At 34.1% G+C, this 109385-nt stretch overlaps 13 protein-coding genes and 1 long non-coding RNA gene across 15 annotated transcripts; 6 read left to right on the top strand and 8 right to left on the bottom strand.

The window, feature by feature from the left end:
• Nucleotides 1–2970: 2970 nt before the first annotated feature.
• Nucleotides 2971–5540, bottom strand: LOC111212901 (uncharacterized protein At4g06598-like). Of its 2 annotated transcripts, none has more exons than XM_048739912.1 (5): nt 5297–5540; nt 4074–4797; nt 3904–3979; nt 3699–3825; nt 2971–3621 (listed from the first exon to the last, which is right to left on the bottom strand). In XM_048739912.1, exons 2-5 carry the CDS (start codon nt 4787–4789, stop codon nt 3413–3415), a joined length of 1128 nt encoding a protein of 375 aa, XP_048595869.1. In that variant the 5' UTR covers nt 4790–4797; nt 5297–5540; the 3' UTR covers nt 2971–3412. The 2 variants fall into 2 exon arrangements, with proteins under 2 accessions (XP_048595869.1, XP_048595870.1); XM_048739913.1 differs by having other exon boundaries at nt 2971–3613.
• A 1834-nt stretch (nt 5541–7374) lies between these two features.
• LOC111212897 lies at nt 7375–9409 on the top strand. The gene has a single exon (XM_022714527.2). It carries the CDS (start codon nt 7939–7941, stop codon nt 9190–9192), a length of 1254 nt encoding a protein of 417 aa, XP_022570248.2. The 5' UTR covers nt 7375–7938; the 3' UTR covers nt 9193–9409.
• Nucleotides 9410–26266: 16857 nt separating this feature from the next.
• Nucleotides 26267–29667, top strand: LOC106447357 (protein NETWORKED 2A-like). The gene is made up of 2 exons (XM_013889261.3): nt 26267–26553; nt 26672–29667. The coding sequence occupies exons 1-2, from the start codon at nt 26460–26462 to the stop codon at nt 29416–29418; spliced, it is 2841 nt and encodes a 946-aa protein (XP_013744715.3). The 5' UTR covers nt 26267–26459; the 3' UTR covers nt 29419–29667.
• Nucleotides 29530–33410, bottom strand: LOC106447359 (mucin-2). Its single transcript, XM_013889263.3, has 6 exons — nt 32918–33410; nt 32639–32828; nt 32378–32464; nt 31771–32133; nt 31098–31233; nt 29530–30982 (listed from the first exon to the last, which is right to left on the bottom strand). Exons 1-6 carry the CDS (start codon nt 32983–32985, stop codon nt 29679–29681), a joined length of 2148 nt encoding a protein of 715 aa, XP_013744717.2. The 5' UTR covers nt 32986–33410; the 3' UTR covers nt 29530–29678.
• Nucleotides 33411–35614: 2204 nt separating this feature from the next.
• Nucleotides 35615–47633, bottom strand: LOC106447360 (protein SABRE). The gene is made up of 23 exons (XM_013889265.3): nt 47288–47633; nt 47058–47169; nt 46280–46546; nt 45909–46171; nt 45551–45770; nt 45247–45417; nt 45085–45162; nt 44575–44826; nt 42286–44391; nt 40291–42109; nt 40053–40150; nt 39452–39808; nt 39227–39345; nt 38740–38986; nt 38272–38496; nt 37977–38116; nt 37587–37659; nt 37349–37450; nt 37086–37253; nt 36717–37013; nt 36458–36625; nt 36018–36381; nt 35615–35927 (listed from the first exon to the last, which is right to left on the bottom strand). The coding sequence occupies exons 1-23, from the start codon at nt 47356–47358 to the stop codon at nt 35818–35820; spliced, it is 7827 nt and encodes a 2608-aa protein (XP_013744719.2). The 5' UTR covers nt 47359–47633; the 3' UTR covers nt 35615–35817.
• A 5389-nt stretch (nt 47634–53022) lies between these two features.
• Nucleotides 53023–54468, bottom strand: LOC106450229 (cytosolic sulfotransferase 18). Its single transcript, XM_013891879.3, has one exon. The coding sequence runs from the start codon at nt 54365–54367 to the stop codon at nt 53348–53350; it is 1020 nt and encodes a 339-aa protein (XP_013747333.1). The 5' UTR covers nt 54368–54468; the 3' UTR covers nt 53023–53347.
• An 8539-nt stretch (nt 54469–63007) lies between these two features.
• LOC106448902 (cytosolic sulfotransferase 18-like) lies at nt 63008–63767 on the top strand. Its single transcript, XM_013890727.2, has 2 exons — nt 63008–63629; nt 63712–63767. The coding sequence occupies exons 1-2, from the start codon at nt 63008–63010 to the stop codon at nt 63765–63767; spliced, it is 678 nt and encodes a 225-aa protein (XP_013746181.2).
• Nucleotides 63768–78037: 14270 nt separating this feature from the next.
• LOC106450231 (cytosolic sulfotransferase 18) lies at nt 78038–79653 on the top strand. Its single transcript, XM_013891880.3, has one exon. The coding sequence runs from the start codon at nt 78465–78467 to the stop codon at nt 79491–79493; it is 1029 nt and encodes a 342-aa protein (XP_013747334.2). The 5' UTR covers nt 78038–78464; the 3' UTR covers nt 79494–79653.
• Nucleotides 79654–80016: 363 nt separating this feature from the next.
• On the top strand, nt 80017–81085 carry LOC125578043. The gene is made up of 6 exons (XM_048740321.1): nt 80017–80079; nt 80176–80180; nt 80258–80449; nt 80527–80647; nt 80779–80952; nt 81038–81085. Exons 1-6 carry the CDS (start codon nt 80017–80019, stop codon nt 81083–81085), a joined length of 603 nt encoding a protein of 200 aa, XP_048596278.1.
• On the top strand, nt 80327–88767 carry LOC106450232 (heme oxygenase 4, chloroplastic). Its single transcript, XM_048739910.1, has 7 exons — nt 80327–80449; nt 80527–80647; nt 80729–80952; nt 81038–82559; nt 86799–87025; nt 87124–87231; nt 87317–88767. The coding sequence occupies exons 4-7, from the start codon at nt 82127–82129 to the stop codon at nt 87416–87418; spliced, it is 870 nt and encodes a 289-aa protein (XP_048595867.1). The 5' UTR covers nt 80327–80449; nt 80527–80647; nt 80729–80952; nt 81038–82126; the 3' UTR covers nt 87419–88767.
• Nucleotides 88456–91164, bottom strand: LOC106447361 (glutamyl-tRNA reductase 1, chloroplastic-like). The gene is made up of 3 exons (XM_013889266.3): nt 90559–91164; nt 90226–90467; nt 88456–89857 (listed from the first exon to the last, which is right to left on the bottom strand). The coding sequence occupies exons 1-3, from the start codon at nt 90788–90790 to the stop codon at nt 88733–88735; spliced, it is 1599 nt and encodes a 532-aa protein (XP_013744720.2). The 5' UTR covers nt 90791–91164; the 3' UTR covers nt 88456–88732.
• Nucleotides 91165–91320: 156 nt separating this feature from the next.
• LOC106450233 (protein PLANT CADMIUM RESISTANCE 9-like) lies at nt 91321–98451 on the bottom strand. The gene is made up of 4 exons (XM_048739911.1): nt 97296–98451; nt 97098–97169; nt 96309–96518; nt 91321–94826 (listed from the first exon to the last, which is right to left on the bottom strand). Exons 1-4 carry the CDS (start codon nt 97387–97389, stop codon nt 94750–94752), a joined length of 453 nt encoding a protein of 150 aa, XP_048595868.1. The 5' UTR covers nt 97390–98451; the 3' UTR covers nt 91321–94749.
• A 1731-nt stretch (nt 98452–100182) lies between these two features.
• On the bottom strand, nt 100183–101029 carry LOC111201371. Its single transcript, XR_002654577.2, has 2 exons — nt 100510–101029; nt 100183–100361 (listed from the first exon to the last, which is right to left on the bottom strand). It is a non-coding gene; the product is annotated as an uncharacterized LOC111201371 (long non-coding RNA).
• Nucleotides 101030–101546: 517 nt separating this feature from the next.
• LOC106450236 (beta-glucosidase 15-like) lies at nt 101547–103664 on the bottom strand. The gene is made up of 2 exons (XM_013891883.3): nt 102555–103664; nt 101547–102400 (listed from the first exon to the last, which is right to left on the bottom strand). The coding sequence occupies exons 1-2, from the start codon at nt 103329–103331 to the stop codon at nt 101654–101656; spliced, it is 1524 nt and encodes a 507-aa protein (XP_013747337.2). The 5' UTR covers nt 103332–103664; the 3' UTR covers nt 101547–101653.
• Between the last annotated feature and the right edge of the window lie 5721 nt (nt 103665–109385).

The following is a 109385-nucleotide window of genomic DNA, read 5'->3' as shown; positions in this document are numbered from 1 at the left end:
ATTTTCAATATATAAACTATTTGGATACAGTAAAAAAAAATAGACCTTTTATCAGAATTATTTACACATTTTGGTGAATTAGCGATGTTAACTATTTTTGAATTTAAATTCAAAAGTAGATAATATCTATACTATTATTTGCGAAGTAAATTTTCACAACGGAGCTCTCACATTAAAAGTTAGAGCGGTTAATATCGTTTATATCCTTAATGAATTTTTATATATAATTTATTATATAATTAAAAACGAATTTATAGTTAATAATATTAGATTTATATGTTATATTAGATTATGAATTAATAGTGTCAAAATCAAAAGATAAATCTTATATATATTGTGTTATTATCTGAAAATAATATTTTTAATTATAAAATTTAATAATTAAGATATAATTTTTTTTTACAATTACATATTAATCAATCAAAAAAATTTGTATACATATATTTTCTAAAATATTTCAAATAGGCGAGTGCTTTTAAAATTTCAACACAATAATAAGCATATATATTTTGTATGAAATTTTTTACCATATATAAAAATTTGATGTTTTTAAAAATTTTAAGAACATACTAATAATTTATTATGATTATTTTCAAATTAATAAAATATAACCAATACATGTTCAAAAGAAAATTATGCCCGCATATGCGGACAAACCACCTAGTAGTACATATTGGAAAAAATATGATATATATTCGTTATGTACTTATGGTTTGAGTTTTCGAACCATTTTCAATTGATTATATTTGTTGAAAACGAAATATAATAATTCATATTCAATCGTATGGTGTCTTTCCAAAAACTTTACAACAAAAATACGAATTTAAATTATTCAATTCCTATAATTATATAGTCCGTACAACAACTACATGCATTCTAAGTTTCTAACATGAAAAAAAGAAAAAGAAAATTGGGTTGAAGTCGAATACATGTATGTAATATGTGACATATTATATGTCTATGGAAGTAGAGGGACCCAGAGAGAGAAAGAGATACAAACACAAATGTTTAATGGATTTGTCAAAGTGAGAGAACAGATGAGCATCTTTTAGACAGTGAAGCGTGCGTTTCTTTGCAGGTGGGGACAGCTCATTCCAATCTACCTCCGTATCATTCACCTTTTCCTTTGATATTTTTCGTGTTAATTTATTAAATGGGTATCCGATACCTTTTGTTTTATTTAAATTAGGTAAACATCATCAATTTGTTTTATTAGGTAAATATCGTTGGAAATAAATTACAAATGCACTTAAAATTGTTGCTTCGTGTATTACATCATATGTATATAAAATTAATGTTTTATTATTATTTTTTTTTTGGTCAAAATGTTTTATTATTTTTTTCTGTTTAATAAAGTTTCAAATTTTAAAGTTCAAAAAAGTTCCAGATTTCTATATACACATACTTATGTTTTTTTAAAATCATAAGTATGTGTATAGTTTGCTTGAGTTTACTATTTAACAATAACTTAAAATACATAAATATTAAACGAATATTTAAACAAAATCTAACTTGATCAAACAATTATTTTATCCCATAACTTCTTTTAGTTTATTTGCATCATAACTTACAAAGAAATGTATTTAAGTGTATTTAAGATCTAAGAAAAATTTGGATTTAGTTATTTAGGATTGTATTTTATCGATTTATAACTGATTCTTAAACAGTAACAAAAATTTAAGAGTTTCATAAAAATATATATATATTTTTTTTGAAAATAAACACAATCTATAATTTAATAGATAAATAAAGTGAGTCAAAATATTTAATTTCGTGTTATATAATTATTTCAGTGAATGAATAACTCTTTGGACCCAAATATCTTTTATAAATTTTTGTTTATAAATTTATTTTTAAATAATAATATTTTTAAAAAATTTATTGATATTTTTAAAATAAAATTTATTGGACTCGCTATTTAAGGTATATATTCTTACAATATTTATATCTAAAATATATGTTTTAATTTTATAATTAAAAATTATATCAATAGAAATATCCTATATAGTCTCATATATATATATATATGTTATAATAAATCAATATTTTATTGAGCTATTTTTAAAATATAAAATAAGTAGATACATTTTTTTAATTTTTAGTGAAAGTTTACTAAGAAAGAAATAATTAATTATAAATAAAATATACTGATAATAAATTTAAATGAAAAATAATGATGAATACTAGACCAAAAATCTTATAAAACAATTTATATTAGAAAAATTTAAAATTAAAATGATTATATGTATGTATTTGTTTGTAATATAAAAATTGAAACATGTGTGTTCTTGTATTTGATGGTACCTGATTTAACCAAATAAAATAACAAACAGTAATAAAAACTATAAATTAATAGAAACTTTAAAATATATACTAGATTCATAATATATAAAATTATAAAAAAATATTTACATTCTAATAAGTATAAATTTAAAATATAACTAACTGTATTTATTAAATAAAAACTTATATTGTTATCTCATGTTTATTTTTGTGGAAAATACCGATTGAAGTGAAGAGTCTCTTCGAACAACAAAGAGCTGTTTTAAATTCTTCATGTAGTTTTTGTAAAGAGATTTGTGCATAGTGCCCCATAGCAAGATTGAAAACTTAAAACTATTATAAAATATGATAATATCATCTTTTTATTAATAAAGCACAAGTCACTTATGAAATTAAATATAGACATATGAAAATTTTGAAAAAAATGTAATAAAAGTTAGAGATAAATGATATATTTGAGTCTCTATTTTCAAGAAGAAATACTATTTCATTTATATAACGAAAATTTAGCTTATATGGTATTATAATTTTATCAAAGCATTGCATACGATAAAATACATATACTAATAATAAAATAACAGATTGAATTTTAAATATTTTAAAGAAAAAAACAAATGAAGACAATTTTGTAAAATCCACATTTTGGTTCAATGTAAAATCCACCTTTTTCTAAAATTCTAGACAGAATAGTGAAAAAGCATATAAATGAAGATACAAGTACCAAGGCAAATTCTGAAGCAATAAAATATCTCGACTCGACACTTGAAAGACCTTACAACAGAGAATGTCATCAACTTTACATGAAGCATTCACTCGAAGGGGATGCACCATTTTACCAGTAACAAAAAATACAAACAAACAAACAGGCAGTAGATATATCATAGTACAACTCCACATATCAGTGTTACTACTATTGTCAGGGTTCCGATACATTCGTCCCACAGCACAAGTCGCTACAACAATCACCAGATAAATGAAGTCGAGGTGTCTTGATCTTCCAACTAAACCCACCTCAAGCAAGTGCTGGAAATAATACAGGAAACGGAAAAAGTGATTGACCTGCTCTTGTTGAAACGCCAGGCCCTTAAAGATCTAATGAACCAGTTGGTGGTAGAGAGAGATTCATTGACTAAAAGTGAAATTGACTCGTCACTGATACAGAGTCGCGGCTAGAGTTGGAATCCTTGCTGTTTAAGGAAAGACTCGAGAACTGAGAGTCGAGATCTTTGCTACTGGCACGTTTGTGACTTGCTTGTGGTTGTTGAGTTTGTTGTTGTTGCTGCTGCTGATACAGAGCTCGTAGTCTTCCAATTTCCTTCTCCAACAGCTCCTGTTCCACTGGAGAATAAATAACTCATGAGTTGATTAACTAGATAACACTTCAAAAACTCATGCATCGGATTAGAGAAACTTACTTTGTTTGATCAGCTTCTCCTGAGCTATACTTTCTAGACGCTGCTTAAGAGCTTTATTTTCCATACTCAGAATAAGATTCCGCTGATTGAGAAAATCAAGATCAGCTGAAACTTTTGAGCCTTCTGCCTATAGTTTTTACCAACGAAAACATACTTTAGTGCTCTCCAAAATTGTTTATTCTCGAATTTATTTTAAAAGCATTACCTGCAATGCTTGTACAGTCCTTTCTAGTTCAGATATGTACTGGAGCTTACGGACCCGTGATCGTTGTGCAAATTGCCTACAGCAAGCAACAATAAATAAACCATGTTATGATAATGGGAAATATAGACAATTATCAATAAGACCAATCAAGGAGTAAAGAGATGACATACTGTTTGGCACGTCTTGTATTGTCAGCATCACAAGTCACAGGCTGAGCATTGGAGTGTTTTTGCTCAGGAGAGAACTTTTTAGCGTCATGGGAAAGAGTTTTGGCGTAGTTCTTTGTCTCCGGTGCTTCTTGAGGCATATATGATGATGATCCCATGTGTTTGCCACCAACACTCTCTCGAGTGAAAGGTTGCCAAGAAGGACGAGGACCAGATGCTGCCACCAAAGAATCCCTCTGTCGATTCGTCTGATTTAGAAAATTAGAATCAGAGTAGAACGCAGCGCCCTGAGCATTTTGGTTCCAATCAAGCTCATGAACCCCTCTTTGAGAGGAGGAACCTGTGTTCCTATAGCTGAAATCGTTTTGGAGAGTCAAGCTAATGTTTTTCGCATTAGCCATGTCTAGGTAAGCGTAAGAGTCACTGGACGAACGCCGATGACCGCATTTGCGAACAGGACTCTCTGGCTCATTGAGAAGATCATCTAGCCAGAAGGGAGGCTCTTCTACCAAATCGCTCTCGGAGGAAGTCCGCTGATGGTGGTGGTGGTGGTGCGGTTTCTCATCATTAAGTTTGTGACCGTGGTGCCTTGAACCAAGCGGGATATACTCTGAGTATGGTGCTGAAACGGTAGGAAACGGAATCTTTGGAGGGAGCAAAGCGTTTTTGCCTGGGTGCATCAAGTCTTTCACACTCTGTGTTCCCTTGGAGCTAGCCATTGCTCTGCCTAACAACACCCATAACCACAAAGCTTTCTTAAATCAGATCTGAATGGTACCAATATATATATATATATATATATATATATATATATATATATCTATATGTTTTTGTTACTATTAGATCAATGCAGAAAATCTTAAAACTTATGTTTAATGAATTCTCCACAAAATTTCTTTTTTTTTTTGGGGAAATAAAAAGGTGACATTTACAGCACATCGAAATAGCAGAGACGCATTCAGACCAGCTCATCAAGTGGCTGTCTCATTACGCTAGATTAACACACACACTTTGTTTTCAGACTCGTCAAAGTGATTACAAGCTCTCTTAGTTATCTAAATCAATTAAAAAAAAATCATTTTCCAGCAGTCAAACAATCAATCAAAGACAAAAGAATCGAGAATCCATAAAAAAAAGTAAGCGAAACCCAGAAATGATGTAGATTCGTCTTCCATTTACCGATAATCGATTCTATTTCAAACAAAAAAAAATAAAAGAAAACTAACCAGTCGGAGAAATCGAGGATTGAGAAAATGGATCCGAATCGAAGAAGTTGAGAATGATGATTGGGGAGGGGTTTGGTCCGTACAAGAAGGTCGTTGGGGGTGGTGGAATCTGTAATGAAACTCTGTTGCCTATCTGTCTCTTATCGTTGATGATGGAGAAGTATCAATTGACTCTCGAGGAAGAGCAATTTTAGTTCTGGAATAAGGAAACCAAAGGCTTTCTCTTTTTTGACCTCGGCCCTTTTTTTTTTTTTTTTCTCTTTCGGCCCTTTTATCTCAGGCCTTTTCCCTTTATTTTCGTTATTTAAAAATCCTCCCAAGTACTTTTATCATATTTACTTTTAACCCCGATGTTTTCATTCTCGCGGTTTTGTGATTCAAATACAAATGATTAATCAATAATTTAAAAATTGGAACGAACATCAAACCGGATATGCCTTTGGTTTGCAATTTGCATAGTGTTTGTCAATTTGGGAAGCCCACGATCAAATAAACCCGCATCAGTCGGTGTTTTCATTTGAGCTTTGAAGTGGCTGAGCTAAACCGGTTTTTATATTGGGAAAAAATTTCAAGCGTTAAAGAAACACTTTTGTTTAGGGCTGGGCATAAAATCCAAAAACCGAAATCCGAACCGAATCCGAACCGAAAAACCCGATCCGTACCCGATCCGAAAATTTTAAAATACCTCAATGGATCTTATAGGGTGTTATGAAAAATATCCGAACCCGAAGTGTTATTAACCGAACCCGAACGGATAACCCGAAAACCTGAAAAACCCGAAAATCCGAAAAGATGTCCGAAAAAACCGGTCCGAATGTCCAAATTAATATATAATATAAATATTTGAAACATAAATATGTATTTCAAATGTTCAATTTTATATTTATTTAGATATGATATCTAACAATAAGTATTGAAAATTTAAATAAATACCTTAAATACTTCATTATATACAAAGAAAGATATATTTCTTATGTTTTACTTTTAAATTTCCGATTTTACTTTGGATATATCTGAACTGATCTGATATAACCCGAATCTGATCCGTACTTGTAAATTTACTAGAATGAGACCTAGGAGGTGTTACAAAATGGAACCGAAATTCGAAAAACCCGATCCGAACCCGAACGGGTACCCGAACGCCTATGCCTACTTTTGTTTATCAATCTCACGTCACTCCATAAAGGTGAGGTAGACTTTGATTTTTCGTGGTATGATTCAAACATAATACGAAACTTATGATGAAAAGTTATATCTTTGCTTCATATGAACTCATGTAAAGCTCTGCAAAACAAAATTCCGTAATTGACTTGGAGTTTGAGTTGAGGAGTATCCTAGAAAAAACACAAGGAGCAGAAAGGTTTTGGAGTTTGAGGGAAGGAGTATCCTAGAAAAAAATACAAGGAGAGCAGAAAGGTTTTTGGAGTTTTTTTGGCGAGTATGGTCTTAACCAAGGAAACTATAGGCAGCCAAAACCTTTGACTCTTTGAGTTTGGTGTAGTTTAGGGTTGTGCCAAAGAGCTACTGGTTAGACGATTATTGAAAAAGAACTGGGGTGGGTAGGCTCAGGCTGTTAATGAGAACCGTCTTGAATGTTCTAATGTGACTCATTCAATTACCATATAATTCATGACATTCATAAAGTTTTTTTTTGTAAGTCGATATGTGATTACACTTGCACATTTTTGGTGTTAAGGAAGACTTATCGGTTTTGGTTAGAACTATCTGTCGGTTCGATTCCGTATGCACATTTGGGGCTGTATGAGGTTGTTCATATGGTTTTACGTAAAGATAATTTTGTATAAGAAAAGTCACGCTCAGCCAATAAACATAGTCAAAACAGATACACTATCCACGCTCACCTTATACCCCCTATAACAGAGTCAAAACAGCTAAGAACTGGAATGAGTTAGTACTGATGTGGACATCCTAATAAAGGAGGGTGGTGAGGTTACTTGCAAAACAAGTTTTTAACCCATGATCAATTTAGAGGAAATTATCTTAAAATAGATAGAGGCATGGCGTAAACAAAGGCTTAAACAAAACAGAAAACCCCTTTATATTTTCAATCTAACTCTCTCTCACTTCTTGCGGAACAAAAAAAACTTAGGCCTCAAGAACTCACAGAGATCAATTCAACAAAAACCTTTTTTCTGCTCTCTATCTCTTTTTCATCCCATATGTTGCTTTCTTGAGTTTATCTTAAAAGAATGTAAAGCAACATCTGAGGATTCATTGAAAACCAGACATAAATTTATATTTAACCAAAAAAAAAAACATATATTTGTGTGTGTCTTAATGATGAAATAGCAGATTGAGAGTAAGAAAGAGGTATAACCGCAATGGCGATAGAGAGAATGAGGCAGTTGATGTCCCTTTGGTCTAATTTGAAGAGTAGCCGCGTTTCTCTTACCGGTGGGAATCATACAGCCGCTAGGTTCTGCAACCGCTAGTCTCGCCTTTCTCTAACCAGCTCTTCTCTCTCTCTCTCTTTTCTTCTTTTTCTTTTATTCTTATAATTCCTTTTGATTCTCTTTTAGCTTTCTCTTCTCTTCTCTTTTTCCTATTAGCTATCAACTTCACTTTTGGGCACGCTCCCCTTTGTCTCTCAGCTTTTAAGACATAGCAAAAGCATAAAAAAAATGGTGTTTGTTACTGTCCAAAACATTCACTCAGTGTGTCAAAAGCATTTTCACTACCTCTTGAAAAAGAAAGACGGTTCGAGCTATGCTATTGGCTCTGAGGATTCTTCCCCCAAGGCTTCTCGCTCTGAATTCTTGAGTCTCTTTATGAGATCAACCCTTTTGGCTTTGTTGTTTCTGTCATTTACTTGGTTGAGTCTGCTTAAGCATGAAACTGATGCAACCGCTGCATCTAAATCGGTTGAACCCGACCACCACAGGCTATTGCCTTCGCTTCTTAATGACTTAGAGAAGGAAGGACTCTTTAAACTTGGAGATAAAGTACTCCTCCTTAGCGAAGGAGATGGTGAGGTCACTGGTACTTCATACTCTCAAACAGTCATCGAAACCGAGGTGCTTGTTGTATCTGCAAGCGATGAGGAGATGAAGAGAATGGTCCCAAGCGAGACCTTTGATTTTGCCTTTTCACATTCTCGTCACATTGACTCAGTTGAGTTTCTAGACAGGACTCTCAAAGTTGGCGGTATCCTCACCGTCCAACTCAACCATCATGATCTTCCTACACATTTCTTAAAACATTTAAACTACGAAATAGTCTACATGAGGAGCTCCGACTACACGGTGATGGCGATGAGAAAAACAGAGCAAAAACAGAGCATAGGCGCCACTGGGAGAAAGCTCCTCACTATCACAGATGAGGAGGCCAAGAAAAAAGCTTTGAGTAAGCTAGAGGATGTTCTCCTTGAACCACCAAGAGCAGCTTCAAGGAAATCAAGAACCTACTTGAAACGGACAAGGTACCTCCCGGACCTTATGGGAGATAGTTTGGACCTAGAGAGCTACTCGAGGCGGGTATTTATCGATGTGGGTGATGGAAAAGGAAGCAGCGGAACAGAATGGTTTGTTAAAAATTACCCAACAAGGAAGCTGAGGTTTGAGATGTACAAGATTCAGACAGTCAACGATGAGATGAGCATAGAGTCTGAAAATATGGGGATAACGGAGTGGCTGAAAGAGAATGTGAAGGATGAGGAATACGTGGTAATGAAGGCAGAGGCCGAAGTGGTGGAGGAGATGATGAGGAACAAGTCGATAAAAATGGTGGATGAGCTTTTCTTGGAGTGCAAGCCAAAGGGTTTAGCGCTAAGGGGAAGGAAGATGCAGAGTAAGAGTGGTAGGGCTTATTGGGAGTGTTTGGCTCTATATGGCAAACTTAGAGATGAAGGTGTTGCTGTGCATCAATGGTGGGGTTGAAGTTAAAGGACAGGGAGACTGACTTGAGAGAATATTCATAAACCAGTCTCTTTTATTCTGTTATATTTATGTTTTCTTTCTTTCTTTCTTTCTTTATCTATTGTCAATTTTCTTTTATTTTTCTTTTGTTAAATCTTGTGATCATCAATGTATTGTTGTGTTTAAAGTATTTTATGATGTTGTATGGTTTGGGGATCTAATGAGTTTAATTAAAGTTCATTATAATCTCTACTAAAAGTATTGTCTTAAATTAGAATATACGGATTCACATCTCCATGAGATTCTGTAGACTATAGTTGCCAATTGAAACTAAATTCTTGTTTTTTTTTTTACATCAACATAAAAAATTTAATCAAGACTCGATTGAGTCTGTAAATAGTGCAAATTAGTTAATCATTATGGATCAAAATGATAACATGCAGAACAACTGCACTGCGATTCTAATAGTAATAATAACATATATATATATATATATATATATATATATATAGAGAGAGATTTTGCGGTTTAATGGTCACCATTCGAAGGCCCTATGTTGTTGCGCAAGATGTTGCTATTAGTCTCATTGAGAGAAACACCCTCAACCAGTTGCATATGCGAACGAATGATACAAAGAGGCATGTCTTATTGACAATATAAAATATATGAATTATTTTATTGACATTTGATGATAAAATATATACTTATACAGAGGCAGATAGCCAAATATATCTTATATATCTATTATTATAAAGAAGCCTTTGTCCGTCATCAAATAGTGTTTCCAGAGGTCGACACGTGTCCTTATCACCTATACGCATCGTTTCATTTAAAATATCTAGACAAATTAGAGCACCTCCAATGGGGGTTCTACCCATTGAAGTTCTTAAAATGCATATGTGTGTATGTATATGTTATATGTGTGTATATAGTTATGGGGTCTACTACTTTTGTGAAGAACCCCATCCAAAGGTTCTTAAAACAATGTTGTTTATGATCCGGATGAGGATGGAGTGATTCGATTTTGAATTTCATATTGTGTAATCTGACATTAGAGAAATTGAACTTATGATTGGTGATGTGATTGTTCGATTCAGAGATGCTGAGTCATCTGGAATCATTGATTGCTCTGCCAATTATTTCGTTGCCGACCATGTCTCATTGAGACAAGAATTGAATGTACTATCTTACATAGCAGTAGGAGATGCTGATGTGTATTGTTTCTTGAATTTTTGTATGTACAAATAAATGGACATGCCATTGTGAAGCTCACCTTTGAGAGAAGATAAAAGTACATGGAACTAAAACCAGAACAAGAAGGAAAAACAAGGTTTATCTTTCTTTTTTTTCACATCCGACCAACATTTCTCTCCACATCCGACAAAGCTGATCTATTTTCTTTGTTTTCCTTAAATGTTTTCATCGTTGATGCAAATTTCGCCGCATCAGCTTCATCTAGGTAAGCTATAAGCTTTGAAGGTATTCATTGTATTTTTTTTGTGTAACCGAAAATAGTTGGTATCAGATTGGATTTAACCGTTACTTATACACTTGGCAGGAGCATATGATGAAGAGGCTGCTGCTAGAGCTTACGAACTTGATGCCTTGTAATACTGGAGATCTGGGACACTTATCAACTTCCTAGTGAGTTTTCTATGGTAGTATGCTTTAAACATTTGATGTTTAAGCTCTTCAGTCAGATGCCTGGATCTGAATACTTTAGTAACATTCATTGAGATTCTAATTATATTTTCACCATCTTTGAAGATGTAAAACTTATTCTCCTTGAACAGCAGGAGCAGGTGATGATCGAGGAGCAGAAGGTGACTTTCTTGGCAGCTTTTATCTGACATGATACATAAAGTGGCGGGGAGTCAATAAAACCTTTCAGTCAGAATCTTCATCAAAAGCATCGGAGGATGCAAAGGTTGAAGATGTTGGTACTGAGCTTAAAACACTGGAAGACACATCCGAGGAAACAGAGCCATACAAATCCCAAAACATTGGCATTACTCAAAGCAAAGAGAAACAATCATTGTTGTCTTCTACCTCTTCTGCCTTAAGCAATTTTTCCGTGTCACCTGCTTACAGGAGCCTAGAGGAGAAAGTGGTAAAGATCCAAGCACTGATTGTTGTTACTACAAGCAGATGGAGATGTTCTTGAAGATGATAACCTGACCATACCATTCAACCAAGCACGAAGATCCGTTTACGTGCCAAGTTTTAAATTTCTGAATTTCTTTTATAATTATCCCTATTCTGTTAAACTTTTAATGTTTCCAGTACTTTTATTTAATATACACGGATCTTAACTTGGTTATCAAACAAAATTTGGTCATACACACTCAAACTTGGACTGTAATAATTAAACCTTCAACCGTAATCATATAATAATTCCTTGCAATGCAATGCAAGTTAACATCGTAACTTAGAATTCCACAACACACACGTCCACACTAACTAGCATGAGCCCATGCATCACAATCATAACAAAGAAACATTAAACCCACAAAGCACTCAACGAATTTTGAAACATAATATACAACAATTCACCCCTATATTTAAATATAAAAAAAATATTAAGAAAATATAGACACAAACAACAAAATAAAACAACAATGATATAATATATGTATCATGTTAAAAGTATATAATGTGATATAATTTTGGATCAAGTTACATTCATTTATTGAATCATTATGTGGTATATAATTGTTGTTTTATTTTGTTGTTTGTGTCTAATATATATTTTTGTTCCATAATAAAATTATGGCAAAATTTTAAAATAAAGTAATAGATTACTCAGTATAACCAATGAAAAATACAGAAAATGTAATAGAATAAATAAGACAGTCACTCTTTATAAGCTGAAACTGAATAATAATATTGTTAAATAAATATTCTAATCACTTTCGATGGTATAGTTCATCTAATAAATCTTTTAATACAATCTACCTCAATTTAAAAAATAGTTTTACTGTGAAGCAATTATATATTTTTCTTATTAACTAAAACCAAAAGATTTAAAAGAAAATATATAAAATAAACTAAAACTCATAGTGGATTAAAAAAATTACAAGAAAAAACAATTCATAATCTATAAGTACAATCTCAATTACAATTCCCAGTAATTTAATTTAATTTACTGATTATAATGATGATAGAAAAACATTCAAAAATGAAAATAAACCTACTATTTTTATGATATTATTTTTTATTAGTTAAACAAGGTTTTTTACAACATAAATAAAAAAGATATCAGTTAATATTATTGTCAATTGTTTAGAAATTTTCTGTAGATAAAACTGATCGCTTAACATAATCACACTCACAACCAAATGAACATACAAGAAAAACGTACACAAAAATAATATATTTGATATCAACAAATACGTCACATCCCAAAAATAAGATGCCCTACATGTCGAGACACAATATTTTAGTCAAAATGTTTCCCATTTTCAGGTACAAGAAGTTGTACTCAGTTTGTCCATTTAAAATAATATATTTGTCGCTTTTTACCTTTTTTTATTTCTTATTCCTCCATATTTTCCTTATTAATAAACTTATTTGTACGATTAATTACATAATATATAATCAAATATAACCAAATATATCATACAAAAGAAACAAATAAAGGCTAAAAAACAACAACGATTGTTAATAATATCAATTACTAACATTCCACAAAAACTTTAATAACTTTGACAGAGAGTTCCTCTAAACAAAAACCTCATTCGCCACTATTTTATAAACCCTCACAAAAAAGTATGCAATGGTATTAGAAAACTCGATCTCATTCTCTTTTGATCGAATCCGATTGATTTATGTATTTATAGTGTTATAAAATTTAAAGCACTATAAAAGCTTACAATTCAAGATTAAAACAGCAAAATACTAAGGATTCGATCATTTTTAGTTATATAATTGAATTTTAGTGTAGACAACATAATCATGCTCACACTTAACTTAACGTAAAAAAAATTTACACAAAATCATATCTTTTAAAAAACTGATCCATCAAATCCCGCGCGTAGCGCGGACCTCCCTAGTATATTTAATAAAAATATTTAAGATTTACTTGAGGAGAAGCATATAGCTTAGACGAAGTAATCACAAACATGACATAATTTGCTTTGTTAATTGTTTAATTCCATGAAGAGACATCTCAAAAAAATTTGATTTGTTATTCATTTTTTTGTTAATTCTTTTCAATAGAGAGTCATCTCAAATAGGATTTTTACTATTTTGTTGTTTGAATTTTTTTTGATTTTTAATTCAATTAAAAATCATCTCAAACAGGATTTTAATTGTTTTGTTGCTTGATTTATGGGTGATATTTTAATTCTGGGTATTCTCAGGCAAAAAAATAGTTATAATCATGTTTGAGATGACTATCTTTTGAGTTAAAAAATCAACAAAAAATCAAAAAATATAACAACTAAAATCTTGTTTGAGATGTATGTCCATGAAGTTAAAAATTAAACCAAAATCAAATCAAAATAATTATAATATTGTTAAAGATGATTCTCCGTGAATGATTGTTAATTTCTATGTTCTATTTAGCATGAATGTTTTTTTTTTGAATTTTTGTTCAACATTTACAGTCTGAACATGAAATTATGATTTTTCTTAATTCTTGTTCGTAGTTTAGACTGAAAATTTGACATTATGTATAGATTTTATATTTTATTTTATTTTGTCAGTTTGTGTTGAGTTCTTTGGATATGTGAAGTTATTTTAAAATCAAAATATTGCATATTTAATTATAATTTGATCTATTTATGCATACTAATAATTGGGAATAAATATGTTGATTAAGAGAAATTTATGAATTAAATACATATTATTTTGATTCTGAATTTACCATTAAAATGGTACCAAATTCAAAAACACCATAACGTTTCTGTTAAGCATATAACAATTGATTTTTTTTAAAGTCACAATTTTCAAAATCAAATGTAAGTCAAAAAATAAACATGCCAAATACAAATACTTGTAGAATTAATTAAACATTTTCTTTGAATACCAATTTTATTTGTAAAGCAAAATATTATGATACATGAATAGTCCTATAAACTAAATTTTTTTACTTGAGTTGTTCATTTTATTGTGTGAAACAATAACTTTCTTTTTACCTCTTGTAAAAAAATGAAGAAAATTTAATGAAAAATCGATTGCAATTTTCATATCGCATACACTTTATATATTTTTATTTGTTTGAAATCTAATTATTACGTTGACTCTAATTTTTTTGCAACTGGCAAATAGTAAAAAAAATTGCTTTTTAGATTTATGTGCTATCACTAGGTGTGCCATATATTTTACATCTAAGCATAAAATGAGCTTAGAAAATAAATATAAAATTAAATCATTTTTGAAGATATGAAAACAATCAAACATTTTCAGCCTTATCCTAGCATGTTGCTTTACAAAAAGTTGCGGTACTAAAGATACAAATAACAAGAATCTTTGATCTCACTTATTTTGCTATCTACACATCATGTGCATAAATTAACAACATTAGAGTGAGATCATATTTTTGAAATGACAAATCTTGAAAATTATTAGTTATGGAACCAATAAAACAAAGATGTAATATAAACAATATGAAGCATAAAAAGAGTAAGTTTCTTCCATATTCTCACATGTAATGCTTGCAATAAAATAAGTAGGATTGGCTTAGAGAAAGTTTTATCATATACTTCGTTCTACCAATTGTCAATGCACTTTCAAAATCTTCAAACTTTGAAAACACATAAACAAAGAACCAAACATGGACACATATCTGAAATAAGATTTTAGTTATTTTGTTATTTGATTTATGGTTGATTATTTAATTTTAGGGAGAGTCATACAGAACGTGATTTTAATTGTTTTTTGAATATTGGTTGGTTTTTTTTTATTCTATGAAGGACATCTCAAATAGATTTTATTGTTTTGTTGTTCAAATTTTGGTTGATTGATTAATTTAAGGGGGAGTCTTCTTAAATAGGACTATATATAATTGTTTTGTTCTTTGATTTCTAGTTGATTGATTAATTTAAGGGGTAGTCTCCTTAAATATGACTATATATAATTGTTTTGTTCTTTGATTTCTAGTTGATTGTTTAATTCTATCAAAAATTATTACAAATAATATTTGATTATTTTTTACTTTAAATAAAAAAAGAGTCATTTCAAACAACAACAAAACTAAAATCATGATTGAAATGATTCTTTATGGTATTAAAAAATCAACAACATAACAATTATAATCATATGTAAGACTCTCATTAGAGTTGAACACAAATTGATATGAATCTTCATGTATGCTTTTTTTTTTATGTTTTGTTTAACTTGAATACTTCTCCCAATTTTTGTTCAACATTTGGACTGAAAACATGAAATTATATTTTGTATTGTTTTTTCATCTTTTAGACTGAAAATGTGAAGTCAAATATATTTTTCTCTATTTTTGGTTAATGTATGTATCAATTTGTGTGAAATTACGTTCTAGCTAATTTATTGATTTAATTTTAACTTGATATATTGTCTTACAAGTATAAAATTGATTTTAATTTATGTTAATTAGCATTTAGTAAACAATATAGAAAAACTTTGACAAATGTATTGCCATCATTAATATGAAACACACCTAATGATGGCAATACACTTGTCAAAGTTTTAGAAATGTAATGTAATGTATACATGAAATACAATTCAGCTTTAGAAAAGAAAAAAAGAAAATTCAATCATGTTGAGGATATAAAAACAATCAACTATCTCCAGCATAATCATTGAACGTGTTTTTATCCAAAATAGAATATAGATACAATAATATGAATCTTTGATCATAATCTTTATGTTATCTACATAGTTTACGAATAGATTAACAACATTAGAGTAATACAAAAATAATTTTAAAACAAAAACTTTTTAAATCTTTAGTTAAGAAAACAATGAAAACAAAAATGAAATTAAAAGAAAGAAATTATGAAGCATACAAGACTCAAAGATTCTTCCACTTTACAACATGTAATGTTTGCAACAACCAAATTTGCCGAGCCTAAGACATAGCTTAAAAAACCATGTTACTCTTCACATAGCACAAATACATCAAAAAGCGAATGTTAACACACACTATTACACTATATTATTTTTCTTAATTGTACCAATTATCAATGAATTTTCAAAATCTTACCAATATTCAAAACATAGAATCAAAGAGGCAAACATGTAGAGTAATCTCAAATAAGATTTTAATTTTTATTCGATTTTTAGTTTATTATTTGATTCTAGGGAGAGTCATCTTAATCTTTACGTTTATTTTTTTAATGTTAGAATGTTGTTGATTGTTTAAATCTAAGAAGATGCATCTTAAATATGATTTCAATTGTTTTATTGATCAACTTTTAATACTTTTTAAATTTCAAATAGGATTTTAATTTTTTGGTCATTGTTTATCTTAATGGAGAATCATCTCACACATTGTTTTAATTGTTTTTTCGATTTATGGTTGATAGTTTAATTCTAGAAAGAGTCATCTCAAACAACAAAACAATTATAAGCATATTTGAAATAAGTTTCCTTTGAGTTAAACAATCAAACATAAAATCAAAATCAATAAGTTTACTTTTATTGTTCAAACAAATAAACTAATAAATACTTATTTGAGATGTACCCACAAGAAGTTCAACAATCAACATAAAATCAAACAATTAAACTAAATTTTTTTTTTTGAAATTTATCTTCATAGAGTTAAACAATCAAACAAAATTCAAATAAAAATAATCAAAAAACTTGTTTGAGATGATTCTCCGTGTTTGCTTCTTGCTTATGTTTTGTATTCGTTTTTGTTCATATTTTGGACTGAAAAATGAAATTATGTATTTCCCTCTCCTCTCTTTGGTGAATTTGTGTGGTTGAGTTTGGTTCAGTTTGGTTAATAAGAGTTTTATAAAACTCCAACCAATCTCCCTTGAACTAACTTTGGATTGGTTTGAGTTTATTTCAGTTCTGACTAATTTGATTTGATTTGGTATGAAACATAAAAAATCTTAGCTAAAAATAAATCCATAAAAATAAGTTAACAAACATTCAATTCACTAAAAATCCGTTCATTTAAAATTTTCAAAATATAATAGGTTTCATTCAAGCTATGCACATTATGTAGTAAAATATTATTTTGATGTTAAGATAAATTAATATAATACTTTATATACTAAATCACAAGTCACTTCACAAAATCAAATCCTGACACATGGAATATGTTTCAAAAAAAAATTAAAATCAATAAAAAAGAAAATATATTTTTGATTCTAAATTTTCTAAAATACTAATATATAACAAAAATCTTTTTCTCCAATCACCCACACCATCAAAAAACTATCAACACCACGTTCAAAGATAACCACCATAATTAAACTTGTTTTATCTTCTTCCATATAACTTTCAATCTATTAATTTTTACATTCTATTTGATTTTCTCTCTCTTGATTTTCTCTCTTTCTATCATTTTCTTCGTTTCCTTATTTAGATTTTTTACCGATGCAAAATAAAAAAAAATCATAAAATTTTATGAGTACAAAGTTTTGCACCAACAAATAAAATATATGATTTTGTTTATTAAAATTATTTGATTTCAATTGTGAACACGGGGAAAAACTATATAAAGGGAAAAACTCTTCAACGCTCAAATTATAATTTATATATAGAATTTCTCTTTTCAACAACGAAAATATGAAATTGTTTTTTTATGTTATTCTTCAAAAATCTCTATTGTTTTTTTTTTTGGCTTTGCATGCTTAACGAAATTGTATTTCATAGCAAATAAATTGTGATTGACTGATACAAATTTCAAAATATGTGGAAAGAGAAGAAAATCTAACACTATCCAAAACTACTATCAGCAAAAATGGAATTACATGTATAAATGTTGTAACTAACTCTTTTAACATAAAGAAGCATCATATTTTGTTTGGTTTGCTTCATATTGATATTTATTTATTTTATGGGAAATTTGCCAAAACAAAAATCCAGCCTCCTTTTCCCTTTGGTGTAAAACATTTTTGTCCCTTTTTGTCCTTTTTTACCCTTTCTATTTTTAAAACTTAATGAAATAAATAGTTTTATGAATAAAAAAATTATTAAAAATAGAAACAATTGATTAAATACCCATATACACAATCTGGTATTTTTTTGGGTTGAAAACACTTGTTGAAATATTTTTTTAAAATTATGTTCTACAGAAAATAGATTTCTTCTTCTATGAAAAATGGCATGGTAGAAATTGAATTCTAGATTAAACAAGTTAATATACTTTTTCTAGAACCAATATTCTACTTTTAAATAAAATTCTAAATATGAAGAATGCAACGTCTACGCATTGTAAATGTAGCTACATTTGTCCTGGAATGCAACTTCTACTTTTATGAGCGATTCTATAATTATAGGAATATGAAATCTTGACACAATTCAAAAGGCTACATATAGTAGAATCTGCTTATGGAATTGTTGTCTGATTTCTACGCAATGTAAAAGGTACATTATACATATAAGAAAACCTGATTTCTGAAAATTTTGGAAGTTCAGTTATGACAATAGTCCAATTTTTTTTTTTGTAATCTTCTAACTTTCCTACAACGTGCAGAGGCGATTTCCTTGTAAAAAAATCAAAAAAATCGATTTAACCTTTTATTCTTCATCAAACAATGATTTCTCCATAGTTTTTCTTGTGATTTTCACAAACTCTTCTTCTATGATTCATATCTATACTACATGTGGTGTATGGAATTAGGTGCAACAACGGGATGGATTTTTCCCGCTGATGACAAAGGGGATATGTTATTGTTATTGGAATTGAGCTCTACCTTAGAATATTTAAAGAGAATGGTTTTGTAACAATGGTGACAAATCAAGTAATATGTTTGCTGAGATGCAGAGCAAGAAGAAGAAAGAAAAGATGAAACAAGTGGAAGTTGATAGGGATGATTATGATGCTGACACCATGATTTATGGACTTGTTTTAGGGTCTTGTTTAGGATCTCGTTTAGGGTTTGCTTAGCTGTTATGGTATTCGTTTAGGGGTTTGTTTCAAAATCCATTACATATGCGGATCTCATTGTAAAAACCAAAAAAGAATAAGAAGAAATTCATCAACATAATCATTCTCATTCCCATACACCAACATCTAAAACAATCAAATTAAGCATTCTTGTTAAATCAAGTTACATAAACAATGACAAAAAGGTAACAACAACAAATGGTCTTCAATGCCTATTGACCCCAAAAAGATGACAAAGAGTAAAACAAATAAAACCATACACTTAGATCACTTTTTAAGCTAAGGGTGTACGTCTGGTGATGAAGGAAGCCTCGCCAACACTTATCTTCGTGGCATCCAAATAATACAACTTTACAAGTCTCACGCATTTTCTTAATTTGCTCAGGCGTTTTTATCTACAATGCAAGTATAAAACCTTGCTAGTTGTAGAAATAAAGATGAGTATCAAATGAAACAAAAAAAATTCAGCCAAGGACATACAATATTTGAAACAATAGCTCATTCAAGAGACTGATTAAGCATAAGCTAAATGTATGAAAGCATCACTAAACTCAACAGTATTTTGGAGCTCACTATTTGGTTCGATTGTGGGAGTCCCCTAGATGTGAAAGTCGTGGAAGAAAATTTGTTAGAAGCATATAACAGGGGATAGTTAAAGCTACAAAGTCATTGACAGGCAATCGAATTGTTACATAACATTAACAGCTCATGTAAAATTGTCAACACTAAGCCATTCTCAACTAAAGGACGATTCCATTATCAAAAAATGAGTTGAGCCGTGTTCAACATTGCTAGTAACAGAGTGACAGGGACTTACATCAATAGCCCCAGACAGGTTATCAATCTGAACAGGCATAAAATGCTTGGTAGATATGGGGTATTGACGGTGTTTTGAAAACCGGACCGGACCGACCTGTGACTCGGTCTTCTAACCGGTTACAGGTTGTACTAAAAAATGGATTTGAGTTAAACCTGCAAACCTGTTCAAAAACCGGAAAAACCCTATAAAACCGGTGACCCGGTTCAATATTTGAATTCGGTTTTCTCAAATTCAAGTAAAAATATTAAAAACTGCAAATTTTAAAAAGATTTCATAAAAATCATATTGTTTTTAAATATCTATCTAAATAAATTATTTTTATTATATTTTATATTATTTTAAAAGTTTTCATTTGATTTCATATCATTTTTAGATTCTAACAATGATATAAAAGTTTATAAAACATAATTTTATAATCATATATATATATATATATAGTTACTTGATCTAAAATAAAATTTAAATTTAAAAACCTTGTTGAAACGGTTGGACCGATCCAACTATTGACCCATCTACAATGCTGAGTAAATGTACGGTCCGCTTTTCAAAACATTGGGTATTGATTTAGGGGCCTACACTACATAAGAAGAAATAAGAATAATCCAAATAAAAAAGAAGTAACAGCATATGCAATAACTAATCAACAATTCAAGAACACAAAGACTCTTGATTACAAACCTAGTTAAATTAAAGTGAGGAAGCTTACGTGTTCTAGCCTGCCCTTTCCTTCTCCGAGAGACTAGATCAGAGTTCTGATCACCTGAAAGAGAATTAGCAACTGAAGACAATTGAGCTTTCACATCTACTGGCATGTGCGAGCTTGTCGATTACTCCATAGAAACCGATAGAGAAGGTAAAGCTTCAGATTACTCCATAGAAACAAAGAACGAAACCGAAAACAAAGAAGAAATAGGAAGGAACAATGTCGAGTTTACCTTCTCCGAGAGACTAGATCAGAGTTCTGATCACCTGAAAGAGAATTAGCAACTGAAGACAATTGAGCTTTCACATCTACTGGCATGTGCGAGCTTGTCGATTACTCCATAGAAACCAATAGAGAAGGTAAAGCTTCAGATTACTCCATAGAAACAAAGAACGAAACCGAAAACAAAGAAGAAATAGGAAGGAACAATGTCGAGTTTACCTTCATGTGAGACCAGTGTCGGAGGGAGAAGAAGGGATTTTAGCCAAAGATTCGATTATGGCCAGTTTGGCGTAGAGAGAGTTGGACCGGATTCGACCATGAACCGGTTATATAGTCAGGTTGGGTCTAGTAGTTGGTTCGACCATGAACCGACCACATAGATGGATTGGATTTCAAACTTATTAAACCGATAAAAGCCACAAAAACTATCAAAAATCTATAAACAATCTATTAAACATAAAACTAGGTTATATTTATAATGTTTTATGTTTAAAATTTATTTATATTTTAAATATGTATTATATTTAATAATATTAATTTAAAATTTACATACTAAAATATATTAAACCAACTTATTGAACCAGGTTTGATCCGGTCGAACCATATTGAACGGTGACCAAAAACAATTTCGGTTCAGCTTCCGGTCCGGTTTTAAAAACACTGGGATTTGGAGATTTTTTTTTAGTTTCTAATTACTTTTGTTTTTAAATTAGTTTTTGAATAAGTTTTATATACATAAATTAGTTTTTTTTAGCAATACATAAATTACTTTTTAAAGTTAAAATCAATGGTTAAATTGAGTTTTTAGAAAACAAATCTCTATAATATTATTTGAGAAGTCAGTTTCTTATGTGTTGCACTTATGTTAATTCTCACGATGATTGATTACACTGATACCGTTAATGAACTAAAAATATTACAATTAAATACTATTATTAAATTTTTTATTAGGTTTCCTTTTTAATATTTTCCAAATAAATAATAAAAAAGGAAACATTTATAAATTTTTAAAAAAAAATTTAAAAACGAAAATATATGTATATAATATGATTTCATTAAAAATTAAAGTTCACAAAGTAGAAATATTCCATTTATTTTTTAAATAACATAAAATATACTTTTGAAGTATAAAATATTTCTTTATATCTATATTTTCTTAGATGAAAATATATATTTGCATATAATGTGATTTCATAAAACAACATTCAAACACATAATCTTGATATTAGAAAAAATATTATTTCTTTTAAAACATAATTTTAAACAGTACAAAAAATATATTTTCAAAGTAATAGAAATAATTTTTATATATCTATCTATTTTCTTAGATGATTACATAACATAATTAAGTAACATAAACTGATATATGTCTAATTGACTAAAAATAATTTATAATTAGTATTTACTGAAATGCTTTATTTATTTTTCATATATTTAGTTGAATTAATATTTTTCAATTAAAGCAAAAAAAATCTATAAATTATATTTTAGTTATGTAATATGATTTTTAAAATACAATCACACAATTTTTTTAAACTGGTTATTTTTAAGAGACATTAAAAAAATAAAAAAAATAATTAACATGAAACATCTTTTGATAAAATAATTTAAAATAACATGACACTATATACTTTAACAAGGTAGGTATATTATATTTTATCATTATTAAAATTATTTGTTTTCATAATATTTAATTTGCTTTTAAATTTTATGTTTTTATGTTTGTGGAACTTAATATGACTATAATTAAAATATCAAAGCAAATCTGAATTATCAAATTTTAAAATTATTTAAAATAAATTTCAGTTAACCATTTAATAAATATAAGGCATAGAATTATTTAGAATTTATAAAATATTTTAATTATTGTAAATATTGATATGTGTTCATGAGCTTCAAAAAATGTATTAGTTTTTTTTTTTTGATGAAATATCAAATTTATTGATCAAGCAAAGAATGTTATTTACATAAGTATGACTACTCTACTATCTTTATGTATGAACCAGTGCTTCTTCACATACTAAGCTGGAACCAACGGCTGAGTAATCCTCCATATTTGTGATCGAACCTGTATTTGAGTGATGAGATTCTGTTTCTCACTGCCTTATCAATGCGCCGACGCATATGATCAGTGGTGACTCTGCTTTGCTGATGACGCCTCCCATTCCTTTCTCTCCAAATGTGGTAAATTGTGGTCTGCAACAAAAGCTTCACCAAAACAGTATCAGCTTTCCCTTGACTCATTCTTTGTATGCGATGCAGTGTCCATTGCCAATCCGGATTGATGCTGATGCCAATAAGTCTCCTAGCCAGACTCTCCCACACTGTGTAGGAATAAGGACATGCGAAGAACAAATGATCACGCGTTTCATCTCTCTCTCCACAAAGTTCACAACTCTGTACCATTCCCCATTGTCTCATACGATCACCAGTTGATAGTCTATTCTTCACTGCTAGCCAAGTTATGAATGAGAATCGTGGGACCCCTTGTGTGAACCAGATTACTCGACTCCACTCGACTGTAGGCCTCCTAGACCTCACTTGCTCCCACGTACTAGCCGCAGAGTAATGATCTCTGTAATCATCACTCCCATGCTTCCACAATACTATGTCCTTGCCGTTCTCTGGTTGCGGAGGTTCTCTTTGTAAGATACTATTTCTCAGCTCGTGGAACCTACGGCTTCTACTTCCTCGTATGCTCCACTCTTCCAATGTAACAGCATCGCTAACCTTAGCGTGTCTCCTAATGCCCAAATAAGTAGTGCCTGTAGGACCTGTGATGTCGATCAGCTTCCCTTGCCCCAACCAATCATCAAACCAAAAGTGACAGTTGTTGCCATCTTGGATATCAAACCTCAAAAATTCATAAGCCACATCTCTCAATTTGAGTAACTTCCTCCATATCCAAGATCCCTTTGTGTCATCTCTTACATCCCAGAATGAATTATATTTGAGCAAATAATGCTTAACCCAGCTCACCCACAGTGAAGTAGGTTGAGTGAAGAGACTCCAAATGAGTTTCAGTTTCAGAGCAAAATGTATTAGTTAGTTAGTTATGTATGTAACTTCATATTGATCATCTCTTTATTTTATGATATTTTTTTTTCTAAAAAATCAACATATAATTTGATAAATATTATAAAACTACATGCACATTTAAACAATAAATAAAATTAATTTGATTTTACTTAATTATAATAAAAATAATTATATTTCAGCTTGAATTTGAAAAAGAAAATATGTAACTACAATAATATATCTAAAACCATTAATTTAACTACAATAATAATATATAACTTTACAATAATAATTTATTTTATAAATGGAAATTATAGGATGAAACATATAAAAATAAAATATTAACGAACTTTCATTATTTAGTTATTTTGTAAAATTTATATATATCCATGAGCTTATAGAATATTATCGTTATGTTAATTTATGTAATTTGGAATCAGCCACTTTAGTTTATTTTATATTTCATTCTAAACATAATATATCTTAAGTTACCAATTTAAATGCAAATACGAAAATTAATCATAATTTTAATATATTTAAAATAAAAAAAAATTATAGTTGAATTCAGAGAAATAGTGCAATCAAATATATTCAAATGATAACTAAATCGACTGTAAAAAAATAATAAAACCGACTGTATATAACATATCTAAAATCATATGTCTAATTAAATTAAAGTAATATAATATTATTAATATAAGTTATGTATACAAATATAAATTATTTTAAAATTAAAATAAATAACAATTAATTATTATAATATATTTATATTCATGCATAAGCACGGGAAAATCACCTAGTTATACTAAAGGGACAAAAATAGATTGGTTTTATATTAAAGAGACAAACATGTTGAATTTTTGTTACATTTTGGCAAATTTCTCTATTTTTATTCTGATTAAGATAAATAAAAGTCATGATGGTAACATATAATAATACTTCTTGTGATTTATGTTTGAATGCTATCTAAATAGCAAAACACACTATTTCAACATAATAAGTTAAATTTTATTTTCCCCTACTTAGTAGGAGTAGTATTGTATTATACAGAAAAACATAAAACACACAAAAAATCTGATGGAGATTGTTTTAGTTGTTTTTTGTTGTTTCTTTTCTTTTTAAATTTCTTTGTCGTAAGCCAATGTGTTTAAAACTCTCTTTTTGATAGACCACGTTTTCTAAAGCTAATAATTATTTCTATTATTTTGTTGAGGTAAAATTTTGTTCCTAGTGTTGAGGTTAATAAATAACTAGAGATTGACTCGTATATCGCACGAGTATTGGTTCTTATATATTTTATACATTGATATTTTTTCATAATTAATGTTATATATTTTAAATAAGTCCTAATATAATTAATTGTATTTAAAAAACCTGGACCGAATATGGTAATATGATTATTTTTTGTACAAATATCCGAACCCGTTTCAAATACATTTGTTATTTAGATATTTTTAGGTTCCTATACATCAGAACCGAACTCATCCATACCCAGAAAGACCCAACTCAAAACCCACATAAATTTATAATATTCAAACGGGTCCTAATTTCAAAAAAAAAAAAATTATACCCGAAAAAAACAATTCATACCTAAATAGATAGTCAATGTTCATGCCTAACTGATTTTATAAACTAATAAAAAGAACTCTTTCTATATGTTTGGTTAAAGTAAGTGAAATAAAAAGAGTTTTTTATTTAGTAAAACAATTATATAGAGTGACAAAATTGAGTAACAGTAAATGTAATACATTTTTATTATTTTGATTTAAGTTATTATTTTATTCACAAAACATGTCTTTGAATTATGTTTTTGACTATGTAATTTCTATCGATTGAAACTAAAATAAATAAAAAAACTTTTAGTAAAACAAACTGAACCGAACGTTTAACCATATGCAAAATCTAGTTATTTTACATTTTTGATTTTATAATTGCGTTGATTAACTAATAAATAAAAATTTGTACTATTATTATTATTATTATGGTAATATAATTAATGATGTGATGTATTATTAAGGTAAATTTTTTTTAATGAAATTATTAAATTGAGTGAAATATGCAAATACAATTAATGTAATTATACTAATTAAATTATTAAAATGACACTATTTTTTTATATCGTTATCCATGTTCCAAACAGTTCTCATTAATACTGTTATACATGTTTCTAAACAGTACTAAAAAGTACTGTAATATTAATAATATAGATAATCACATTGAAAGGAAATCAGAAGAGAGCACTTGAGATTTTTTTTAAAAAAACCGGTTTTTTTTTAATTGGTCTCATCTTGTTTGTTGTTTGTCAAAGGAAACATCCTAAAAATGAGCTTAATCAAAGGATCCCACCAAAATACTCGGACATGTCCCGGACAAAGACTACTTCTTTGTCTGATCCTGAAAGTTTGTAGTTCTAGATTTTATACACATTGATGAATCGGTCATGTTTGAGCCTTCCTCTCCTTCTTCTTTAGGACAAAAACATGTTGCAGAGAGCAGCGAGCAATGCGTATTCATGGTGGTGGGCCAGCCACATTCGCACAAAGCAGTCCAAATGGCTCGAACACAATCTTCAAGGTACGTTCCATTGTTTCTTGATTCACATTTCACCTAATAATAATGTTCTTGATCCTCATGTTCCATTTGCTTAATCCAATAAAAATGGCTAAACAAAAGAACTATCTTGTTGTTTTAGATATGGAAGAGAAAGTAGAGTATACTCTTAAGATCATAGATGAAGATGGAGACACTTTTGCCAAAAGAGCTGAGATGTATTACCGTAAAAGGCCAGAGATTGTCAATTTCGTTGAGGAGGCCTTTCGATCATACCGTGCATTAGCTGAACGCTACGATCATCTATCAAAAGAGCTTCAAAGTGCAAACCGCACAATCGCCACAGCATTCCCTGAACATGTTCAGTTCCCTTCGGATGATGATGATGATGAAAATGAAGATTACAAAGGGAATCCAAGGAAACCTCATCTTCATCTCATTCCCAAGGGAAGCAACATACCTGAAGTCCCGGACATTCCAAAGAAAGAGTTCAAAGGCCAATCTATGATGTTGTCAAGAAAAGGACCAGCTGGTCCTTCTGCTTTCATCAAGCGTGAAGCAGCGGTTGTTAGTTCTGGATTGAGTAAGGAAGAGGGCTTGGAGGAGATTGATAACCTTCAGAAAGGGATCTTGGCGTTGCAGACGGAGAAAGAGTTTGTGAGGAGCTCATATGAAGAGTCTTATGAGAGGTATTGGGATTTGGAGAATGAAGTGGCTGAGATGCAGAAGAGGGTTTGTAACTTGCAAGACGAGTTTGGTCTTGGTGCTGCGATTGATGATAGTGAAGCTAGGACGTTGATGGCGAGCACGGCTTTGAGTTCTTGTAAAGACACAATAGCTAAGCTTGAGGAGAAACAGAAGCAATCTGTTGAAGAAGCGGAGATTGAGAAGGGAAGAATCACTATTGCCAAAGAGAAGTTTGATGCATTGAGGAACAAATTTGAGAAACCGGAAAGTGAGAATCATGATGAGCTTATTGAGACAGAACAAGAAGTAGCTGATGTAGTTCAAGAACTTGAAGCTGATGTGGTTCAAGAACTTGAAGCTGAGAGGGAAGATTCAAATGAGAATCTCACTGTTGTGAAACTTGTGGAGAAGATTGATGATCTTGTGCATAGAGTTGTTTCATTGGAGACTGATGCTTGTTCTCACACTGCATTGGTGAAGACATTAAGATCAGAGACAGATGGGTTACATGAACATATCCGCGGTCTAGAGGAGGACAAGGCGGCTCTTGTTTCGGATTCCGCTGATATGAAACAGAGGATAACCATTCTTGAAGACGAGCTGAGTAAAGTTAGAAAGCTGTTCCAAAAGGTGGAAGATCAGAACAAGAGTCTACAGAAACAGTTCAAAGAAGCTAACTGGACTGCTGATGATTTATCTGGCAAGTTACAAGATGTCAAGATGGACGAAGATGTCGAAGGAGCCAGAACCTTCCAAGAACAGCCAGTTGTTTCAGGATCAGAAGATGATCTAAAGTCCATCTCAAAGGAAGAGACAGAAAGGAAGAAAGATCCCACTGAAGTTACTGAGAACGAAGACAATGAAGAAGAGAAACCTGAGACTAAAGATTCATTTGCCTTGTCAGAAACAGCAAGCACTTGTTTCGGAACAGAAGGAGAAGATTTGGTAACAGAATACGAAGACGAAGATACACCAAACTGGAGACAGATGTTACCAGATGGCATGGAGGACAGAGAGAAGGTTCTGTTAGACGAATACACATCAGTACTAAGAGACTACAGAGAAGTAAAGAGAAAGCTAGGCGACGTAGAGAAGAAGAACCGAGAAGGGTTCTTCGAGCTTGCATTACAGTTGAGAGAACTCAAGGATGCTGTTGCTTACAAAGACGTAGAGATTCAAGCTTTACGTCAAAAGCACGACACGCCAGGGAAAGATTCTCCTTCTCCACATCATGTAGAAGGAAACAGCCAGCTGGAACATGATCAAGGACAACAGCATGAGAGTGTGAGCATCTCACCAACTTCTAACTTTTCGGTTTCCACTACGCCGCATCATCAAGCAGGAGAGGTGAAGAGAACACCAGCAAGGACTAAGTCAAGTGAGGTTAGAGTGAAATTTGCAGACGTTGATGATAGCCCGAGAACAAAGATTCCAACGGTGGAAGACAAAGTGCGTGCAGATATAGACGCGGTCCTGGAAGAGAATCTAGAGTTCTGGTTAAGGTTTAGCACATCGGTACATCAGATACAGAAGTACCAGACAACATTTCAGGATCTGAAATCAGAGCTGTCGAAGCTGAGAATCGAAAGCAAGCAACAGCAGGAATCTTCAAGAAGTGGTAGCAGTAGTAAGCACGCAGCTGCATCAGAGGCAAAACCTATCTATAGACACCTTAGAGAGATTCGAACAGAGCTGCAGCTATGGCTAGAGAACAGCGCGGTTCTTAAAGACGAACTCCAGGGAAGGTATACATCGCTAGCTAATATCCAAGAAGAAGTCGCAAGAGTCACGTCTCATTCTGGAGGTGGTAAAATAAGTGACTCAGAGATAAGTGGTTACCAAGCTGCAAAGTTCCATGGAGAGATACTCAACATGAAACAGGAGAACAAAAGGGTGTCAAGTCAACTACAATCGGGCCTTGATCGTGTGAGAACGTTGAAGACTGACGTTGAGAAGATTCTTGGTAAACTGGAAGAGGATATTGGGATCTCAAGTGCAACGGAAGCAAGAACAACTCCGAGCAAGAGCTCGTCGAGTGGAAGGACGAGGATTCCGTTACGGTCGTTCTTGTTCGGTGTAAAGTTAAAGAAGCATACAAAACAGAAGCAAGCTTCAGCATCTCTCTTCTCTTGTGTCAGTCCATCTCCAGCTCTGCAAAGACAGTCTAGTTACGTTAGGCAACCTGGAAACCTCCCTGAATAATCATCCGTCTGTTATTTTACCTTTTCAGTTCCTTTTTTTCTAGCTTTTATGTCAAATCAAATCAAACTGTATCTTCATTCTTTCACTGTTTTCAAGAATTTGAAAATCTACTTTGGAGTTTTCGAAGTATATTTAGATTCGTACTAATTAGTAGTAGCAAGTACTACTGTACATCATCACATTCTTTCTTGTCTTATTCCTAAGGAAAGAAAAAAACATTAATAAAAGCACTAAAACAATGCAGCAAATAAAAACTACAACTACTGCTGCTCGGTCCCTGTTACGGTTGCACCATCAGGACTTTTTCCTTTACTTGCTTCGTCCTTGGGTTTTGGTTCAGGCTCAGCCACAACAGAAGGTGGAACAGTTGAACTACTCAGTTTTTCAGGTGGTTTAGCCAAAGAACTTTTATCGGTGCAAGTCTGAGGTACTTGGTCTTTTTTAGGCATAAGACTAGGAGGAGTGTCCACTTGTGTAGCCACCGGCTTTCCTGCGCTAATCACTGAGTTTGTTGAGCTGGTTTTATTTGGCTGAAGTGTTGTTGTAACCAAGGGGCTTGTTCTGCTTCCCTGAGTTTGCTCTTTCTGTACACCAACCGGCTTGCTAGATGAGGTAACTGCCACTCCCACACTTGGATTTTGTGGCATTACAGTAGTTGCATTAACTCTCTGTGTGGGAGCCAACCTTGAAGACGCAAATCTAGAAGGAACTGAAATATTCTGGATTGTAGGACCTTTGGAGAAAGGAGCCATAGGGGAAGGCTTATTAAAAGGTCCATTAGCTGCATTCCTTGCACTCAAAGGTCCAACCACTTGAGTTTTAGCAGCAGCAGCAGCAGCAGAAACACTCTTTAATGGCTCACCCTTTGGTGCTGATGGCATGCTTTCTGGACGAGGTGAAGATGCTGCAGAAGCGGTTTTCATAAGCTCAGCCTTTGTTGATGATGTGATACCTGATGGACGAGGCAAAGAGACTGCATGACCGGTTTTTACAAGATCTGCCTTTGGCGCTGATATAATACCTGATGGCCGTGGCAAAGCGGCTGCCGAAGCGGTTTTAACAGGCTCAGCCTTTGATGATGATATAGTACCTAACGGACGAGGGAAAGAAGCTGTCGATGCGGATTTTACAGGCTCGGCATTCAGTGTTGGTGATATACCTGATGGACGAGGCAAAGAAGCTGCCGAAGCGGTTTTTACAGGCTCAACATTCATTACTGATGATGATATACCGGAAGGACGAGGCAAAGAGGCTTGGGAGGATTTAACCTTTGCCACTAACGCAGGAGCAGCACTCTTTCCTGGTTCAACCTTTGGCACTGATGCAGCAGTTCCCAGGCCAGACATACAGGCTGCAGTAGCTACTGAATTTGCTGTTACCATTAGTTCTGCTCTCAAAGTGGAAGTTGGTTTCCTTGCGGTGACTCGAGATTTTGCAGTTTGAACGGCTGTTGCTGCCCGGGGAATTGCTTGAACTACTGGCTTAGCCTGTTGTTGACCTTGCAATGAACTACCATTGCCTTGTGCTCCTGTGGTGCTACCGGATGTAAGCACTGGAGGTATACCTAAAGAAACACACAGTCGAATCTAACTGACAGAAGCTTTGGGACTCGAACAATTTTAATAAACTAACTTATAAATAGTATAATACGCTAGAAAAGATCTTTCTGTTACTCATACCTACTGCAACCTTTTTTGAGGGAACTCGATTCCCCACAGCCAAAGATAATGCACGATTGGCAGCTTCTGTTCGCTGTTGGTAAGATTGAGTAGAAGAGTTTGATAAATCACCCCTTCTCCTTATAGATCCCCACCGCTGCAAATGAAAATATCAGTTTGTTACCACCAGCCCATGGAAAGAAATATGCTAAATAAAAAGCATTACATATTTACATATGCCAATCCAAAGTTGTCCACATAGATCGTTCTTCACACTACTTACAGGGTATACATGGAACCATCATATATAATTTGACAAGAAAATATTCACAAAAATGGTGAACAGATAAAATATCGCCCTCAACGGCGGCCTCTATGCTTGTCAATAGATTTTAATCATATCATTTAGAGGTGCATGAGCAGGTGAACAAAACAGGGAAACTAACTGCAAGATGATGAACGAGGGACGGCAATATGGTTAACAGAGTAAACCATCATACTCATACTCCTGTTACTACTAAATGGCTCTCAGCCTGATAGAAAGATATTACTATGCATATGCCACGGACAAATAGACAGGAAATCATGCATAAACAACACAAAAACGCTCATGCCTGCTGATACGAGAGGATGCACAACGTAAATGAAGATTATTCAATGATACGAAACAATGTCAGCCAAATGAAATTATGACCTGAGAAAGTTGTGCGACAGTTATCTCTCCCTCATATTCTTCCTTAGAAATAAGGGCCCAGCTGCCTTCACCATGTCGTTTCACAGCAGCGATCAGCTCCAAATCCTCCTCGGCTGACCATTTTTTTCTTTTCTTGCGAGGACCACCCATGTTACTGGCTAAACCATTTCCACTATGTCCCTCAGCTGCTTTCTGAAGAGAGATTGGAAAGGTGATATTCATCCCTCTTGACGACCAATACGAGTCTGACGGTTCTTGAGGCCTCCTTTGCAGGCCATAAGGTATGTTAATGGTCAAGGGAGCCTCACAAATTGAGTCTTCAGGGATGTCGGACTCACTTGGCACATAGGAAGCAGCAATCACCTAAACAAGGAGACAAAAAAAACATGAAATGTAGTATTTGGATCATTTTTTTTTTTTTGATCAAAATATTTGGATCATTTAGGAACTAAGAATAAGCAGACAATAATATCCAAGAACAGTAACCACAACTTAATTATTAGGAAGACACAGCATGGTAATATTTAGACCACTGACTAAGATCTTTAGTTACACATACTCCACCAATTATTTTGGAAACTCAAATATCTATCCATCTCCAACTTACTTTAACATGCGCAACAGCTTCCGTTACCGCATCAACGCTGACTGCAGGGGAAGCTTCCAGTTCAAACTCCATGTCACTATCATCATCCTGCACAAGCAAGACTTTGCAATAACGTCATCTAATGCTTAGCCACTCATCAGATGCTAACAAGTAAGAATCCCAAAGTACCAAAAAATTCAAGAGAGTCCACTAACATAAACATTAGCAATGCAACAAAAATGTGAGAACTTTGACACTCAATTAAGCATTACTGAAACAGACCTGAAGGAGAGCGTTATCGTCCATGGGAAGAAGAGAATCTCGATAAGCAAGATGGCGCCATAGGAGCTGGTACTCTCTAGCACAGGTGATTCCAGTACTAGTCTTCTTCACCAGCTCATTCCAGTCCATCTTCGGCTCAGCGTAGTAAGCCATCTCCTGAAGCAGCTTCAGTATCGTCGTGGTGTCATATCTACAACAAACAAAACACATATAAAGAGTCAACAACTAGAGAAGCGAATAATAATAATTAAAAAAAAGAAGAAAAGAAAAAGGAAAGACCTTTGGAGAAGAGTGGCCATGTCTCCTTCACTGATGAACTCTTTCCTCTTCTTATTACTATCTACCATTTTTGAGGGAAACAGCAATCACATGTCACGATGAGCTCACAATCCAAATCTATCGATTGCAGTGACGGAACCCTAAATTAGGATTTGGGATTTGAGAGACGGCAGTGGAGGAATGTCCTAGGGGTTTGGGAGTTGGTTCAACGAAACGGCCCAGAAAGCGATTCGATGATCGGAGTGAAGACGATGCTCGAGACTGGTGGCGCGTGGAAACGCACGCGTACGCCTTTGGGTTTAATGTTGTGAAGGGAGAAAATAAAAAAGTTTTAAGAGTAGAGAGGAAGAACGGTTGCAACTTGCAAGTCAGGCTCGCTACTATATATTAAAATAAAACAAAAATTATGAAAAAAAATTGTTAAAAAATGATTTTTGTTCCAGTAAGACCGACCACCTCTAGGGGTGTTTTTATTGTAGAATTCGAATTATCGGCATTAATATGGTCTGGTCTAATATAGGTTATAGAAATATATCTCTATAATCAAATATTGTCTCCCAGAAAGCTTTCAGTCCACGACTCCAACACTTGGTGCCCACGTTTATACGCTGGAAGCAAATGTTTCATTCTGTTCCTTTTCTTCATGTTTAACGATATGGTAATTGTTGTGCTGATGCTGATTTATTTGCTAACAAGTCAATTTATCGCAATATTCACAAACAGATTGGAGTTTGTTCCATTCATGTACAGTTAGTTGTACACTAATGTTTTATCATTTGATAGTAATCAATACACTTATTTGAACAAATACTGTTTTTCTATTAATGAAAAACATCTTAGAACAAACAAAAAACACATCTATATTTCAGAAATTTTTTATTTTAAATGAAAAATAGAGACAAATCGAAGATTCTCCAAAGTTGTAACTAGTAATTAGTAAAATGAATAGATGGGTAATTATTAATGGAATGAAATTAATATTCCGTTTATTCTAATTTTTTATTCAGAAATAGTTTTTCAGAGAGATATTTTGTTCTGGAATGCTATAGAATAAAATAAAATACTCATTCTATTTTTTTCAATTTAACTTGTAAACATTATGAGTATATAATGAAATTAAGTATTCATGAAAATTTTATTCCATAAATATGCATGCTGGTTTCTTTTTTTTTTGTGCAAATATTAAAATTCATACCATTTTTGAGTTTTTTACATTGTTGCAAAGGCAACTTATTACATAGAGCATAAATAAAAGAGAGAAGAGGGGATCAAGAACGAGTTACAAGCTAACTAAAAAGATCAACAAACCAAAAATAAAGTTCTAGCAGCGGGTGAGCTTGAGAGGGATCCAGGGGAAGAGATAGTAGCCTGTCACGCAGAGATCAGTCCACCAACTTGAAGAAAGCCAAAGGAGAACGCGAGAGATTACGGAAGATACGAGCATTTCGTTCACGCCATATGTTATATACAATCACCTGTAAGAGTAACCTGAAGAGAACCTTCACCTGAGAAGAATGAGAACCCTGGAACTGAGCACATAACAACACCATTGCTTGGAAATTAGCAGGAGGCGATGAAATAAATCTGCCACAAAACTTTCTCCATATCTCCACCGCAGACAAACACTAAAAAATAGATGATGATGAGACTCCCTACCAGCAAACACAAAGTATACAAGAATCTGGAACCGTTAGACCCCAAGACAATAAACGATCCCTTGTTGGCACTCTGGCCAACATGGACAGCCAAGTAATAAATGAGCAACGAGGGATTTCCTCCTTGAACCAGACCACATCACATCATGGAACCGGAGGGGAAGTTACACGGAGCCTGTCTCACGTTACCCTAGTCGAAAACTCTGAGACAATTATGAGATAACCATGCAACCCATAAAAAGCCAGAGTTTGAGAAGAAATTCCAAAATTTCTCAAGTCTGAAAACCAAATCAAACTCTTCCAGCCTCCTTAGACCAAGGCCGCCCTCCTTCTTTGACCTACAAATATCTGCCCAGGAAACTCGAGCTCCGGCTGACGGCCTAGTGGAATTATTCCTCAGAAACTCTGCACACAGTGCATCGACTTTTGTATAGAAACTCTTTGGAAGAGCAAAGACCGAACTCTAAAAGTTCACCATACCATAGATAACTAAATAAATTAGCTTGATTATACCGGCAAACGGCAAACAAAAGGCACTTTACAGTACACGAGTGGAGTTTGGAAGTGATCCTCTCCAAGAATGGTCGTAGTGTGGCCATGTTGATCTTTCTCGGGTCTAGTGGGAGTCCCAAATACCAGCGTGAGAAATGAACCTCTTTGGAAACCTGATAAATCCGCCATTACCGTGAAATTTGGGAGCTCAAACTCTGGCATTTCCGGGCCATGCGGGTTAGTCTGGTATGTCTTGATCTCTCGAAATACAAGAAAGAATCCACACATCAAATGAATAAGATCAAAACAGTTCATATAAATAGTAGAAAAGTCTAAATCTCTTTTCTTTCATCTATCTGCTATCAGCCGTCTAACTCATATTTTCCAGTATCCTATAAATTAAACTTTTAAAAGTTTTTACTTATTTGTATCCTTTCTTCAACGAGAACAACAACATAAAACCATCAGCCATTTGCACTTGCACGAAGCTTTTTATGCAAATTATGTGAGGACTGTTTTGTAAACCGTGAAGAAATGCAAAAGATTGATAGTGTGTGACCTCTGCCTAAAAATTCTTTTTCAATATACCAACGTCTGTACAATATTGTTGATCGCTCTTCCTCCCTCTCTCCCTCAATATATATATTCTTTTTTCATTCCCCTATTGCAGCCGAAAAAATACAAAATTTACAAGAAAAATCACTTCCTCCCTCAGCTAAGGATAACAATTTTGATTGTCCGGTCAGAATGATTTTAATCTCGAAAATCCTCATACGGTGAAGTTCCGCTTGAATAGCCACTTTCAAATGCAGTGGCCTCTCTCGGAGATGATGGAAGTGATTCTCTTTGCTGGGAACTCGAACCTAAGCAGAAAAACACACAAAGTTATAATGTTGGGATGTCCAACGAATAAGGAGAGTTTTAGTTACGACCAATGTGACTGTTGCTCTCACCTCTTTGAGGTCTTGGGCGGAATTTCTTAGTGTGGCGTTTGATGAGCCTCTTAGTCTTAGATTTTGTTATAGTTAGTTGCCGAGCAAAAGGAGACAATTCTACATCACTGTCGCTCCACTCCCCGTGGAAGTCATTCTCTGCTTCACCTCTCATAGTTCTCATGACAAATGCTTTGGCCTTGCGCCTTTGCGTATTGAAGAGTCCTTTAATAGAAGTAACAAACCCATCACCTGCTCCATCGCTTTGACGCTTAAACCATGGTACTTGATTATCAGATTTCCCCGTGTGATCATTGTCACTTAGAATAAGTTCATTGTCAGCAGATTCACGGTTGTTCTGAGATTTGTCTTTGAATTTCTTCCCCTGAAAAAATTCGATATGTTAGCTTTATCTTGTGCTCATAGTCTAGAAGTGGATTCATAAATGGACTATTCCTGACCTGCATTCCTGTAACAGACTTCAATACCCCCCAAATGATGTGTTTCTTAACACGAGAAAAGAGTCTTCTCCAGGTACCAGTGAACTCCTCACGGTGAAATGTATCCATCAACAACTTGAGATCATTTACAACAAATCTTGAGCCCTCATAGGTCACTAGAAGCTCCACCTGAAGATGAAAAGATGTAAAACCGATTCAAGCAACACAATTTCTGACCTTAGCTTACGAAGTAGCAGTCGTAAAGATTAGCCCAACACACCTGACTTATTCTAATGTCGTGAAACTCCATCATCCTTCTAGGCCTAGATTTCTTCTCCTCATGTGATTTTCCAGCCTTCTTTTCTTCATGAGAAGAGCGGCCAGGCTTGATGGTTTTTGTTTCTTTGGGCTTCTGTTTAGAGGAATCCTCCTGTTGTTCCACGGAAGAAGCATGCAGAACGAGTTCATTACCTATGGATTCTGCCATATTTTCTCCCCCAGTCCTGTCGAAAGAAGATGTTCTCAACTCCTGAGCTGAACCACCAGTACTACACCTTAGGCTTGGCGTATTTGATTTCTGCAAACAATATGCAAGAAAATCAGTAAAAAGAAATACATTCAGAACTTTCACTCAGGTGAAAAAGCCTACTTGAACAGAGTCAGCATTGCTTTGTGACAGCGTTGTCGCAGAAGCAGAGAGTGATTCAGAACTCCTGCGAGATGCTTCAACAGCGGAGTGACTAGTTGTAGAAGAATCACCTGCTAGCCCTTTCTTTACACGTTTTGAGCCAGCTGTCGTGGAAATTTTCCAAACTTCCTGCAGGAAAGAAAGTTAACCAACAAACATTCAATACAAACTTTAATAATTATCAGCATTTCCATAGAGAAGTTGAATTGTGATGCGTTTGTAACCTGTCGCATTTGTGAATCCTGCTCTTCCTCTGGGAAGAAATACTCCCACATCATTCTGTACATTGTTTCTGTCAAATGGATCCTTAGGGGGTAAATCTCCACCTACAAGATTTGTGGGTATTATCCAACAAATTTTAAATAGCACACAATAAGCAGACATAGTTCAACTAAAAAATATAATACAGCGTCATAACATAAAATCTCCTAGCGAATCATTGAAAGAGAAAAAGATAATTACATGGAAACGCTCAAGAGGATAGTGTCCATCTTTTGGTGCTCCTTGCTTTGCATCAACACGAAGCATGAATTTCCTGCAAATTAAAATTAAAGGTCACTTCTAATGAATTTCACTTGTCAGAACTCTAATACAAAGTTCGAGTGCCTTTAGTCTCTTCGAGCATATGTGGGAAGAGACAGGAACCACATTTCCAAAGTCAGATGTCAGAACCAGCGTCAAATTAACAAGTACTCAAGTTTAAGTTTAAGCTGCGTAGTTTGATAGCCCTACTATTCCATTGATCTATTTTACGCTATCAAAACCTTTCCCAGTGCAACTAAGAACCCATCATCCAGAATTCAAATGCTTAGCAAAGCATGTGATATGATAAGCACCAAAAAAGAAACGTACCTTCCCCACTCGGTTGGAGGATTCCATGCTGATAAAAGCATATCCGACTTTGCATGAGGCAGACAGTTCCTCAAAACAAAGGACTTGGTCGTGAATCGAGCAACGCCAATGTCCTTGTAGTCTCGATCAAAGTCATAAATCTGCATATACACATTCATTTAAATAGACTAGGTTAAGTCAGAAATGAACTAAGTTGATTGAGGAAAGATTCTAACCAAATTTCTCGCTGACTCTCATCATTCCACATTCTAAAATAGTGATGGTGAATAACGAAACATGATATCCATGAACTTACCAGGTCATTTATCTCCGCTTCAGCAAAGGATTTACCGTCTACAAGCATGCTCCAAACAACCTTATTGATCTGCAAGGAAATGCACATAGCGTATGATGGACTTTTGTTCTTTTCTTTCTCCATCAGTCGCAGCTGTGCAGCCTTCTGCAGTGCCATTCTTAAAGATACAGAAGCAGCCTTTCTAGATTTCTGTGCATATAAGAGCTCTTTCTTTAATCCTTGCACCTAAAACAAACAAAATGCAACATCAAGTGTATATTGTCACAATGAAATAAATTTCACATAATTATTTTCAAGAATATCAAAAGAAAACAAAAAGGATGACGCTTAGGACGAACTAAATCTCTTTACTGAATAGTTGCACACTGTCAAAAACAGAGTTTAATGGCTAAAACGGAGGTTTCTTCACACTATCATCGTTCTATATTAATATAGCTTCTAAATATACTTCTTTCTGTGGAGTCTTACCAGTATGGATCTTCTGGTACTTATCATCCACAATTCACCTTCCCTTTCCATATGTGTGTCATCAATATTGTCAGAACAATAAGACAATTTTCTAATATCATCAAGAAGCAACTTTCGCGCTCGCTCTTTCTCTTCAAGGTTGATTTTAGCAAGTTCTACCTCTTCAACTCCATATGGAACTACCTCATCAGCCTCCTCTTCAACATCTTCATCTTCAGTAGGACACTGGAGACTACTTTTCCGAGGCCTGAATTATCAAAGAATACCCTCCTTAATGCTAGAGAACTTCAAAAACTAAACACGGCTAAAATGTACATGAAGATTTTCCCTAGTCATTGGTGGATTGAAGTGATATTGATTCTAAAAAGCACTTACGGAACATACGTTTATTTCAAGCTAGTTACGGCAATAAACAAGAGAAAGTGGACGATATTGACATGAAATCTATGGGTTTCCCCTTTAATTTTATTCAGGTTTCAGAACTCACTTTGGAAGCCTTGCAAAGAGAAGGTTAGTCAGAACATCCAGCATAACCTGGAATTGCCGAGACGTCATCGTAGCGGTTATATCGTGTGAATTGAAAGTGAGCTCTTTTAGTGGTTTCACCTGCAAAGGCAGAAGAATTAGGTTCTGAAAAGATTCTGAAACGGAAGTTCAAACACTATAGGGAAATTTTAACCTCCCAAAAAAATACTATTAGAAATGGCGTTACCTTTAAATCAGGATTTCCACCTTTGTGTCTTGTATACCTTAAGAACATGTCACAAGGCATGAAGACCCTTTCAAGTAAAGCACCAGTACGTTTCACTTTTGGCGAGTTTCTGCGAATTTTTGGGAGCCACTGCAACCCAGCACCTGGGTCAACGTCAGTTGGAGCAACATGGGCCTGCACATGCTCTAACATTACAGAAAATTCCATCCGAGTCCAAGTCATTTCAGGACTACATTCTGGAACCTGGGCACTTCCAGTGCCAAGAGCCTGCTCAATTACTTCCACACCAACACGCATAATGGAATTAAAAGATCGTGCTAGAACACGACCACTAACAGCAGCAAGCAGAAAGCGACCCTGTTATTCATCAAAGTGAGGTTTATCAGCCGGTAAGAAAACTCTTTTTTAATAACCATGAATATCATGTCAGTTTTGTTGGTTAACTATATGCATCACACAGCTTGTTAGCTCTAATATATGCTACGAGAGAAGTTTAAATGCCAGCTAGATTAACCTAATAAGTAAATACTAATACTGTTCCAACGCTCTAAAGTAGGTAATGGTGTTAATTGTGCATTCTTATACGACGATAATTACTTACATTAGCATCTTCTGAGTGAAGATTAAACTGTGGCTCAATGACATTCACCATGAAGTGACGAGTCCCATCTTCCTCAGATTCACTGGTCTCAGGATTACCTAGATCGAGGTCAAATGTGAATAAGTAAATAACATCGTTATTGAACCAGCAAGTTCTCCGAGAAATTTCAGTTCTTTGAGAAATGAGTAAGAAAAAAAAAACAGAAACCAACGTTGTTAATTATTAAATCATGACATACCAGCTCTGTCGTATGATTTCTCAATTTTCACTGAATGCGACGGTGATGAAAGAGGTTCTTCCATCTCCATAGGCTGAGAAGGGAGGTTCCTACCTGGGCTTGGAGAAGATTTCAACGTTTCCCCTTGATGTGTTTCCAGACAAGATTCCTCTTGACTCTCTTCAAGAATCTTTCTCTGTGTATACTGACGAGACGGAGAAGGTTTCGGTGGCTCAAATGCTTTCGATATTCCACCAACAAAAGACCAAACAGCATCTCTATTTGCAATTGTCCACAGGAGTTTGAGGCCATAAACAAAGACCCGTTGACAATTGTCAGCAATGACAACATTGTATCCATCATCATCACTAGGGTCTGATCGTATATGTTCATCACTCTCGCTTCCATTCTCAAACTCAGACCTCACATACGTCATCTCCAGATTTCTTCTTCCAGCCTCTTGCCATGCCAATAGTCTTTCAGGATCAGCTTTTGGGGCCTGCCTTCTGATTGTAAAATAATCAGAAGACAATAGAAACCCTTCATCGCGATGCTTCTCATTCCTCTTATGGTCCTTTCCAGAGGGTACTCTGTCTATCAAAGCATTTTGGGAGCTTTTTCTCAAAACCTGAATGCCTGCTGGAACGTAAGGATGCTCATCTTTGTTAAGAAAAGCCTTAGGCACGTGAAGATCAAGACCTTGATATACAAGGTCAAGCACATCTCGCTTGCATTCAAATGTATATTTTTGCTTCCCGCGACTATAGCACAGTTCGTATTTTAGCTTTGACATGTTAAAACTCAATCCTTTGGCAGGATCGTCAGAGTCCCAAGGCATGTAATTTATCAAGGAAGGAGTGGCATCTACACGGAGCATAAATTCCGTCATCACCTTGTCCAGAGATAAATTTCCTGATCTTGCACTTCTTGCGACACCAAACCTAGGCCATCTGGAGAAAGAACGTAACTTATGAGGAGGATAGTAATTTAAACCCCAGAACTTAAGTATCCATGCCAAATCATGAGCTCCGAGATTCATTGTTGGTGTCTCAGGCTGGTCTTGCGAGCTGCAGAGAACTGCAGTGTCTGTTGGATGCTCAGTACCTGAGGAAGACTGGTGAAACTTTTCAGGTCTAAGGGAGAAATTCCACCGAAGCGAGAGTGATGTTGATCTGAACGGATCAAAGACCTTCTCACGAGGCTTTCCTTCAGATGGAAATGCATATAGGTAATGATTCAAAGAATCCCCAGACTCACATTCCCAGTCCATTGTGACTTCAAGATTAAATGCAGGGGCTTCAATAAATGCACCTCCAGAGGTGCCAACTGGAATTTTTAAAGAGTGTCGGCTAATCAAACTCTCCAGACTGCTCAGCTTTATCTTGAAGTCTTTAGCATTGACAAACAAACGACCATCTGACTGCTGAAGTTCAATAGGACCAGTCACTATTTGAAGTTTATCAAGACTCTCATATGGATCCGTTGTAGCAAGAACATCCCATTTTGATTCAGAAAAAGATAAACTGATATTGCCATGAACATAGTTTCTCATATCATCCCACCAAGGTAAGCTTCGTTCTTTTTTAACGGTGGGTAGAATACCTGGACCTCTATGACTCAGATTCGCTCTCCGAAGAGCAACTGTGAAAGCATAGCTAATGTCTGCAAAAGCCGGTTCATATCCAACTCCAAAGGAAACTTGTCCTTGTTCAAAGTGTATGCGCAGATCTGAGTAGGTCTTCATCGGTGGAGTTGTCCCAGTTGCTGACCGGAACATTCGCACTTTTCTCCATCTGCCTACAAATACGTCTTGGGAAATTTGTGGCTGAAAACACGTTGCCTAATTTAAAAGAACAATAACAAGCAGTCATGAGTCATATAATCAGTCAATTGAGGTCATAACCAGAAAGCTGTGGGTTAGAAAAAAAAAACTAAAACAAATAACAATCATAAACAGAGATAACAAATCAAACATATTGCATGGGAAACGAAAAGATAACAAGAAAATAACCATACCTGCTGAGCCAGCACAATACGACCTTCACATTTGCCAGAAGTGCCAGAGAGAAGAGGAAGTGTGTAATCTCTTAGCTGAACTACCAAGCTTCCAGTTTTCAAGTCAACATTGCTTCCATATAACCTTGAAAAGGGTATGTCGTTTTCTTGACATATAGGATCAAGCTTCTTCAAGACTTCCATCAAACCAGCATCACCACCATGAACTGCCGTCACGCTTAAATCAAAATCTGTGGCACAAACAGAGAGAAGAGAGGTTCTAGCAGTACTTGGCTTAAAACCTGCCTGGAATCCTTCCGTACAGGCACCTGAACCCTCTGAGGATGCTAAACCCTGGCATGCCTGATAATACGATTGAAAAGACCGTTTATGAATCTCATCCTTCACTTTGTTAATAGCTGAAGGATCCTGGACATCAATTTCAACCCCATCAAAAAGCATCTTTCTTTCATCTGTAGGATCACTTGTTTCAGCACCTTTAGGAGACTGGGTAGCTTTTTGGATAAAATCTTCAAGAAATTTCAATCTGACAGCCAACTCGCAGGCTTCCTTCTTCACCAGATGATAGTGTTCATCAAGCCAACCTTGAATTGGTTCTTCCTCAATATATGCGGTTAGCCTGCGTATGCCAAATCTTATGCGGCCAAATTTTGGGCTAGATTTCTTGTTCTTAGGCTTCGAGCTTTCTCTCTTTCCTGGAAACAGGTTTTTACTTTTCGCTACAGTTATAAGTCTCAAGGCTCGCAACATGTCCTCAATCGAATCATCTATGGCACGCAACTGTAATTTGTATGGCATACAAATGTGCACATCAAGACCTTGTACTACCCAGTCCCAAGGACCACTTGTCATTACAGGGACTGCATCAGACACACTAGACGAGGCAGCAGGGATTCTTGATATTTGCATTCTTGTAGTTTTCAACACTCGAGATCCATTAAAAGCAAGCATAAGCCCCTCAAGAAGGACTCCTATACACGCATTCTCAGAAAAAATTGATTGCGCCTCCAATTTAACCTCTACCCCATCTCCTACCTCAGCTGATATCGTCAAAGTTTCCACATCAATAGCAAACATAGATTCCTTTTTCTTCTGCTTGTCAGCAGAATTGGATAGATTTCTTTCTTCACCCGAGCCACCATCTTTCACACTAGATCTGCCCACCCTTTCCTGTTCCTTAAGCTTTTGCGCATAAACCAGGGATTTCAACCGTAAAAACAGTTCATAGAAAGATAGATGAACATCAGGTTCCCAACCCAGTGAAATATCAGTAGCACTGAAGAGAGAACACACATCTATGTCATTAAGACCACCAGATCGACGTACAAGCTTTGCGTTGTGCATATCAAACAACTTGACCTTTGAACAAGGTTTATGCTCCTCCAAATACTCCTGATAGATGGATACTGCTCTTCCAAGATCCATTTGCACCGAGAGTTTATCCTTGTTGAGACAAAGGCTAAACTGTGATATTTCAAGAGAAACCGAGTACTTCAGTCTTTTACATTCTTCAGAAGCAGTAGACGCTACGTTCGCTGTGCGTGGTCTACCATCAGCTAATGAACTAAACGTAACTCGGCCACCTTGTGATCCATAATTGACGGTTTTAGGGTCTTCAATAACTGTATTATCCAATCCTGTGTCGTCACAGAAAGTCACACAACAACGTTCAAGATTCAGATTCACTAGCCTAGTTCCTTTCCCAGATCCTTTGGCTGGTTGCACTCCTCCAGTTTGATTCATCTTTTTGCCAGCAACAGATAATGTCTTGAAGAGAGCTTTGAAGGACATAGCATTTGTTATGACAGATTCAACACGCTTGAAAGAAAAGTATATACCCATTCCTGTCACGTCTACTGAGAGTACCAATTTACTTCTGCAACTAACCTCGTCAGATGATGTTCTGTCTCTTCTTCCCCAATCCAAGCTAAGCTTTGCTATATGCATCAACGAACCAGAGTTCGGCTCTATTCCGAAAAGGTTTTCTTTAAAGCATTCCTGGTACTCATCTGCCAAATGCAGATTCAGTTCACCAAGTTCAACATGAATTGCTGTGCCCATACTCGAAATGTTATTTGCAAACACATGCGACGACTGCGAACAAAACTGCATATCAAACACCAAGAACAAAATACTGTTTAGCATATAGTAAAACAAAATTCATGTTGCATAACTAAAGAATTAAATCACGCAAGTGAAAAGGCTTACTGCAATTTCTCATGACTGCATTTAAGTTCACTTATCTATGAAGTCTAAGTTTAACCAAAATTGTGTAATTACGTGACTTACATGATACACCGGTAAATCATCAATACCATAGAGTATAACAGCCATCTCAGGGGCTGAAACTGTGCCTGTCCACATAATGGCTTTCGTATCAGCAGCTTTTGATTTCTCCAGTGTGTGAGTGGGAACATGAAGCACCAGTTTTTTCTTTTTCAAGAAATGAAGACGCAACCACGGCTGTAGCCTAGAAATGAATAGGTTGCATCGTGTACCTCCCAGCTTTATATCAACTTCAGCTCTTACTGGCAGAACCGGCTGAAAAGAGAGAATATGTAACAGTATAAATTTACAAGCTTTCGAAAGTATAACTCAAACTGATGCATACCAACAAAACAGACTTCCCGTTCTGGATGAATACATATGATACAAACTAAAACTACAAACAGAAACCTAAGTCAGTTGTAAGGAAACAAGCAAATAGACCTAGCATTCACAAGTCAAGAGTATTGATTCAAATGCAAAGGGCTTTTAAAAATAGAATAAAATATGTATACTTTTCATAAGATTCCAAACCTGAATTGGGATGTAGATAAAAGAGACCACATCAACTTTCATTATCTCCAAAACAGAGGACTTAGCTTCTCTAAAAAGCTGCAAGAAACACAAGAGCGCAGCATTAGTAGATAAAAAAAAGATACAGAAATCATATATCTGAAAGAGCTAACACAACCATACATGAATCTCACTGAGTTCCATCTGAACATCAAGACGTGTACTCTCCCCTGTGTCCTCAAAAGATTTTGACTTAACACTCGTAAGTTGGATTCCTGTGATGTTATTCTCAGCAACGAGATCATGTTCTCGATTGACACATCTCACATCCAGTTTGGGTAATATGAATAAAACCTGGTCAGTAAGACCACACCGTCAGTGGAGGTTAGATAGTTTCAGACTCAGAAGACAAGTAAAATCTTTTCAATAATGCAGACTCACAGAAACGTAAAATATTTGGCCAAGTTCATTAGGCAAACTAACTAACCTTTTCAGGAAAAGATGGAGAATATTTTGCAAGTGCTGCCACCAGCTTATGCTCTTTATCCGATTTCTTGGCGGATGAAGTAACACTAGTTGACCTTACAACATCATCTGAATGGACAGTAGATGATGAATGTTTGCTCTTAGGAAACGAATCCTCATCAAAAGTCAGAGTTACATCTCCAGATACAATTTCCACATTTCGTGAAACAATTCCTACAGCCCTATTTCAGAAAAAAGAACAAAAAATGAGTAAACCACTGATTGAGTAAGGATTTATCTTCTGAAACATAAGACGACATGAATCTAGACAAGTGCAAGTATCCAAAAAAGTCTACAAAGTAGTCCATTTAAGCAGGTACCTGTCATGTCCAAACTCGGTAGAAAGAGAGAATTCATCACAAAATAATGCAGCAGAGGATCTGTCTGATGTGGCAGAAGACGTTTGGGAAGCAGTACACCTTTCAAAGCCTATGCTAGAAGACTCATCAGACATCATGCGTGATTCACATAAGTGAACCAGAATCGGTATTACATGCAGCTTAACATATAGATTGGGCTTTGTTCCACCATCCTTAGATATATCTAACTTCAGTTCTTTGACTTCAACTATTGCCTTTCGGGTCTGCATTACACATAGTTTATTACAAAATAGTTTCCACATATCTCTACCAAAAGACAATCAAATCTCAGTACTGCATACGAAGAAAGATAGTTAACTCAAACTAATTACCTTGACAACCATATCTGCGACAGAAACTGAAAGAAACCTTGCAACATTAGCAACCACCATCCATTTTCCCCTGCCTGAAGTACGAGGTTTCTGACTTTTGGCTTTGGGTACATTTTTTGTTGAAGTCGATGACCTCATTACAACTTCAAGATCACATATCAAGACTTGCACTTTTGGATCTCTAGAAAGAAAACCAACGCCGAGTTTGACCAAGGACTGTCGTAAACTAAGTTTAATTTCACCAGCAGACACAGACTCAATAGCACCCTAGAAAAACACTCAAACCAGAAGAAAATCATCTTTGAGATAACTTTACAGTCGTCTCAAAACAAAAACATTAGCAACGAACCATTGTCCAAGTAGAAACAATCATGCAAAAAAGTTGATACTAACAAGACGGTCTGCTACAGAATGTAAAAAGCAGAGATGAAATAAAACTACATTGGTCTTCCACAGAGACAATCTTTCATAGCTACATTGATTTGAATCAATCAAGCTGCTACAGAAACAGTTCTGTTTTTCCTTGGCAATAGTGCTTTAACGAAAAGTTTACAGAAACATTCTTTCTTAGCTACATAGAGAACAGATTCAATCCACTAAGCTTCTAAAGGAACATTTTTGCTCTCTCTTGACAATAGTGCTTTGATGAATAGTCCACAGAAACATTATTTCTTAGCTACATAGCAGAGATGCAACCCACTCTTAACAGATGCAATCCACACTACATTGATCTGATTTAACAGTGATTAGATGATTACACAGAGTTTTCAGGTCTCACCTTTTTAAACTTAACCACGACATCCTTGAGGCACTTCCAACCGCCAACACGGAACACAACAGATGCTCCCAGCACTCGGCTAAGAATCCACGCAAAGAACCTTGAACACAGTCTGAGAAAAAAAAACAATCTCACTACTAAAACACTAAACACCAAAGTAACGTATACAGAATCGAGTAAGCACTTGTAATCAGCTATAAAGGCAAACTCTTGAAGGGAGAGTGGCTCACATGAAGATCATCCACAAGAAGATGGAAACAATCAGGAAGCCGAAGAAGAACTTTGCAGGTGAAGCCTCCATCTCTAGAGCTCACTTGCGCCGGATAAACTGCGAATTCCCCACTAGGAGAGACGAGTTTCACCCGCCGCCGGCACTGAAACAGACGATTTCGAAGCGAAACACCATCTTTGAATTCACGAGAGAAAGCAAAAATGAAACCCTAATCGTTCAGAATTGGAGGAGAGTGCGAGATGTTAGAGCTGCTTCGATAGACGAAAGATCCGATCCGAGAGGTTGTCAAGTGTGATCGCTAGAGAGAGAGGAGAGAGAGAGTGGGTCTGATGAAAGACCATGTGTGTGACTGGTGACGGGTTGAGAGATGGTTGTTGGGATCTAGTGCGGTAAGGTGTAGCGTTTAGGACTCTTTTAGTCAATTTTCTTTCTTTTTTTTTTCTTTTTTAATTTTCTTCAGTCAAATTTCTTTCATTTTTTCATTTAATTGGCCTTTCAGCTTTAGTTTAGCAAAGTAAATAATCAAAGAAAACTAAAATAGTAAAAGAATTAGAGAATTTGTTCGAAATACGATAAATTGGAATTTAAAAAAAAAAAATAGACGCAATCAAAAATAGATTAACATTTAAGTTTAGGATTTAGTGATTATGAGGTGAGATTGAGTTTATAAAAACTTCTATAAAATAATTCTCAAAATTTTATATATGATTTATGAGGGTTAATTTTATATTTTTAATAATAAACTTAAGGTATTACTAGAATAGTTACTTTTACAGGTAGATTTAAAAAGCGGTATCATATTTGATGTAAAGTTAGATTTAGGGCAATTGTCAATAATAGCACCTTTTGAAGTTTATGTCACAAAAATAACACTAGAAGGAGAAAGTCACAAAAATGACATTCATTAAAGGGTAAAATATCCCTAATACCCTTGGTTTAAAATTAAATAAACAAACAAAAATAAATAAAAATAAATAAAATAAAAATTAAAAAAATTAAAAATGAAAAAAAGAAATTTTTTTTATAGTTTCAGATTATATTTTTCAGATTCGAAATTTTTATAATTTTTTTTTGAAATTTTTTTTTCGAAATTTATTTTTATTTTTTTTTCAAATTTTCTTTTTATAATTTAAAAATACTTTTTGAAACTGTTTTTAAAATTTTTATTTTTATTTTAGTATTTATTTTTTATAAAATTTTAAACCCTAATTCCAAAACCCCACCCCCTTAACTCTAAACCCTAAGGTTTGGATTAATTAACCCAAGGGGTATAAGTGTATATTTACCTCTTTAATGAAACCTATTTTTGTGACTTTGAGCCTTGAATGCTACTTTGGGAACAAAAACTTGGTTTGGTGCTATCCTAGTCTTTTTCTCTTAGATTTATTGCTTTCAAAATTGAAGGTCTTAAAAATAAATATATAAGTGTATTTTTTCATCTTAAAAATATCTTAAAACTGCATAGATTTTATTATTATTATTATTTGCTTGTTTCTATTTATTATACTTTTAAGGAATCTAAACTATGTCTTTTTATATAAAAATTAAAAATATGTATTTTTATATAAAAATTAAAAATAGATTTATGAATGTGTGTTTTTCTTATGTGTTCATTTCTATATAGTATATATGCTCTAAAAATAAAAAATAATTAACTTATACAACTAAATTTTCTCTTCCTCAACCAAATTGTTCAGCGAGCTAGATTTTATTTCTAATTCGAATTTTTGGGTAATTCATTTGGATTTTGTTTGTTTTTAACACTTGTCAAATATCAATTACATTATTACATAATCATTTTTTACGTTAACATAACCTCTATTTATATTACATATGATGATCTACTATTTATAACATATATGATACAGATCAACAACTTCATGTACGACGATTCCATGAATGATGTAGCTGAATGATGTAGCTCTACCCGTACATTCGGATCGACGGACGGTTCTACATGTACGACGTGCTCGATGGACAATCTCTCTTTGCAGCACACGGCCACAACAAACGACTTTGCTTGCAAAACTCTATCGATAAGCATATTTCATCCTATAATTTGCAAGAAAATGCATTTTCAAGAAAGCGAAACTCAAACCTAACGTAAAAGCTTTTAAACATTGACCATCAGCCTAGTGTTGAAGTTTTTCTTTGTTTATATATCTTTCTCTTTTTGATGTTTTGTTTCCGATAAAAGTGAGTTTCTAACTCATTTTTTTGGATTAATAAGTTTTGAATTAGTTTCAACTATATTTTGGATCCGAGTGTTATCTCCTCATATCATCGCCTTTTCAATTCGTGTTGATGGCAGAGTAATTTCTTCGTCGTTTATTCATGTTTCTTACTATTGACCTAAGTATAGCTTTGAGACGGGCTTCCATCATGGAAAATGATTTGAGGATGCAAGCTCATATATAAGGTTTGATTTCTTTTAGAAATACAAGATGTATAAATGGTGAGAGACGAGCTTTGCCAATCTCATCTTCTAATTTCCTCTTTGAGATTTTCATGAAAATGAAATTGGACCAACAAAAAATGAAAGTTATTCCTCACTGTTGTATTATACTTTTCTGAACACTACTAAAGTCAATTTTTAGCAAAAAAAAAAAAAACTACTAGGCCAATTAAAAGAAATGATAAGGACCTAAAAACTGAATTGTTATTTTTATATAATATATGATTAGGAACCTGCTTGCTTAGTATAATACAAATGTATTTCAATCACGTATCTCTCCATATATGCTACTTTGCTTGTTAATGGAACTTCACTAAAAAGTCTTAATTTTAAATGTAAAAAAGCTATAAAAAATCGCCTCTAGTCCTATAAAATTCGTTGTTAGTTAAAATATGTTAAACTGGTAAAATAAATTTTTTATTTACTTAATAATTTACTTAATAAACAGATAAATTTTTAAATAAAATTTCAGCAATTAACTATCCACAAAAAAAATTGTTTCATAATGTTGAGTTTTATATCAGTAAGACACACTTACAAATAATTTTGATAAAATATATAAGACACACTTACAAATAATTTTGATAAAATATATATTATATATTTATACCAAATTTCAGAAACATAAATAAAAATGAGTTATTATTATATTTCAAAAATCTTGACAAAAAATTACTTTATGGTTGATGTACAAGTTATTAGTTATTATAATATTTAAAAAATATTGCCTAAAATATAAATTTATAAAAGTATATACTCCCTCCGTTTCATTAAAATAGAAGTTTTAGAAAAAAAATTGTTTCACAAAGATAAAATTTTGATGTTTTCTATACAAAAATTGTAAATTTTAATAAAATTAATTGAATTTATTGAAATATTAGTTAAAAAATAATGACACATAATCAAATCACTTCTCAAATAATTTATAGGAGATATGTTTTTTTACTTGATTTTTCAATGAAAAGATATCATATTTTGTTTGCTATCCACAAATATAAGACTGCCTTAAGATTTCTTTTAGTTTCAGAAGGTGTCATGGAAAATCTCAGAATGTTCGCTAGTGGTTGCATATGAGTTCTTTCTCTTTGAAATTCAGATTATGTTCTTCACATGTCTAACTTTTTTATTACATAAGTCGAGTTAAATTAAGGACCATATTTCAAAACTTAATGATTTGCCTTTAAGAACCACACTTTTGCAGAGCCTTTAACAACGCCAATGGCTTTCGTATTTCATCCTTACTGAAGATTGTGCATGTAATTCTCATGTCCGTGTCCGACAGTCGCTCATACAGATCCGCCCATCCTAGGTACCAACTTCGCTCTCTTTAGGCATGTGGACCCACCATGTTCTGACAGTCGGGGTCGTTAATTTTCAGAGCATAGAAATAATTTTTGATTGTTCCTTCAATCATTTCATGAATTTTCTCCGTGTTTTGGTATCACTAACATAGTTTCACGAATCATTTTTTGGTAGGTCACTTATCCGTCCAATATTCCAACTAATCATGTTTAACTCTGAAGTTTTTCCTATATAAGCGACCAAAAAAATAAATGCACTTTTGTGACATAGAAATAAAAAAATTAGACTAATATACCATTACTTGATAAAAATAAAATATTAAGATTATATCATATTTATCATATTATTGTATGGTATGTCAACTAGAGTTTATGTTTTTACAGTTACAATTTTTACGTGTTATTTCATCAAATATGCAGAATATTTATCAAGTGCAAGAGAGACTAAACGAATATAACAGATTATTTTTATTATAAAACATTAAATTTGGAAATTTAAACATTTTCAACTATAATAAACTGAAGTATGACACTTTAAGTAATAACTATATTATTTCAAATAATAATTATATTAAGAGACAGATAAATAAGTACCATTTCAAGGAGAATTTTTTAAAATTTTAACAATTAAATATAATACTAAGTTATCAAAATTCAATAACTAAACCTATTATATTTTAAAAATCATACAATTTTACTCCAAACAAAATTAAGTGTGTTTATTAAAAAAATAAACAAACCAAACTACTCAACATATTAATAAAATCAGATATTTAAAACAAAAAAAAATATTTTAGTAAATTAATTTTGTAAAAATATTTATGCTATTTCAAAGTCTAGGCGAAGATCTAGTTTTATAGTTATAATAAAATATCTTTAGATTAAAGATCTGACTTATTTACATGTTGTAGTTGCGTGTGCGGATACATGAGTTTGCATATACGGGTAGTTTCAAGTGTTATTAAGCAATATGTACAAATGACATATCGTTAACAATATATGCGTATACAGAATACTTATATATGACTGGTTGACTAATAGATACAATATCAATTTAATAATAAATTAACAATAAAAATATCAAAATCATATTATTATAATAAAATAATATTAAATTAATATAATGAATAATAATATTACATTTATTAAAAAGTAGTTTAGATAAACTTTAAATTTTTAATAAATAATTTTATTCTCTATGAAGATTAATATTTTATTTAGAAATATTTTGTTTGATTTACATTTGTATATTAATGATTAATATTTTACAAAATAATTTTGTTTAAAGCTCTTATAATATAAATTATGAAATTTTTTAGTCAGTAGAAAATATAAAAGATATTTTTATATTTTTATTATAATATTTGAACTTTAATTTAATATTTATTTTAATTTTTGAAAATATTTTTTTAAAGAATGGTTTTATTATTCCATTGCGCCCAGCAAACGTTAGATGGAACGAACTTTTAATTTTGAGAGTTAAGCGGTATGAATCGGTTTACCATATTTTGTGATTATTGTAAATCACTAATAAACCACTATCACCCATAAAGATATGTTTTCCGATGGTAGGGTAAAACAATCACCCTAAGCTGTTGTGTTGTTGTGTGTTGTTGTTTCTTGCAGTCACAACTGGAGATGCTATATAATGTCATAAAATGGATTGTCTGAGAGTGTTTTTGATTGTTTGGAGATTGAGACATATTAATTAAGGATCCTAAGACACTTCTTTATTAATATTTTTTATTTCAGTACTTGAATGGATTGAATTATCATGTTCACATGTTGTTGTGCTTGTTTTACATCTGGCGCTTGCAAAATAGTTAATTATGTACTGATGGGTTTTTGGGGTTTTCCTTGATTTATCCAGGTCCATTAGAATTTGGTTAGAAACAGAGGATGCTCTGTTTTGTTCTTCATGTATTTGTTGTATGTATCAGCTTTGATGTATGATCCTAATTGCTTGGCATAAGGACCTTTCTAAAAAACATTTAATCACATAGCTTTTATCTCTGAACGAACGGAGATGAAACTGAAACATAAATTGCAGTAGATCAAGACTTTGCACACATCAGCCAAAGATGATTGGCTAAGCAAGCAAATTCTTTTTTTCTAGATACAAATAATTCTTAACTTAATGCATATGTAGCCAAAGACGATTGGCTTCACAAACAAATTATTTTTCCTAGATACAATACTTATTCTTAAATTGATGCATATGGAAGCAAAATGAGAAAAGGGAGCCAACTTCTGTTGTAAAGAAGCATATAAAGGATCCATCATCGCTCGGTACAAGAACCGGTTACTTACCAAATTCAAGCAAACCGGTGCCCTTGAATTTCTCTTCCATCAATCCATCGATTCGAGCTACCATCTCTGGAGTCAGGTAGTTCTGCCAGTCTCCTACATTTCCCTTCCTGAAGTAGGCACTAGTCTTATATATACAAGGACGATCCTCTCGGTCTTTCTCCCCTTTGTTGGGTTCAAGATTCTTCAACGTCTCGAAACTGCAAAGACTCACAACTTTCTCAACAACCTCTTCCTTCTCTTCCTCAGCTGTGAATCCATAACCCATAAACTCAGCCAGTTTCTTCACATACGGCAAAGGATCAGATCTCATTTTCTCATACTTGAGGAACAAGATCTGATTTGGATTTTCTTGGTGAGCTTTCCAATACGACAAGACATGATCCAGATAAGGACCATAGCCGGAAAGACCTCGACAGAACATATCAAAAGACTCCTCAAGACTATTGAGAGGGCCATTGTCTACCTTTTGCTTTTGGAAGAAAGTCCACATGGAGATGAAAGTGTCTTTTGGGTCTCTCCAGATGTAAACCATCTTGCAACCTGACTTGGAAATCGACTCGGGTAATAACCCATGAGGCAGATGAGTGGCAAATAGAGTGTTCTCTTTGTCCTTTAGAACATCAATATCAGGGAAGAAAGGGAACTCCATCTCAATGAAAGGAACAAGCTCGTGAGGGTTACGTTTCAGGAGAGAGTTTGAGGAATCGTCGAAGCGAGAGCGGTTGGCTATAGCGGAAGTGAGAGCTTTGAGCCATGTGGTTCCTGTCTTTGGGTAGCTACAGACAAGGAAGTCAATGGGTCGCGCTTGGAAGAACTCTTGCGCGTGGAGACAGCCTTCAAGGAGAAGCTGAATAAACCAGTGACCACCGTATTCAATCAAGGGAGCTTTAGGTCTCCAGCCTTTCTCATGAGGAAACGTAGCGATCAGGTCTTGGTACCGTTTCTTATTCTTCCCAAACTCTGTCTCGGTCTGGTCGTGCATGGATGAGTTCGTGTCGATTGCTGACTCCATTGGAGATATAGAAAGAGGGTATGAGATGGTATTATTCTTTGTTTGGACAGATGAGATTGGGTTTTATAATGAAGCTACGTAACACTGTGTATGATTACGTATCATGGAGCAAGGGTATTCAACCACTAGCTTCCGTGAAATATTTTTGTCTTTGCTGTCAACTCATCGTATACGACCAATTACTCGACTATAAGCTTCCGTCAAAGACTTGTTGTCTTTGCTGTCAACACAACGTATCCGATCAACCACTCGACTAGAATCTTCCGTCAAAGACTTTTTGTCATTGCTTTCTAGTCATCGTATCCGATTTGAGACAAACTCATAACAGGAAACTAACTTATTTCATAATATTATTGAATTTCAATAGTTAAATACGAATAAAAATGAATATCTAACATTTTCTTTAATTTGCATGGAAAACTTTAAACATATAAACTGAAACAGCTGGAGTATCAAACACTAAAGAGAAACTAATTTACATGAAACAAAAAATGCTCGACGGTTCTTGGTCTTCGATAAGTTTTGGCAAAGGTGGAAAGGCAGAGATGAAGCCACGTTGAAACTTCTCCTCACCACACAAAATTTCAACGTCGAAATTTCTTGCATGGAGTTTGGATTCCTTACGGAAGCTCCTCGTTGATCGATGCCCTGACAATACTCAAGGTCGAAATTTCTTTGCATGGAGTTTAATGGTGAGACTTTCACCAGTCCCTTTTGATCTGAGATGTAGCCAATATGTCTTTTTAGTAATTATTTCTGGTGTCATCATTGTTACACTTTTACCATAGTTCATGACGGCCATCCGGGCTCAAGCTCCTAAAGCATGATTAGTGGGAGTTTTTAGGGTGGGGTTCTTAGCAGAATATAAGAAGCTCACGCTAATCATGCTGTTGCAAGACACTTCAGAGCCATATACAGTGTCAAGATTAAAATGATCTTTATCTTTTTGTATTGGGGTTTGACTTGGGTTTTGAAAGGTACGGGCTTTAAAATCACTTGTAAAATATTCAGCTTTGAGCCAATCAATATAATATAAAGTTAACAAAAAGATACTCATGAAGTACGGTGTACGCATAGTACACAATATAACATGGGAAAAACACATGCATTTTACAAATGTTTCAAATAGTATTCATAAGTTGTACTGATGCTGGTGACAAAAAAAAAAAGTTGTACTTGATGCTTGCGTTGTAAATTATAACAAACGGCGGCGCCTTAGCGTTGGAAGTGAGTGAAGTTACAGCGTATATGCGATGGGATACGCGTAGGACGGTATTTGTTGTCAAGCCACACAGCCGTTCCTTTTGCCTCCAAAATAGCCTGCTTTGTTAATCATATATAATAAGGATTCGAATCAGAAAACAATGAAAAATCTACAGAAGAACTTAAATAATAGCAACAATATTAACCTCTTGATTAGGAATTTTAAAAATGAACTGGTCAAAATAAATGCGCGCCACATATACGTTTGGCTGAATGAGTTTATTATTCAGTATATGAAGAGTATTTATACAAGAATACAAGTAGGGCTACTAGAACTAATAAGTATTTACAAAGAGATCCTTTAGTATAATCTATTTACTTAACATGCCCCCTCAAGATGGTGGTGCTGTAGTAACACCAATCTTGGACCTTGACACTTGAAAAGGAGCTCTTTGCAGTGGTTTCGTGAGACCATCGGCGAGTTGATCGTGCGTCGAAACATGAGTAACACGGAGGAGTCCGTGCTGGATCTGGCCACGGACGAAGTGGTAGTCGAGTGCAATGTGTTTCATACGTGTATGGAAGACCGGATTAGCACAGAGATAGGTCGCTCCAATGTTGTCGCAATACACGGTGGGAACTGTGTTGATTCGAAAACCAAGTTCTGTTAGCAGAGAAGCAATCCATCGAAGTTCGGAAGCGGTATTAGCAACAGCACGGTACTCTGCTTCCGTTGAAGAGCGCGCCACCCCTTTCTGCTTTTTCGAAGACCAGGAGATCGGCTGAGAACCGAGGAAGATAATGTAAGCATTTGTAGACACATAATCATCTGAGTCACCAGCCCAGTCCGAATCGGAGAACGCATGAAGAGTAGGGGAAGACTGTTTTCGAATGTAAATTCCATGATTCAGAGTTCCCGATAGATAGCGAAGAACACGCTTAGCTGCTTGCCAATGCTCCGTAGTTGGGCAATGCATGAATTGGGAAAGCTTGTTAACGGCATAAGACACATCAGGGCGAGTCAGGGCTAAGTACTGAAGACTTCCAACAATGCTGCGATATTCTTTTGGATCAGAGAGGGGTGAACCTGCTTTTAGCGTGAGCTTAGGATGAGCAGCAAGAGGAGTAGGAACAGGCTTAGTGTTGAGCATATTTGCTTTCACTAGAAGATCGGTAATGTACTTCCGTTGCTTGAGGTGGAGACCTTGTGGTGTTCTTATCGTTTCGATGCCGAGAAAGTAACTCAGATTTCCCATATCTTTTATAGAGAACCGAGTGGAGAGAGAGGTGATGACGTTTTGCACAGCACCAGAGTCATTTCCTGTCACCAGAATATCATCAACATAAACAAGTACATAGACCAGCTTCGAGTTTTGCTTATAGATAAAAAGAGATGTATCAGCTAACGAGTTCGTGAACCCAGACTGCAGGAGATAGTCTTTCAGTTCCGAGTACCAAGCACGGGGTGCTTGCTTCAAACCATAAAGAGCTTTCCGGAGCCGACATACGTGACCAGGCCGATCAGAGTCTGTGAAACCTGGAGGTTGCGACATGAAGACCTCCTCCTTTAGGTGACCCTGCAGAAAGGCAGTGTTGACATCTATTTGGCGAACAGGCCAGTCGTGGTTAACAGCCAGGCCAAGAACAATACGGATGGTGGTTGACTTGATGACCGGGCTGAAAGTATCCTCATAATCAATACCTTGCTGCTGATGATAACCTTTCGCAACTATGCGAGCTTTGTATCGATCAATGCTACCATCAGGGTTATACTTAATGGTAAACACCCAACGGCACCCAACAACATTCATCTTTGCAGAAACTTCAACTAAATCCCAAGTATAGTTCTCTGTAGTAGAGTTAAATTCTCTGGACATTGCATCACGCCAGTGCTTGTGTTTCATAGCCTGTTGCCAGGTAGAAGGGATCCAATGTGGATCAGATTGAAGGTTTGCAGTAAGATTGTACCGTGTGACTGGTTTGGTGATGTTGTTCCTCGAGCGTGTTGTCATGGAGTGTCGAGGGTTGACTTGCTGCGGCTGTGCGACAACAGGTTCAACAACTGTAGGCTCTGGAGGAGATGCATTAGAGTGAGCATCAGACGATGAGGACGTTGCTGGCGTTGGAGTCGCAACTGGAGATGGCATAGGGACCGCAGGTGTTGAATCGCAGCTCGTGGGTTCGGTGTTCATAGTCGCAGCCGGAGATTGTACGAGTGGCAGTGTTAAGGGGATAGTGGTAAATGGTGGGGACATATAGGGTTCTTGATGATCAGCGGGCTCACTGGGGGTTGGCTTGGTCATGGTAGGGAATGGATATTCAGTCTCATTGAACCGAACATGACGGGAGATATAAATGCGGCCAGAGGTAGGTTCAAGGCATTGATAAGCACTCTGAGACAAAGAATAGCCAACAAACAGACATGGCAGAGAGCGATCTTGGAGTTTGTTTGGGGCATAAGGGCGAAGCCATGGGAAACAGAGGCAGCCGAACGTGCGGAGCTTTTGATAGTTTGGTGGTGTTTGAAAAAGTTTCTGGAAAGGTGAGGTGTGTGAGAGGATATGTGTGGGTAAGCGATTGATTAAGAACACAGCTGTGGCAAAGGCAAAAGGCCAGTATATGAGAGGCATCTTGGCGGCTGAGAGAAGGGAGAGGCCAGTTTCAACTATATGGCGGTGCTTTCGCTCGGAAAGGCCATTGTGTTGGGGTGTATGGGGAGGTGTGGTGAGATGGGATATGCCATGATTAGCAAGGAACTGACGAAGGGCAATAAACTCCCCGCCATTGTCAGAATAAAGATTGCAGATTTTGTGTTTGAACTTGGTTTCAGCGATGGGTTTGAAGGTTTCGAAGATGGCTTTGACATCAGACTTTTTGGTGAGGGGAAAGAGCCATGTGTACCTAGTGAAGTGGTCAACTAGGACAAGATAGTAGCGATAATTTTGTGGTGATAAGATAGGAGATTGCCAGACATCTGTGAAGATATATTCAAGAGGATGAGAAGAGGCAATGGAACTTTGATGAAAAGGAAGTTTCTGAGTTTTATTAAGCAAACAATCGTTGCAAGGAGAAACAGAAGTAGAGTTTGTGAAACATGGTAAAGAGAATTGAGAAACAACAGCTTTTAAAATAGAAGAAGATGGGTGGCCGAGTCTCTTATGCCATTGAGCAAAGCTAGTTTTGGTGTTTGGGTAGGTAACATGGGAGGCTGTAGGCTGGGAAAGGGACACTGGCCACTCATACAAATCATTCTTCGTGCGACCTTGAAGCAACCGGACCCCCGTGCTGAGATCCTTCACCTGAAAGGAAGCAGGAAAGAATTCCACAGAGACTTGATTAGCATTGCAAAGACGATATACGGAAATCAGGTTTTTGTTTACACTTGGGACACATAAGATATCTTGAAGCTTAAGTGATTTCGAAAGTGCAGGAAGTGAAGCAGAACCGATATGAGAGATTTTCAAACCTGTACCGTCAGCAATGGCAACTTCATCAGCACCCGTGTATGGCTGATGTAAAGCGAGATTGTTCAAGTCGGAGGTGAGATGGTGGGTTGCACCACTGTCCAAGAGCCAAGCGTTTGGATTGTAGAGTGTGGTTTGCGCTGCATTAGCGCGAGGTTGCATTGTCATCTGGTGAGAACCGCCACCATGGAGCTGAGGACACCGTCGCGCACTATGTCCGAAGACACTGCAGATCTGACACTTCCCCTGATAACCGCGCGAGGTGTTCTGTTGCTGTGTTGAGGAAACCAATTGTTGCTGCTGCCAGGTTTGGTTTCCACGGTAGCCTCCACGGCGCGAGTTGTTGTTGTTGTAATTGCCACGGTTTTGATTGAAGGAGCCTCTGTGATTGGTGAAGTTTGCTGTAACGGGAGCAGGAGACACAGGAGAGACAATGCTTTGGAGTTTTGCTTCTTGATTAAGAAGCTTCTCATGGATCTCAGGTAGAGACGGAGGAGTTTCACGACCATCAATCTGATCAACAATGGTCTTGTACTCCTCTGGAAGACCATCGAGTACAAACTCAATTTGATCTTCATGATCAAGTGCCTTGCCAAGCAAGGCGAGTTCATCAAAACGAGTGGTAAGGCCTTGAAAATACTCGTTGATTGATTTGTTCCCTTTCTTCCAGTTCTGGATTTGTTGACGGATCTGCTTGACATGGGCTCTGCTCGGTTTTGCGTAGGTCATTGTAAGAGTTTGCCAAACTTCAGACGCAGTCGACGCAGTAGACAGGATGGGTTGGATCGTTGTGGTGATTGCTCCAAGCAAAGCACTGTAGATCAAGCGGTCTTGTCTTTTCCAGAGTGTGTATGCCGGATTGGTTGTGATGCCATCATCAGTGGTGATCGTCGCCGGAGGCACAATGATAGATCCCTCGATATGGTCATTTAGATCATAGCCATCAAGCAGAGCGTGGACTTGTCTACTCCACATCAGAAAGTTGGAGCTCGTAAGCTTTGTCACGTTTGTCATATTGACATTGAGGATGGAGGTAGTTGCTGAGACAGCAATGGTTTCAGTAGTTGATGCCGGCGAGTTTGCAGACATGGTGGGATGAGAGAAAAAAAAAAAATTTGAAAAAGAAGATGGCGGCTTTAGATTAGGTTTACTCAAGCTCTGATACCATATACGATTGGCTGAATGAGTTTATTATTCAGTATATGAAGAGTATTTATACAAGAATACAAGTAGGGCTACTAGAACTAATAAGTATTTACAAAGAGATCCTTTAGTATAATCTATTTACTTAACACCACAGATGTCCCCGTTATCCCCGTTTTCACCACAAACTTGCAACCACTCTGTTAAAAGAATTTCTATAAAACATTGACAAAATAATATGTGACAAATATTCAATGAGAAACGGGTCAAAATTTCACGTAGAGTGAAATGAACTTAATGGTTAAATCGGACACTGCCAACGCTTCACCAGAACAGGACACTTCTTCACAGTTGACACCGTTACTTTCCATAAATTCGTGTCGACCTTAGTATGATAATGTTTTAAAAAACAAAAACCGATAAGAATGAGATGTTTAGTAAGAACAGAGCTCAACTCTATACGATGATTTATCATAGTTTGAAGCAAAAATATTTGCTACCCAATTAAACTAACCGTGTTGGCAGTAGTTTGCGTAAACAGCATTGTTCACAACACCAAACTGATCCAATTCATAATCGCAATTACTTTAAGTTCAATCTCATGGAATCTACTCATTCTGCCAAACAAAAAATTTGGTGATGATATTCGGGTTCCTACAAATTTCAAGATTAGTTTGGCCTTGGCCTGAGATATGAAATTCAGAGAGATGTATGGCAGTATGTGTACTCATTTCGTCCTTTCTGTTCTACACAAGCATGACGTTTGAAGGTATTTTCGCCCCAAAGAGGTACCCCCCCCCCCCCCCCCCCCCCCCCACAACCCCCATATCCTTATATAATCTACAAATTGCATAAAACACGCTCAATTCAACACCTAGACTTCATGTGTCATCATAACAAATTTAGCAAAAAAATTCCCGATCGAAGTTTGAAGTGTGCATTTTGCTAATTCCACACTCGTTTTTTGGTCAGCATGATTCCACACTCTTATAACACCCGTTTTATCCTCTTAAGAAAACGGAAGAAAACACATTTAAAATTCACTATCTGAAATAAATTACATCAAAAAGTCTGAAAAAAAAGAATCACGATAATCTCAAAAACACCAAATCATACACATATTCATTTACTTGTTTGACTGACCTGAAAAAACGAGAAAGATAGGTAGATAACAAGACAGTTATTCAGTGAGGATGAAATGCTATACATGTATGTCCAAAGACTGTGACGTAGCACTTTGATCCGATAAGCTAGTTATGATATGAATAAACATCATGACACAATATGTCACACATAATAATCAATGTGCTGATAATACATAAGCTTGTTTATTCATCACGTATTTTCTTCGTACATACATATATAACATACTGACCGTCCATGGCTAATGGGTCTCCCACGTCTACTCACTTGGTCTGTTGGCCTCATCTTGTACGATGGTCGCTGTACGATGGTCGGTGCGATAATTTTTTTGGAAGTCTGAAAGTCTTATTTACTGACCATGCAATCACCACATGGTCTTCTTCCATGTTTTGGCTCACACACACAATATTATGAATTACTTTCCAATATGTCACACATTCTTTTACTATTATAGCTTAGGTACGTTTAACTTTGGAGTTCTATCTCGACAAATAACTGGAAAGATCAGTGCAATTTGGTGAGATAGGTAGCCAAATAATTCTATAAAAAAATTCAACATACACCATACACCAGAATGTTACAATTAACTCCCTTTCACCGAGCGCAACGAGGACGTTAGCCCTAGGATTGTAACCCATGTTATTGTGAGCCACACAAGACTACATACTCGTCTGGATTAGGTTCTGATATCACTTGTAACACCCCAACTGCATATGGCTATCGAATCTTCCATGCCCGCTCTGTCGGTCTGTGGATCCCATCCCGTCTGACAGTCGATGCGTTAATTTTTCGAAATCCTGAAAATTTGTTTATTGATCAACATGACATTTATCCGTATTTTGCTTCATTCACTCAGTATCGAAGATGACTTTCCAATAGGTCATTTATCTTTCTACTATTCTAGATTAAGCATACATAATTTTGGTGTTCTTTCTGAACAAATGACTGATAAGATAAATATACTTTGGAAACATACGTAGAAATTTAAATTATTCTACTGAGTTTTTCACCGCATGTTACAATATATTTAAGGATATAATAAGTATGCATAGTACATAATTTTTTCCATGTACAGTACTTTCGTATTCTTCTCATATACGTCGACGCTACAATTAAAATACATAGTTATTCCCTGTACTCTCCTAACTAATGCATGATAAAAAAAATGCTTCCTTATATCCACGCAATCTACACACAAAATGTCTGATAGTGCAAAGAAAGGATTTTTCCGAATATACATTGCTACTCCATCCCTCGGGCTCCTGCCGAGAATAGATCATCAACCTTAGTGTTGTGTTGTTGCCTAAAAGAGAACTTGGTGAGTCGGTGTCAAGTGTATACCATGAAAAACTATCTCCCATGCATGATGCATCAAAACCTTTTTCTAACTAAAGCACTAAAAACTGTAACGACCTTGTTTAATCAAACTGGCTTTGTTTTCTTTCATTAATTAACCTTTAAGAAAACAAAGCTATACACATGTTTATTTATTGTGTGTCGTCTCTGCATGTGTGCTCATGTGCTGCATATATAATTTTATATAGAGACCAAAGCTGTAATCAACGCTGTCATCACCATCTTCATTCCTACCAATTGCCTCTTCTCTAGCTTCTCTCTTAGAAACTCTCCTAAAAATTATCACCTCCCCTTCTGATATTTGTCCTCAAATCATCATTCTTTATCTCCAATGGGTTTATTAACTGTAACCGACACTACCTTACCGAAACAGGAAGAGACCGTGACAGAATCAATTACAGAATTCGAGAGGAATCAAAAACGGTACCAAGAACTCATCGCCACCTTTCCTCACGAGAAAGGCTGGAGACCAAAAAATCCCTTGATCAAGTACGGTGGTCACTGGCTGATAAAGCCTCGCATTGAAGGCTGCCTTTACGCGCAAGAGTTCTTCCAAGCACGACCTAGTGACTTACTCCTCTGCAGCTATCCAAAGACAGGTACCACTTGGCTCAAAGCCCTCATTTTCGCAATCTCCAATCGGTCTCGCTTCAACGATTCAACAAACCCTCTCTTAAAACGTAATCCTCACGAGCTTGTTCCTTATATTGAGATCGAATTCGCTTTCTTCCTTCACATTGATGTTATCAATAACAAAGAGAACACTCTGTTTGCCACTCATCTCCCGCACGGATTATTACCCGAGTCGGTTTCAAGATCTAGTTGTACAATGGTTTACATCTGGAGAGACCCTAAAGACACTTTCGTCTCCATGTGGATTTTCTATAAGAAGCAAAAGACACAGGATGGCCCTCTCAATAGTCTTGAGGAGTCTTTTGATATGTTTTGTCGAGGTTTATCTAGCAACGGTCCTTATCTTTTTTTTTTTTTGATAAAAGATATTCTATTTAAAGCATAAGAGTGCAAATGTTACAGGCTACTACCAGTGGGCCAACAGACCCAAAAGCATGAAACAAGATAGAACATTATAGAACCCAATCTCAACTGAGGAGAGTGAAAGAGACCGGTAATCAGTTCGTAGGAGAGTTAGAGAACCACATTTGGAGTAGAGCTGAAGCCTGAGCTGGTTGAGCGGATCGGAGAGAGGCGATTCTTCGTCTGATGGTGTGATCTATCTCAGAGATGATGGAGGTTGAAGATCGGAAAGAATGTCTATGTAGTCTGCTGTTTCTCTCCGTCCAGATGGTGTATAGAGAGGCTTGCCAAGCGAGGAGGAGAAGTGTTCGGTGTATTTTTGTCCCTTTGAACGCCTGGAGCTGTTGCAGCTGTGCTTCCCAATCACGCCTGGGCGTGAAGCCACATCGGAGAGCAAGCGGCGACCAAATAGCCCAAGAGTAGTCACACTCAAAATAGATATGCGATCTTGATTCAGCGTAGGTGTTACAGAGCAGACAGCGACTGTCCGTTTGCAGTCCCCATTGGAGCATACAGTCGCGAGTAGGGCAGCGGTCTAGTACCATGAGCCAAGTTCTGATTTTGTGTTTTGGGATACCACTCCCGAACCACACCAGTTTGTGCCACGGAACAGTGGGGCATTCATCTCTCAGTGCATCATAAATCAAGCGGGTAGAGTAGGAGGACATAGGCGTACCTTGTGGGCACCAGTCCCTCTTGTCTACTGAGTCAGTTAGCTGGAGCGAAGTGAGGAATGCGTAGATGAGTACTTGCTTTTCAGATCTCGCCGGTGGGAGAACCCAGTGGTCTGTCACCCATAATTCAGCTAAGGTCGTAGAGTAGGGGATTCCCACCGTCATGCAAGATTCCCCCTCCAAGAACTTCCTGATATTTCCAAATGGTGACCAATGAGAAGTCCAAAAGTAAGTTGTTTCCCCATTACCCACAAGATGCTTGATCCAGTTGTAGGCTGTATCTCTGAGAAGTAGAAGCTTGTTGGCTAACCAGGAGTTTTTCTGCTTTGTGTTAATGACCCAGAAGTTATTGAGGTTGCCCTCCAAAACTTCAGTTATGTACCACCGAGACCAAATTGATTCCTGCTTGAAAAAGAGTATCCAAATCAGTTTAAGTACAAAAGCCAAATTCCAAGTGGAGATCTTCCTAAGCCCAAGCCCGCCTTCCTGCTTAGGTGTAGTGACCTTCATCCACGCGACTTTTGCTGCATTGGCACCATCCGTTTTGCCTTTCCATAGAAACTTACTGCAGAGCGAGTCAATCTCATCAACGCAAGCTTGGGGGAGAATGAAAGCACATGACCAGAGATTTATAATTCCAGCTATCACCGTGGAGAGTAGCTGAAGTCTGCCTGCCATCGAGAGTGATCTCACTGTCCAGCTGTGGAGTTTTGTCTTGATTGATTGAATAAGCGGAGCACAGTGGAGCATGGATAACTTCTTAGTGCAGAGGGGGACCCACCTAGGTATCTTACCGGCAGCACGCCTTCAGTGAGACCCGTTGCGGCTTTGAGCTGCGTTAGTTCATGAGGCTTCAGCCCTGCTGCGAAGAGAGACGTCTTATCGATGCTCACTGCAAGGCCTGATCGAGCTTCAAAGTCGTTTAGGATCTCTAGAATATTAGTGACTGAGCGTGGAGAGCCATCTGAGAAGATGAGGAGATCATCTGCAAAGGAAAGGTGAGTTAATTCCGTTCTTTTACATTTAGAGTGATAATAAAATTTCCCCTCCTTGGCCGACTTATTCAATAAGTGAGACAAGCAATTCATTGCTAGCACGAAGAGATATGGAGATAAGGGATCTCCTTGCCGAAGTCCGCGAGTACCCTTGAAGTATCCGTAAGAGGAACCATTGAATCCAAGGGAAAAAGAAGCAGAACAGACGCAAGCCTCGATCCAGCGGATCATCAGATCCGGAACATCAATGCTCCTAAGACATTGGAAGATGAACCCCCAGCGGATGGTGTCGAAGGCTTTAGCAATGTCTACTTTGATGGTAACTCTCTTGGGCCCTCCTTCCTTGTGGTAACCTTGAACAATTTCCGAGGCTAGGATCGTATTTTCAATGAGCAGGCGCCCCTGAACGAATGCTGTCTGATTAGGGAGAATGACTTCTGGCAGAATGATCTTTAGGCGCTTGACCAGCAATTTAGATATTGTCTTGTACGTGGTGTTGCAGCAGCTGATAGGTCTATAATCCGTGATTGCTGAAGCTCCTGGTCGTTTTGGGACCAAGGTAAGAATCGTTGCATTTGTGGAGGAGGGCAGAAACCCGGTTTCAAAGAACTTGCGTATGGAGACCACAGTCTCCTCTCCTACAACTGGCCAAGCGGATTTGAAGAACGCAGAGGTAAAACCATCTGGTCCCGGTGACTTGTTAGGGTTTAGCTTGAGGATTGTCTTTGCAATTTCTGTAGTATCAGGGAGAGAAGATAGTAGGGTCTGTTGAACGGGGGAGCACCTGAAAGGCAGCAACTCTAGGAACCAATGAAAGGGGGATGATAGAGGAGGGAGATGAACAGGGGAGAGAATGCTCTGAAAGTGTGCAAGTGCAATCTCACAAAGTTCAATCGAGTCCGTGACAAGTAGGCCACATGGAAGCTGAAGAGAGCGGATCGAGTTGTAGGAGTTCCTTGCTGCAGCCACTCTCATGAAGAACAAAGTGTTTTGGTCTCCAAGTCGCAGCCAGTTGATCCTCGACTTCTGCTTGAAGAACGCTTCCTCTACCCCTCGCAAAAAGGTCCAGTGAGTAATCAGATCCTTTTCTGCTTGGAAGTTTCCTTCATTCGGTTGATTTAGACATTGAACCTGCACATCTTTTAACAAACTGTTAGTAGAAATAACTCTCTTTTGGATATCTGAAAATTTGTCTCTCGCAAGTGTTTTCATCACTCTCTTTAATCCTTTTATTTTAAAACCCAGGGTCGAAAGATCAGTCGCTACGCTTCCACTCTGAAACCAGGCAGTCTCAACCACTTGCAAAAAGGATGGGTGTTGGGGTAGGAAGTTTTGGAATTTGAAAGGCTTGGTACCAGCATGGGGAAGGGGACAGGCTAGGTCTATAAGACAGGGAGAATGATCAGAGAACTCATGGGCGAGGAAAGAAGCCACACTGTTAGGGAAGGATTCCAGCCACACACTGTTTATCAAAGCCCGGTCTAGTTTTTTAGTAACAGGGGCTGAAGGGTTCTTGTTTGTCCATGTGTTAGCACAGCCTTGGAATCTAAGATCAGAGACACCAAGCTGGTTGAGGTTATCTTTCAGCTCGAGCATATCAGTGGAAAGGTGGTCTACTGTAGGTGATGAATGCCCTTGGTAGTGAGTAATCTGATTGAGATCACCACCTATCAACCACTTTTTATTCTCCAGGAACAAGGTGGTTTGTATTTCAAAAAGCTCTTCCCATAATGTTGTTCTTTCCTCTCTTGTGTTTGCAGCGTACACAGCCGTAAAAGTAAAGTTGTTGTCGCCTGGGAGGGAGACATTACAAGTCATCGACTGGCGCGATTGATGTAGCACGTCAACAACAGCAGGGAACTTCCAGATGATAACAATCCTACCATCAAAGTCAGTGTCATGGTTTGAGACATGATTCCAACCCGGGCAGAGAACTTTTAGGATAGAAGAGAGATTGGGTTCTTTAATGTGAGTTTCCAAAAGGGCACCCATTAAGGGTTTATGGGTAGCTAGCCATTGAACAAAAGGTCTATGCTTGTCCGTCTCATTAATACCGCGGACATTCCAAAAAAATATATTAGTACACATGATTAAGCAAGGGTTTGAGTCACCCCAGAAGGAGCAGACTCGGGTAAAAGGTCAAAAGAAGAGGATACGGGAGTTGAAAATTTGGGGGATGATGGGGTTATGGTTTGGGTTTGGATGGGGGAGGGTTCAGTGTTTGAGGAAGGAGGAAGCAGCGCGGAGAGAGGAGGGGGTTGAGTGGGATGATGGGTGGGAGTATCTGATGGGAGAGAACAGAAGGGGTTTAGGGAAAGGATTGAAGGCTTTTTAGTGGGTAAGAGGTTGTTTGAGATAATGATGGGTCTATCTTTGAAGACTGCCGGGAGGGCAAGGACAGAGGCTTCAGCAGATGAGAAATCCATGTCAGAACAATCAATGATAGTTTCTTTGGTGGGACATGGCGAATCGATTTCCATGGAAGGAGGATCAATTTCAGTTTCAGGTTGGAGAGAAGAGACGGCAGGAGTAGAGGGAAGAGAAACGGGAGGATTTTGGCTACGATCAGAGGAAGTAGGAACGGGTGTGGGACCAGACTGTGAGTTAGAGGTGGGGATGGGGATTTTGGCTAGAGGTGGGGTGGTTTGGGAATCAACTGCGGTTGGTAGTTTCCTTCTGTTTACCAGAGTCCAGTCTTGAGGGCCTTTACGACAGTTATTCATGAGGTGACCCATAGAACGACAGGAGAAGCAAAACTTAGTAGAGGGGTTGGCCTTTTTAGGAGGGTGAGAGGATGATGAGGGTTTAGCGTTAGGGTTTTTGGATGGGGGATTCTGTTTGGGAGTGGGGGCAGCAGGAGGGGGGAGGAGAGGGCAGTGACGTTGGATATGACCTACTTCTTTGCAATGCGCACAGGAGGGGGGCACCCAAGGGTATTCAACATCTACAGTGACAAAAGTTCCATTGGACCTTCCTACTTCCACTTGAGAAGGGAGTGAAATGGTAGTATCAATCTCCACTTTGACATGGGCAGTACTGATGCTTGTCAGACATAGCGTCCAATCATCAGTTTCTCTTGGGTCACCTATTTGGCCAGCTATATGGCTTAACCCAGCATCATACATAAGGTCAAAGGGGACACCTTTTAGGTGAGCCCATAGTTGAATTCTTTGGAGTGATGGAGAGTAGTCTTCCGGGTGCTCAGACCGCTGAGATACGTAGAACATGGAGGTGTCTACATACCAGTATCTTTTTTGCAGCACCTTCTCCCTTATGAACTCATTTTGTAGTCTTACTAGAACAGAGTTTGACTGGGGCAGCATATGTATCTCAAGATGCTTTCCTTTGCCCCACAAGTAGTTGAGAACATTTTGAATGAGACTATATGCCGGAACTCTACCAAAGAATCGACAGACAAGGAAATCCTTGTGTAGTTCAGCCCCTTTAGTATACACTTCATCAGGGATGATAACACGGGGGATGCCTGACGGAGAAAAGTTTTGGGGAGATAATCGTCGGAGAAAGCGATTAATGGTAGCTTTGGTTTTTGCTGCATAGGTAGTTTGGGAGGATGAGGCAGTGGTGGGGGGGGACAGGGGGAGCAGGAGGGGTTATAGTGGTGGGGAGTTTGGGGGGAAGAGGAGTAGGAAGGGTTACCGGGACAGTAAGGGAAAAAAGAGGGTTAACAGTTTTCAACGAACCTTGGGGTACTGTAGATGAATCAGATCTAGGGTTTTCAACTCCACAAAAGAGAATTGAGGAAAAAGCAGCCAGAAGTTGGGCCGCAGAAGAGGTAGTAGATGGCAGAGAACCAAAGACAGGGGACTCTGCAGTGCCCAACGACAGAGAAGAAGTAATTGGAACAGGGGGAACAGTGGAAATGAGGGGGAGTGGAGAGAAAGTGCGACGTTTTGGGGGTTTTTGGCCACCAGAGAGAGGAGAAGGGAGAGGGGGAAATTGGAGAGGGTCGGGAGGGTCAGGGGGATCGGGCTGGGGCGGCGAATGGCTGAGATTGCCAGCCGGAGTCGGAGGTTTCAGAGGGGGAGCAAGCGCTACAGTCAACCAGGGGTTTTCCATTTTTCTTTTTAAAAAAAGGATTTATGGGTTATGGATTCACAGCTGAGGAAGACAAGGAAGGGATTGTTGATAAAGTTGTGAATCTTTGTAGTTTCGATACGTTGAAGAATCTTGAATCCAACCAAGGGGAGAAGAATATGGAGATCCGTCCTTCTAGTTTTGCGAATAGTGCGTTTTTCAGGAAGGGTGAGATCGGAGATTGGCAGAACTACCTGACTCCGGAGATGGCAGCTCGAATCGATGGATTGATGGTAGAGAAATTGAAGGGTTCCGGTTTGCTTGAATGGTATGTAACCGGTTCTTGTTCCGAGTGGTGATGATGGATCCATTATATTGTTTCTTATACAACAGAAGTTGACTCCTTTTCTCATTTTAATTTCACGTGTTTGTAGGTTTTGTTTTAGTTTTTGGTTTTTGCTTTTGTAAAAACCATTTTTTATCCAATCAAGTTTTTAACTATTATTTTTTATTTTTGTAAAAACCATTTCACTTGCCAATCAAGTTTTTAAACAAATAGATTCCCTAAAATTCAGGAAAACTATTTTTTTCAAAATTTCAACCAGTTTGTGAAGAAAAGCAAAAACCAACTTTTGTGGGTTTTCAATACAAAAACAAATTTTTTTTATTTTATATAAAATACTATATTTTAATTAATTAATAATTAAGTAAATAATGTTTTCATAAAGATAAAATTTCCATACAATTTTTTTATCATTTAATATTAATGTAAAATATTTATGTGTTTCATATATGTAAATAAATATAGATAATTTCAGTATTAGTTGTAACCAATTACTTATCAATATCTATAAATAAATTATTGAATAATTTTATTATACATACTAAACAACAACTAAAAATTATAAATTTAAAAAAAATTATTAATACAATATATGGAGAAAGATATGAAGGACCGTCCTTGTAGCTATGCTAATAGTGCGTATTTCAGGAAGGGTGAGGTCGGAGATTGGCAGAACTACCCGACTCTGGAGATGGCAGCTCGAATAGATGGATTGGTGGTAGAGAAATTGAAGGGTTCTGGTTTGCTTGAATGGTAAGTAACCGGTTCTTGTTCAGAGCGATGATGGATCCTTATTTGCTTGTTTACAACAGAAGTCTCCTTTCCCCATTTTAATTCCACGTGTTAAGTTAAGAATAAATCTTGTTTCTCGTTTTGATTCGCTATGTGTGAATCTGAATTGGCTTCTTAAATTTGTCGTGAACTTTCCGCTTTGAGCTTATTCCTTTTGTTGATCTATGCTTTATCTTAATTTACACTCAAATCGTAAACTGATTAAATCCCCTATATATTTGAGAAACATTACAACATTTTTTTGTAGCTGCATGTCATCACTAGAATGATTCTTAGAATCTTTAGAAAAATAGGTTGATCCATCTAAATATATAATAAACTTTTTATTAAGCTAACCATAAATACATTCTTAATGTACTTAATTATTTCCATAAATAAAATTACGGAATTACATAATATGGCTAAAATATATATGACAATTAATGACTTTGAATAATAAAGATTTGATAAAAATAAGTGTATGTTATATTATATTTTTTTAATTTTAAACTATTAAAATAAATTAAACAATCATAGTAACCATTTAATAAAAATTAAAAAATTTCTTTATATGTTGTATTTGGTATTTTTAAAAACGAGTATAAATTACTAAAATCATTAAAAGTTTCACATTCAAATTTTGTGATCTATGGTTTAAACTTTTTGTTATGACATGATACAAATAATTAAAAAATCATATAAGTTGAAAGTCTCATTTAATAATTATTAAAATTAAATATATATAAAAATATATATGTATATGTATATTAAATTATATGTCATATAAGAAAATAAATAAATATCTTAATTTTGAAATTTACTTTTAACAATTTTTTTTGAAAAAATATTGACAAATTAATTTTTAAAAATATTATAAATTACATAAACTATTAATCCCACAGTAAAATTTTGTTATCAGTAATTTAAATTTTTTGCTATAACAGATACAAATGATAAAAAAACATGAGCAAAAGCATAATTTAATAAATATTAATATTAAAATATACTATATATATATGTTACTATCATTTAAATTTAATTATATACCATATCAAATAGAAAAATAATATTCTTTTAGATTAATAAAATTTATTTATATGTTCGCACCAACTTAATTATATAGGTAATAGTTACTGACTTTTTAATTATTAAATATATTTTTATTATTTCATAATAGGTTAGAAACATATAATATATAAAATAATTTATATATGTAACGTTCATTCCGCGCGAGGCGCGGATCTTAGCCTAGTATCAAATATTTGATCAAATTCCAATAATAAAGATGTGGACTGGTCCAGAATATTTACTAAAATTTGACCTAGAAAATAGTACATTTTTAGGTGGGGCTTATTCCCAAGTCACGTGCCTAGCTTGACGCTCCAACCGACTAATTTCCTAAGGGCAACATTATCAATACGTCCCCAAATGAAAGTCCCCAAATGAATAGTACAAGGACTCATAAGGACTCACCTCATCCGTCCTTTATTTAGGGACTTTTCCTCTTCTTTTTTCCTCGGTCCTGATGTTTTGTGGTCCTTCTCCTCTTTAGGAACCCTTAAGGAACTGACTGATAATGTTGGCCTAAGAATCTGTTTATTGACGCCAGATAGACCAATGATATATTTGAGATGGTAAGTTTTGAATACAGGACATTTACCACTTTTTTTTTAAATCCGTCGTACCGCTCCACATTGATTGTGTGGTTTGCCCAGCCTTATTTAGTCTGGCGATAGTGCATGTGGCTGATTTGATCTCTTTTCCCATGCATGGTCTACCATTTGAACTTTCTAATAATTTCGTAACTTTTTCCATCTGCCCGAAACAATTGTTTCAAAACTTTCACTTACAAACTTTTTTTTTTTGACTAAATTTTCACTTACTTAATCAACTCCCTTAATTTACTGTAATCTATTATTTATGAACCCCCAGGTTCTCTGTTTAAATTGTATCCAGCTGTGTGATGTTTGATCATAGCAGGTTTTTGATCGCTTTTTAACTTCTAGATCACTTAAAACTACGAGTATGATTTTTAACAACTTACTAGATATTGACTGCGCACCCACGGTATATTGGTTCTTATATTTTATATATTGATATTTGTTTTTATTAATTAGTGTTATATATTTTAGATTAGTCGTAATATAACAAATTGTATTCAAAATACCTGAAATGAATCGGGTAATATGATTATTTGGTACAAATATCCGAACCCGTTTCATATACATTTGTTATTTAGATATTTTTAGGTTCCTATACATCATAACCAAACTCATCTAGACCCAGAAGAACCTAACTCAAAACCCACATATAAATTATGATATTCAAGCGTAGCCTAATTTCAAAAAACAAAAAAAAAACAATATCCGAAAAGAACAATCCGTACCTAAATGGATAGCAAATGTTCATTCCTAACTAATTTTATAAACTAATAAAAATGATTTTTTCTATGTGTTTGCCTAAATTAAATAAAATATAAAGAGATTTTTGTTGAGTAAAATAATTATATGGAGTGAAAAATTAAGTGACAATAAATGTAATATTTTTTTATTGTTTTGATTTAAGTTATTATTTTATTCACAAATACATATCTTTGAATTATGTTTTTGGTTACGTAATCTTACACCGAATTGAAACTAAAAAAACGTTTTAGTAAAACAAACTAAACTGAACGTTTAACCATATCCAAAACCTAGTTGTTTTACAATTTTGATTTTATAATTGACACAAAGGTATTGTTGATTAACTAATAAATAAAAATCTGCACTATTATTATGGTAATATAATTAATGATGTGATGTATTGCCAAGATAATATAATTAATGAAATTGTTAAACAGAGTGAAACATGGAAAATAATTAATGTAATTATATTAATAAAATTACTAAAAAAACAATATATTTCTTTTTTATACTAATTTATGTATTTTCAAACAGTTCTCATTTATATTTAGGGATGTCAAAATGAGCTGACTCGCTCAACTAAGCTCAGCTCATAGTGAGCTCGGGTCTTTCGTGAGTTAGCTCAGCTCATTTATTATATGAGCTTTCGTATGTAAACTCGAACTTAGATCATCTAGATCATGAGTTAAATGAGCTAACTCGCGTTCAGATATAAAAAATAAAAATTATATATATATATATATTTAATAAATAATATTTATAATTTAATTTAAATTTTAAATATTAAAAAACTAAAACATTAATATTAATACTGAATAAAACCAAAACCTAATAATAAATAAAATAAAAGCTAAATTAGTGATCCAAAAATGTATTCCACATAAAAGTCTTAAGATGATTCATTCAAAGTATTCTTCTATTCAAATCATAAAGATATATATTCCGCATGAAAGTCTTAAAATTTTAATTCTTGTTGTTAAAAATAACATTTTAATTGTAAAGACATATGATATGAAGATTGATATCAATATTCTTTTACATTATATATATATATATATATATATATATATATATATATATATATATATATATATATATTAAAACTTTTTGATTTACATTTTAATTTCATAAGATAAATATGATTAATATGGAAATTATCTTTTCTTACATAAGAAAAACAGAAGTCATCCACACACACACATATATATATATATATATATATATTAAACGACTAAGCTCATGAGTTAGCTCGTGTTAGTTAAAGATCGTTTATATAACTCGTGTTCTAATTTCAGCTCGATATTAAGCTCATTTATTAAATGAGCCTAAAAAATAGAGTTCATACTCATGAAAAATTGAGCTGAGCTGAGCCTAGCCATCTTATTGCTATCCATGTTTCCAGATAGTATTAAAAATTACTTGAATTTTAATAACATGGATGATTTTTGATCCAAATTTATGATGTTTTTGATCGCTTTGTAACTTCTAAAATTTGATCGTTTTTAACTTTTTCCATGATCCCAAAACATTTGTTTCAAAATTTTCTCTTATTAAACTTTTATCTCTTTAGGTGTGGGTCATAATTCTTTTCAATCTCAGATATTTAGCACACCTTAAAAACAAATAAAATAAATTTTATAACTTCACAAAATACATAAAATATTAAAAATATTATTTGTTTAAAACAAAAATAATGCTGCGTGCTATAGTAGGAAATTAAGAACATAAACATAATATTTGGAACATATATTTTAATTAAAATATTTGTGAATTATATAGTTCATTTTTGGTAAATAAAAATATATAAAAATGGAGATTGTTGAGATACGTATATGTTAGGTGAGATTAGTTGTGCATTTTTCTATTTCTGAAATAAATGAAAATGGAGATTAGAAAAATATATAAGAAGAGAGATTAGTTGAAATATGTATATGTTAGGTGAGATTCGTTATGCACTAAAATGAGATATGAATATGTTAAACGAGGTTAGTTGTGCATCTTTCTATTTCCAAAATGCTCTTAGTGTATATAATCAATTATTAGGTGAGATTATAAACAACAAAAGCGAATTATGCAGATTTACAGAGAAAATCATTCGTAAGATCTTCGGCAAGGAGTAAAGAGTACCGTCAGACATTGATCTCACAAGACGGTTCAGGATGATGCAGTCAGACGTGAATCTTCATAAGGTAGGTAGAATTGCCGGCTGTAGAATCACCTTGTAATATTTCTCATAGTTTATAATAACATAATTAACCGTCGACAAAAAAAATGGTGAGATTATAAACAAATCATTAGGTAAATGAAAATTATGACAGCTTAATTAAATGTGTCGTTTTGTTAGGGAATATTTCTTTACTAGTTTCAAATAATTACAATAATATTGTTTTAAATTAAATAGCAGTTGTACTGCTGTAAATAATCAAAGAAACATGGGGACTTATAAAAAAATGTCTCATGTTTTGATAGGCCAGTAGTTAGAGATATGTATTGTATTTGATTTTATAGTGTAACCAACTCTTTTAATGAATGTTTAGCAGTCTTTTCTAACTTTTTGCAATAAGAAACTGTAATCCTCCTATACATTAAAAGAGAAGTCATTTTAGTGATTTCTGCTGACATGGCATTAATATAGAGCTTCTCAGAAAAATTGTTATAATTCTGTTGGTCGATTTTTTTGAATTTTATTTTTCATTTATTTTAATCAATCGTTGTAGACAAACCCAAAACTGTTGTCGATTTCGTTAAGCCCATATATAGCTAGACAATAATAATTATCGATTTAGTTTAGCTTTGGGTACCCGTTCGGGTTCGGGTCGGGTATTTCGAATTTTTGGGTATTTTGGTATAGAGGTGTAGAACCCGTTCGGGTATTTCTGTACTTCGGGTCGGGTTTGGGTATTTTTAGTTCGGATTCGGTTATTTTGGATTGGGTTTGGATATTTAGATTTTGAAAAAAAAAATTAAAATTTTCACTTCTCAAGTTTCTTATATTTAAAAATATAACTTTCAGTTAACTAATTTTTTATTTTTAATAGATTGAATGGTTAATAGATTTGGACAAAACATTTTAAAACTAAAAAGACATTAATTTAGTTATTTTTTAAAAAATTTTGGATGTAACTTTTTGTTAATTTTTGGAATAAAAAACTTGACATGCATTTTAAGTGAGTAGCAAATCATTTTTTTCCGTAATTGTATGTATATCATATGAACTTAAAGTAAGTGTAGTATCATTATAAATATTTTATATAAAATGAGAGATGTAAACTAGAAATATAAGGTTAATTATACATATGTTCGGTTATCTTCGGATATCCATTCGGGTTCGGGTATTATTCGTTCGGGTTCGGGTATCCAATCTCTCCTTATTCAATACCCGTTCGGGTATTTTGCTACTTCGATTCGGATTTCAGTTCGGGTTTTTCGGATCGGGTTCGGGTGCCACTTTGGATATCGGGTAAAGTGCCCACCCTTGCTAATTAGGTTGTTTGTTTTTAATAACTTACCTTTCTAATATGAATTACTTGCGCAAGTTGAAATCATTAAATATGCAAATAACTTATTGACAAAATTTGTTTTTATTAACTTACCTTTCTAATATGGATTACTTGCGCAAGTTGAAATCATTAAATATGCAAATCACTTATTCACAATATGGATTACTTGCGCAAGTTGAAATCATTAAATTTTATCGATTTAGTTTACCCTTGGGCAAGATTTAGAATTTAGACAAATATTAAAAACTTTTCTTATTATTCAAACGGTAAACTTGCGCATGTTGATATCATATTTATTACATTGCTTACAAAATATTTTAATGTTTCTAATTAGGTTGTTTGTTTTTAATAAATTACCTTTTTAATATAGATTACTTGCGCAAGTTAAAATCATATCATATTCAAATCATTTTTTGACAATATACATTTAATATCTTTCTTTAAACGATTTCATTATTTATTGTGCAAAATATTGTGCGTCATTAATATGAGAAATAAATCGACTGTATATATATAGGAGACGCCCATAGTCTTAAAATACAAACATTCTCTTTTCATTCTTTAAAGTATTATTCACAAATCTCTCCTCTCATACTATTAAGGTATTACGACGATTCTGCTTGTGTGCTAAGAAAAATGTGTTTAGACGCAAAGGTTCCTCATCTTTAGAACCCTGAACTCAACTCTTTGTGTCTTGTCTCCAAAAATCATGACTGATCTATTTTTTTCATGTGTTGAATACTGGTAACGACAATATGGTCTTCTTTTTTTTATATGTAGACCAGGTCGTGAGAGTGATAGTGATCCAGGAGACCTTGAACATGCTGAGAAGCTTCGCCAAGTTAAAGCAGTTCTTGAAGAGGTTCTTTAGTACTTTCTCTTTTTTTGTTGAATATAGTCCGGGGAAAGTATTACATAGTTACATTTTGTAATACTATCTTATATCATTTTTTTTGTTGAATATACTATTTTATAAGTAAGCTAGCATTATGCATTTTTTATTTAATTCATGAGGTCATTTTCTCACAGCAGAGAACCTTTTGGAATGGCGCAGGGAGGAAATTTCTCAGGAATATACATGAAGGTTCAACTGAAGCCGCTGAAGTGGGATGGTGAAGGCGAAGAAGAAAGACCTGTAGAGGCCCTTATGATTCTTAAATACGGCGGTGTTCTAACTCATGCTTGTAGAAAACATGTGTTTACATACTCTACCATTTAATTTGTCATTGTTATATATATATATATATATATGTTTTCCAAATATGGAAGAATTGTTTAACTTATTGATGTTTGCTTCATCTGCATGCAGACAGAAGAGCTTGGTAGATATAATTTTTTGTAGGTTTCTAATTGAATTTGCTTTCTTTATCGAGAAATGTACTTCATAATTTATATTTTTTATGGATAATATTTTGATTTTTATTATATTTTCTTTTAATATATCTACATAAATGTTTGTTTATTATTTATGGAAAAATAATATTATTCACCTAAAATAAAGAATTATGACACATATACAATACAATTCTAATTAATGATAATATAAAATCTGTTACTTATAAAACTATACACTCTTTATTCCATTTTTTGAATGAAAGTATCTTCGTAAACACATAAAATATTTTGTGACGTTGCAATTATACATACACACAATATCTGCCTCTTCATACTGACGTTATTGTATTCCCTCTCGTGAGGTGCAGACCGAAAAGGAACACAGGGTGCGGGCCGGTCATGTTCTTATGCCCGCACAGGTTGCAGACCGGTCACCTAGTAACCTGGTTTAATCAAACAGGCTTTGATTCCTTTAATTAATTATTAACCTTTAAAAACAAATGTATATACCCATGTTTATTTATTGTGTAGTGTGTGTCTGGTCTGCTGCAGACCTAATTATACAAATAGATACAAATAGACCAAAGCTATAATCAACGCTGTCATCACCTCTTCTCCAGCTTGTCGCTAGAAACTCTCCTAAAAATTATCACCTCCTCTTCTGATATTTGTCCTCAAATCAGCATTATTTATCTCCAATGGGGTTATTAACTGTAACCGACACTACCTTACCCAACCAGGAAGAGACCGTGACAGAGTCAACAGAGTTCGAGAGGAATCAAAAACGGTACCAAGAACTCATCGCTACCTTTCCTCACGAGAAAGGCTGGAGACCAAAAAATCCCTTGATCCAGTACGGTGGTCACTGGCTAATGCAGCCTCGCGCTGAAGGATGCATGTACGCGCAAGAGTTCTTCCAAGCACGACCTAGTGACTTACTCCTCTGTAGCTACCCAAAGACAGGTACCACTTGGCTCAAAGCCCTCACTTTTGCTATCCGCAACCGATCTCATTTCAACGATTCCACAAACCCTCTCTTAAAACGTAATCCTCACGAGCTTGTTCCTTATATTGAGATCGAATTCGCTTTCTTCCCTCACATTGATGTTATCAATAACAAAGAGAACACTCTGTTTGCCACTCATCTCCCGCACGGATTATTACCCGAGTCGGTTTCAAGATCTAGTTGTAAAATGGTTTACATCTGGAGAGACCCTAAAGACACTTTCATCTCCATGTGGATTTTCTATAAGAAGCAAAAGACACAGGATGGCCCTCTCAATAGTCTTGAGGAGTCTTTTGATATGTTCTGTCGAGGTTTATCTAGCAACGGTCCTTATCTAGATCATGTCTTGACGTACTGGAAAGCTTACCAAGAGAATCCAGATCAAATCTTTTTCCTCAAGTATGAGAAGATGAGAGCTGATCCTTTGCTGTATGTGAAGAGACTGGCTGAGTTTATGGGTTATGGATTCACAGCTGAGGAAGAGAAGGAAGGGATTGTTGATAAAGTTGTGAATCTTTGTAGTTTCGATACGTTGAAGAATCTTGAACCCAACCAAGGGGAGAAGAATATGGAGAACCGTCCTTCTAGTTTTGCGAATAGTGCGTTTTTTAGGAAGGGTGAGATCGGAGATTGGCAAAACTACCTGACTCGGGAGATGGCAGCTCGAATCGATGGATTGATGGTAGAGAAATTGAAGGGCTCCGGTTTGCTTGAATGGTAAGTAACCGGTTCTTGTTCCGAGTGGTGATGATGGGATCCATTATATGTTTCTTATACAACAGAAGTTGGCTCCTTTTTCATTTTAATTCCACGTGTTAAGTTAAGAATAAATCTTGTTTCTCGTTTTGATTCGCTATGTGTGAATCTGAATTTGCTGCTTAGATTGTCCTCAACCTTCCGCTTTGATAATGCTTATTCCTTTTGTTGGTGTATCCCTGTATGCTTTTTTTATAGACTCTTAATTTTACGAGTCAGGGTTTTTAGACCATCTGCAACGGGGGATTATAATGAATCCTTAACACATACTCCTAAGCAGTTAGGATTAGAATAATAATATAACACCTAAATAAGCTAAGGAGGAGTCCGTAATTAAGGATTAAAATCAGTCGGTCCTTGTTGACGTGGAATCTCCGTTCAAGCCTGACGTCTTCAAAGGCAAGGTAGCTCTCATCACCGGAGGCGGATCCAGAATCAGTTTCGAGATCTCTTCTCAGTTCGGCAAACATGGAGCTACCGTCGCCATCATGGGACGCAGGAAACAAGTCCTCGACGCCGCCGTCTCTGATTTCCGATCTCTCGGGATTCAGGTAACTTTTCAGAGAGGATTTTCGTTTTTGATTTGGGATTGAAAAGTATTCGATTGCTTGTTGAATTGGCTCAAACTTGTCTCTGCTTGTTGTCAGATTAGGTTTGTGACGCAAAACTCCCTTTTGAGTATAACTCTTTTAATTATCTAATGCCTTCTCTGTTACTTCATTGATTCAGATGTAAAAAGCCTATTTTCACCGCATCTCAACTTGAGCAAATAGCTGAAATCCTTGTTTGGCTGCTCTTAGATCGTGGTCTTCAAGGTCTCTCGCTTCTCCTACAAGAGAGCTTGATATCTGTTAATGAATCCTTCAAAGAGGAAGAATGGGTTTCAAGCTGCAAAAACATAGCAAACTCTCTTGCTTCCAGGTTCGAACCTCCTTTTTTACTTGTAGCCATTATTACCCTTGTGCCGTTTGTCTTATCTGGTTTTGATTCATTTGCAGAGTGCCTCGAGACATGAACTGTTTGAGGATAGTGGAATCCGTAGCAGGTGTTGATGCTCGAAGCAAGCATTTGAGAAGTACCATCGCTAATCAAATGCTTGTTGTTTTACTTGAACATAAGGTAAGCTATCTACCAATTCAAAGCAAATTAAGTCTCTGAGTCAATGCGTTTATACACAGTACTCTGGTCTTTGATTCTCAGGAGAGCGACGAGAATTTGATGAGCTCGCTCTGATGTCTATCAATCTGAAGGAGAAGAGTTGCAACCTCTTCAGAAAGTACATGATGTTGGTTTTGTCAGAGAACTGGCTATTGTCAAGTAAGTTGGTTGAGGAAAAGCCAGTACTGAGAGACATGTGGGCTGTGTTTCTCAGAAACTGTTTTTGTCAGATCAATAGCACCGATCTTCGGCCTTTTGCATCAAAAGTGAGTAGAAAAATAAATAAATAACACTTGTCTTCTTTTGCTTTGATCCTAGTCTTTAATCTTTGTTTTGTGGTTATTGACACAGGTTCGTACCAAAGCGTCATATCTTCTTCAAGGATGCAGAAGCGATTGAAGTGGTAAACCTGAAACGTTAGCAGCTAGTCTCCAAAGTGAAATTTAGTTATAAATAAAATTTTAAATTTTTCATGTTTTTTAATTTAATTTTTTTTAAGCTAAAGACTCCAAATAGGAAAACACCATTGGACATACTATTTTGATTAGAATCCTTAACTATTCTAAAAAAAAAAAATTAGTTTAATAATCATAAGGACTCCAATGGTGGTAACACCATTGGAGATGCTCTTACACTCCAAGTGTAAACCCTGAGCCACTAAGCGAGGAGCAAAAATCTGATAAAATAATAAATATGTTTTTTTTTGTAAAAAATTAAATGATAAATATGTTTTTTTTTTTTTTGTAAACTTGGTAAATATGTTACTGACTAATATCAAATATTTGATCAAAATCCCAATAATAAAGATGTAGACAGATTCAGAAATATTTATTAAAATTTGACCTAGAAAATACTACATTTTTAGGTGGGACTTCTGACCAAGTCACGTGCCCAAAACAATTGTTTCAAAACTCTCTTATCAAACTTTTATCACTTGATCAACTCCCTCTTTTGCATGGAGTAATTGTTTCCATGCAACAAAGACAGTTATCGTGCCGCAGTCAAGGGTTTTGCTTTCTAGAAACATATATACACGCATTCATCAGGCCACCAAAAGAAATCATCGTTTCGATTTTTTCTTATTCGATCTATTGATTTATACGTTAAAAGTTAACTTAAGTTTTCATTTTACTGGTCATTTTTTTCCAGATATTGAACGTGCTTTATACACCAGACTCAGTTCTCTATTATCTTATAAATTGTCGAAAACCGCACTCTAATACAAAGCTGTCTTCGTAAGCCATTGACTAGATCTATAGTCTTTTTTTTTTGGTCAACTAGATATAGAAAGTCTATTATTCAAGACTTAATGAAAGACTATACCTTTATATAAACTTAAGATTTAATGCAGGAGTAGTACATATATACAAACAACTCCTCTGGCTTTCTCCTACAACCCCTAATTTCGGATCTCAATTTTGATTTGTGTATTGTAAACTCATGACTACAGTAAGATTTACTGTAACTTTCCGCTTCCCTGCGAGTCCAAGACTCGACTGCGAGAGCTATGCTGGTCTGAAAGCTAGGACGGCGAGGGTTAGCTATCCCCTAACCATAGCCACTCGTCGACACCATCTTGTCCAAATAGCAAACGAAGATCGGACTTTGGTGGTGAGAGCTGCAGCTGGGGAGATACCTAACAAAAGGTACCCAGGAGAACCGAAGGGGTTTGTAGAGGAGATGAGGTCCGTAGCGATGAAAATGCACCCGAGAACCCAGTCAAAAGAAGGAAAAAGAGAGTCCACAGCTCCCCAAGACAGTCCTGTGGCGACGTGGGAGTTCACAGTGGAAGGGTACTTGAAGTTTCTCGTGGAAAATAAACTTGTGTTCGACACTCTTGAAGGGATTATTCACGACTCTACCGTCCCAACTTGTGAGTTTTCTAGTCAGTTTCCTTCTTATAAATTGAAATATTGGTAAGTTTTATAGCTATTTTTAAAACATGTTTCACTCTTTCAGATCTGGTTCAATTGTAATCGTTTTCAGCTTGGACATAATTAAGAGTAGGCATGGACATTTTACTTTGACTCAAAAATTTAAACTAGATCAATCTAAAAAAAATTAGCTTGGATCGGCTTTGGGTATATACATTTCAACCAATTGGTTATTTTTATTTAGATCTGCGGATAGTTCCAAATCCTATCCAAAATCCGATTGGAACCCGAATAGTTCAAACATTTTATATGTATTAGGTAATTTTGGTATTACATATATTTTTGAATTTTGGATTCAAATTTTCAAATTAGATTTTGGATCTTTATATGTTTTTATAGGTATTTTGGTATTTTGGTAATCTTGGGTATTTAATCAACTTTTTGGGGTTCATGTACTTTTCGGATCTTTGCGTATAGTTCAGCTACTTTGGGTACGTAATACCCAAACTATAACTAAAAGTTTTGGGGGGTAATTGGCGGTTCTAAAAGCTTAGATCTGAAAAGATAAGAATCAAATCTGAAATTGACCAAAAATTTACAAATACCTATATGGATCCAGATCTTTAAGAATGGAAGGATCCGGATTTGATGGGAATCGATCTGCACCTAAATAAAAAAAACCAGAATGCACATGCTTGGCCTAATTAAGAAAATAGTTTTAAGTTTTGAGACACCTTGGTTTGAGACATATCTTCGATAGTAAGTTTTAGGTTATAAGTTTCAAAAAAAGTTTATAGCGTATAAGTGAAGCGATCATTTAAATTATTATTATACATATTAAATAACAAGGTGTGCGCAAACTAAATTTAAAAAAAAAAAAGAACCAAATCTATATCTATATATAAAGTAGATTTTTTTCTTTTCTTATGACACGTAAAAAATAGTTTATTTACACTCCGTCCTCGTATTTTTTTTTATATTTTAGGTTCTTTGTTGAGATTAGTGCAATTTGATCCTATACTTTCTAATTGTGCATGATTTAATATTTCTCGCACTAACCATCATCATTGAAGTTTGATAATCTATTTTATTGGTCATTAAACATTTAAAATATATTTATTTTATTTATTCACAACTAAAAATAACATAATTTTTACTATTTTATTATTTTTATAACTATCTGTTATTTTATTTACAAATTATATATTTATTTTACTATTAAAAATCATAAAACAACCAAACTAAAAAGAAGCAATTAGAGCACTACACATAATTTAAATCAAAAACCTCAATAATTACAGAGAAAAATAAAATATCATGGGAACACTAACTAAATAAAAGTTCAAAGATGAAAGGATTGAAAATCAAAGACTAACTTATCTCACCTGACATAGAGTGTCTTGAGCAAAACAAGTAGATGTCAGAAAAACTTATAAATATACCAATCTTAAACAAAGTAATTTTTCAAATACAAATGAACGCGATCAAAACACCAAAGCAAAGAACAAAGACGAAGCCCAAAGTCACACGAAACAGAAAGACACATGCCTAAAGCACCGGAAGCACAACCACCAGCTAAGATATAAGAAGCACCTTACAAACTAAACAAACACATACAAGACACTCATATGCTAGCGAAGAACCACAAAGCTCTGGATAGAAGCGACCAAAGCTCTAAAAGACTAACTACGCTTACCTATACCAAGGGAAGCAAGGGACGAAGAGAAATAACCTAAAAAGGGAGAATGGAAGCCAACAACTGAGAAACAAAAGCCTAAGCTTGAGACCAGAAACAACCTTACAAGATCACATACCATACACAGAGGAAAAATATATTCAAACATGGCGTGGAAAAAATGGCGAAAGGGAGAACCACCAGAGACACAAGCATTGATGAAATCTGTAACGAGATGAGAGAACAAAGAGGGAATGTGAGAAAAAAAGAAATCAGCAAACTGTTGAGCCGTCCTCGAGTTATGAAAAAAGCATATGAATCAGAACACCAAAAACCAGATCTTGAAAACCAAGACAAGCATGGACGATCGAGCTGACGTAACAAATTAGGCGACCACCTCCATGGAGGTGGTCGACAGGGTTCATAACTACTCATCTTACTACATGACATTTATATTCACCTGTTTGGTTGGACTTCTATTGAATTGAGAGTCGAATACCTTTTCATTCCTTCCGCAAGTTTGTATCTTAGAAGAATCATCCCTTGTCTTTTGCCCGCGGGTGAGCTTCTGTTTTCTATTCTTATTCTCTCAGCAGGAAGACCATAGATTAGGAGAACCACTAGAACCGCTGCAATCCCAGTTGCCAGTTGACTCAACAAATAGTGTTATTTAGAGCAGTTACACAGCCCCTCTCGAAGAAAGAAGGTTTCATTCAGTCTCATAAAGCAAGCACCTCTTTAACGCAAGACGCATGCAGCTAATTAACGTAGTCAACTTATAGTTCATCTTCTTCGACATGTATCTTCTTTTTTTCTGAGAGAAATCAAAGCAAGACCCCCCTTACTTGATTCATAGGAGATTAACGGGTGTGATCGCTTTCTATTAATCAACAACTTTTATGCGAAAAACAAGAAAAGGAAAACTGCAGCTCTGCGACATAACTAGTCTTTCAGAACTGGAAGAACGAATTGACTCGACAAGGAAACCAAATCAAAAGGCGGCAAGACAACGAAGAGGAAGACAACATCAAAGACGACTAAACTTTGATCTAATCCAAGGAAATGTAGTTCCTAACATCAGTCAAAATCTAAGGAAGAAGAAGAACACCCAATATTGACCGGAACAGCTTACAATGCTGTGAAAAACAACCGCAACTGGAAATTCATAAACTCGTTCTAAAACAAACACCAGATAATCACACATGAGAAGAAGGCGAAGAAGAACAACAACATGAGATGAGTCTTTTTCCGGTGATGATAAGAAGCTCTTCACACCATAAAGGTAAACGATACATATAGATGATGATGGCCCAAGGTTGGAAGAGAGCAAAAAACATGTTAAGATAATAATGTTCAAACATATGAAAGAAAAAATATAATTTTGACGCATAAACCGTTAATCTTAAAAGCAATAGATGCCTAAATGCAAAGTTATTGAAATTCAATATGATTTACATCAAAGGTTCACTTCACCATTAACAAATACTACAATACACACAACAATACATTACTGAAAAAATACATAATTTATTGACATATCACCCACTACCATATAAAAAAATAAAAATATTAAATAATGTTCTTAACAAAACAAATAAAGACAACCACATAACATCAAAAAATCATATTTAACAACAAAAAAATAATATATGCACGCCCCTAATAATTAATAAAGAAAAGTAACTTAAAATACCACACAAATTTTGATTCTACATCACAACATATGTAAATCTTTTAAACTAGCAAAAATCAACGTGTGAAAATTTGTATATATATATATATATATATATAAAATAAAAACTACTTACAAAATGCAAAATTATATTTGGATTTATCAATTACAATACACGGCTTAGTTTTCCTCCATTTGAAAAGCATTTTAGACGGTTTCAGAATATTTTAAAATGTTTTCTAGTTTCTGCACCAATACTTGAATTTCTTCTATTTGTGAGAGCCCTATGTTAAACTGATTCTTTTAGATTGATACTACATATTTAGGTGATTATTCTGTATTCTTGCATGGATATAAATATTTACAAATAACTAAATCATAATAATTAGCTAGTATTCTATTTATTTATAATTTTTTTCTGAATTGATATATAGTTAATTATCATTAAATATTTTCAGTTTTGTTTTTAAAACTTTTTTTTGTAATATTGCTTATATTTCTATTTGAAAAATATAATATGGTACGTAGTGTATATATATATTCAAAGGAGTTATTAGAGAATTTGTTCAACAGTAACATAATAAATTAAAACAAAGCATGCATCATTCATGTCATACTGAATATGATAAATTAGTTAGAATAATATTTCAAGTTTTAACTCAAGTAGTCGTAGTTGTTGATAGAATATTTTCACACTAATAAACTTTTGTATTCTATGCTACATAAATATTGCATGTCAGGAAATTTAGTTATTTAAAAAAAAAAAAATCTTATGCTTTCGCATTACGTACGTCATGGTTATGTATTAGATTAGAAATGTATACCAGTATGCAAAAAGTTTGTCCTCTTTCTTGTGTAATCCTGTCAAATTCTGTGTCTTTTCGTGTGTAGATGCTGCATTCAAAAACACAGGATTGGAAAGGGCAAATAATTTGGCCAAAGATTTGGAGTGGTTCAAGGAACAAGGTTACGAGCTTCCTGAGCCAAAGGCTCATTGTAAAACATATTCTCTGTATCTAAAGGATATAGCAGAGAATGATCCACCAGCATTCATCTGTCATTTCTACAACATCTACTTCGGACATAGCGCTGGTGGTGGTCGAATGATTGGGTCAAAGGTAATAAAAAAACACTATTCACTAAATACTCACTAGGAACTTCTTTTTTTTTTTTTTTTGAAAAAAGGCTTATCACTAGGAACTTCTTTTAAAAACAGGTATCTGAGAGGATACTCGACAATAAAAAACTCGAATTCTATAAATGGGACGGCGACATTTCCGAATTGTTGACGAACCTGAGTGAAGAATTGAACAAAGTCTCTGAGGTATAGAACATACCATTACTGTAAAGAAAGAAATTAAATATAATATGGTAGATTTCTTAAGCATATTTTATGTTTGCATTGGTAGTTGTGGACGAGAGAAGAGAAGAATCATTGTTTAGAAGAGACAGAGAAAGCGTTCAAGTGTTATGGGCACCTTCTTCGTTCCTTGGTCTCCCCTGATTTGTAATGACCCTGCGGTGGCAATACAAGTAGGTGGGAAGGCCATCAAGAGTGAAAATTAAATTAGAAATAATTGGACTAAGTCTCCATTCACATATTTTCTTTATTGCATAATAATATATGAAGTCTATGTTGTGGTTACCAAAATATGGGAACCTGACTTCCTTGGTTGTTTCTTTTACATTTCCAAATTTGTTGCAACTAATTAAAGTTCCATCATTTTATCATTTGTACTAGTACAACTTTAATGATAGTCAAAAACTAGTCGATAAAAAAATTCTAATTTAATAGAGTAGATAGATACAAAATGTTAAATTAAAAGACAGAATACATAAGGATTATAGACTGAAACGATACTTATAAAGGCAATTCTCTCAAATAGACATTTTTTAATTTTTGTCATAAAAATAACATTCAAAAAAGAAAAATAGCCAAAATAGTTCTTTTTTATTTTTGAAAATTTTTAATATTTATTTTTTTGTTTTGTAAAAATTTGAAACTCTATTCTCAAAATTATACTTTTAACTCTAAATCTTAAGTCTAAATTAGTTAAGCCTAAAGTTTAAATGTATTTTTACTCTTTAATAAAATTTCTTTTAGTCATTAATTTCTCCTCACGTGAATTTGGAAACTCAAACTCGATGAAGTAAAAAGATACTCCCTCTGTTCTTTAATATTATATATTCTAGAAAAAAAAATTGTTTTAAAAAGATCTATTTTTTATATTTTCAAGACATGTTTTATTAACTAATTGTAAATTTCAAAAAAACTTAATTGCATTTACTGAATTGTTATTGGCTTAAAATTATAAAACGAAGATAAACACAAAAAAATATGCAAATTTAATGTGTTTTATTAAAATGTGTGAAAAATCTAGAATATGTAACATTAAGAAACAGAGAGAGTAAGAAATACCAAATCAAAGATTTGTCAAAAAAAAAGGCAACATAACATTGCTGGCATTGGTGTTTGCGTCAACAGAGATGCTTTGGCAGACGAAATCAACCAACATAAATAACAGATTAAATTAGTATTGCCAAAAAATAAACGAAAGGAAAAAACACATTTCTCTATACTGCATGAACCAAAGTTTATACATTTTACACATGAGTAAACGGTACATGGATCAATACCGTTACACTCAAGAGTCTATGAAGCACAAAACATGCCACAAAACTCACTTATCTTCACAACACATCGACGATATATAATGTTAGCTGAAGAAACAGTCTCTTGTACACAAATTAAGTGAATCATATAGATCCCCAGCTTAAGGTGTAATCTTTGTATGTCAAAAGAGATGGAACATCTTTCTTATGTTTTACTTTTGTTGTCCCGATGTCATGGCCTTTAGCTTCTCCTCCAAAATGTCCTTCTCCAGACCGTACATTCTGTTCAAAGCATGCATGTTCTCAAGGGTCTCGCTCAGCGTTCTACTGTCACTCCCATCACATCTCAAATGCTGCATTGGACCATGCAAGAATCTGTTCACAATACCTCTGCTCAAGTCATCAACCGCTCTCGTCGTTTTCTTGTTGATGTCATCTCCCATTTTGGACATGCACTTCTCCAGCTCAGCCATTCTGATTCTCTCTGCATACGCTCTCAACTTCTTGATCGTAGGAACAGTCTCTAACGAGTCCCTCCATGCTTCAAACTGGTTTGATTCCTCTGCTATTATGGTCTGAGCTTCCATAGCTTTCCTCAACCTGTCTTCTTTATTAGCAGCAACCACTTCCTTGAGGTCGTCCACATTGTAAACCCGCGCGGTTTCCACTTCATTGACGCAAGACCCGACGTTTCTCGGAACAGAGATGTCAACAAAAAGCCTCACCCCTCCGATCTCTGGACAAGCTGGAGGGAGAGTCTCTACATCCTCCTTCAAGAACAAGGGCGTCTCAGAGGCTGTGCTTGTGAAAACAACATCCGCCTCAGCAGCAGAAGCTAGCATCTCATCAAGAGGTCGGTACACAACCTCAACACCAGGGATCTCCTCACGGATAGCTATAACTCTCTCTTCGCTTCTGTTAACCACCACCATTCTCGTGCACCCTTTCGCTACCAAATGCTTTATCACAAGCTTCCCCATCTTCCCCGCACCGATGATCAGCATCCTAGCGGAGGCGTGCGAAGATTCCGGAAGCTTCATCAGAGCAAGCTCGACAGCTGCTGAGCTAACGGACACAGCTCCAGCGGCGATGTTTGTCTCCGTTCTGACACGCTTCCCGACGGTTATGGCGTGTTTGAACAGCCCGCTGATGTTCCTCCCGAAGCCGTTCACTCCTTGGCCGACTTTAACAACTTGTTTCACCTGCGCAAGGATCTGACCTTCTCCTAGGACGAGAGAGTCAAGACCAGCTGAGACTTCGAATATATGCTGCGTCGCGTCCTTGTTGTAGAGCAGGAAACGGTGCTGACAAATCTCCGAAACAGGTATTCCACTTGTCTGAAAAAAGACACAGCATTTATCAACACTTGATACTGATCGTAACACAGCTAAGATAATATATGGCTCCAAATGATAACACCGCACCACTCTTGGGTCTGAATGGCAACATGCGGGATGGTGCCGTCGTAATAGTAACAAAAACATATAGATACAGTATATGTAGATATTTTTTTACTACTAACTGGTGCGGTTTGTAAACATTCGGAGTTTTACTAGTATATATATCTATACGATTTTGTTACAATTAGAACTGGACCGCAATTGTTCTGCACGTACCATATAACTTCAATTCTTATTTGTGTTCGGTTAACAAAGACAACTCCAATGTGCCATATAAAGCGGTAGGGGAGTAAAAAGAGGCACACCTTTGACATCCATTCAGTGACTTCTTTGACTCCACGGTGCTGAGACAGAGCCAAAACATAAATCTCCATACGGTTACAGGTACTGAGTACAGCAGCCTCTTCGATATGGTTCAAACCGCACAGTTCAGCAATAGCTCGTGGCCACTCAGCTTCAGGGATAGCGAGCTTCTCACGCATCTCAACGGGAGCTGTGTGAATGCTTAGTCCAATCACCACAATACTGCTCCTTTCCTTTGTATATCCTAATAAACAAAAAAACAGAGACTTAGAACAAGAAACTTAATGACAAAACCGATGAACGGTCGTTTTCAGACCAAAACATAAACGTCTTACTGTCAGCTGCAGAGTTCTTGAGTTGTTCGAGAGCTGAGATGTTTGCGGCATTAGGTGCGGATTCAGAAGCAGAAAGCTCGCAACGAGCTCTCTGGATCAGACCACGTCTGCTTCTGTTGTTGTTACTCGGAAGAGCACGAACACCAATGAGACCAAAAGGAGTCTCGAGCTTATGGTGGTTGAGTACAGTCTCGAGCTTTGGGCAAGCAACGAAGGCACTCGAGACAGCCATATCGCTTCTCCCAGATCAGGAATCGAGCAAGCAGAGAGGGATGGGGTGCGATGTGGGGAGAAGGAGATCGTTGGGAATATGATTGAAAAGGTGAGTTTGGGTCGGGTCAAACCGGTTTGGTACAAGTTGGGTTGAAATTGGAGGTTCTGATTGGATGGAAATCTTAAAGTGGAAATGGAGAGATTTTGATTGGAGGGTGGAGAACACGTTTTATCCACACTCGTTCTTGATTTGGTGGCATTTGTCATTCCACGGCAACTTTTTTTTTTTTTTTAGTTTGTTATTTTCTTATTAGACTTGTGACTCTTATGAGACAGCGTATGTTTAAAACATTTTACCTGTTTTTATGAAGAAATAAATTGACTTTTTTAATTAAAAAGAAACTGAAATATAATGTGTGCATACAAATGATCCGGATATCTGAAAGGAATCTAACGTAGATTTCAGATAAACCATATGAAGGAGAAAATGAATATTTCCACATAAATTTTATTCATTGTGTCTTTTCTTTCATAAACTTTGCAATAATGCATATTTTATAATAAACTAAATAAAAATTCAAAAAGAAGTTAGGTGAACTCTTAAAATCTTACTTGTATATATTGACCGTCGAAAATGTTATTAGCCAGCCAATAATTTATCATAATGACGTAATTTTAAATAAATATATAAATTATAATAATTAATTTAAATTTATAAAAAGGATTCATAAATTTAAATAAGAAATAATTCCAGATTTATTTGGTCAAACTAAAACAAAAAGTTTGATTACATTTATTTGATAAAAACGTATATTTATCTTAATGCCACTTTACATCATTAATACAAGAAAGTTATTTTGGTACAACGGTTAAGATGTTTCTTACTTGTGTTTCAGTGCACTAGTTTGAGTCACATAAGTGATAATTTTTTTAATTTTATAGAAGTTATCTAAAACGATGTTGCTTTGATAAATGAACGGTTGATTAACATTTGACATCCAATGTATATATATAAGCACAATTTTGAGAATTTAAATAGTTTAAAAAAATTATTTATTTCATTATGAAATATGCACTATTACAAAGTCTTTGAAGAAAAATGCATGATACGTAAAGTTCATGGTGAAATAGACTTTTTCCATCGTATAAAAGTATTAGAAGTCCAAAATAAACAAGTAAATTTTGAAGATTGTCAGCTAAAATAAAAGTTAAATAATCCTACTTTTAACTTTTTAGTGAAAGTAAAAATTTACTCACTTCAAAAATACTTTTATAATAACTGCCGCTTTGGTTTAAAGTTGAAACAAAAATTCAGTTCTATCCAAAGTATTGAGAGTTGAAAAAACATAGCATTTTTCTTTTGTAACTTGGGCTAAAAACATAGCATATTGATAGAAACAGAGCTTCACTTGTTCCTTTTATTACTTTTTTTCTCAGCGAACCACATCACCATGGCCCTTCCATGTTGTTTGCGACCTACTTCCCCCCAGAAATGAAATTCGATTGCAAAGTTATTTACCAATGCATTGTTGAGGTAGCATTGGCCCCATGTTTGTCTCACCAGTCGCCTTCTATGTCTCTCCCAGCAGACATAATATATTGAGATTTGAAACACATGACATGGTAAGAAGCGTGAAATTTAACCAAAGAGAATCCAACGATCAACTCTAGGATGCGGCTCCAGTCTTTCGGATAGCTAGTGCCCAGTAACTGTGAATGGGGCCTTTCCAAATCTCTTCTGTAAACAGACATGAGAAGGATGAAGAGTTACAAGACCGATGTGTGTTTGGTGGATATTCTTTTGGTGACTGTGCTTATGGCATAAAGGTTGAGTTAACAGTTGCGAGATTGATGTGTATTTATGAATATATGTCGGGTGTACATGTTCTTGGTGGAGAAACTATTGGTGAATAGTATGATAAAATATTGTCTATGTTGACACATATAAATATTTATAAATGAAAAGATAACTGAAGAATAATTAAAGTGAAAAAAAATTATTTTTAAGGAAAGGAAGAAATTTGAAAAGGCGATGAGAAAAAACACCAAGAGAGATGGAAGTAAAAGTGGTTAGTGTAGTTGAAGATGTTGAAAGACTATAGAGTAATGTTACAAGAGTTAAAGTGTGTTGCATGGATAAAGTGCCTTTAAATGTAACAAGTTCTGAAAAGTGTCTCTATATGTAAATGTTTCTTGAATTCAGTATAGATCGATTGATAAGATACCGAAAATAAATATAAGACCCGTGTTCATTTTGGCTCGACCTGGCCTGCGTTCATGGCTTAGTATGGGTTCGCTCTTTCTAAAATCATCCAAAAGTCTTTAACTTAGTTAGAAATCCTCCACAATTCATATATGCCATTTTATGCCTTTCAAGCATAAGATAATATTTTACATTCAATATTACATGTGAATACACTGAATGATAGTGTTTGCGATGATGCACCGATCACTCGCTCTCATAATTCGATCATTCCGTGAAATAAATTTATGGGAAGTTACTTGGAAATGCACAGATGCACCATGTTTTAACATTGAACTTCAACATCATAACCTTATAAAACTGAAAACACCTGTTTCAATAGGCAAAATTTTCAGTTTCTGCTTTAATTCTTGGTTTCTATAGAACGATGGAAGTTTAGTTGGAACAAATATCCAAAATGTAAAAGAAACAACCACAGAAGTGAGGTTCCTACATTTCGGTAACCACATAGACTTCATACGTTATTATGCAATAAAGAGAACAAAAGTGAATGGAGACTTAGTCCAGTTATTTGAGATTTAGTTTTTTTACTATTAATGGTCTTCCCGCTTGTGTTGCCACTAGAAGTTACAAATCAGGACACCAAGGAACGAAGCTCCCTATAAAAGTTGAACGCTAGCAAAACTTAAGACGTCGAGAAACTGTTTTGCATACATAATTAGAAGCACTGTGATGGACTATTGAAAGCATGATCCAGCATTCGATATGTTAGAGCTTTGGAACGGACAACAAGGATTTTATCGCAATGATAAAGAAGTCTCATGCATGGCCAAGTTTTACAACATAATTGAATGCAATTTAGAATCTCCAGCTATGCTTTCCAGCCTTCAAAATATCTTATATATCGCGACCGCAAAATGAAATTTCTGATTCTTTATCTAGAACTACAAAGTTTTTCATAGAATTATCTATTTTATTGTTTGTTTTATTCTGGTCAAATTACTTTAGACACCTCAAATTTGAGTAATATAAGAGCCTTTCTCAAAAAAAAATCATGGCAAATTTTCGTAGATATAAAGGCTAACGTAATCAACTTTGCCAGCGGTTTTTGGTTTGAAAACATTTTCATCTCTTTTCGAAGTTAGTGGCCAATTATCTCTATCACTTTCAATCAACTTAATTAGTTGATTAGTTTTGTAAAATATATTCATTATGTTTCATAATAAGTGTCATTCTAATATTTTTTTCTTGTTACAAAAAAAAATCATTTTAGAATTCCAATGCAAAATATATTTATTTACATCTGAAAATTAATTGCACACTATATTTATTTTATAAATCATTTTATTTATCTTAAATACTATTGATCAAATATATGTAATTAATAACAATTTTAATATATTTTATTCATTTTTTAATCCATGTGGAAAATGTCAAAATGACATTTATTAAAAAAACAGAGGGAATAAAATTTTTCATAATGAAATAGAAATTCTTTCAATATTGGAAAAGAGGAAACAGAAGTTACCACAATTTTTTTCTCGGTGGATGCCTTAAAAAAACAAGTATCAAAGCACCATCTTACCCGCGTCGGGATGCCAACATATACAGTACTTTGAAACAGCCAAACAGGCTTGCAAATCACATAGACGATATCACACAAAATGATCATTAAAATAAATATTGTATTTGCAACATCAAATTATATATAACCATTTTTTATTTATTTACGACGCTAGTTTCATTACTTGCATTAATTTGTGACGTTCATTTCTTCAGCGGTCCATGCTTGACGTTACAAACGGTGGCGTAGTAGTGTTCGATGTTCCTTTCTCAATGTTTCCTTCCCACCCTTTTCCAAAGTAATAAAAATATTTATTATTATTGTTAAACTGCTACTAGTAACTAAATTTTGTTTCTGTTGATCAATAGATATGCTAATTAACTATAGTCTTATGGAGTATCAAAATTTTCTCACACCTTTGATTTCTTTTGATAACTCATTTTAGGATACGAGATCACATTTGTTTTCATGAGTCTATAAACGATGTCAAAAACCAAATTTTAGCAAAAAAAAAAAAAAACGATGCAAAAAAAAAGGAGAGTCTTTACAAACCGTTACCAGTAGCTTTTACTCATCAAGTTATGATAATACGGTGCTAATATCATATACTCCCTCTATTTCTAAAAAATCCATATTTTAGAAAAAAAATTCGTTTCAAAAAGATACATTTTTTATAGTTTCATTAATGAATAAACTAATTGTAATCTGTAAACTTCAAAAAACATAATTGTGTTTTGTAAAAATTCTATTGGTTAAAAGTTTTGGGAAATACTTAACTACGAAAAATAATGTATTAATAACTAAAATCTCATATATTTTCTTAAAAAATGTGAAAATCCTAAAACATACTTCTTTCTGAAACATAGAGAATATCAAAAAAGTAAAACTATTTCGATTCATTATTTAAAAATTAAGCTTTGGTATATAAATTTCTACCCATAAATAGATATATGCTAATTATTTTCGCATAAGATGTACATGCAATTTACTACTTGGAATTTGTACACTAACATGATAAATATATTTACCCTAGCCATTCTGTATTCCCAGAAAATTCACCGGAGTCTTTTTCTTCTTTACACTTTTACCAAAAAAAAAAAAAAAATTCTGTATTCCCAGTCTTTTTAATATGTAACTACGAATCGATAAATCAACTATGTCATTATACACGCTCGAGACATATAATTTTCCTATGACTTGCAGCAGCTGGTTTCCTGATATATTCTATTTCTAATTTTCTATCTTATTAAAGTCGTAGTCTCTGTAAAAACAGATTAATTAAAGTCTTGTCTTAGTCGTTCTTAACAAACAAACAAATAAGTCTTTTTTTTAACAAAAAAGTCTTTGTCGTTTAGTTTATTTGTTTTCTACATAAATAGTGTATTTTAGTTTGCAGAATTTCTTCAAACAAGAATTTAATACTAATTAAAGAATGTCAATGGCCTTCCCTAGTCCAATTTGTTTGTGGTGGCTTTATGTGTTGAAAAGCACCCTTAATCAACTATTATTGACAGTCTTTTCTCACCATTAGAATAAAAAAAAGTATCTAAAAGTAATAGAGAGAGCAAATAAAGTTTCTTTTATTAGAAATCATAATACATATACGACATTTATATACTAATTCATTTTTAAAAAGCAAAATAAAATTATATAACTAGATATTATATTTTTTATTTTTCTGAAAGTATATATAGTCTCTATCATTACTGGTGCCCTTAAATTTTAAAATAGCATCATTGCTAAAAAGAAGAGAGAATAGAGATTGGTTACCTAGAGAGGGATCAAGACCTCGATATTTGAGTTCGCGGTGTTCTTGAGAAAGAGCACACGAACAGCAGAAGAAGTGGATGGCGCCATCGGAGCAAGGCTCCTCGGGCAAGGAGTATTGGCGCCTCAATTTGGCTCTGTATGTTGAAGCATAGTACCATCCACATCCAATGTGAGACATTGCCACCACCATTAATCCAGCTAATCCTTGGCCTTAATTCCATATCCATTAATTAACCAATTTGTTAACACGTATTGTATATACAAATACATTGCATATAAAGGTATCATGATGAGAAAAACAAGTTTTTACTTCTTATCGTAATCAACGATGTTTGAAAGTGATATATGATATCAACCCTGTAAAAATAGCGGCAGTCTATATTGTTTTTTGGCGTAAATGTCTCAGACTTTCATTTTTAAAATAATCATCATTTTCTCAAAATGATTATTCATTCAGAATAGTAAAATTAATCTAACCCGTATTTATTATAAATAATGAGATTTTAACTATAACCATTTGACAATGATTTAAATACATAGTTATATAATATAATTTTATAAATAATGAGATTTTAACTAATAACCATTTGACAATGATTTAAATACATAGTTATATAATATAATATTTTTTGGCCACAATTGTAAAAGTGTTAAATGGTCCAGAAATTTTAACCCAAAATAGAGTTTACATGTTTTTTTTTTTTGTAACTGGAGTTTACATGTTTTGGATTAGGTTTCATCTCATTAGTGATGTGAGAATCTATAATAGTAGTATAAAAAAGATCATACCTGTTTCGCCTTTGTCAAGAATCTCAGCGATCCTCCCAAATGCAACGCAAGGACAAAACCATGTAAAGCAACCTTTATAACAATATATACAAGCAAAAACCAAAAAGATAGTTATGACTAAACCATTTGAATAATAAATAGGTATTTTTTTTTGGAACACGAATAGGAAATAGTTATAAAGCTGAATAATGTTATTACATGTAGGGATATCTTCGGAGAAGCAATCGTATAAACCGGTGGTCCATTGCCCTTCAGTGACTTTCTTCACATCTTTTCCTTCATGTTCAGACATTTTTGTGTTGAAAAGAGAGAAGAACTTACTGAAAGTGGTGTTTTAGATAATCTGTTTTCCTATAGTTATTTATAGATCCTCGATTTAAATTGATTTATACATTCGGTCTCAGCTTTGAATATTGACTCCAAATTTTATACATATACTTTTGCTGGTCAGAAGAAAACAAACTTGCTGGTCAACAGAGGCATATATATTTTTATAAAAAAAAACTTTTTCATATATAAATAACTCGATGTTTGATTTAATTTTTTCAAGAATATTTAAATTAATAAAATATAAACATTCGTAAGAAGATTATAGCCGCATATGCGGAAAAGCACCTAATTGTTAAAATTAGTAATACAAACTTGGTTTTTGAATTCGTGCCTTTCCAATTTTAAGTTTTTCATTTGAGTTTGTTACAAAGGAGTAGAAAGAATAAGAAGTTTAAGATTTTTTTTTGTCATCGACATAAACAGACTCTTGGAAGACTTTCCAAACAGAGAACTCCGCATCCATGTGGACGACAAACGACGGCTATAAATATCTGGGGAAATCTTGAACGAGCTGCTGAAGATTTTTTTAAATAATCTTAGGGTTAAAACATTGAATTAAGTAAAAAAGAAACTGAATTCTAAATAATAGAAAAAATATTTAGTGATTTTGATAGTTATTTTCTTGAAAATATTATGTATTGTGTTATTATCCAAAAAAAATATTTTCCATCACAAATTTTTAATTTAAAATATAACAAAGAAAAAAGAAATTAAATTATAACATAAATTTTTTTTATTGATTAAAGTTATCGATATACTATTAATAAATATTAAATTTTAGAGTGCCAGAATATCACATTCATAGTACTATTTTTCATGTTTATTTTAACTACTTTTACCCTCACTTTTAAAGATAGAAAAATACATTTATAACTTTAGTGTTTATTAATATAGAATTAAGGTTCAAAGTTGATGGGTGCAGTAGGGTTTTTGGAATGTGAAGTTTAGGGTTCTAATAAATATATAAATGAAAACTTAAAAAATTAATTTTTTTTTTACAAAATAGTTTCAAAAATAATTTTTAAATCTCAAAAAGAAAATTTAAAAAAAAAATCAGAAAATTGAAAAGAAAAAAGAAAAAAAATTATAAAAAAGTTCAAATTTGAAAAAATATATATCGAAAACATAAAAATTATTTTTAAATTTTTTATTTATTTAAATAATTATTAATTATATATATAAAGTAATGGTATAAGAGTCTTTTGCTTGAAGAATGTCTTTTTAAAAATGTCTATTTAGTGATGATAAGCATGTATAATGGTACCACCGAAGTGGTAACATGAAAATTCCCCAATTTTATCATTATATTATTAACCATAGATTAATATAAGAGCGATTTGCACCGTAAATATAGAAAGAGTGAGAATTTGCGGAAATGGAAAAATGTACAGCCCAGAAGTAAGGCCCAGCTTCGATAGGTGAGAAAAGACATTGATAACCCTATAGCTATTCTTTTTACACCGAGAAGCAGAAAGGGTTTTGCAGTTATGGCATGCAAGTAATGATTAGGAAACATATATATACAGCGGACCGTTTATAATTGTTTGGGTCTATATTCAAAAAATACTATTTTATACAAATTATTATTTTGTTTTCTCTCTCTCTTCTCGCTTACTTTTCTCTCTTTTTCTCCATTTTACACATGAGCTTTCTAATCTCCTTCTTTCAAAAAGTATTATTTTATTCAAAATTTCTTGTTCTCTCTCTCACCACAAAACCTCCGATATCGCTTTTTTCTCAAACCTTAAGGTTTCGAATGACATCAAAAGATTATGATCACACTAACTAATAGTCTCGCATCACATTACTGTTCTGTATTTTCAAAGCAGATTTTCTTTATCCAGTTCGTCTTGGTATCCTTATGGAGATCTGTTAGATACGAAAAGATAATATAATAATTAACCATCTAACATGAGTTACTAATGTTTACGTATTTGTTAGTTTAGCCGGTTAACATTTGTTTGTTTAGCCGGCCAACAAATATATTTTTACATATTCAAATCAAATCTTTTCATGCAATATATTTGTTAGTTTAGCTGGCTAACAATATATATAAACAGTGATTTGCTAACAATAGCTATGTTTACCGGCTATTTGAACACTAAAAAAATATTTTATTTTATAAAAATATATAATTTAAAATAGTCCACGTACGGTCTATATAAAAACATGTATGGTTAAATTTTGTGAGAACATCAATCATAAGTTAGCAAGGTTATCCTCCGACATAACCGTACACTCAATGTTTAGCTGGTTTTAAAATTTGTGTTATACGGTTATTTGAACAATTGACTGTCTTTAATTTGAAATGGCAAAACTCATGTTTCAAGAGACGCATGTTTTACTTCACATATATCACAGATACAAACATCTTTGGCAACAAAAAAAATGATAAGAAGAAGATGCTCCTCTGCTCTGAAGTTACAAAGCAAATGAAACCATCAGAAATAGACCATCACATGCTCAATATTTTTACATATTCAAATCAAATCTTTTCAGGCAATATATTTGTTACTTTAGCTGGCTAACAATGTATATAAACAGTGATTTGCTAACAATAGCTTTGTTTACCGGCTATTTGAACACTAGAAGAATATATTTTTTTATAAAAATATATAATTTAAAATAGTCCACGTACGATCTATATAAAAACGTGAATGGTTAAATTTTTTGAGAACATCAATCATAAGTTAGCAAAGTTATCCTCCGACATAACCGTACACTCAATGTTTAGCTGGTTTTAAGATTTGTGTTATACGGCTATTTGAACAATTGACTGTCTTTATTTTGAAATGGCAAAACTCATGTTTCTAGAGATGCATATTTTACTTCACATATATCACAGGATACAAACATCTTTGGCAACAAAAAACATGATAAGAAGAAGATCCTCCTCTGCTCCGAAGTTGCAAAGCAATGAAACAAAATATTTATCTGAAACAAAATCCACAGAAGAACTAAGCAAAAGGTGTAGATTCCTACGAGACTGAAGACGAACATAAAGCAAAGCAGATGAATAAACTCAGAAACCTTATCAGTAAAGTGAAAAACAAAAAAAAACAAAACGAGAGCAAGGATCTACCTTTAAAATTAAAAGGGCTAAAGTAACAGTTTTTTTTCTGAGATTCGATTCATTCTTCATGGCTTCAGGAAAATGCTAAGAAAACGGAGAACAAAAGAGAAGCTTTTTTTTCTGGGAAAATGCAAATCACTTTCCTGACACAGATAAGAAAATAATTTGGGGGGAGAAGGGAGATGAAGAGAGTCAGTTTCTAGAGAATGCATGTATCGATTATCGTGCTTCTCCTGACACAACACAGTTTCTCATGCGTTGTAAATATATATAGACCAGATAGTTTTGAAAATATAAATAGGGACAGTATGGACAATACGAAAATACACGACATCAAAAAAGTATACTTTCCATCGCTGCAAATTAAGGGGTTATGTTTGTATATGCAATGCAATTTCTCTTAATATAATACGCCTCAAAAGTTGATAATGCATAATCAAAGCGTCATTCTCTCAGCATGTTTGAAATAATAGATGAGACTGGTGTTACTGAAAAAATCATTATTCAAGAACTTTTGTCAGAGATAGCAATCTTTGTTCATCCGTGGACATCTCTTTGAATTCCAATGTAATTGATCAACATGACGTTTCAAATCTTAGAAACCCATTTTCAAGATGATTCTTAAATTCATGTTGAAATCTCCAATCATTAAGTTTCTCAATTTCTCACTGGAAATCTTGTCTTTAACGCTAAAAAGGTTCTAGACTCTCTGTTCTTACCCATGTCATGGCTACGCTTTATGGTCGCTTCGCTCAGCTAAATTAGTGATCAAAGAAATAAGCTCTCTGTTCTCACCCATGTCATGACTCCGCTTTTTGACCAACATCTGTGTGTAGGCATACTGTTACCATAGTCGCTTCAGTCAGCTAAACTAGTTGTAGTTATGTATATGCATTAGTCGCTTCAGTCAGCTAAACTAGTTGTAGTTATGTATATGCATTTTACTCATCATTTATATAATTTGTTCGATGATGCATAGTCCATGATCAAAAGATGAAATAGTACTTATCACGGTATTGATTCCGTTTTGTTATATCAGTTGGATTAGTTGTATAAAATAACCACTGCTTATTATTTCCAAAGTAGAAAAACATAATAGTAAATCTCTCAGAATAACAGAGATGTTGATAAAATGGAATGATGCATAATCTCATCACATTCTTTTCTTCCCATTCAACAACTTTCTGAACCATTGAGCTGATTTCTTTGGGTATCTCTTACATCCATCCTTGAAATCCACATAAACCAGCCCGAACCGAACCGTGTATCCCATTGCCCATTCGAAATTGTCTAGCAACGACCAAGCAAAAAATCCCTTCACATTTGCTCCAACAGAGATAGCATCTTTAACCATCTCCAGATGTCGAGCGTAGTAATCAATCCTATCACTGTCTTTAAGGAAAACTTTACCGGTACTAGCTTCATCTCTACCGTTTTCGGTTATGTACATGACAGGATCCTTGAACTTGTATTTTGCATAGAGGACAAGATCACGAATTCCTTTCGGATATATCAAAAGCCAGTCCGATGCAGCCTTTGGACCGATGGGAACTCCGTTTCTTTCGCCTGTGACGCTTGCACAAGGATCAGAGAACATTGTAACGTTTTCAGTGGAGCAAGGGACATCCTTTGCGTATGATGAAGAGTAATAATTTATGCCAATGAAATCATAAGAGCCCTTAAGCATCTTAGATTGCTTTGCCGTGAATGTAGGCAAGCGACCGCCTTTCACATTGTTGACCATGTCGACCGGGTATTTACCGGTCACAAGTGGCTCCATGAAGTAGTCGAATGTGAAGGCCATGGCGCGTGCCGCGGCTAACTTATCCTTGGCTGATTCTGTATAGGGCAAGTTCCAACCAGCGTTCAAAGCAATACCGACTTGACCTTTTTGTAACGCCTGTACGTTATACAACATTCAATAGCATATGTTTTTTTAATATATAATCAGAACTGGAATAAACATACTAAGATCGGGTGATTCATAGAATTATACACAGTCAATTTTTGTAACTTGTCTAACAAGAAAAACCCGGAAATTTATTGACACTGACCTTGTATTTTTTTCTGTAGACCCTGACGGCGGCTCCGTGAGCAAGGATAAGGTTGTGACCTACGATATAAGGCTCGGTGGCTCCATCCCCGGCCGTACAATTAGGGTTGGTAAATTTGGAGCATCTTCCCGGAGCCATTACACCCGCAACATACCCTTGTTGCACTACTGTCAATGGCTCGTTCAGTGTCATCCAATGCTTCACCCTATCTCCAAAATGTTTAAAGCAAATATCTGCATAATCGCGGAAATCATTCACAATCTCTGCGCCACGGAATCCACCATAAGCATCTTCAAGGGCTTGCGGCGTGTCCCAATGGAAAATTGTGGCAAAAGGCTTGATTCCTCTGGACAAAAGCTCATTGATTAGGTTGTTGTAATAGTCAATACCAGCCTGGTTGATTCCTCCTTTTAGATTCCCACGTGGCAAGATCCGAGACCATGAGATTGAGAATCTGTATGCACTGAAACCAATTTGATGCAATAAAGCCACGTCTTCCTTGTATAGATGGTAAGAGTCGTCTGCAACAGATCCATTGCTACCATCTTTTACCTTCTCTGGGTACTTTCCAGAGAAGGTATCCCAGATACTTGGTCCTCTACCATCTTCATGAGCTGCTCCTTCTACCTGGTAAGCAGACGTTGCAGATCCAAAAATAAAATCTTTTGGGAAATCATTTCGTTTCAGTTTAGGTGTTGAAGAGCTGTTCTTGGCAATGGCTTCGTTACAGGCCAAGACAATCAGCACCACTAGTAAAGAAAGATATTTACCTCTCATTCTTAATTTTTCTTTTGATGTTAAATGTAATTATATTACAAGACGATTAACTAAGTCGGTATTTATACAGGAAGAGAGCGCGTATTTGGAGAAGGAAAGTGAATCTTTTAGAGCAAATTTGGAAAGATAATCTGATAAGATAGAAAGTAATCACCAGTTTTCTAATTTCTAGTTGTTTCTCAATTAGTAAAATATATTCTTCAACTAATCTTATCTAGTTATTTTCAAATCTCCATCTGTTCTGTACTTTTAGTTTTTCAACAAGGTTGATCGATTGTGTAACTGTTCATGTTTATCCTAAATTTAAAGAGAAACTAGATTATGACCCGATGGTCTAGAATTAATCTGGTTGTATATCCTTATTGAGAAACTAGTTCAGGACACAAGTTTATACTTCCTCTATTTTTGAATAAGTATCAATTTAGCATTTTTTTCTTGTTACATAAAAAAACGGTCATTCTATAATTTTAATGTAATTTATAATCATTTTTAGCTAAATATTAATTGTAAAATGCATTAATTTTATAAATAAATTTGTTTATCTCAAATATTATTGATTAATTAGTTATAATTAATGAAAACATAAATACATCTCAATCATTATTCTTAATATGTATGAGATATGTCTAAGTGACAATTTTTATGAAACAGATGGAATAGTAGATTTATAGTTTATCTGAATCATATTACTGGTTAATTAGTTATAATTAGTGAAACATAAATACATCTCAATCATATAGTGTTGTTATCTGAAATAATATTTTAATGAAAGTTAAAAATTAAAAAAGAAAAGAAGAAAACCATCAATAAATATTCATCAAGTAAATTCTTAATTTTATATAATTGAAAAGATGATGTTTTTAAAAAAGGAAGATATTTCCTAAATATACTGTAATAAACAAAGAAAATTACAAACAATTATAAGACATAATAATTTTTAGATGAAAATATAAATTATAATATTAATTATAGTTTTTATTTAGTAATGAATGTATTAATCAGTAGCTATAAAATATTTATGCCCGTATCTGCGGGTCAAACACCTAGCTGATATAAATTTACATATTCTATTAAAATATCTATATTATTAAAAGAGAAATACAAAAATAAAATACCCCTTAGTTTTTAACTTATTATCAATTGTATACCGCTGAAGTTATTAATTAACCTACTTTTTAAGATTTTTTGTCTTTTCCTCTTTAATTTATACATTTTCAAAATTACCCAGAAATGACGGAGTCGGACTCGAAAAAGGAGTGACAAGGAGAAGCCTTTGATGAAGCAAGTGAGAGACGAGGACTCGATCAGACGTCTGAGTCGTAGACATGGAGCGAATCGCCACAAACCATTCAAACATCAGATTGACAAACAACCGGATGAAGGATCGAAACGAAGAGCAGGTAAAGACATCTGCAAAGGAGATAAGACGCATGCAACTTGAAGACAAACCTCCACCGTAGTATCGGTTTTAGCTAATTTTTCTACTGTTCAAAAAATAAAATAAATTAAAAGTTATATTAAATATAATAAATATTTTAAATAATATTTAATTTTAAATTATTAAATTAATTTATGACACTGGTAAAAAGAATTTTGGATCCGCCACTGCCGTAGATGTTATATTCTGCTGATAGTAGTTGAAAGATAAAATAGTAGGCATGAGTAAAAGTGTAGACGACCAGATCTGCCGTCTTTTAGAACATAGTACAAATAATAGATTGAATATTCTACGAAAGTAGATGGAAACATATGCAGCATATTATGTTTTTTAGTTCCAGTAGATTACTGTGTTTTCTGCTAATCGTTCTTTCAAATTTATCGTAGATGGAAGATCATATCTTCTACAACCTTTAGACAATTTTTGAAATGGCTCTTTTTTTACAACAATTTAGTAACAAATATATTTTTCCTAGATGCACATGTATATTACCATCATACTAGATGGTGGCTCGCACACTTGTGCGGACTAATATATATTCAACTAATTCAAATTTTAGCATGATTTTTAATTTTAATCTAAATTATTTAACTAGTTTCAAATATTAAATTAAGTAGAGATATAATTTACTTTTTCTATCACAGGACAACATAAATAATGGTTGGTATTTGTAAAATCTTTTATTTATTCTATCACTAAACTACACATGTAAAAGTATCTTCATTATAATTATCTAATAAAGTTTTATTATTACTTTAAAAATAATATAGACTGTAAATCTACAAATAAACCATAATTACCAAATTATTGATGAAGCTTATGAAATCAAACACCTCTTCATCAAATTTTTAATTGCATTTTATATGAATTTCTTCTTCCTCGGAGTTCATATTGACACCTATTAACCAAATTTACAATAATTAAAAACATACTTCTATTTAATAAAAAATTATCAACTAAAAGTAATAAATTATATATATCTAGTAAAAGGTGTATTTTTTTTTAAATTTTTAACTGCGAGAATTTATATTTTGGGACTTATATTTTGATTCATAAGATAATTCGGTGGTAAAAAAAGGAAGCAAGCTTCATTTTAAAAATAATAAATAAAACACTAAAAGATTTAATATCAAAAGTAAACATAATATGAACAAAATTATAAAATTAATACTCGTTAATAATAGTTATCTATGAATATAATGAAAACATTTATTAAATAATCACTAAATATGTTCAAAACTAACAATTCACAAAGTTATTTATTGAAACTAATGACTGAGCCTAAATTAAATCATGGAATATGACAAATAATATTCTAAAAGTAATAAAACATGAAAATAATAAAATAACTTAAACTTATGTAAAATATGACAAGTAAGCAAAACTAAAATTACCACCTAAAATTATTTTAATTATGATAAATAAATAAAATTACTAACTAAAATTATAAAGAACATAAAAATAATAAATAAAAATAATTATGGAGGATATGAAAAATAAGCAAAACTATAATTATTGAAAACATGACAAATAAATAAATTATATTAAATTATTGAAAAGATGACAAATAAGCAAAAAGCAATGATAAATAAGTAAAAATTGGCTAAAATCATGGAGAAGAGGACAATTAAGAAAAATCACTTCATAAATAATAGTAACTAGGTATTTGAATTTTCTTTTTGTTCAGATCGGTTCTTTTTAGTTTCAGGTCAGTTTGAGTCAATAATTCAAGTATCTGTAAAATTTACTATGTAATTTGGCTACATAATGAGTCTAGCTCCGTTCGAGTATTTAGGACCCTTTCATTAAAAAAATATCTAATATTTTAAATATATTTTGAAATTTACTCAAAACTTGAAACTATAACAGAAAACGTGAATCCAAAATTTACAATAATATTTTTATACTCATAACATATATAAACTACTCAAATATACATAACATGAACAAAACATTCTAGGTACTTTGGGTACTCGGAGTCCAACAGAGACCCGCGTGTCCAAAAAATCTAATAGGTACTTTTTCCCAATCCCGAACCTCAACCTGTATTTCGTATTGGTTTGGTTCGTTTATCAAATATAGGTAAAATTTTCATACTTAAGAAAGAGTTACATAAAAGTGTATATAAAATCTCGAATAAACCTATTCATAAGTTATATAATTTTAAATAAATTTATGTATTCGATATAATACGACTTTATAACATAATAATACACAATATACTCAAAATACTATCTCATATCCAACTTCGTATATAACCCATAAAATCCGCGCTTTCAAAGCGCGGGTCAAAATCTAATAGAGTTTAAAACATCTTACATCATATGAAAATAAGAATTGGTCCTATCTTTTTTAAAATAATAATAATTGTAATTCCAATTAGAAAGTTTGAAATAGTAATGTTATTTAAATTAATGAATTAATGATTTAAGCTAAAAACTAATAAAAATCTTGTGAAAGTTAAAATAATTATAATCATAATTCCAATTAGAAATTTCAAAATATTTATATTATTTATATTAATAAATTAATTAGAAATCGAAATATTCATATTATTTAAATTAATAAAATGATGATTTAATCGAAAAACTAATAAGAATATGACAAATAAGCAAAATTAGCTAAAATCATTGAAAATGCGACAAATCAGCAAAATCACTTCATAAATAATAGTATAGATTACCTAAAATCATGGAGAAGAGGACAACTAAGCAAAATTACTTCATAAATAATAGTATAGATTTAGTATTTTTCTTTACTTTTTTGACTTCTCATTAAATTGATATGAATTTTTACAAAGTGCAAGGATAGTCATTGTCTAAAAGTGCCTAAAGTTGATTTTATTTTAAGGGGACAATATCTAAGATAAGTTGTCATTTTTTAGCAAAATTCCCTAAAAATTATCTTAAGTCTGATCAATTTGGGTTCGGCACTTATGCCCCAACCCCCAACCAATGGCTCTTCATCATAAATCTTAAATGACATAAATCCATGTATTGCAGAATGTTAGATGATGTCATTATTTCAACGGAAAACTAAACTTTCATCTATGCTAAATCATCGCTTCAGAAATAGAGCCTCAGTTCCTATCTGCAGCAATTGGTTTGTGAACATATTAAATCATAACATATGTTTTTGTTTCTCGAAGATGATGCGAAGACCTTTGCATGATTGCATCAACCACCTTATAAGTCAACAACAACCAAAGTGCTCTTAGTTTCAAGCATTGACAGTTTTTCACAGAGTCAACTATGCGACCTTCTAACCAGAGCTTATATCGTTTATTTACAGTTAGTAATTCTCATATATCTTTTATTTACAGTTAGAACGCATGTGTTACCATTTTTTAGGTATGATGTATTATCATATATTTATAAAAATATGACATATGTCAAAAATGTTAACACTATAGTATATGTTAAGATACTTATTTAATTACCAAGTTAAGTGGTATATGTAGGCGTTACACAAATCAGTAACCTGATACAAGTTTTTATAATTCAGTATTAGTTATTAATCCAATATATAATTTATCATGTAACAAATAATTTAGTTACTAAAATATAAGTTATGGTATGTTAGAGTTATGGTACGTTGTTAATAATTAATGTATCACTTAAAATTTATAGTAGCTCTTAACATAGTTATTAGCCGAAACTTTTCTTGTAACACATATAATAAACATACATATTTACATAGATATAATATTCTTTTCTACACGGTAATTAATATATTAGTTGTTAAGCCTCATATTATTTTTCATTAGAACATAAATCATGTTTTGATGTAGTGATTCGTTATAGGCAATTTATGAATGTAACACATTAAACTTTACTATTATACCTTTAACAGTTTTAATAGAAATAATCTAACTATTTCATATTAGTTGGTATCAAACTCAAGTCATTGAATTGATTCACTTGTCTAACGTTGCGTTTTTTTTTAAAATGACTATAAAATGAGATGAGATGAAAGAAAAGGTAGGAGAGGAAAGAAAAATAGGAGAGAAAGTGAAAAATAGTTAGGAAAAAAGATGAGAAAGAATTAGGAAAAAAAAGGACTAAAAATGAGATGAGAGAAAGCTAGAGAGTAACTTATGTGTTTAGGGGAATGAATCAAAAAACAGACATGCACAAATAGGTTTCAGAGGAACACTACTGACCTATGGATGTACATGAAGGAATGGCAAAATCGTCATACAAATATTAATATCCACTCATGTGTATAGAGCTAATTAGGGACCCGATTATGGGCATAGAAGCCAATTAACTCAAATAACATCATGGGAGGGTGATCTCAAGTATGTTGCAAAAATTTACGTATTACGGCCTAAAAACCTAATAATGTAATATCAAACATAACTGGCAGCTTTTCGGGCCAGTAGATTTTAACAGTTTTTTTACTGAAATTTGATAGGATTTAAGAGATTTTAATATCTTTTCGTCTGAAAGTATCAACCAACCCATATACTCAAAAGTCAAAACCTCGGCCTCAGAAGACATACACAAACGTGTGTGATTGTAAAGCTTAACTAGAGTTTGATCCGCGCACCTGCGCGGATATTAATTTTTTTTATAAATGAATATTTATTAGCATAAGTGGTAATCTATATTTTA

The sequence above is a fragment of the Brassica napus genome, chromosome A9 (assembly GCF_020379485.1).
Source record: "Brassica napus cultivar Da-Ae chromosome A9, Da-Ae, whole genome shotgun sequence".
Classification (NCBI taxonomy): domain Eukaryota; kingdom Viridiplantae; phylum Streptophyta; class Magnoliopsida; order Brassicales; family Brassicaceae; genus Brassica; species Brassica napus.
Note: the sequence above shows the minus strand (reverse complement) of the source record. Positions and strands in the feature narration are given on the sequence as shown.

Bases quoted from the DNA above. Each gene is read 5' to 3' on its own strand.
- LOC111212901 (XM_048739912.1), bottom strand. From the start codon at position 4,789: ATGGCTAGCTCCAAGGGAACACAGAGTGTGAAAGACTTGATGCACCCA. The intron at 3,980-4,073 runs GTATGTCATCTC...TGCTTGCTGTAG, and splicing joins AATACAAGACGTGCCAAACA to GCAATTTGCACAACGATCAC. The intron at 3,622-3,698 runs GTAAGTTTCTCT...TTTATTCTCCAG, and splicing joins GGAGAAGCTGATCAAACAAA to TGGAACAGGAGCTGTTGGAG.
- LOC111212897 (XM_022714527.2), top strand. From the start codon at position 7,939: ATGGTGTTTGTTACTGTCCAAAACATTCACTCAGTGTGTCAAAAGCAT.
- LOC106447357 (XM_013889261.3), top strand. From the start codon at position 26,460: ATGTTGCAGAGAGCAGCGAGCAATGCGTATTCATGGTGGTGGGCCAGC. The intron at 26,554-26,671 runs GTACGTTCCATT...TTGTTGTTTTAG, and splicing joins GCTCGAACACAATCTTCAAG to ATATGGAAGAGAAAGTAGAG.
- LOC106447359 (XM_013889263.3), bottom strand. From the start codon at position 32,985: ATGGTAGATAGTAATAAGAAGAGGAAAGAGTTCATCAGTGAAGGAGAC. The intron at 32,465-32,638 runs GTCTGTTTCAGT...TTGCTTGTGCAG, and splicing joins ACGATAACGCTCTCCTTCAG to GATGATGATAGTGACATGGA. The intron at 30,983-31,097 runs GTATGAGTAACA...GTGTTTCTTTAG, and splicing joins CTCAAAAAAGGTTGCAGTAG to GTATACCTCCAGTGCTTACA.
- LOC106447360 (XM_013889265.3), bottom strand. From the start codon at position 47,358: ATGGAGGCTTCACCTGCAAAGTTCTTCTTCGGCTTCCTGATTGTTTCC. The intron at 37,660-37,976 runs GTACGTTTCTTT...TTTAATTTGCAG, and splicing joins CCTCCAACCGAGTGGGGAAG to GAAATTCATGCTTCGTGTTG. The intron at 35,928-36,017 runs GTGAGAGCAACA...TTTTCTGCTTAG, and splicing joins CCGCCCAAGACCTCAAAGAG to GTTCGAGTTCCCAGCAAAGA.
- LOC106450229 (XM_013891879.3), bottom strand. From the start codon at position 54,367: ATGGAGTCAGCAATCGACACGAACTCATCCATGCACGACCAGACCGAG.
- LOC106448902 (XM_013890727.2), top strand. From the start codon at position 63,008: ATGGGTTTATTAACTGTAACCGACACTACCTTACCGAAACAGGAAGAG. The intron at 63,630-63,711 runs GTTTATCTAGCA...CAAATGTTACAG, and splicing joins TTTTGATATGTTTTGTCGAG to GCTACTACCAGTGGGCCAAC.
- LOC106450231 (XM_013891880.3), top strand. From the start codon at position 78,465: ATGGGGTTATTAACTGTAACCGACACTACCTTACCCAACCAGGAAGAG.
- LOC125578043 (XM_048740321.1), top strand. From the start codon at position 80,017: ATGGGACGCAGGAAACAAGTCCTCGACGCCGCCGTCTCTGATTTCCGA. The intron at 80,450-80,526 runs GTTCGAACCTCC...ATTCATTTGCAG, and splicing joins GCAAACTCTCTTGCTTCCAG to AGTGCCTCGAGACATGAACT. The intron at 80,953-81,037 runs GTGAGTAGAAAA...TTATTGACACAG, and splicing joins TTCGGCCTTTTGCATCAAAA to GTTCGTACCAAAGCGTCATA.
- LOC106450232 (XM_048739910.1), top strand. From the start codon at position 82,127: ATGACTACAGTAAGATTTACTGTAACTTTCCGCTTCCCTGCGAGTCCA. The intron at 82,560-86,798 runs GTGAGTTTTCTA...TTTCGTGTGTAG, and splicing joins CGACTCTACCGTCCCAACTT to ATGCTGCATTCAAAAACACA. The intron at 87,232-87,316 runs GTATAGAACATA...TTGCATTGGTAG, and splicing joins AATTGAACAAAGTCTCTGAG to TTGTGGACGAGAGAAGAGAA.
- LOC106447361 (XM_013889266.3), bottom strand. From the start codon at position 90,790: ATGGCTGTCTCGAGTGCCTTCGTTGCTTGCCCAAAGCTCGAGACTGTA. The intron at 90,468-90,558 runs GTAAGACGTTTA...TTTGTTTATTAG, and splicing joins CAAGAACTCTGCAGCTGACA to GATATACAAAGGAAAGGAGC. The intron at 89,858-90,225 runs GTGTGCCTCTTT...GTCTTTTTTCAG, and splicing joins TCACTGAATGGATGTCAAAG to ACAAGTGGAATACCTGTTTC.
- LOC106450233 (XM_048739911.1), bottom strand. From the start codon at position 97,389: ATGTCTGAACATGAAGGAAAAGATGTGAAGAAAGTCACTGAAGGGCAA. The intron at 96,519-97,097 runs GTATGATCTTTT...TATGGAATTAAG, and splicing joins TCTTGACAAAGGCGAAACAG to GCCAAGGATTAGCTGGATTA. The intron at 94,827-96,308 runs GTAACCAATCTC...ACTTTGGAAAAG, and splicing joins AGGTCTTGATCCCTCTCTAG to GGTGGGAAGGAAACATTGAG.
- LOC106450236 (XM_013891883.3), bottom strand. From the start codon at position 103,331: ATGAGAGGTAAATATCTTTCTTTACTAGTGGTGCTGATTGTCTTGGCC. The intron at 102,401-102,554 runs GTCAGTGTCAAT...TATAACGTACAG, and splicing joins TCTACAGAAAAAAATACAAG to GCGTTACAAAAAGGTCAAGT.